General features: G+C 46.5%; 3 protein-coding genes and 3 long non-coding RNA genes across 24 annotated transcripts in view; 4 read left to right on the top strand and 2 right to left on the bottom strand.

Annotated features, from left to right (window-relative positions):
• The first annotated feature begins 3,914 nt into the window (after window positions 1-3,914).
• IRF2 (interferon regulatory factor 2) lies at window positions 3,915-44,486 on the top strand. 6 transcript variants are annotated; one of them, XM_068681336.1, is made up of 10 exons: window positions 3,922-4,140; window positions 7,905-8,119; window positions 20,528-20,635; window positions 26,053-26,152; window positions 26,775-26,951; window positions 29,424-29,470; window positions 33,083-33,194; window positions 37,051-37,215; window positions 41,735-41,781; window positions 43,135-44,486. In XM_068681336.1, exons 3-10 carry the CDS (start codon window positions 20,549-20,551, stop codon window positions 43,444-43,446), a joined length of 1,047 nt encoding a protein of 348 aa, XP_068537437.1. In that variant the 5' UTR covers window positions 3,922-4,140; window positions 7,905-8,119; window positions 20,528-20,548; the 3' UTR covers window positions 43,447-44,486. The 6 variants fall into 6 exon arrangements, with proteins under 6 accessions (XP_068537436.1, XP_068537437.1, XP_068537435.1 ...); XM_068681338.1 differs by having other exon boundaries at window positions 4,036-4,054; XM_068681335.1 differs by lacking the exon at window positions 7,905-8,119 and having other exon boundaries at window positions 3,915-4,054.
• A 3,329-nt stretch (window positions 44,487-47,815) lies between these two features.
• Window positions 47,816-71,159, top strand: LOC137856225 (uncharacterized). The gene is made up of 3 exons (XR_011096292.1): window positions 47,816-48,683; window positions 64,763-65,031; window positions 69,075-71,159. It is a non-coding gene; the product is annotated as an uncharacterized lncRNA (long non-coding RNA).
• Window positions 71,160-72,311: 1,152 nt separating this feature from the next.
• Window positions 72,312-73,880, bottom strand: LOC137856224 (uncharacterized). Its single transcript, XR_011096291.1, has 2 exons — window positions 72,807-73,880; window positions 72,312-72,689 (listed from the first exon to the last, which is right to left on the bottom strand). It is a non-coding gene; the product is annotated as an uncharacterized lncRNA (long non-coding RNA).
• A 138-nt stretch (window positions 73,881-74,018) lies between these two features.
• ENPP6 (ectonucleotide pyrophosphatase/phosphodiesterase 6) lies at window positions 74,019-105,273 on the top strand. Its single transcript, XM_068681333.1, has 8 exons — window positions 74,019-74,645; window positions 85,725-85,904; window positions 91,131-91,242; window positions 94,276-94,417; window positions 95,685-95,864; window positions 98,186-98,323; window positions 100,869-100,992; window positions 101,928-105,273. Exons 1-8 carry the CDS (start codon window positions 74,132-74,134, stop codon window positions 102,149-102,151), a joined length of 1,614 nt encoding a protein of 537 aa, XP_068537434.1. The 5' UTR covers window positions 74,019-74,131; the 3' UTR covers window positions 102,152-105,273.
• Window positions 105,274-111,449: 6,176 nt separating this feature from the next.
• Window positions 111,450-118,372, top strand: LOC137856220 (uncharacterized). 4 transcript variants are annotated; one of them, XR_011096290.1, is made up of 3 exons: window positions 111,461-113,002; window positions 113,235-115,961; window positions 118,328-118,372. It is a non-coding gene; the product is annotated as an uncharacterized lncRNA (long non-coding RNA). The 4 variants fall into 4 exon arrangements; XR_011096289.1 differs by having other exon boundaries at window positions 111,462-112,812; window positions 112,891-115,961; XR_011096288.1 differs by having other exon boundaries at window positions 111,463-112,812; window positions 112,908-115,961.
• The window catches only part of STOX2 (storkhead box 2), a 136,587-nt gene continuing 134,806 nt past the window's right edge, over window positions 117,938-119,718 (bottom strand). For all 11 annotated transcript variants that reach the window (XM_068681320.1, XM_068681319.1, XM_068681332.1 and 8 more), the window contains one exon: window positions 117,938-119,718. This exon is cut by the window's right edge and continues 3,881 nt beyond it. The gene's annotated coding sequence lies outside the window, so the exon portion shown is untranslated.

Genomic DNA, 119,718 nt, shown 5'->3' with positions numbered 1-119,718 from the left:
TCAGAAATCTGTTGGGCTTTCTTTTATTATAAGTAAGATGGCATTGCTATGCAGTATCTAAAAATATCTGTATTACAGATTACATCAGCATCAGAATGTTTTCCACAGGACAACTTAAAAGTGCAAAGAAATTTCCCCATGCATCAAGACGAAAAATGGGTGTGGGCACTCAGGAAGGCATGGATGTGTTAAAGCAAGAATTATGGGAGACTTGCAACTAGTTTCTTCTCTTGCTAAGCACTCACCTGTACTGCAAATTACCAACATGGTTTCTGCTGCAGAGCTTTCCAACTTTAATATACCAGAAAAATATGAGTACATAAGCTTGGGACCCAACTCCATGAGAAAATTCAGCTGTTCACCTGCAGGGCTCGTGGTAGAAAGTCACAGTGCCCATGTGACAATGGATCTGAAAAACTGAAGTGATGCTATAGCCAGCTCCTCTTAAAGGCTGGTTTACCTTCTGGAGCTTCAGGAATTCCCATTTCCAATTTTGTGTTGGTTTTGTTGTTGCTGCTTTCTCACAGAAATGAAGGCCAGGCCAGAACAGTTAATCTTTAGTGAATGAAAGGCAGGATGCTAGTGGAATCAGCTGATTCCCTAAGGAAGATGATTAAACAGTGTGAGCTGCAAACTTTGGCAATTCTGCAGAGGAAAAGATCTGGATTTTTGATGCTTCATGGTTAAATTTTCTGATTTTAAGGATGTCAGTTCTTACTGAAACAGCAAAGTTGTGAATGGTAAGTCTCTCTCTCTCTCTCTCTTTTTTTTTTTTTTTCACATGGAATGAGTCACTGTTGACAGCTATGTTTAAAAACCAGAAGCTGTCCATTCCCATTACCTTTCAACATCACCACAGAATCACAACAGAAGATTTAACTTCTAGTACATCCTGTAAATTTCTCATCGCAGAAGACGTGGAGAGAAATGTCTTTGTTAATGCCTTGAATGAGCCCAATCTAGATCAGCTGAGGGCAGTGGGAAGAAATGGAAAGTGCGGGCTGCAAATTCTACTAAATGGCTCGGTTATTGTTTTCTCCAGTAAGCCACTTGTGTTTTCTGTGACTGAACACAATTAGTGTCATTCACAGCGTTGCCACTTTGTGAATAAGTAGTCCTCCGAGTGTGAGAGTGTGAGACTAAATTATTAATACGATTGTAAGCATTTTTCCCACAGTATATGCTGGTACCTAAACTACAGACTTTCATAGCTCACTCATTCTGCAAATGAATTAAAAGTATATTACTGGAAATGACAACAGGCACAACACTGCAAAAAGCAGCCTGGGCTGCTGTTCCCTTTGTGAAGAGCGAGCTGTGTGAGCGGCACCGGGCAACTCCCATCTCCCGAGCAATTTGCAGGCATTCACAATTAGGCCTTTTGTAACCCTCAGAACAAGGTGGTTGCAACAAAACCATGTCTTATTAAGTTATTCCTTCCACACTGGCGTGTGCCACAGGTGTAAACCTGTGAAGCCTTTTGCAAGTCGGCAGGGAAACGTGGCAGATAAGCAAGCCCTCCCTCTGGTCCTTAAGACACAGCCCGTGTTTTCAAGAGAGCATTTTGTCAGCTGCTATACATTTGCAGAGCCCTGATTTGCCAACAGGTCTGCCAAGACACGTAGGGCTACTGCTGCTTGCGTATGGTGTTGATACACAACTGTATGACCGCAACAACGACTCTGAAGTACATGAGTTAGCTCGGAGACCCATCCTGCTGTGACTGACACACGTCTACGACAGCACGTAGCATGGCACGGACGTACCAAGGCACCCACAGAATAGCTTCCAGCCTCTAGCAATCTGCTGCTTAGGGGACAGCTTGATGCAGAAGCCATGTCCTTACATTTAAAGCACCTCTTTTTTTCTTTCTTTCTTTTTTTTTTTTTTTTTTTTTTTTTTAATTATTTTCTTCTCTGAGTGCGCTCGGGTGCTTTTTTTGATTCCCTTTGAACTTTTGGCACCTTAAAGCAGGAAGTGCCACCGTTTAATTACCTGCTGTGTGAGGAACCACCTCCTCATGTTTGCTTTAAATCTGCCACCTGCTAGTTTCACTTGATGCTCTCTAGTTCTTATATTAGAAAAGAAAGCAAATAATCCATCCCCATTCTTCTCAATTCATGACTGTGTATTTTCTCTCGCATGACTTTTTTGCATTGGCTCATTTCTACAGCCTAAAAAGTCCTGGTCTGTTGAGTCAGTCTGGGTCATTCTGTATTGTTAATTACCTTTGCTGTTCTCTGATTGTTTGCCATTTCTGCCATGCCTGCTGGAGGGTGGAAGGGCTCCTGGTCTCATTCCATCCTAATGTTTCCCAGCTGCTCTGCAGCAGTTTTGGGTCACCAACCTGACCTGTCTCAGAGAGTTGGTACTACCATCTTAATCCTTCCATCTTCCTATGGAGACCTTAAGTCTTATAAAATATTTATTTTAGCTGCTAGAGTTAGCTGATCTCACTGCTTCTTTTGGAGAGTATAGCCCCCTTCCCTTCAGACACAGCCCAGCCTGACCCTCCTACACAAGTGTACCTTGTTATTACAGCATCCCCCTGATCTCCTCTCCAAGCACACCCATTCTGTCGATGTGCTGATTTAAAGCTAGACACCCTGGGCCCCCTTCTCACTCCTGAGTTTGCTTATATGGCTCTATCTTTTCTGACAGTTTTCCACCACTCTCTCTTTGGCTCTTGCCACCTTTCATCCTGTCCTTTACCCAAGGACACTGAATCCTTGTGATTTCCCTGCCAGGGGATGCACGCTCCCAAGTGCTCTTCAGTACCTGTCTACTTTCCATCTCTTTGGTCTAAAACTCCCCTGTGACCTTCTCAATTTGAAGGCCAGCCATGCAGTCCCATGAGGGCTTCATGGAAATCAGTCTGCCTGGGCTCTTTTCTCCTGGAAGTACCTGAAAGTGCCACGTGCCTCCAACCCTTCCTTCCTTGCAGCTCCTTCTCATCTCTCCTGGGACCTGTCCCTTTCCCATCGGTGCTGACCTCCCCATCCTGCTGTATTTCTGCAGGAGACGCAGAAAAACCACCCTGCCTAGCACTCTAAACCTTGCTCCTTAAACCTCTCTCTTGCCCTTTCCTGTCACGTATGTACAAGTGGTCCACGGCCTCCTGTGAGGCCCTGGTGTTTTTCAGGAGGTGGTGGATCCCTGACAGCCTAAATGCTCCTGTGATTGCCTTCTCCTCGGTGTGAAGAGATCACACCCCGGCAAGAAGGGCTCATCGCCTACAAGGGCAGGCACCTCAGGCTCCTGTGTGTGGCCAGGGCTGCGTGTCCTTGGGGCACCTGTGTGCCCAGGGAACACCTCCATCTCCTTTTGCCACCCCACTGGAGCAGGGTGCGAGCAAACGGAGGTGTCCTGGGATGCATCCACACGCGTGTGCACCGCTTGTTCACCTGGGTAAGCGTGCAGAGGACACGTGTAGGTATACGTGTATGAGGGAAATGTTTGCGTACTGTAATTCTGTGGGACCAGATCTCCTGTCTCCCAGTATCCCTAAGCCACGGGGCCTTCCCTCTATCACTGGGGAGGCTGCCAGCGATACCAGCCCCCTCCCCTGGGCCGCTGTGACACCCTGCAGCCCCTCAGCCTGCCCCCAGCCACCACCACCGGGGGCGGCTCTGCAAAGCTCCGGCCGCCCCCCGGGGGCCCGCTGCGGGGCTGTGGGAGCCGAGGGCCGCCCGTGCTGGCAGCGGGGCCGCGCCGGGCCCGGTATCGGGGCCGTGCCGAGCTGTGGGGCCGAGCCCGGCCCCGGGCCCGGCGCTGAGCCCTGCCCCGAGCCCTGCCCCCGCCGCCTGCGCGGCCGCCCCGGCCCGGCCCGGCCCGGCGGGGAGGGAGGGAGGGAGGGAGGGAAGGAGGCGGGGGGATTTCCAAGCGCCGGCTGCTCGCCGCTTCCTCTCCTTGTTTTGCTTTCGATCTGGCCCTGCTCGGCGCCCGGGCGGAGGAGGAGGAGGAGGAGGAGGAGGAGGGAGGCACTTTTAGTTTTGCTCCCGCGATTATTCAGCGCCTGTTTGCATTTCCAGCCCGCGTCCCCTGGCAACCGGCGGTAACCTTGCGGGAGCCGCGCCGCGAAGGGACGGGGACGGCGACGGCGACGGGGCCGGGGCCGGGGCCGCTGCCCGCACAGCGCCGGTACCGCCGCGCTCCCGGATCGCTGCGGGGCTGGGGGGCAGGGGGGCAGCGGGGCCGCTGCGGGGGGAAGAGGAGGAGGAGGAAGGAGGAGGACGAAGAGGGGGGGGGGGGAGGCCGCGGCGGCAGGGCACGGGCCGCGCTGCCGTGGGGTGTGCGTGTGCTTATTTTATTTGGGGGGGTGCATTAAACCCAAGCACTTGTTGCGGGGCGCGGGGGCCGCGCTGCGGGCCCGCAGCGGGCGGGCGGGCGGGGGGCGCTGGCGCTGCCCCGGCCCCGGCCCCGGCCCCTCCCGGCGGGCCCGCGCGTTACACAAGCGGCGGCCGCGCCTCCGCCTCCCCCCGCCCCGCGCCGAGCCGCGCCGGGCGGCGCCTCCGCCCCTGCGGCCTCCGGCAGCGCGCAGCCACCGGCACCCGGCCCGCGCTGGGCCCCGCCGCCACCACGGGCTCGGGGCGGCTCCGTCCCCGGCAGGGGGGGGGTGGTGGTGAAGGGGGGCGGGGGTGGTGCGGGCTGAGCTGGGCAGAGGGGGGTGTCCGCAGCGCTGTGAGCCGCTCCGCAGGGCTCCTGTGTTTGCACTCATGGCTCCCGTGAGGCAGGCAGCCTGCTCCTGGGCATGGGGTGGCTGTCAGGTGCCGCTCAGCCTCCTGGAGGCAGGAGCAGCGTGGGCTGGGACCTCCCTTTCCCGAGATGAAGCACCCCGTCTGTATAGGTGCGCACCCCGCGCGGATTTGCATGGGATGCCCTTTGCAGGGTGCCCTTGTTAGCACCATAAAAAGGGAGCTGGATGTGGCAGCAGAAATTTACATTCTCCCTAATACGGAAATGGTGACATAATTGTACAACTAGCGCGATTGATCTGTGGGGCAGATGGTTGCTGTCTGAATCACAATCTTTCCGTGCCACCGGCCTCTTCTGAGGCTCCTCTGTCCCACGCTGGTGATGCCCCGCGGGGGAATTACCCCGAGTGCCCCCTGCACGCCTGGGCCCTTTCGGCTGTCAGAAACACGGCGTGGTTGGTGTGGGAGCACGGAGCCCTGCGAGGTGATGGTGCCTCACAGCACGGGCAGGTAACAAAACAGTCAGGAAACAAAACAAAACGGGGATCCCAGCTGGCAGGCACGGCTGTCGGCCTCACGTTTGGCGTTCCTCCCCGCGCGGTGTCTCTATCAGAAGGTGGCAGGCCGGGCTCTTGGGAAGGGCTGTGCGTCACAGGCCATGCTGCGTGGGGAGAGGCAGATAACAGGCTTGAGAAGTAAAATAGAGCTGTTGTGGGGTACAGACCCAAATCTACATCGCGTGGAGGCCTCCAGCTCTGTGGTGGGACCAGGTGGTGTCGGAGAGAGGTGGAGTCTTAATGCACAGGAGAGAAAGTGATGCAGAAGAAAGGGGCTGAGATTCAAGAGGAAATATATTTGAAATAGAACAAGTCTACATTAAAAAGGGGACTTTATCTAAATAAATTTGCAGCCAGGCTATGTATGCCTTAAATTGAAGCATAAACTTATTTATATGTAATATGTATAAAACAATATACGTTTTAAATTGAAGCTTTAAACCTATAGGAAAGACCTACAGGCGAAGAACATGGTTTGCTGGGACACATCCTATCTTGGAGAGGATCATCCCTATTTTAAAATATTATTAAAATTACATAAACGTTGCATACTAAATATTATATAATATAAATATTGCCTATTGTCTTAATAATGACCCCTACCGAAACATCTCCATGGTACAATATTCGGAGTACCAGAAACTTTGCAGGAGCTCAGAGAGTGTGGTGACAGACTACAGATGGCGTGAGGAGGGCCGAGTAGCTGCCACGTGCATGGAGCGGGATGCTTTTTGTTAAAGCCCGTAACTGTTTCAGGAAGTAACACAGGATCTCATGAACCGGTGCTCCAGGCCCAAATAGGAAGAGCATAGATGAGGGCTGTGTGACTGCCTGCCCAACCAAGGTGTTGACAGCGACTGTCAGACGTCAAGGGAGATCAGAGAGGATGCAAAAGTAGGAAATACAAAGGTAATGGAAGGCTTCAGTTGCCCCCATGCCAATTGTCACATTCCAACATGAAACTTGCCCAGGTCCTAAGTTTTTAAGGTGTTTTCTGGGTGTAGCTTGCCAGGGCACTCTGTGGGTGGCAGCTCTGGGCAAGGTCCTAGCCAGCAGGAATTAAGTTTGGGATTTTACATTAAAAATGCTCTGATGTGACAGTGATCCTAATGTGCTGAGATTCAGTGTCATTTCAGGAGGAATAAAGCCAGGGGCTATTGTGGTGGTGGTTAATTTTCCAGAGAAAATCTTCGTAAGAGGAGGGGAAAAAAATGAGTAAAATGGTGAGAAGCAGTCAGAAGTGTAAAATACGTGCAGGTGGCATGTAATGCTTCAAAGGCGTTGTAATAGGGGCTCAGAGCAATTGCATGGCATCTGTCAGAAATGCCAAAAAAGCTGAACAGGCTGAAAAGCAAAGTGAAGGAGATCAGCTGAAGTAAAAAGGCATCTTTCAACAAGTTAATGCTTTGCCTTCAAACGAGAAAGATGGAAAAGAACATAAAATCTGCGTTAAACACAATAAGGTAGGCCGAAAAGAGTCACGGAACAAGTTGCTAAAAGCATGAAAACAAACAATAAATCCCCTTTGAAGTGCATCAAAAGCAGGAAGCCTGCTGATAAATGATCCAAGTGTAGAAGGAGTGCCCAAGGAAGACAAAGTCATAACAGAAGACTGAAACAAGTTATTTGAGTCTTGTTTCACTGAGGAAGAGTTTTTGGACATTCCTGTGTTAGAGGTTTTTTTTTTCTTTTAAGAAGGAGTGAGCCTGTTTGAGGATTTCTCAATTGACGTGTCTGTTAGAGAGGGTATCAGAGCAAATTGAGGTGAGGGATAAAACAGATGGGAGGAGGCGATCCTTGTTCAAAACTTTTGGAAGAACTTAGACGATGAAAATTGCTGATACATCACCTCTTGTGTAACTTGTGGCTTAGACTTGGCCTTGGTGCTCCAGGAATAGGAGGTGACAAATCAGATGCCAGTTTTTCAAGGTTTATGGGGAGACTGGGAACTTATGTGTGTTTGTTTTCGTGTTTGTTTGCCTTTTTTTTTGTTGTTGTTGTTGTTTGTTTGCCAGGGTTTGGTGAACAGAATTAGTGAGCAGGAGGTACAAGTGTGATACACCAACAACGGACTGGGATTTTGAGGAGGAGAAGCTGTGCCTCATGAGGCTTCTGGGGTTGTTTCAAGGCATCGCTGAGCTGTGGTGGAGGTCTCCTTGGTACAGCCCTCCTCAGAGCAGGGCTTGTTGCAAGGTCTGCTCAATGAGAGGAGGCTCAGCTCGTCCCCCAGGAGCTGGTCTAGAGTCCGTGCCACTCGGCAGGGGCGGGAAGGGATAGGTGGTGATGCAACAAGTTTGCTCATGGTATTGACTCGCTGTTCGGAGTAGTAAAACCTCTGAAAGGCTGCAGAAGGACCTCATTGTGCTGAAAGTCCAGGTGTAAGATTGCAGTGAGATTTGGTACAGACTGATGAAATGTAAGGCACATGGACAAGAATGTAATCTTAGTGTTACACACAAAAGTGAAGTTTGAACTATTTTTACTTGCTAACAAATCACAGAACACAGGTAATCCTGTGAAAAAGTGAGCTCTGTGCCCAGTAGTGGCTAAGAAAGCAGAGGGCAGCTTAGGAATTACCAGGAAGGAGTGCAACATGGAATAGGAAACACTGTCATGCCACCCTAAGTCCATGTTACTTCCCTCTCCTAAACAGGGTTAACAATTTCTGTTCCCCTCCCTTGGAAAGGACGTAGTAAGACTTGACGGCCTGCAGAGAAGGGCATCAAGGACGATCAAGTGCATGGAGCAGCTTTTGTGAGCGAGTCAGAAGCCTTAGCTCGGAGAAGAGGTGACAGAAGAGGATGTGGGAGTGTTCCTTGAAATCATTAGCATCCTGAGGCAGTGAACAGGCAGCAGGGAACAGCACAGGTAAACACAACCCACATAAAAGGAACTGGAGGCAGCCTCACTAGAGGAGGAGGTGTTTGTCGTGCAGTAAATAAATCGCGGCGCGCACTGCCCCACGTGTCACGCATGTCACGGGCTGACGTAGGCTGACGAGCGATTAGGCAGGCTGTGGAAGAGAAACTTGCTGCACGGCTTAGCAGTCAGTGCGCTTCAGTTTCAAACGCTGAGCACCGAGTATCCGCAGGTCACTGCAGGCCTGAGCAAGGATTCTTCCCGAAAACTGTGAGGGAATTTTCACCACAAGAGTATGAAGCACAGGCATAAAAAATGGTCCATAGACTGATTCCATAGACTGTGTGTTGGCCTTTGTTCTGGGAGTTTTGTGCCATAAGTTCTCAGGAAACTTCCCGAGAACAGAAGTGGTTTCCATGATGATCCTGTTCAATCTATGCATGTTACCCCTGGACTTGTTAACAGACACAAGTTGCAGCCAGGTTAAATGCACCGTGTGTGCACTGACACCGTGGTATTCACCAAAATGCTGGTTTCAAGATTAAAACCTCATTATTAGCTCATTAGAACCTCAGTTTATGTTTCGTGAATCTTAAGTATTGAAAGGCAGGATCCGTTTGTAGATAAAGGAACAGAACTAATTTCGTGTTGCTCTTTTTGTGGGACACTGACTTATCTCTGTGACTTGTTAAAGATTGACCTTGTAAAGCTCCGTTCTTCAAAGGCCTACCTACACTGATTGTGATATTGAGGATATAAGCCATAAGGTAGTGTTTACAGAAGGTTTATTACTATAAACCGTGATTAGCGTAATATGTTTTCTGTTTTGCTCTTTGAGATCACAAGTGCGAAAGGAAAACAAAAAATTAGCAAAACGAAAAGATTCTGGGTACAGTGCACAGACGAACAGATTTATTACGTTGCATATTCCTTATGTAACAATAACATTATGGAAAAAAAACAGTCAATATAGTTATATTTCCCCTTCTGTTTCAGAAGTTTTGTTGAATTATTACTTACAAACTGTCTCAAGGTTCTTCCTTGCTTTCACCGTGTAAGCTCGTGTGTTAAGATTAAAATAGCCAATAGGAAAAACAAGCACCGACTATTAGCAGTTATTAACAGTTAGAGGAAGGGAAGCATGTTAAGAGTTTAATGTCCACGTTGGTATATATATAAAGTTACATGTTTTGTGTATAGCACAGTTGACACGTTGTACAGCACACATTGCTCACTGATAGGTTGTAAAACACCCAACTTGCTCTTTCAGTTGGTGCTGGTTATGTTTTCAGCTTCTTGGAGCTGACGAAGAATGCTTGTTTTTTCAAACGAGCTGGGAAGAAAATGCAGAAGTGGTGAATGAGGGAGTAATGTTCGGTTTCTTGTGTGTAATACGCTGCAAGCCGGGGTTTGTGTGTGTTGGAGATCTTCTGGCCCCGTAGTTTGCTTGGGGCAGACTACACCGAAAGTACAGCAGTCTATAGCACAAAGCAGACGTTTTATCTTGTTGCAGCTTGGACACAGGCACCCAGGAGCAAATCCACCTGCATGTGACATGCTGTTTCACCCAAGGTACAGGACTAACTCTGACTTGAAATGATTTTAGTATTCTGTTGTTGCTGTACAGGCTACTGGCTTTCATGCTGTGCTTAGAAGCACAAATTTCCCTTACAATTTCCCTTACAGAATAGGGCAGATTATGAGTTCAGAGGTGTTCAGGTAACCTTTACAGGTTTGATTTGTAGCTATATCTGGTGTTAGGAATGGAGTTACGCTGTGGCAAGAGCATTTGCATTTGTCCCTTAGTTTGAACCGCAGTTGACAGTGGATGTTGTCTAACCATTTCCGTTCTGCTGTGATATTATTTTAAGCAGCCTTCAGAGACCTGCGTGCCTAGCACTGACATAGCACAAAAGAAGGAAGGTTTGCTTACGGTTTGTTTTAGGAAACTCTGAAAGCGTGGCTAAGTTCTGCTTTCTGATGTGTACGGAAGGGTGTCTGCGAGTGGAGGGGCTTGATGAGCACAGGGAACACGAAATCTGTACTGCAGTAGTTCTGTTAATATTGGACATTGCTTGACAGCGCTACAGGCAAACCTCTTACAGCTTTACCTAAGCAAGATAATGCCCTAATTCATCAGTAAGGTGAAGTAGCAGCACGTTTCGGTCTGTATGCACATTGGATGCACATATGTAACATGCAATTCTGTCCGTGTGGTGCACTGGCTGCTCCTACTTTTAAGGTGTTATTCTGAGTGGTACAGATGTGCTTTATGTTAGCAGGGAGATGAATCAAGTGGAAAGTACCGAACTATTGAATTAAATTGGATGTGGCATGTGCATTTGTAAAAAATCAAAACAGTGCCCCCACCACAAGCATTCCAGAATTGTGACAGCATCTTAAAAAGTTTATCTAGAATAAAAATAATTCCAGAGAATAAAAAAAGGGGGGGATAGGAGACAAATACTTTAAAGCTACTGAAAGCTTTCCTGCAGGATTTGAAATCCAAACATTGTTATGGTAAAAACATGAAAGCAAAACTTGAGGATAAAATTGAAACCAAATATAAACAAAAGTGAAACTGACTCCATTGGTTTTCATTTCCCAGTTGGCAAAAATGAGAAAATAAACACAGAGCAAAGAAGCACGAGAGCTGAACTTCATGAAGAGGATTTCAGTGTTATTATTTGTTTTCTCTGTTAGTAAATTTGAGCTCTACAGGGCAGCATTGCTTTAACAGAATGCACAATAAGGAATAAGAGCAATTTTCCCAGGTTTTCCAGGTAACTCCTTTCCCATCCAGCGGTCAGTGTGATGACCCCACAGTGCTCTGTGCGGTGTGTGTTCGTCTTTCATGGAAGTAACATTTGGAAATGTGGCAAGAGGGTACAGAAAGAGAAATAAAGGTGATAACATCAATATGATGAAGGGGTCATTCAGGTGGCAGGTGTGCTTGAAATGTATTCGTGTTGAGATCTGAGTTGTTAATAGGATGAGGTATAAAATGTATGATATTTTTTTTTCCCTTCATCTTTGGGGTCATCCACTGAGATGTGGGCCAGATCAACAGTAACCCAACGATGCTATCTGCTGTCAGCTCTGCTGGTCCCCTGAAAGGGCTGGGAAGGGGTCTTGCTCAGTTCCTGTGGATCAGTCAGCAGTTAGAAGGTCCTCTGGGATTTGAGAACTTGTTAGTAAATTAGTCAAAAGACGGCCACAGGAACTTGAATGAGTATCCTTCTCATATGTGGGGATGTGCCTTCCTGGAATGTGTTGAATAAAATGTTGTGTGGGTACTGGGGAGAAGCGTGGACCGTCCCTGCCCTTCTGAAGCTGTACGAGGGTAAAAGGAAGGGCTTCAGTTCCAGAGATTTAGTTCTCACACGTTTGACAAGCGTTATGTTCAGGCGTATCACAACTAAATTCCTTGGATGCCGAAACTGTTCTGGAGGTTTGAGACTCATGGGGGAAGCTGGTGAAGACCAGCTTTGTTTAGTTTAAAACACTTACCTTGCTTAGAAGCGAAATGAAGATGAGTTCAGTGGTCTCACTCTAGCTCGGCAGTATTTTAGGAAACTTCCAAGATAGAAATAGCTGCTGCGGATCAGGAATTGAGGCTGTCTTGTTGCCGTTAGCCTGTGACCAACACAAAAACATCAGACTAAGAACACATTTTGCAAGGGAGCCTATTAACCATTCATAGCTCAGCGTGAATGAGTAAAGAAGTTCCTGCATGCCCTGTGATGGTGGGAAGTAATGGTTTTGTGAAAAGGAAGCTTACACCATACTGTTTCAACAAGTGTCAGCATTCAGCATTCAGTACTCGGTGCTCTGTAAAAGCAAACCTTTAAAGCATGCGAACAAAAGAAAGACATTTCTCTGTTAAATTCTCCGGTTCGGGCCAATATCTCTGTAATAACTAACTCAATTTTAAGTTAGTTTTTGTGCTCACACATCTGCTTCTTTCATGGTGCTATTTTTGTAGGCATAAATAAGTGCATGTGACAGACATGTTTCCACTCTCAGTGTGGATGATTCAGAGTATCCCAGCCCCCAAGTCTGTGCCTTCTGTGGTCTGTCTTTAAAGCAAGCATGTTAAGTGAGTGGGAGAGATGTTTTTTTTTTTTTTTTCCTAAACCGAAATAGCATATACTTCTCTTTAATAACTGCACCGTCGCAGTCAGGGATTTGGGATTTGTCCCTTCTCTTGGAAGTGAGGGAGAAACTGATTTATGGAAAGGACTGGCTTCGGTGTTTACCGTGAGGTTAAGCAGAGGTGGTTTACGTCTCCTGCTCTCTGGATGCTGCTGATTAGAAGTTAGGGTAGCAAAAGTAGGTGTGGGTTAGCTATTAACTCCGCTGGTAGAAGCTGCCTTTGCCCAGACAATAAAACGAAAGCTTTGAGCAAATACTAAATTGTACTTTAGTGTAGTGTGCAAATAGTTTTTGCTGTGTGTCGCAGAACAGTATGTTATCCAAACAGAGCTGGCGGTGGGAAACAAGTCAAATCTGAGCGAGGTGGATTACATCAGGTTCAGGTCATGGCCAGTGAATGTGAGAACTCTTCCTTGAACGCGCTTCTCAGCGTTCGCTGTCCAAAATCATTTTTCTGCTTCTCCGAGTGCCTTTAAAGAGTAACCATCTTTTCTGGAGGCTTGCCACAAGCCACCAGTGTGGGGACGTTGTGATTAAGGACTTGTGTTTTACAGTGTCTGCTTGTCTAATTCGTGGTGTCCTGTACAGCTCCGGCCGTGTATTTAGTCAGAGAAGTGCTGGGCAGGACGTGGAGATGGTGTCTGCCCAGGCTTTAGAAAGGGTTTTTACAGTTCAGGATCCCGATCTTGTAGATACTTGCATGTATGATTTTGTGTTGCTTTCAGAAAAAAACAGTTTTGTGTAGGAAACGCAGTGTGCTCGGCAGTGTTTTAGGGCTGGACATCTCCTGTAAGCCTCCTCACAGTGCACTTTGAGAGAGCATTGGTCTGACAGAGCCATGGAAAGACTTTAAACACGCTGTTGAGCTGCATTAGTATGATAAAAGAAGTGATTCTTGGTAATTGTTTGAGCCTTAACAGCCTCCTAGTTTTCATCGGCCTGGAAAATTCCTTATGAATCAGCTGTCAAACGCTGCCTTTTCCTGACAGCCCTGAGGAAGGCGCAGGGTTTGGCTGCGGCGCGCAGGGACCGGCACGGCTAAGCCGCATCAGCTATTGTATGTGGGTGTTCAGGAGTGAATCCGTGTGTGAGCAGTTAATTCCAGATTAAAATTGATTTATTTGGGGATAACTGCTCCCCAGTGCAAGGAATTAATTGCTGCCTGACAGCCGTGCCAGCGGTTTTCTTGCTGTAAACAAGCTGTTCCCAAACTCAGCTGAGCGAAGGAGGGATCCACTGCCGAGAAACGACCACCTTTTCTTCTGGCAGCCTGCAGGGGAAAAGTCCTTGGCCGTCCCAGATGCTGGAAACAAACCCCCAGCTGTCACCAGACGTAAAACAAGAACTGAAGAAGTAAATAAATCAGGTGAAGTTCGTGGCTGTATTTCGGAGGTGCCGGGGAAGGAGATTTCTGCGATCACACGCCGCTCGTTGGCTGTCGCTTGCGCAGAGCCACTGTCATCCCGACGCCATCTGAAGCTGATCATCATCTCCATCTTGAGTCAGGGCAAGACCTGGGAAACAAAGGGGAAAAAAATCAACAGGAAACAAAGTATTCCCTTGAAGTTGGAAGTGAAGCAATCGCTTTGTGTTCTCCCCAGCTTTGCAGACACCCGTGTGTGTACAGATGATCCTCGTGGCACAGATACTGCAGAGATGATCGCTAACAATCTATTTGTTGGAAGTCTGGGCCAAGTTCCCAGCTGATGTAAGTCACTGTGGTGCCAAAGAAGTGAATGGGCTCAGCAACAGACGTCGTGTTATTTAATCTTACGATAATGTTCAACATAAGAGCCAGTGGAAGGGAAATTTATTGTAGGTATTGGGAAACCGAAGCGTTATTTCATAGCAGCCCCATCCAGAGGCACTGACCAGGCTCCTGGTTCAGTTGAATTAAAATGCCGTGGCTTTTCCTCAGTGCAGCTGGAGGCTGTAGGTCCGAGGGCTACTTTTAGCGATGCCTGAGATCACTGCAAAATAACAGCTCACGTCCTTGCTGCCGAGGGAAACTCAGCTGTGCATGGAAACCAAAGGAAAGAGTCTGTTTTGATGTGTAATGTCTGAATCCCAGCCAGGACGTGTTAACACCCTTTGGGTGGAACAGAAATGCTATAGGGCTGATGAAACACACTCTCTATACAGTATGAGTTCCCATTGTACGTTTTCCTGGGCATGTTTGTCATGCAGTCTGTGATGCTGATTGCTGTACACACTGGAGGTATTTGCTGCCTTTGTTTTGTTCTTTTGGGGGGAATGGTGGGTTGATTGGGGTGTTTTTCACCCTCCAGCCCTTGAGGACACAAGGGCTTTTTTTATCCTTCTACCTTCCTGCATCTCCCTTGTGTGCAGCAGCATGCCAGGTTGATTCCCCTGCCCCTATTTAATAGTGTCAGTATTCGTAGGGAGCAGAAGAGGCGCCATAAATACATGAGATTAAAAGACCAAAGAGGGAAGGTTTGCTGTGTAGCTATCCATGAATCTAGATAGTCTTTTTAAGCTTCCCTGTACTTTCTTGCCTTGTATCTCTATTTTACAGCTCCAAGAGCTTCAGGGTTTTATTTGGAGCCCCTAGCCCAGGCTACTGTGAGAATGGGTATGCATGCTTTTCCTCATTTACTAATGCTCCTTTAATTCAGTGTTCTGCTGGTGGTTCCAAGGGAGATATGTGTATTTGCATAATTTGGGGTTGTCAGAAAGCAGGCACGTTAATTCTTCCCGTGCAGTGTCAGTGGGAAGACTTTCTTCCTGCTTTCAGAAGGTACGAAAAGCTGGGTTCTCCTGGAGGCAGCAGCCAGGAAGATTTCAGGTGCCTGAAGTCAGAGTAGCTGCAGTTCAGTGGTGTGTGTTTCAGTTTAAGCCTCAGTCATGTTTCAAAGTATTTCTGACCAGGCCACATTAGCAGGTTTTCTTACCCAGGAAAAGACACAGGGTGGTCCTGTGTACAAAATCCTGTGTGAAGGCAGAGTCCAAGCTGTGACCGAGGGACAGTTTTGCTGTAAGTACTGTTCCTTCGAATAAGATCATGTTTCTTTGTATCCTGGAACACTCTTGGCACACGGACAAATACAGAATCCAGTTCCCTGAATCCTAAAATTAGCGTATGGTCTCATTTCAGCATATCTGTTTGGTTACACAGGGTGATTGATGCTTTTCTGAAGTGCATCAGCATTAGGAAACAAAGGGAGTGATTATCAGCAAAACACAAACACAAGATTACTTCCTTTTTTTTTTAATATTTAGAATATTTTTTAATATTTAGAATAGTTGTCTATTCACAGATAAAAGAGAAATAGTATATTTCAATATTCTGCACAAGTCCTCTGGGGAACAGATGTTTTTTCACAGCTCTGGGGAAAGGCTGTGACCTACTTCCCAAATGCACCTCCGAGTATTTTCTCCCACTTTACCTTCTCACAGCCATGAGCTACATTTCCATCTCCAAATCTTTTAGCTGGGTACTTTATGACAGGGAAAAAAGAAATGCTTTTTTTTTTTTCCTTCTTCTTACTTCTGTAGAAGTAAATTTCAAAAATATCCATGATGTAGGCATAGAGTAGTTTGTGGTTTTGAGATAACCTACGTGTCTTTTCAGTTATCCAGATGCTGAGAGACAGAGTGAAACTGAAGGGAATGGAACATCTTGTACTGCTCAGTTTTAATACATGCTGTGCTGTTGCTTTCACTTTCTCTCTACAGCTGCCATAATTCTACTGAAGAGCCCTGCCTTCTCCAAGGCTGTACTTTCTGTATGGCAGCAGTGTTATCGAGGAAAAAACAAACTTGCTGGTACATTTTTGCAGACAGTAGGGAGGACTTCAAGCTCTTTATTGAACGTTATTGAGTGAAAATATTTAAAGCTATATGTTTATATAGAATATAACCCAACCATCATTTACAGCTTTTTAAATATTTCTTTGAAGGGAAATATCTCTTGAAAATATTTTTATAACTTCTCTTTAAAAACGAATGAGTACTCTGGGTTTCCTTTTGAAGAGTTTTACGTAAAGAATCTTGGAAAAATACATCTTTCAGAGAAGCACGGAGCTAAAATTCAGTACGACTTTCTATGTCTTAAGGGTGGTGTAGTGACAGCTACTTGCCGAATGCCCTTTGTACTACTACTTGTAAGAATGTTGTTATGCCCCTTAACATTGTTGTGACTCTTTTCCTTCAGCTGTGTCCTTTAAGAGATCGGCTTGTACGCCTGAGCCCAGGCTGCTGTTAGGATTTCAGTGCAGAGAGCTCATTTTCAAACCCAAGACGTGGCAGCAGGAGCCGTGCTCTGGCCTCCTCCAGGTTTGTGTGTCTGTAACTGGGTTGTGCTGGCCTGACTTCAGAGCTCCCGTGCTCGCCGTCTTCCACAACGCTTTTCCTCTGAGTCACGTCTGCAGGATTAGGACAGTTTATAGCTTGTCAGGGAGGAGATTCCACTGCGTTTCTGTGGTATCTATTTGCAAAAAAAAAAAAAAAGACTGAGCTGACTGCAGAACTAGCTCAAACCTTCAACAGTGGTCAAAATACTATTATCGTGCTATTGTAGTATTAATAGTGCCGTGTGGTATTGCTTGGTACCTCTACATGTCTGCTGTGCTCAACGCTCGTCCTTCAAGGGGGTGATGTCCTTCATCTCTTAATGCCCACCAGTGTGTTTCTGCTCCCACAGCCACTGGTTTTGACCCCAATTAAGAAGAGGTGTGTGATAAAAATGGAGCAAGAGAAGGGAAATGATATTAACAGAGCTGTCAGGCTTCATACATTTCTGTATGTGTACGGTTACAAGTTGTGGTTCGTGACAACTGGCTTTCTTGCTAGGAGTGGCAAGCGTTTGCAAAGCAAATTCCCGGTAGGTGGGCCTCCCTTCATGCCTAAAGGAGTCCTCCCCTTGTAGGACAGAACAATGTTTTCTTAGGAAAATTAGCAGTTGATTGTGTTTCTTGGCGATTCTTCTTTCCCTCCCCCCACCACGGGACAATTATGAACCAGAATTGAAAACAAACAGAAATGATTGTCGACGTGGTGCCAGAAAGCTTGATTTCAGCACGGGTCTGTGGGAGTGCTGAGCATTTTCCTCCCCAAAAAGATGCTGGAGGCTGGCCTCGTGTTTTGTGTGGCTCCCCTTCGTTTCGGGCTTCATTAATGTGTGCTGATCTAGGGCGAAGATGGCTTTATGTTAAGCGATGGCCGGTGAAACTTCACGTGCCTTTGCTGCCTGCTTTGGAGAATTTCAGGGATCTTTAAAAACTGGAATGACTTTGGATGGCAGAAGGTGTTTGTCACTGAGAGACGGACTTGAGGTTCTCCCTGCAAAGCCAACAGTGGAGGCTACAACAAGAGAAACAGCACAGAAAGGAGCCATCAGCTCTGCCTCTTAACCATGTTACGCGTACCGGGAGGCAGTACTGAAACACGGAGGCTCCCTCAAGGCCCGGCAGATCGTGGCGTTTCTTCCTTTACGAGCAAACCACAGGTTTGACAGCTCTGGAGGGAAGACGTGGCACCTTCGTTTCACACAGACGATTGCTAGAGAGAGCTGACTCGTTATTTTCGTTGCAGAGATGTTGCTGACGTGCAACTGCCAAAAACCCCACTACGTTTTAGTGCCGTTGTGGTCGGTGCTGTCCCAGGGCACTGTGTCTGGGAGTGCCTTCTGCCTGTATTTTCTGCCGCGCGTGGCCGCGGAGGAGCAGGGGCTGTGTTTGGGCTGCCAGCAGCACGCTGCCTTCACCCTTCAGCGAAGCATGGCTCCCCAGAAGAAGCCCACGCTTCCTTCCAGCTGGACATCGCGCCAGGTTTATTTTTAGCCAGGTTTGGTTTTACTTTCAGATAAACAGATCCCGGGAGCCGCTCGCAAGCCAGACGGCTTTCCTGACCACCTCCAGTTAATTTGGTGCGGGGCGGGTGATGGCTGTGAAGGGGTGAGCTGACGGCTGCAGGTGCCCTGCTGCTCCCGGAGGCCTCTGAGCGCTGGGAAGGAGATGGACCCTGCCACGGCTGTGGGGAACAGCAGGGCAGCCCCTGGGGACACGGCACAGCCAAACAAATGGCTCAGCCTTGCCACCCTGGGCAGGACCTGCTTCCCTGTAGTAACGTTGGCAGCTTTCTCCTCTCCTGCAGTGCACTGCTTGTTCACAAATGCAGCTTTTACCTTTTTTCCCGTCCCAAGTGGGATTTGCTGCCTTCAAGATGACTTCCTCGCCTTTTGCCTAATTGGTTCGTTCAGACAGGCTTGAAATTTGTCTTAGAGGCTCATTAGCCACAACACGAAATGTGTCCCGCTGCAAACGGGAGCGCTCAGACTGAGCTCTGGAGCTTGTACATGGGGTTTCCAGGAATTATCTCAAAGCACACATATATTTAAAGAAATCTCAAGAAGCAACGCATGTAAGGCGATAGTTGCATCTACATGCTCCTTCCTTGGCAGATGAATAGAAATGTGCTTGCGTTTTTAGTACAGTCATTTGCATTTTTTAGCTTTGACCCCGCTTCGAGTGGGAGGGAGATGATGGTACTGTGTGATTGAGATAAGGCAGTTGGTGCTGGAAGGGCTGCTGGGGCCTGCGTGCATCTGCGCTGTAAGAAGGGCCCGTACTTTTGCATATCTGAAAAGGGTATCGTGCATTTTAGGAGCATGCCGCCGTCACTCAGAAAACTGCTTTGCTCCTGCACAGGCCGGGGCTTTGCAGTGGGATCCGACCATTGCTGGGCTCCGCGGCTGGCTGCTTTTTCATATCTGAAGTGAATCTGAAAGGGAGCCGAGCAATTGCAAACATTTTCTGAGCTATTTTAGACATTTTTGGTCATTGGAAAGGCTGAGGCTGAAGCTATAGTGACCAGCTCTGCACAGCAATAAATAAAATGCCAATAAGTTTGCTAAGAGATTAGCATGAGCCCTGCTGCTGGTAAATTCTCTGAGCATATCAGGGAGCCTTATTGTTGCTCTCAGGTTTTAATTCCCTGTTAGTTTCAGGAAATACATGTCCTCAGAGCAATGAGAGGAAACTTTGAACGTTTTTCTTCCTCTTGTGCTGGGTGTGGGCTTGGTACTGCCTAATTGTTAGTCTGCCTGATGCCTGTACTCCCATAGGAAAAAAGAACAAACCCATTTACATTTGTGTCATTGCTGTGTGCTTTCAAATACGTAGCCTAGTCTTTTTGTTTTCTCTCCTGTGTTTTCGTTTTTTTTTTTTTTAAGATCAAAGGTGACAAGAATAGCAGAGCAGAGAAGTTACGGATGATGCAGTGAGCACAGATGTAAAGAACAAGGGGGAGAGGAAGGAGCTGAGCCTGGTGTAGTGGGGGAGAGAAGAAGAAGCCTAAATGCAAGTACTTGCACGTGGAAATGATTGATTGCAGGCTGCTTAACAGGAGTTTAATGCGGTGCTTTAATCTGCATCTAGTGCTGGTTGGCACTTTCAGAGTGGTGCCTGAGATAGGTTAATGTTTTTTAAATTATCTGTCTTGGCTTCAAGACTTTGGACTCTTATGTCAATAATTTACCGGTCTAAACAGGGAAATGGCATCAGGGTCACGTGCACATGTGTGTGAGGGAGAAAGACGTCGGTTTGAGCCCTGCTGAATAGTGTGACACGGCCTGGTGCAGCTGAGGGGCTGTGGAGCGCTCGCTTCCCAGCCAAGCAGTATCGAAATATAGTAAAAAAATCAGTGGGAGGGTTGATCAGAGAAAGCTGGAAGGGGTTGTCCTGTGCAGCCAGAACCAAACTTGTCTGAAAATAACTGCGATGTGAATATATTTTTCATTCTCTTAATCAGGTCTACAGGATAGAAACAGCCATCTGAAAACACTCGAGTCAGTAGATACATCATTTTAGCTAGTACAGCGGTGTTTCCTGTGTTTTGTTTGTTTTGCTTTCCTTTGGTTACTTTTTTTTTTTGTAGCAAAAAAAAAAGTCTTCTGCAAGTGCAGGTACACGGGCCAAAAAAAAGGGCTCTTGGAGCATAACAGATTTTCTTTGTGGCCTCTGGTGTCCTGCCTGTATAAGCAGAAGAGTTGTTGCCATTGCCTTGTGTCTTCAGGTGAAGGGTGTACTAATACAGGTGTACCGAGACTGTTTTCTTCTGAGGAGAAAGCTTTACAGTTTCTGTTACTCCGAGGGGAGGCTCCTACACAGATCCAAAGTCTGCATAATGTTTACGATTGTTCAATGCCTGCAAATCTTTAATAAGTCTGTATTTTGTGCTGGTAGATGGGGGAACCGCGGTTTTGCCAGGAAAACAAGTAACGTTGTCCCTTGTTCCCTTCAGCTCCTTGCAGTGCAGGTAACAATGCCTGTCGAAAGAATGCGGATGCGCCCATGGCTGGAAGAACAAATAAATTCTAACACAATACCGGGGCTGAAATGGATAAATAAGGTAAGGTGAGTGCGCACGTGCACACGTGTGCGTGTGTGTGTGTGTAAAAGAGGTGCTTAATAGCAGTGTCAGAGGTTTGCATAAGTAAATTGGTGTTCCTGGTTTTCGAGGGGGCAACATAAGAAGGGAGGGCAAAGCTGAATGCTTCCTGCTGAACCTGTTCTTCTGGGCTCACATTCCAGATCTGAAGCTCTCTGTATTTGCCTGCTAGATTTGTGGCTTGTTTGTAAGCATTTTCCCTCCTCCAACTCTTTTGAAACAACCATCCCAAAGACTCCGTTAGTTTTTTTTTTTTAAGCTGGAACAAATTGCTCACCAAGTAGCATCAGAGAGATTTTGAACAAAATGCTCTTCGGAGGTGGAATAGTGTATTTTGCATTAACCTCCGAGTTGAAGTGATGGTCTCTTCTTTCAGAATTGGGTGAATGCTCTTACACTTCTCAAAGCAGTGAACCTGGGAAAAAATCAGATAAGTTTTTCTGTACCAGGCCCCCAACTACTATTCCTTGTCCAGGACTCATAGTGATACTAGTTCACTAGTATCTAGTTCACTAGATAACTCTGTGAACACAACTCCAAAATGTTAGGACCCAATTAGAACTCTTCTTAATTGGCTGAATAAAACGGTGTATTTGAGACTTTGAACAGTAATAAATCCCCAAAATACTACCTGCATTCTGCAGTATGCAGAAGTGCAATTCACCATACTGAGAAGAATGGAGCAGATTTAACTACAAAGCCCACATTATCATCAAGATGAATAGAAATGCAGTAAAGTGGGTGCAGAACCGTAGAAACTGCCATTCTGGTTAAGACACTAGTCTAGTTTGTCTAGTATCCTCCCTGTGATAGTAGATGTTGGGCTTAGATGTTAATTTTTAGCACTGGAGAATGGCAATTAATATTTTTATTTCGGCTTCCAAAGCTAAAAACACTTGTGACTATAAAATTATCAGAAGCCCTATAAATTTCGACTGCAATTTTTTTTTCCTCAGGAACATCCTGCATCAGTAACTCTCACATGCCGTGACTGGGTAAATAAATATTGCTTTATCCATTCCCAAGTTATCTGCCCTGTGAATTTGAGTAGGTCCTTGTTCTTGCATAATGGGGTCAGTTGAAGAGAGGAAGAGAGCAGCTTTTACTGTTGTCTTTGTAATATGAATACCATATTCAGGTCCCTATGGATTCTTCTCTTTTACTATCTCTACTTCTGTGTCAGGTCTCTCCTGCTAATGATCCACCTCTGCTGTCCTTTCCGGAAAATCTCTGTTTGATTCCAAAATAATTTCTCCATCAGGGCACAGTATTTCAGATTGGAGCAAGTTACTGTTAAATGTAGCGGTGGTGTTTGCAGGTTATGTTCGTGTAACCTTTCTCAGTACACCCTGGAAACATACTTGCTCTGCAGTGTGAAAACACAGCCTCTGTGCTAAGGGATTCACTCTTCAAGTTCAGTCCACTAGCCTACAAAGGCGTGTTGCAAGGCATGTCATGTTGTTCAATGCTGGCAGCTCTCTGATTGTGTTGTTGCAGCGGTTTCTGCCTTGTGCTTCTGGCGTAAGCTGTTTGCATGCAAGAGTCGGTAGGGGATTTTGTCCTTAGTTAGCATATTCTACATTGATCAATGCTTGTCTCACAAATAAAGCATTTTGAAACGGAGTTTTTTTTTTTCTAGAGCAAAGCTCTGGCCCCTATCAGGAGGAGTGCACCAGGCTACATGGCCTGCACTGACGTTTGTTAAACTCCAATTCCCCACTCTACCCTCAGATTTGGTATCATCCCGAGTTGCTTTTATTGTGCTCAAGCTAATTGCACTTCTGAGCGTTTCTGTTTAAAAATGCTTAAAAATCCATTCCAGCAATGAATCATTAAACCAAAAATATTTCTATTTTTACTGTAAATCCTGACCGTAAACAAAGCCATGCATGGAATCTATGATAAAGTGTCATGTGTGTCACAGCACACTCGGTACAAACAGAATTGACTCTGGAAGTTGTAGGATTTCAGGGTTTGTATATTTCAGTCAGTTTGGCAAAGGACAGTTCACATTAAAGAAAAGAAGACAGGGCAGATAGCAAGAGAATGGCATTCACTTGTGTGCACAGCTCTTAAGGAAATAAGATTTAACTAGTGAAGAAATTAATATGGCTCTGTGTTTGTCATTGGCTGCCTTTTCTTGGGAATTTTTTCCAGACCAAGGAAGGAATTAAACCTCTCTCATTTAAAAATGACAAGTCAGGTAACAGCTGACTTACCTAATTCCTTCCTCTGCTGTCAGTTAATCACATTATACCTCCTGCTTTGTTCTGCACTGCATTGTTAATGTTTTCCCCACCAGAACAAGCCCTTCTCTACAGGGCTTAAAAAATAAATCCTTGTGCACCTCCCTAGTGAACATTTTATCCTGCTGAACAGCATAAGGGAGAAGGGGGATTTCTTTACCATCCCTGGGAGGCAAACTGGAAGGTGTGAAGGAAATTACATAGTTCAGCAGAGGGCAGAGGTGGTGTGAGGAGGGGGATAATGGGAGGTCAGCGTCCCTCGTGGATCTGGAAAAGGAAATTAGAGTGAAAACATGCAGAGTAGCTGTAACGGGAGCCGAGAGGCAGCCAGCTGCTTTGATGGCTGCTTGGAGTATTACCGTCCAAATGGAGGTCACTGTTTAAAATGTGTCCTGTGACTTTCTAACTAATCTGTGATCTCAGGCTCATTCACCTGCCTGGAGCGTTTTGCACTGTTAGGGTTTCAAGTGTTCAATACCGTTTTCCTCTTCCTGCTTATTTCTAAGAATGTGACACCTTTTCCCTTTTGATATCCCCACTGGATTGTGGCAGCAATTGCTGTTATGCAGCAGCAGTTTTCTGGGTTGTGCTTTTGACTTTGGGTGAGCCTAACTTTTTATACAAACTCAAGACTCCTACACAAACGTGCGGTGATGAGGTGCAGCATTAGAGAGCTCTTGATTTTCCAAGTCTAAGAAAAATCAGTGCTGAGCCTTTTCCTATTAATCTCATTATTAATAAACATGAACTGGAAAAGGATTTGTGAAATATAAAAATAATATTTAAATAGGGAGGATCTAGGTGAACTAGAGCAGAACGCCATGGAATCATAGCCACATGGTATCATTGCATTAAGCAGTCTTGTGGGGCTTCAGAGAAAATCAGATTTTTTTCATAATTGGTCAGAAAATGTTTCTGTATGTAAAATTATTTATATTTTAAAGTTATAAGACATGTAGATTCTAAGATTTGGTTATTTGTATTACAATTTGCTGTAAGCCCTTGTGCTCCAAGACACCTGGAATTAGGAAGAACTTTCTGTAACGAACACGTAGACTGCAGTTGAGAAGGGTCCTTGCACCTTCATTGAAGCAGTGAGTACCACTGATGGTGACATGGTGCTATATCTGTAGTCTTATTCAGTCTGCAAGTTCCTAAAGAACTTCCTGGATGTCATTGCAGAATATGAAATCAATTGAATAACCTCCGTAGCATCGTGTAGCGTTGTTGAAACTTCTTCCTATCACCAAACATGAGAAGACTTTTTAGTCTGGTCTATTCATGCAGTTCTTTGTAGATTTTTTTAATGGGCCTGTATTTTTTTCCAGGCTAATAATCATTGTCTGCAGGAGAGTAAAGGCAATAGAGCTTCTTCTCACGGAGATGAACACAGTAGAGCTGTGGACCACAGGAAAGTGGGGTTGAAGCTTTTCTTTAGACCAACTGTACTTGGGAAAAGAGGAGAGCATATCTATAAGATGTTTTAAATACGTAGAGGGGAAGAGATAGGAGGCAAAAGGCACGTGAGGCAGATGATGAAGAATGGATGAAAAGGAAGAAGGAGTGTGTGAGAGTGTGCAGGAGAATGGAGAGCGTGTTGGATCTGTGATTTCACCACAGAATTTAAAAGATGAAGCGAAAAGGGAAGAATGCGGTTCTGAACAAATGAATGTGAATGGGAAGGGACTGGAGAAAATAGTTGAAGGTGACAAAAAATGCAGGCTCAAAAAAGCAAAGATCACCCAGAAAGGAGAGGAAATAAGCCTTACCTTGACATTAGTGAAATATTAACCTGACAGACAAGGAAGAAAAGCTGTTGTTGGAGGAAGGGGGGAGGGCAAAGGATTTATCTCAGCCGACCTTAGACATCTACAAAGCAGTCATTTAAATAAGGGCTGCTGTCTAAAGTTGTTTGCACTTAATGGAGAGAAAGAGGCAATTTGAGGTTGTAATTCAGTTGGTGAGTTGAAGGAAATTGTGCCCTGAAAGTGCTTTTCTCTTCACTAGCTGTGAAAGAAATCTAAACCGGTAGGGGTGGCGCTTACAGTGTAAGATATCTGTATTTGAAGCCAGGTAAGGTGTTGCCTGCCCAAGAGGAGGATTTTGTTTGTGGAACAAAACCCTTTTTCATGGCTTTGCAGACATGAGTGTTCTTATACAACCCCCTAGGTCATTACATAGCACTTCTTTCCTGTGTTACATGATATGAAAGCACATCTGACCCAGCATCCATCTGGCCTAGTATCCTATCTTTGTTGATGGCCTGGGTGAAGTGCTCTTGGAAGGAGTAAAGGAGACACCACAGGGGGAATATGATTCTTCCACTCCCGTGCTGTTTGAGCTCTGAAAGGCATTGTGCTCCCAGAGGTGGAGTTGCATATGAGCCCATCATCTTTGACAGTCACCAGTGTACTTATCTTCCACAAATTTTTCTGTTCCCTGTGTGAATCAGTTTATACTTCCACTACATAAGGCACGCCCTGGTTTAACTATGTGTTGTGTAAACAAACAAACAGGCCTTCCTTTGGATTGCTTTAAATCTGCTTTTCTTCAGCCTAAAGTTTCTGAGCTAAAAGAAGTGTGGCTACTTTTAATTCCACCCCTGCACATGGGTGTCCTGTGTCTTTTTTTATCCCACTGCAGAGAAGTCTACATTTGATACACGTCCTGTTTGATTAGCTCATAAATTTTAGATAGCCCTTTCTTTCACCATGCTAGTGTTTTACTGGCTGAATTCTAAATCTCTTGAATTAGCTCTGTTCCTATGGTTGTTTACTTTTGTATCTGATTTTTCTAATAATAAAAGTGTCCGTGCTGCCAAAACTAGCCCTCGTTTTGAATGTTTAGAAATGTGTAGCACTGAATGTTTTATCCATGTGTCAGCTTGGAAAGCTGCCAGTCTCGTAGTCCACGAAGGGGCATCTGAGTATTTCATATACTTGGGGCTGTATTCTGCTTTCACTGACGCCAGTGGATGTTTTCCTGTTGAGTTCAGTGACAGCAGCACTGGGTTAGAAGGAAGCAAAACATTTGCAGATGCTGGAAGTGCATTTTTAAATGGGTGACTTAAAGTCATCAGAAAATCCCTGAAGTCAATCAATATCGGCATTTCCTGTTTGTTTTCCCTTCCAGGAGAAGAAGATTTTTCAGATTCCATGGATGCATGCTGCAAGACATGGGTGGGATGTTGAAAAAGATGCTCCCTTATTTAGAAACTGGGCAATTCACACAGGTATTGGGACTCTCTTTTTGCAGGACAGGTTTTCACTTTGTTTTCCCTTTAAGAGTTGTATTTTCCTCCTTTCATGTCTTTGCTTTTACTAACACAGTAAATGAATTGAAGCTTCCAGATCTGTGGGAGGCTAAGTGCTTTTTTCAAGGTCTGCAGTGCTCCCCAGCTTTATTGAATGGCCATAAGTCATTTGCATTTTAGGTACACAGTAAAACTTAATTGATTTAAACGTTAACAAGATCGGGTTCAAAATTGTTTGGAGTAGAGCATGCTCAGCGCTTTGTAGACTTGGGCCCTTAGGCTTTTTATGTGTTTCTATGGATTTGAGCCAGACATAATAAAGGTAAATGCTGTGCAAGCTTTTCCACGTTGTTGTAGAGTTGCATCTGATCCGCAGTGCCCTAGGTCTTTCTTGAACAGAAACTGTTTTTAATCATGTGTTCAAGAAACATGCATGAGAATGAGGTCGCAGCATTCGCTTGCTCTTGCAACCTCAGCTGTTGTTTGAATGCCCGTCTTGAGAACCAAAGACTAATGCCTTGGAGTAAACCTGTGTTGCTATCAGTCTGCCTGGGGTATTTGGTTATGCATCGTGTGTGCCTAACTCTCTTTTCTTGCTTAGGAAAATACCAGTCGGGGGTAGATAAACCTGATCCAAAGACATGGAAAGCAAACTTCCGCTGTGCTATGAACTCTCTGCCAGATATAGAAGAAGTGAAGGACAAAAGTATAAAGAAAGGAAACAATGCCTTCAGGGTGTACCGAATGCTGCCACTATCTGAAAGACCTTCCAAAAAAGGTAGAGGAGAGAGTTTGCGAGTGTGAAATCGGTGTTGGGTGCATTGCTGCTATGGGGTCTGCATAATGTGCCATTTTACGTCTTCTGCTGTAAAGTCAGACTGTTCTATCCAGGTGTTCCCCAGAACTTAGGAACTTCTGCATGAAAAATGGGCTGTATTCAATTAAGAGAACAAGCTACTTTGAGAGAGGATCGATGAGATACAATAACTGGTGGTCTGTGTAAATGGTGATAGCTCTGTTAAAGCCAATGGAGCTGTGTTCAGATGCTAGTCCCGTGTACCTTGCTTGCTTAAATTTTGGGGCTGCCAGTAACTGCTGCCAAATGGGCCAAGCTTGATAGGGGACAGTGATCCGGCATAAGCAGCTGAAGATTTGCAGAGTGACAAACACCCCTAACTTGAATCAGGAAAAATGTTTCCTGCGGGAGGTGTTAATATCAGTGCTGAACTAAAGCACAGTTTTAGGAAGCTGAGAATACCACAGAGGAGAGCCCCTATTCATTTTTCTGTGGCACCACTTTCAAAACCTCAGTCCCTGTGAGGTATCCTAGTGAATGAAGGCAGCATAAAGCCATATCTGCTTATTCCCTACCTCTCATGAGAGAACTGGGTCTCCTTCAGTCAAGGAGGCTGAATAGAGGATGTTCGACATTTCATGCATTTGGCACAGTAAAGCTCATTCAGAATATGGTGACAAGCATTTTTATGTCTGTTTCCAAGCAAGGATAGAAATAAGCTCACACTCCTTTTAGCTGAGTGGGAGCAGTACTCTCAAGCATAGCTGTGGCCTACATAGAAAAGCTGGTTCTGTAGGCTGCAGGGACCAAACTCAGCTGCCATGTGGAACTGGGAGCTCAAATTCAGCATCTGGGTTTCCTGTATAAGGAACAAACTCCCAGGTTTGACATCCTAGGAGGACGCTTCTCTGTTCAGGATGTTAAACCATGGAGCCACTTCTTTAGTTACATAGTTAAACAAGGCCATGAAAAAAAAAAAAAAGAAAACACCAAAAAAGGCTGTCCTCTTTGCCCCCAGGGCATGGTAGTGGTGACATGAGAAGCTGTTTAAATTCCTCAGATTTGGCTTAGGTGTTAGGTTTCCTACATGCCCGGAGAAGATCCAACTACCAGGTCAATCTCGTGAGTGGTTTCTTTTTGAGTAGAAACACCAGCTTCTTTATGGCTTTGTTATTGTCTTATGGAGTAGAAGATGGGCTTCCTTGTTCCTCTGGTATCTTCTAGTGCCTAGAAGTATTGGATGAAAAGATAACCTGCCATCCAAATGCATTATGCTCCTCTAAAATCAAATCCGGTTCACCTACTGCTCAATTTGTTATTTAACCCTGGCATTTCACGGGCAGAATCATACTATGAAATGAAGATCAATCTGGAAAAAGTAGAATTTTTGCTTTGGAACTGTTTCCGATCTCTCATCTGTGTTGTATTTTTTACATTCAGGCATATATCCATGAACCACAATCTGTCCCATTGTGGTAGATTCCTCTCATAGCTGTAAGAGCTAGAAAAGTTTGTCATGAAAATGAGATTCTGGAGCTCTGTGCAGGAGAAGATTCCACTACAAATCCAGTTACTATACAACTGACATACTCTGGGCCTCGTATATATTCTCACTTGCCCTTTCTACATGGCATGTGGCTATATTTATGTATGAGTGAGTGCAAAAGAATTTGTCTGCAAATATTTCTAATTCGAAGTGCTGTCTTGTAGTACGGATGGGAGAAATTCCTGGGACACGTCTGTACAAACAGCGGGGTAGAGCAGAGCTTGCATCAGCAGGTCTGAGCTTTCACGTTAGGGTCCCTTCAGGACACAGCAGGGGCAGCAGTGCTGAGGTCTGCCAAGGCATGGGAGGTTTGGTGAGGGCCATACACCTTGGGTTTCCTTCTGCATTCTCAAATCCAGCATGATTACATAAACCACTTTTGCGTTAATTATAATATATAATCCTTCTCCCATGTTGCAACCATTTACAAAAATGCATTGAAGTTTACTGTGATCTCTTTTCACATGTTAAATTAAAGAACAGTCTCCCTTTTCCTGTTGCTACAGTGAGAGTGTCTCAAGTGCAATTAGGAATGCATTTTGATGTTTTTTTTTCTTTGAGTATTTTTCTCAAGTTTGCTTTTCCTTTAACAGCCCCTGGTGCTTAGTATGTCACTCTTTCATATTTTTCACCTTGCTTTTTTGAATGAGATCACTTTATTTAGTCCATTTATGGTTCTTTTTTGCGGTCCTTCAAAAATGAAACACAAAACCCGAGTGCTCAAGGTAAATTTTTGACTGCCCAGCCCTTATAGTGAGCTTAAAATTAAACAAAATGAGCTCTTCCTTTCCTAGGAGGTGCTACTATTTTGAGGCACATTTGGGGGCTACTTCTTAGTGGATATAGAAGACATATAGGAAAACTCATGGCACAGAGAACTTTAAGAGATCTTCTTTCTGTTGTTGCAGGAAAAAAAACAAAGTCCGAGAAGGACGACAAATTCAAACAAATTAAGGTAAGAAGTGGCTGTTAATACTGTAAGAGCTTGTGAAAACAATCTGTTGCAATATTTTTTAATAGCCCCAGCAGTATGTTGTGGATATTTGCAAATCTCCTATGCTTGTGGTTTGGTTAAGTAGCTACAGTTATTTTGAATTATTTTTTTTTTTTAAACCTGAAGCCTGTTACAGCCATGACTAACGTCATCAGTTGACACAGCCCTTGTGTTGCAATGCCTGGAGGTTGGAAAACTGGCAGCTTTGGCAATACATTTGCCATTTGTTTGTCTGTGTAAGTAGAAATAAAGTAATTACGGAAGGAATGCTTCTGAACAATGCAACTACCTTTTGGAGCAATTAGTTTTTGTGCAGAAGGCATTGGAAATTCATTTTCGTTTAGGCAAGGGGGAGACGTTTTATCGGAGCTGCATGATCTCGTGCACTGTAGGTTGGAGGAATTCAGTTGTAAAGCTCATCAGGTACCATATGAGATTTCTTCTTGTTCAGAGCATGGACCCAAACTCCCATTTGCTTTCCCTACAAAGCATGGTATTTGATAGGTTTCACAGTTCTGCTGAGGCCCCTCAAAGAAGATCCTTGTTAAATAGTGGCAAGGTTTGGTCCAATTTCATTTTTTTTCATAAAGTAAATTGCAAAGTTTCCAGACTTTCAGGCTTCACTGAAGTTTGTGTTCTTGGGTCTTTCATTGAAATCTGGGATTGGAGTAGGGAAAGCATGGCCTGCAGTAGCATGTAGCAATGTCCGTCCTCTGCTGCTTGCTTGTCAGGGACTTGTGGCTCTCATTCCTCAGCCAGGTGAATGCTTGAGGCCTGGTAAAAAGACTTGATTGCAATTGGATTTGGAAGGCAAAAACTCTTTTGGTGACTTGTGACTTGTATAATTACGTGTCAGAGCACTCCTTTATTCTGGTAAGGTCCTTTGGTCAGCGTTGGGCAGCACACGATGCCTCCCAAACCTGGCAGGAGCACTTTGCTGTTCCTCTTCTTCATAATCTTTCTTTTAGTCAAAATATTAAATACCTTAAAAGCTGTAGAGGTGCTTGAACAGTCTTGTCCTCTTCATTAAGACTGATCTCACCAATACTGCTTGAGAGAGTTCCAGTGATGTCGGGGAGATTATTACACACAGCATTACGTCTGTGAGTAGGAGCCTGCAGGGAGGTGCTCGCAGCTTTTGGGGTGCTTTCTTCCAGCTTGGTTGCCCTGAACTGTGTAGAAGTGTTGGGCCACACGACGCAGCAGCAGTAGGCTGATCTGGCCGTGCTTCCAGCACATACACCTGCCGCTGATAGCTATGAATATATGGCTCGCCAGCCACTAATTATGATATGGCTGCTTACCTTTTGCAGGCTTTGATATGGGGCCAGGTAATATTCCTGACCGTTTCCTTTATTCTGAGAAATGTGTACATGAGTTGACTTCCAAATACACCTGGATTTTTAAAATAGGTGCTCATTCAGTGCTCAGCCACTGCTAGGCAGGCTGTTGAGTGCTGAAGGTAGTAACTGTGAAGAAAGATGGTGGATGAGTTAATGCAAATGCACGTTTTTGAACGCTGAAAGCAGCTTAAATTTCTTTGCTTGGTGATGTGGATTCCTGAGATCTGAGCTGTGTGGTTTTCGTTGAAAGCCTTGCTGGAGCCTGGAAAACCTCCGCTTAGTGAAGATGAGTGGGAGGCTGCTCCATGACCGGCCTCTCAACTGCTGTAGGGTAACAGGGTCACCACTGCCAGACCCTATGGGTGCCCAGAGCTCTAGGGCAACCACTGGTGGGGTGAGGAGAGCTGCCAGACCTTGCTGGTGAGACGGTGCCAGGCCTTGCCAGGCTGCTGAGGCCAAGCCTGAGCAGGGTGCTCAGTGAGGGCGCTTCCTTCCTCATCCCCACTGTGGGTGTGAGGCCTGGCCTGTACCTATTCCCTGCTCCACTTCAGGCAAAGGGGCTGAGAGCGGGTCTCCACCTTGCAGATGAATCTCCTGGGTTTTTGGGCAAATGGAAGAGAGGCCATAGGTATCTGAGCAGCCCAAAGAGAAACAGGCTCTTTCCTTTGGAGACAGAGTTCAGGGCTGAGCTGCCTGCTTGGGGCTTAATCTCTACCTTCTCTTACGTGTAGTTTTGGCTATGCATGCAGCTTCCTATTCAGACATTTGTTTAAGTTGAAGTGACACCTTTCCCTGTCCTTTCAGTTTAGCTTCCTCCAGGCATAACTGGAAAGTTAAGTGATTTAACATCGACTGTGCCAGTGTCCACGTCCCTCTGTGGATCTGGCACCGTCACCTGAGTTGTAGAATGAATATTTATTTCTGCAGCTTGAAAGGGCAGCTAAATAAACATTTCTGTAACTAAGCCTCAGCAAAGCTGAGCAAGTTACAGTGTGAGCAGCATTCCCATGGGGGCTGCTGTGTTTGCCAGGGCGTTGCACAACACCAGGGCTCCGGTGCAGAGTCCTCATCTGTCTCTGCAGTTGGTATTTGTGGATGGATCAATAGCAGCTAATTTTATTTTTTTGCTGTTTTTCCGGTCGTTTGACGTGTGGGCTGACACCACCAGTGTGGCTCATCAAAGACCGGTTGCCACTAGTGCTTTACTCTCCTCTGGTTTTTCATCCCCACGATAACAGTTCATACGGTTCGTACTGTGAAGGGCTGGCGCCACAAGCCTTGAGGCTTGCCTTTGCCCTGTGCTTGATGAAATGATTTGGAGCAGCAAAAATGGGCATACTGTGGCATCAGATCACGCCAGCGGTTCTGCACCTCTCTGCAGATGCTGTGAGGACAGGAGCGATGCAGGACTTCACTTCTGGTGGCGGCACTGCCTGCCCAGAACAACAGCAGAAGGCTTTAGACTTTCTGTCTGATAACCCCATAAAGGAGCCCATAACAGGGAGGAGGTTGGACTTGTAGTTAATTCTTTAAAAGAGTCTATAGCTTTTTAAAGAAATCCTGAGTTTGTGGAATTAAATTTTTGATGTCTAGTCTGAAGGGAGGACTTTAGATTCCCATTTCAGTGTAACAGACCTACAGAGTATGCGTCTTGCGGACGGCTCAGTGTATATAGAACAGGTGGTGTTTTCCCAACGCTGTTGCCCTGTGGTAATGTTTATGATGTGATCTAAAAGGCTGTATTTAGTGTAAACATCTTGGTTTGCTTTCAGGCTTGCTGCAGAGAAAAATTAAGACTAGAATTTAGTAATTACTGTGCTGGAGCTAAGGCTTCCTTTAAGAGAGCGCTAAGAGATACGGCATGTTTGGAAGGGAGCAAGGATGAATATTAAATAGAATACATTTTAAAGCAATGTTTCTTCTTTGTTTGTTCCAAATGTTAATCTCTTGTAGTAAATAGCACACTAATTTCTTGCTCTCTGAAGGCTCACTCTAAATCTAAAAATTAAAAATAGCTTTAGTTTCAAAGCTGAAGATTTGGAAGTGGAATAAACTCTGGCTGCTTCTCAGAGAGCCAAATTACTCGTTCTGAAACTGTGTCTAACAGAGCAGTGGCTATGCGGCAGGCAGAAGCGATTTAATTTATTACCATCTCAGAAAACAGGGATGAACTGAGTCCAGGCTCCTAAAATAAATCAAACCTGACCCAACTGTACTGTTTTCATTCTAGCAAGAGCCAGTTGAATCATCTTTTGGGATTAATGGGCTAAATGATGTCACTTCTGACTATTTCCTGCCCTCCAGTATAAAAAATGAAGTTGACAGTACAGTGAACATTGTAGGTAAGTACTACTATGCTTTTCATATATGCTAAGCATACAGGTGAATTAAAACACGATTTCATGAAATAGGTGGTACCAGAAATAAACTTCTGACTCTGCCAAACTCACCTTTCCAGCAGCATTTTGCACTTTGGAAAACAACACAGTTAAAATTGTCTACATGCTTTTTGCTAGCCCAAGACGTGCAAGGTCCTGCTTGTGGGCCAGCCCCACCACCATGCCAAGACAGTGAGCAGCACTTCTGCAGTTGTTCCCCTGAGATCAAAGCTTTTACAGACTTTTTCAGGTGGCTTTTCCTAACATTAACTTACTATACAGGCTAGTCTTCAGCTATGAGGATATTGTAGCCAGTGTCTGTGGGAGTTAGACCAAAGTTGGATCACGGTTTCCCATTGCTCAAAAAACAGGTTTGTATAGGTTAATGTTTTATTTGTGAATTTAAACCTACAGATGAAATAGAGGACCTCAGTTCTTTTACCTCAGTATCAGAGTCCGTTCTTAACATCACAGAGCTAACAAGAAAGATCAGTGAAGACTGTATTTAGAAACCAGTACGTTAGGAATTAGATGTCATCTTTGAAGAATGTGAATAATTGGACCTTGGTAGAATAATGGGGCTGTTCTTGACAGCTCTTTTTCAGCTAAGGTTGTGACTGTAGTGAGGAATCTTATAAATGTGAGCCATGTACCATTTTCTCTAGAATTCCACTTTTATATACGAGGAAGAAGTGTTTGAAAAATATTAATCTTCTGTATGCAAAGATGGCAGAAATTACATGCAGTGACTTTTTTTGCTACCCAATTTTTTGGTCACACAGCTTTTCATGAAGTCATTCCTCCAAGTACTTTTATGACCTAGAAGTACTTTTGTTCTCTTTATGGTAGTTTATTTAATCATCTCTTGCTTTGTAAAAGTATTAGGGCATGATTTTTGCTCCTACTATTACAGAGGGCTTTATAACTCAAAGGCATAGCACAGTATTGTGGTATGTTTACTGACTGACTCATAAACAAATCCGAAATACGCCAAAGCTGATATGCAGCCCCAGCAAGGAAGCTTCATACACTTTTGCTTTATTTTACAACCTTAAAGTCAAACAGAGATCAATTAACAGCATTCTTTGAAATGTACCCGCTGTTCCCCCAAATCCAAGAGAGTAATTTTGCTGCAACAGCTCAGTTTTGTACAGTGCAATGTATCCTGTACTCCTGTTAAATTTTATTTTGAGATGAATGCATGTTGCACTATAGCAGATCTTAGTAATTTACAGGACAGGAGCCATACTGGTAACATCAACATAAAAGTGGTAAAGGGGCTGATGTGGAAACTGAGCAAGATGTTCAGAAGAATAGAACTGAATTTGCACCTTAAGGGCCTTCATTTTTCCTTGAGCTCATAAGGGAGATGTCTGATTAGCCTTTTTTTCCCTTTGCTCCTGAGGATAGACCTAGCATCCATTTTCAGAGGTGGAACAACAAGGTTTGGGTGCGTAACTGTGATCCAGTGTTCTTTAATTAATGGCTTGTGAGTGTGCTGCGTATCCAGTCTGAGGAGAGAAGTCCATATTTAGTACTCCAGGCTGGTATTTAATGTAAACAGGGGGGAAAGGGTAAAATAGATAGATAGATTCTGCAAAAAGGAGGGAAGTCAACTGGCAGGGAGAAAAGACAAACAGCACTTGCAGTGCTTCTGACATACGTGCAGCTCAAGGAAGAGTGGTGGCACATTGCCCAAGTGAGCAGTATTTTTTGCTGCACTGAAATTATCTCGTGGGGTGGGTAAGAATTCTTCAGGTCTTGAAGAGAAAGATAAAACAGCACAGATGGCCTGTTCTTATCCCAACAGTGTTGCACAGTACTGGTTTCTCCTGGATAAAAATTAACTCTGTGTGTGTGTGTTTGTGAGTGTGCACACGCATGTGCTCCTGCCCCCTCCGCCCAATAAAAAGCAGGTCCTCTCAGAACCAGGAAAAGTGATAATAAAATGTCTAGAACAAAATGGTAGTAATTGCAGTGGGCCAACTGAAAAAAAAAAAAAAGGACTATCTGGTATGTATGTAATTTTCTATATGTTGGAATTGTCTCACAGAATGCACATCCCCCAGGCTTTGGGGGAGTTGCCAGAAGTTGGCTGGCACTTCACAAAGCTTTTCCCTGGGAGAAAAACCTGTCACTTTTCTTTTCCAAAACATCATGTTCTTACCTTGTCTAAAGATAGAAGGCAGGAATGAGTTTTGTGTGTATACATGTGCATTCATGTATATTTACCTGAATCCATCCAGAAAAAGATACTATCTTTTGCTTTTTTTTTTTTTTTTAAATTAATAATCAGATTACTTAGGTCACTTAACAGAAGAATTTCAAGATGTACTGTGCTTCACCTACCACATTTTTCTCCATCATGAATCTAGAATAAAAACGTGCTGTCTGAATTCCTAATGATACCATATAGATCAGTGAATTAATTGTGGCTGTCCTTTGAAACTCCAGTATTGGCCAGCTCCAGAATGACATTACCAGGTGGAATGGACTACTGGGGCCTGAAAGATTTGGTAGAGTTGTTCCTATGTAAAACTTAAAATAGGCATTTATCACTGTACAGTGTGTTTAAGACTAAAAATGGTTCACAAAACACAAATAAATCTGAAACATTTCTTCCGGCACAAAATCTTTCCAAACTCTTGTTGAATTTGGTAGGAATATATCTGTTTGAAGGTTGTTTCTTTTGATGTTTTGTGGTCCAGTAAAAGAGTATCTGTAGTCTTTCCCTTTCTCTTGGACAGCTGGGGTTTCAGGTGAGCCATCCCCTGAGGTCTCTCTGTCCATCCATGTTGTCCTGATCTAGCTAGTGGCTTTCAGCTCAGTGCTGGATTAATGCAGTAGTCATGTGTTCATACTGCTGGGATCAAAAGGGGAGGTTGTACAAGACAAAGGGAATTGTCTCAAGATGCTCCAGATAACTGAGGTTTTGGCTTTTACAACAGTACTTCTTTGCTAAGTAACTTCTAAGTTTATTCCCCTGTTTCAAAAGGGTGTTCTGTAGCACAGCTAGTGGCTGCAAAGTATTTTGGGACACTTACAAAGCGTCCACAGTGCTTTCACTTTGTAGAAATAAGTAATGTTTCTTTGGTATTAAATATGTGCATGGGGGAATAGGAAAACCATCTGTTAATAACTAACCAGACTGTAGCTGTCAGTCACAGACCACAGGGACTACAGACTAGCAGTACAACTGTGATTTTCTACATGCCACCACTGGCATTGCGAGGATCAGTGAGAACAAGCATCTGATTGGAGACGAAATTTTTGGCAGATTCATGTCATGTATAAATCAGCGTTTTAATATATTTTACATGACCAGGTGGCTGTTTTTCTGCATGCCTGTTCTGACCCATTTGCTTTCATGATGCATAATTTACACAAGAGCATCCAGAGGCTGTGGGACGTGGGCAGCTTGTTTGGTGAGGATGCTTCCCAGATTAGGAGAGATTGCTGTGGTCTGTATGCCCTGGTGAAGGGAGAGTGTGGCCGTGGTCTTCCCTGGGAAAGTGTCTGGACAGCTGGTGTGCTGGGGATGGCTTGAGGGCATTTTGAATGAGAGCCAGGAAAAAGTTAGGCATTTTCAGTTGTCACAAGTGGAAAAGAAATGTCTTTGAAGGTGATGGAAACTAAATATGTCACACAGGTTTCCTATAGAAGTCCCTTTGAAAGCAGGTGGTGGACATGGAAGAAAGTGCTGAGGCTATATTAAAGACTGCATTTCACTCAAATACCAAGCAGTCTCCAAGGACAAGCTCTTAGAGATTCATCAGAGTCGACATAAAACGAGTAATCAATTTTTTCTTCTGACTCCAAGTTGTAGGACAGCCGCACCTTGATGGCAGCAGTGAGGAGCAGGTGATAGTTGCCAATCCTCCAGATGTTTGCCAGGTAGTAGAGGTGACAACGGAAAGTGATGAACAGCCCCTCAGCATGAGCCAACTGTACCCCCTACAGATCTCCCCTGTCTCGTCCTATGCAGGTAAGCATCCTGGTGTTTCTTTTTTGGAAATGTTTGGGAGATACTCGATTTGCTCGGGAGTGTCAAGCCAAGAGGCAGGGGTCACCACAGGGGAAAAGGGGGCTTTTCCAGGGCAGCTGGCACAGATTCAAAAATGTCTGTTCTGCTGCCTTTTGTATTTTTAACTCAAAAATTCGCAGTCCTGTATATTCATTTTACCTTGGGAAACCACTCAGCAGATCTAAGGATGGAAATGTAAGCTGCAGTGTGTAGCCTGTGATTAATGGAAAAATAACCTTTTCAGATGTTGTGCAGAGAGATCTTGTCATCTTTTATTAGAGGGACATTTTCAGTGGTACAAATTGTATGTTGCCAATATATTGTGTCCCCTTTGCACCGTGACCTTTTAAAGATAAAAGGTCATCTCTGATGCATGTTTCCGTGATGCCTACCACAGTGGGTACAGAGCGCTAAGGGCTGCACTAATGATATATAATGTAAATGTGAAGCTGAGAGCCCTGGAGAAGTGGATGTGTCTTGTTGCATATAGTCCGCAGACTACAACAGCCATGTAGTGACTGATAACGAGTGGTCTGTGGAAGTCTGGCTTCCAACGTCTGTCTCCCATCTGGATACTCTGATATCTAGTAAGGGTTGAGATAACAAGCTTTCCCCTGAGTCAGGGTGCTAATGGTTTCTCATTTTTATCTGGCCCATTATTTTCATAAAACTGGTAGGAAGTTAAGAGTCTTGGCACTTATTAATCCCTTATCTAAGACTGACAACGTATTCAGAAGTTGTAAGGGGAGAACAGATACAAATGCACACATGGGCACGCTATATAGAGTCCTCGCAATCACATAAGCCTTATTTCCGTAGGAAACAGGGCAAAACCACATTTGAAAGTAGAAAAAGTTTCATATCCAACCTGTCCTTCCTTTTTTAACATATTGCTAACTTGCAAGCCTCAGGATACTGAGGCTGAAACAGAAAAGTCATCTTTTTAGGCAAACTTAAGCATTAATTGTTCCCAGTGCAATTTATTATTTTACACATGGTTTTGTCTTTGACTCATTAGGCTGAATTAGTTCCAGACACATTTTCATAAAATATGAATGTAGGAATTTTTATCTTTGGGTCTGGGTGAATAGTTGATGTTCTTTTGAATAGCCTCCAATGTTAGTCTCACACACGTTGATATATGATCGTGCTTCCCAGCATGTTTAGTCTGTAATGGCCAGAGCATTTAGAAGGGCTTTGCACAGCACCAGGTGGGCGTGCTCTAACGTATTAGCAGTGGGAGACACAGCCTTTGAAACGCTTGTCCTTTTTCCAAATGCTTCTTGCAAAACTTTCCCTGGCTATGCGAATGTGGCAACAATGCTTTCTTTTAACATCGGCCGAAGGATCTAAGTTCTTGGATGCAAACAAGAGTCACTGTCTAGCTCTGGAAGTCGTGGCGGTTGCTTGGGCTGTGACAATAGGGAGGGATGTATATGGTGACAAGAGAATCGACCGGACATGAGCAAGTCCTGAGCTACCTTTCCTAAAGTCAGTGCAACAAGTCTGCATAAATGAAGCATGTCTGAAGTTGTTCTGCTATCCCCTTATGTTGTCTTAGTGTCCTGGTGGTCTTGAGCTGACCTAACTTATATCAGGACCTGCTAACTCATAACTAGGGTAGCACAGAGATGATTTCATGCCACTGACGTGCCTTTAAATGCATCTCAAGACAGCTCTTGAGGATCCTGGTTAGTCTAGCCAGAGGCCAGCAAGACATGGAGTACTCCTAGGGTCTGTCCTGGAACAAGTCCTGATTAATATCTTCATCAGCGAGCAGAGGAGGTGGTGGCGTGCACACTTGTGAAGCTTACAGCAGACACAAATAAAGGACACCAGTCGATATGGCCAAGGGCAGGGCCACAGTCCAGAAAAAAGCAGAGAGACTGCAGGAAAGGGGCCAATGGGAACCTTATGAAATTCACAGATTCATGATAACATCTAGCTTGGAAAAACCCTTCAAGATCACCAAGTCCAGCCAGTTCAGCAAGGACGGACGCAAAGTCCTGTTTTTGGAAAGAAAGAGCCCTTTGCAGCAATTCAGGCTGGGGCTGCTGAAGTGGGGAGCAGCTCTGCACAGAGGGGGCTGGGCAGGGAGCTGGACGTGATCCAGCAGAGCACCCTGGCTGCAGAGAAGGCCAACAGCCTTCAGGGCTATGGCTAGGAGATCTAGGCAAGTGATTTTCCACCTCTACTCAGTGCTCATCACGCTGCTGTTGGAGCACTGGGCCTGGTTTTGAGTCCCCCAGGCCACGAAAGCAACAAACAGGAGTGAGTGCAGGGAAGGGCTGCCAGGGTGGTCAGGGGCTGGAGCAGTTGTCCTGTGAGGAAGTGCTGACTGAGGGACTGGGGCTTGAAGAAATGGTCCTGGTACCCTCACAGCAGCCCATCCATACCTACAGGGATGGTACTGAGAAGGTTGAGCACAGCTCCTCACAGTGAGGCGTGGAGGGAAGATGAGAGGCAATGGGCATAAATCGCAGCAAGAGAACATGGTCCAACTGGATATAGGAACAAATGTCACATTTTTCACCACAGGGTTTGTCAGAACCCTGACGTTTGTAGGACGTTCTTGTGACTATTTCGGATTTTATCTTGTTACACACAAGCCCATAAAGGAGCCCTGAACCTGCCCTCATGGCTCTGCTGAGTGGAGTTGCCTCCTGTGTCAGGTGCTGCCACGGGTTGGCAGGGAGGAGCATGACCAGAACAGCTGTGCAAGAGCAGTTAGTTTAGCTCTTCTGAAACAACAACAACAACAAACAGTAGCTGGAGGTATCAGCTGTCCTACATAAATCTGCTTTATTTCAAAAACACCTCTAGTTCCTTTCTGAGGTTACACGGGCAAGTGATATGTCTGGCCCTTACGACTTTCCTCAGATTTCCACTGACGTCTATGAAATCAGTTTTTTTAGTACCAAGGCTGTTCTTGTCAACCTTGTCTTGTCTGACACCGATTCAAATAACCTTCCTGATTCAAATAGCCTCTCTAACTTTCCATCCCCGAGTGGCTTGCTTCCCTGGCTTTGCTAACTATAGTGCTATCTCTTGCTCAGCATTTTGTTATGTATAAACATCAAGGATGGATTCCTTTTCATCTGCATCACCCTTTTTTGTTGCCACATGTTTCTTCATGTCAAGGAATATCTGCTTCTTGTCTCTGTGTTGATCCCTCTTATTGACTCTATCTCCAGGGCCATTTCTCCTTCTGTACAGGTTACTTTCTGCCTCTCCCCCCCCCTCTCTCCCCTCAGTCTGGGTTAATGGACCAGCTTTATCACGTTGTCACATCTCTCTTTACCTGGGCCAGTGGACGAGGAGCCCTGCAGAGTGTTAACTTCACAGTTAGATCCTCTGCTTGCCGCATGCTGGGACTGGGACTGTGGAGTAGGTGAAGCATCAGCTGTGGCAGTCAGAGCATTCAGTAGCTGAGCTGCCAGCTTCCTTGCTTCAGGACGCTGGGTGCAGTTTAGATCCTTACGTCTGAAGGAGCAATTCAGACCATAAGTTTATGGCCCTCTGCCCAAACCTCGTCCTTAGCTGAGCCTCAAGAGAAGAGCTCTGGAGACTCGCAGGGGAGCTCCTCTGGTCCAACCACTGTTCAAGCAGGGACATCTAGAGGGCTTGAAAATACAACTGAAAGCCCTGGGTTTTGGGTTCTTCTGCAAGCAAGGGCTGAGCTGCAGGAGGATGGCCGTCCTGCTGGAGCTGCTGGCCTGTCCCTTGGTGCGGAGGGGTGGCAGCTTGTGTGTGTATTTGTGTATTTGTGCTCTGGCTGAAATGGTGAGGGCCAGAGAGGCAGTAGGGAGGGGTGAGAGGCGATGGGGCTGCCCTGCTTTGGTGCAGAATGTCATTACATTTCTCTGTGCTGGAGTCGTGGGTGGAGGGCAGAGAAACAGGCTGAAGGACTGGGCAAGGGTGGCAAGAATGAAATAAAAGTGAAGTAAACCAGCAGTAGTAAAGTGCAAGAAGTGGCAATGAGCCCTTGAGGCGGCAGATTGAGATAACAGTTTATGAAACAAAAACACACTTATCTCCTCTGGGGTGGAGTTCTAGATGGTTTTGCAGCGAGATAAAAATAAGGATTGGAAAGGACTTTGCCCATAGCTGGGCCTCAAGCTGCCCAGAGCAGGTGAGGGAGAGGGGCATTCCCTGCCCGCAGGAGTCTCCTCCCTCTGCCCAGAAGTATGGGCAGTTACACAGATCTGCTGCTTCCACCTCTGTTGCTGTCTTTCCCAGGGTGTGTCTGTATTAACCGCGATAACCATGTGAATTTGCTCCAGTTGTTCAACGATGCTGTGTGGTCTAGCCCTTCAATTACTTCGCACAGGGGGTCCACGCTTTGCTATTGTTTCCTGCTTGTTTGGCTAGGCTCTGTTTGCTTGTACTTGTTTGAAGTGGATCGAGCCTCTTGAGCTGGATCTTGCTACTGTAGATAAAATAACACAAGTTTCATTTTTGCTTCCATTTTGTTTGACAGAAAGTGAAACGACTGACAGCGTTCCAAGCGATGAAGAAAATGCAGAGGTAAGTGCTTTCTGGAATCTAAACATTTTGGGGCAAGATCTCAAAATAATGTCCAGAGGTATTCTTTCATCTTCTATGTTTGCAACTGCCTACCACTGAAACATTCAGTTTTAAAAGCTGAGAGAGAAAAACAAAAACTAGAAAGGTTCAAAGGATACATATGTTTGGATGATTTCCTAGCAGAACGGATATCTCTGCAAGTTCCTTCTTCCTCATCTGTCATAACTACAAGGAGATAAATTTGCATAAGAAAATACTCTGTCGAACCATCAACAGTGCCAACTAGTTTGTGAATACGGAGCAACCCAGTGGCCTTTGTCATGTGCTCTATGTGTGTGTGTGCACCATGCATTGACACTGCTGGGCAGTGAGCATTTCATCTCAGCTGGAAGCATGCTCACTTTGTTTTCCTTAAATGGCATCTGAACTCATACAATTGGAGGAAATGTTTACATGTATGATAGAAATGCAACGTGAACATTTGAGGTATGTGAGGCAAAAGGCTTTCCTGAGAAGTGAAGACCAAGTTAGCGCTCAGCATCAGCTACCTGCTGCCAGCGTGGTTATAACAGTGTTTCTTGCCCTGCCCTGCACCAGAGGGCTGGATGGGCTGCTATTCTTTCCTGCGTTGGTGAAGCAGGAAGCTCAGTAAAACGCCCCAGAAGGGTTTGTGTAGCCGGTAAGGGAGAAGTGTGGGAATCCACCAGCTACTTCACCAGCAGCAACTGAGGTGGGAGCTCCGTGGCTCCCCAAACCCAGCGAGGACTCTCCTTTGACAGAGCATGCCATCGCGGCATGTGTGATGTGGAAGGAAGAGGATGCTCGTGTTCCCTTGGCAAACCTCATAGCTGTGATGTTGGACATGCTATCAAGGGACATTGGCTCTCCCAGCAGCCTTACCTGTGTTGACAATGTGGGTGGTGCTGTTTGAAAGGTGTTGAGTCTCGGTACCTGCCTGTTGGCAGGAGGATGCTCTCCCCAGTAATGGAGGAGACTGCCATTTGATGCTCTTGAGTTTTTGGTCTTCTGTGTCCAATTCTGTGTCTGGCACCCTGGCAGTAAGGCCTTCCTTTTCCATCAGAAGAGTGGGCAGAGTCTCCTGAGTGATGGAGAGCAAGCCACCAAGGTTCAGATATAGGACTTCCTAAAGGGAGAAATGTCAGAGAGCAAAGACATTCAAAGTCAGCAGGTAGTAAAGCTAGCAAAGACATTCAATGCCAGCAGGTAGGATTTTAGAGAGGGAGTAACTCCTGTGCAATTTGTGGATGTTTCTGTCTTCATCTTGTTCCCGTGAGCACCTTACAAAGTGCATTCACTCATGTATTCTTTCCTCATTCTTCTTCCCCTTTGTAGGGCCGACTTCATTGGCAGAAGAAAAACATTGAAGGCAAACAGTATCTCAGCAATCTGGGAATGAGGAACACTTCTCATACGCTTCCCAGCATGGCCACTTTCGTTGCCAACAAGCCTGACCTGCAGGTGACCATCAAAGAAGAAAGCTGCCCACTGCCTTACAACAGCTCCTGGCCCCCGTTCCCAGACATCCCCCTGCCACAAGTTGTGTCCACAGCCTCCACTAGCAGCAGCCGGCCAGACCGCGAGACGCGGGCAAGTGTCATCAAGAAAACGTCAGACATCACCCAGTCGAGAGTCAAGAGCTGCTAAGCCTTTGACAGTGTGTTTTTTAGCTTCGTTTTGTTTGGGTTTGTATTTTATGTTTCTCTAGGAGAGGTTCATCCCTTGACGCACATTAGACAAATCTAAGGTAAAGAAAGCCTTGGCAATATAAAACATTGCTGTGTCCGACTCCAGTGCCGGAGTGTTTTTAACTCAGGACTCCAGCCGTCAGTATGTACACCTGAACCCAGACGGACTTCCAAGGTTGCTAGGTAGGAAAAACCCAAGAACTTTGGCCCACTCACAGGTTCCAGTGTTTCATATGAGGACCAACCGACCACAAGGGAAGTGGTGCTGCTGCGCTTCTTGCTGTCAAGGCTGTGATGGAACTGAAAGCCTCAGAATGGAAGAGAAAATGTGAACTAGCTGGAATATTTTTAAATAAAAAAATCTATTGTGAATATTGTACATAGTGCAGTACTAGCAACGTTGCAGTCTGCTTCTGCACCTTATTAAGAAAGCACTTATGAAAGGCCTTTTATTACCTTGCTCTACTTAATGGCACATTGAAGGTCCCTCCCCACCTGTATTCTTTTCCAAGGCTATTCTTGCTAAAGTGTCTTTAAAGAATAGAGGAAAGGAAAGGAAGTTAAAACTTCCCATGTGGATTTCATACATTTTAAGACTGCTTTTCTCATGTTTGTTTTCTAATCTGCTATGCTTGAATGCCGCGTGGTACAATAGGAAAAAAAAAAAAACTATTACAGAGATATTATGCAAATTCCCAGATTTAAAAAAGAAGAAGAAAAATACTCTAATTCTAACCAGAGCAAGCTTTTTTATTTTTTATACAGGGGAATATTTTATTCAAAATAAAATTCTAAAGTGAATATAATTTTTTTTAATCTTTTCTACAGCAAATTTATAATTTTAAGAATCAGTCCTTGGTTATCAGCAGTTATTACATCCTTGTGGCACATTTTTTTTTTTAATTTTGTAAAGGTGAAATAGCTTTTATGAGCTCATGTAGCAATCAGATTATCCTGTGGATTGATAATAAATATGGTATATAGTTAAATTTTTAATAATCCTCTTGTTTGTCTCTCTTTTTTTAATCTTGCAGAAGCCCCAGATGGGTGTTTGATAGGTGGATGTGACCTCTGAGTGAACAATTAGCATGAGCCGTCTTTACAGTTTCTGCAGTGCCCATCTAACAGAGTGGGAAGTGCTGTGCTCGAGACAGCTTGAGGTGGAAAGAGGAACTAGAGCTTAATGGCAACCTACTCAAGTTTGGCCTCACGTGAACAGGTTGGGAACTGGGAAACCTCTTCTGGTGCTATTCCATGGTTGGGCTTGGAGCAAGGCACCTTATGGAAGGGATCTTGAGGAAGCCCATCCCCAGCCCAAAGCAGGCTCAGCTGTGTTTGCCCCATTCCTGGTAGATACCTGTTTAGTTTACTCAGTTTTCTTGTCCAGAAAATCATGTTTTTGAAGAGTTTCAAGCAATAGCTCTTCATTAGTGGAGTGAATCAGAAGTCAAGTAAACACACTTGAAGTAAACATCCCCCAAGGCTTTCAACATCTACTGTGTGATGACAAATTCTGATTCCTCTGGGCCTTTGAGGGAAGCTGTAGAGTGTCTAATTAAGTGTGTGTAGTGGCTTGCAGGATGGCGTGGTGGTGGTGGGTAAACCATGCTCTTGGTTCTGTGAGATGCTATACTCTGAGCTATCAGAGTGTTCTCCAGGTGTGCCTATCAGTCCAATACTGACTCGACAGCTGAGTGCATGTGGAGTATTGTGCACGTGTGGCTGATGAGCAGCAACAGGCACGAAATAGGCTGTGTCAAAGGGAGATGTATTAGTTTTCTGTTAAAAAGGCCCAGGTTCTGGCCAGTAGGATTTTACTGTGTGCTTAACCTGATACCACAATTTCAAGTTTCATCACAAGCCCATCTGAAACTTGCAGTTTCACACCCAGAGGCTAGAGCTTTGGTCAGGGCTGGGAGGAAAAGACGGACCAGAGCAGTATTTGAAGTGAGCCTGAAAACTCCTAACAGTGAAAACTGGTGTATGTAACAGAGACTTCCCAGTCTCTGTCCTTTTTTTGGGGTTGTGTACTCACCCTTCCAATGGCCCTTCCAAAGGCTTGGTCTTCTGCAAAGAGATTGTGTGTGTTGGAGGGGTGTTACACTGAGTCTCCATTATCCTGAAGGCTTTGCCTCATTATTTTTTGTTTTCTTAACACAGTCTACTTTGTTTTTTTGTAACTTCCCAGCTCAAGGTTGGAAGTTGCTCTGTAGTGTTTCCCAGCCACAATTAAGATAACAGGCTCCTGTTTTTAGGCAGTGGTTCTATAGGATCACAGAAGAGCCATGTTGAAGGGCCCCTGGGGATGCACCCCTTTCCTTCTGCTGAAAGCAGGATCCTAGACTAGGTTATCCAGCGCCATGTCAAACCAAGTCTTGAGTGTTTCCAGCAAGAGAAACTGGCCACTTCTTCACTCGGCAATCTTACTCCATGGTCAGTGGTTTTCACAGCAGATTTTTTTTGTCTTTATAACCAGATAGAGTTGCCCTTGGTGCAGCTTCGGCCCATTGCCTCTTGTACTGTCACCATGCGCCTTTGTGAAGGGGCTGCCTCTGTCTTCGCTGTGACCCACCATCACCTGATGAATTGTTATGGTGGGGAAGGAAGAGTTGGGGTGCTTGCTCAAAGCTCAGCCTAGGGTTAAGGTTGCATACACAGGCAAGCCCAGAGCTGCAGTTAACCTGGGGCTAGGAAGGGGCTGCTGAGCTCAGCAGAAGGCTGCTGCTCAAACTGTCCTCTGAGGGGGGCTTGCTGGGGAAACCATGGCTGCGGTGCTTGGGCTGAGACCCTAGGGCTAGGGTCAGGGCTGAGAGGAAGAGAAAGCCCCGTTGCATAGGGCTGGAAAGCATCAAGTAATGTAAATTCAGTGCTGGCACTCTCGTTCTCCTCTGAGCAGTATTTAGTCTGTGGATGCTCAGCCTGGGTTTAGTGCTAGCGTTACGGCCGAAAGCCCAGACACACAGTGGCGTGGGGGCTGGAAAGTGTCTTACAAAGTAAGCAGAGCTGACGCTGGGCTTTTGCTTTATCAAAGGCAGGGCTTCTGTGTACCCCAGCGATGGCCTGCTCTCGGGGGCCAGGCTGGCTGTGTTAGATGCTGGCACATCTCTGCAGACTCCCAGGCAAACGGCAGTGCCCAGTGCGTTACACAGAGAAAAGAGGCAGTGGGCTATCCTCAGTTGTAGCTGTGGTTTAAACTCCCTGCCCTACACCTCTGGCATTAAAAAAGCATCTCCAAGGCTCTGTACCTTTCAGCAATTGCTTCTTCCCACAAGGCTCCTTTTTATTCCTGAGCCTCTGCCTTTCAGTGCATCCTGCGTGACTGTGGCTGAGAGTCTGGCTTCAGCAAGCTCCGCTGTATGCTTGGGTAAGTAAGGAGCTGCTTGCCAGAAGGTCTGCCTGAGTTTTCCTAGGTAGATAGAAGTTTGTTTCCAAAGTAAACCGCCACTTGGCAGGAGAAGAATTTGCTGCTCTTCGCTTCAGCCATCTGAAAACGAGTAGCCGATGAACAAAGGCAGGCACCTCCAGTGTAGGCTGCTTGCTCATCTTTGTGTAGCCAAAGCAAGTTACGTGCTCCCATCTCGCCCGTGGTGAGAGCCTGCTGATGATCAGATAGCTTGGCTTGCTCTCCCCGTGTTTCTGTGAGGAAGGCAGCTAACCTGCAAAAGCAGTAGCTCCTGCCCTGCTCCAGCAGCTGCGCAACAGGAGACACACGTATGCCTGGGAAGGGCAGGCATACTTGCTAAATTCTCCTTTTCCCAGGGCTGAGGTGTTTGAAGCTCTTCCAAGAGGTGTCCACGCAATGGAGTTGCTGTGCACAGCTGTAGCACTGATCTCTCAGGCACAGCATCCACTCACTGCGCCTGGAAGGTGGCCACGTGCTGGCAGCCCGCTCTGGCCGAAAGCAGTTGGTCAGTGGCAGGGTGATGTAAATGCAAAGGAAGATTTCTTCTGACGTAGAAACCATCTAGGCATCTGTTCTGCAATGTGATGTTCGACTCCCTGTGTTACCCACGCTCGCAGAACTATGCAAAGCCTTAAAACTACCCAGCCCTTCATAGCACGGCCGCCACTTTGGTTCCAAAGCACTGGGAGCCAGATGCCTGCCCATCAGTGCTGTGAGTAATGCCAGTTCAATCTCATGTGATACGTGATGTGGTCAGCAGGGGAGCCTGCAGAAACCTCCCTGAGGAGGGCAGAAAGGAGGACAGACTCTCCCTGGGCATGGCTCAGTGGCCGTGGGGGTGTCCATGCCGAGCTGCCTGCCCTGGGGACGCTGTCAGCTCGGGCAATTCCCTTTAGGGAGCTCAGATAGCCAGGAGCTGTGATACCGGAGTCTGCTCCTTGCAGAAGGGCTCTCCACAGGGCTCAGGTTGGAGAAGAGTAATCCCAGGAGCAGCAGAACTGAAGGCTGATGTGCTTGGGGTTCGCACTATGTTCAGTGGTGTCTCCTGGGGGGGGCATTGCTGAAGCTGCGCTGTTTGTTAGGGTGTTCATGCATCCTTCTCCCTGCCTCACCTCCATATGAACTTTCTAGTCTCTAGAGAAGGGCTAACCCACACAGCAAGGACCTGGTGAGAGCTGTCTTTTCTATCTCAGACCTGTAGGAACTTCTTGCCTTTAAGACGCCTCCCTTTCTCTCAGAGCCAGTTGACAGCAATTGCAGAATAATTTGGGTTGGACGGGACCTCTGGAGGTCATCTGGCCCAGCACCTGGGCTAGTTTCAAAGGTCAGGTTGCTCAGAGCTGCGCTGGGTCCAATTTTGAGCACTCCAACATAGGAAGGGGGTGGTCACACGTGGTGACGTGGTCACCTTCATAACATGACGCCACGAGCCTCAGACCCTTTGGAAACCAGGGCTTTAGTCAGTGTAGCTGGAGGTTCCCTGGAGCTGAAGGCTGACGACCTGCCTGCGTGAGATGCTGCCATCACACGGAGGTCTGCTTTGAAGTCTGAGAAAGAGAGGAGCAGGGTTATTTAAAGAAAAGGAGATGACAAAGCACAGATTCTTACTGCGCCTGCTGATTTACCACAAGGGGAATCACCCCCCTTCTACTGCAGGTGCCTTTGCCCTCAGCTATCGTGGGCACCCCTCACCTGGGCTTGTGTTTCTTGCAGTTTTTCAAGAGAGAGCTGCTTGAAGACTCCTGTGAAGGCGGGATCGCCCTTTCTGTAACTCAACTGAAATAATGGAAAAAGTGAGTGCGTGCATGGAAAAATGAACTGATGGCCCCAAGCGTGAATTTATCCAGGTGTCTCTGTGAGTCATAGAGCTTATCGTCCAGGTTCGTGCTTGGTGGCTGGGGCTGCCACTGCTGCCTCCCCCCTGGCATGTGGCAAGATCCTTGCATACAAAATTGTTCAATTCCCTTTCAAAATAATGGTATGGGATTCAGCTCAACGCCCTCCCCGGGGTCAGGCCCTAATGTTTTGTTCAGCATGTGGCAATGGCCGTGGGCCCTGGTTGTGTGTCACCACCCGGCTGTCCCCATCCCTTCCTCCGTCCCTCGGCACTCCTGGGGCTTCAGTTGGGGCAGCCGAAGGAGTCGTGCTGCAGGAGAAGCAGCCCGGGGACCCTCACGGGCAGTGCCTGAAGGCGAGTTTCCTCCTTTGTGGCAGCACCAACAGGTGCAGGATTTTTCTGTCAACAAAAACGAAAATAGTTCTTGTGAGGAAGGAAACCACAGGGGCTGACAGCGACTGCTGCTGCAGGCAGCGCTTTGTCCGCAGCCCTGTTTTTGCTGAGATAAAGACAGCGGTGGCCAGGCCACGCTTGGGCTTCATGAAACTCAGCTACTGGATGTTACAGCTTACTCTCAGCTTCTTTTTTTTTTTTTTCTTGGGGGGTGAGCAGCTTTAAATAGATCAGCAGAGGCAGAGGAAGCCCTCTCCAAGCTCAGTTGGTTATTTTTCTGATGAGTAGCTGATGATAGGTAGATCCTTTGGGCTGCTTCTGCTTTCAGTGAGACAGCTGGGGACTAAATAATTCAGCAGCAGCTGAAAGGCGTGCTGCAGTTGCGCGTGGCTTGCTTGGACCTCCGAGATGGATTTTGTCTGGAGCTGATTTCATACCAGCACAGGGAGGTGAGGCATCAGTGGAGATGGTCCCTTGTTTTTTACAGGTTAATACTGGTGTAGGGATGGTGGAAAGGAACGGGAGCTACTATTTTTCTTTGTTTCATCATGACTACATCTCTCAGATCTGAGTGCTACGGCTCCCCTCCGGAGGATACCTGACAGGGTTGTGTTCATTTCCATGCTTTATTTGATGTATGGTTTCTTAGCTGACCGTGTTCTTCATAATACAGCCAGGTTTTGAAAACTGCATACGTTTTCTCAGGCTGTTGCTTTGGAGAACATCAGCTTTAGGTAGGACATCTGAACCCAAGCTGTGAAGGTGCTGCATTGTTAACCCCTTGCAATTTCTGCTCTGACACCTAGCACAGCAGCAGGAAACCAGCCGGGTGCTGAGGATGTTTGCTGTGGCATGGGCTTTTGCATGTGCCCGTTTAAAGATGTTATCTCTCGCAGCCAACGCTGTCAAGTTTCAGTTTTTGGTGGTATTTTTACTCTCAGGCAATTTATTTATTTATTTTTCAAAGAACTGAAAAAGCCAACCAACCCAGCCCACTGCAATGGGCCTGCTGGGATACCTTCCTGAGCACCTTGCTCTTGAGGGCGAGAAAATATTGACACACAAATACTGCTGCGGGCTCACTGCGGGTGCAAGCCCCAGAGAGCTAATAGATGTTAAAACCTGTTTACTTTAGCAGTAAATTGGAGCCATTCTCCCTGCTCGGCCGCTTTGCCCAGCCTCAAACCCACAGCGCAGCAACGAGTGGAGCTGGCAGGAAGCTGCGGTGTTCGTGTCTCGGTGTCCTGAAGCACAAGCACAGGAAGGACGCTGATCAAACAGCCCCCACGCCACCCCACTGACCCCCTCGGGAGCCCCGTCCTCCTCTGGGGCTGGCAGAGGCTTTGTTCCTCCCTGGTTGCAGCCCCAGATCCTCCACGTGGGGCTTTCTGCTGCCCCAACAGCCAGCCTTGTCCCTCCCGGCGCGACGCCTTCACGGGACGCTGCAGCTGCCTGCAGGGCTGGAGGAGTGCCCTGCATGCCCAAGTTCAAGATGCCTTTCCCAAAAAGCTGTTTTCCCAGAGGTTTCCGCTGCCCCAGCACATGCGGCGTGACTCATCCCTGTATGTGTAAGGGCACTCGCTTTTCACGGCTTCCTTTCGCGTTTGCCAAAGTTTGCTGGAAGAAAATGAGATGATGCCTGTTCTGCTTGAAGGCCTTGTGATGCTGTGACACTGCATTTGGGGAGAGCACTGCTACGTCTCTGGTGTCTGCTGTTGGGAAACACAAGCTTCTTGGTACCACAGAGAGACTTTAGGAGCATTTTTTTTTGTTTGGCTTGGTGGAGCAAAGTTTACAGGAAAAATAGTAAGTGATGAGCACAAGCAAAACTGGTACAAGATCTCTGTGAATATTTAAAAGTGATCTGAAATAAATCACATTTCAGTGTAAGCTGGGGAAAACAAACAAACAAACAAAAAAACAACATACAACCACGAAAGATCAATTCTGCATCAGTTACCTGGAGATCAGTGGTCTTCTGTGCCGTGCCCAGCTTTCCTCAGGACGCATGTGCTGAGTACGCCCTGTGCTGGGGACGGGGATGCAGGCAAGCACCTGCCAGGATGCAGGAGCAAGGAGGGCAGCGCCGTGCTCCCTGGTGGCACGGGTGACCCTGGGGACATCAGCTGGGGGAGCACAGCCAGCCCTGCGGAACAAACCCCTGAGTTTTGAGACCCTCGGCCCATGTGGCTGTTTCTGTTGGGTTATGATACCCCAATCCATCCATTTCACACAGTTTCAGACTCCGGGTCAGGTGGAGGAGAAGCAAAACCAGAGCAGTGTGTTAGTGAGGAATGACACTTCTGGCAAGCCTGCATTTATTCACAGAAATCTGGTTAGCCAGATTTGAAGCAGTTTTACTTAAATTTGTGAAGTTTCCGTCTGAATAAGGATTTTAAAAGTGAGCAGATTGTGCTACATCAAGCTCCCTGGTCCACTGCAACTGTCTGCAGCAAATGCTAATTTGGGGTAACACAGCCTTGTTGAAAGGGAAAAAATAAAATTGCAAAGGGAATTAGCTGAAGGAACATCCGTCCCAGTGGGTCGGAGTGATGATATTTTTATGTAGAGGCTTTAATTAAATGAACAGCATCTCCTTGTGCAAGCAGCTCTGGGCTGCGGCGGGGCGTTGAGGCACGGTGCTCCCTTGTGCCCTGTCCCAGGACGGCCGCAGCAGCGTGGCCGGGCTCGCTGCCCCATAAACACGCTCCGTGCCAGAGCAGCCTGCCGCGTGGGTCACTCCAGGTAAACCCAACAGGATGTGTGTGCTCCGACTTCCCTCGGCAGCGAAAACAGCCTCAGCGCCCCACCAGGAAACCGGCCCCGCTGCCAGGCGTGCGCTATCCGTCCGTCTGTCCGTCAGCAGCAGGGTGCCAGCGGGGTGTTTTGTCCCAGTGCTACACGAGTGGCATGAGCCGTCTGGCCAGGGAAAGTCCGGCGTGCCCGTTGTTTTTGTCACCCCTTGGGTGCTGCCTCGCATCCCGTGGGAGAGCTGGGGGTTTAAGGAGTGGGTCTGAGGAAAAGCAAGCTGGCTCTGTCAGCACCAGGGGAAAGGATCATAGGGTGAGGAGTGCTGGAGAAGCTCTGTGGTGTGGTCTGGTGCCTCAGCTGCTTTTTTTTTTGGATGGTTTTGGCTGATCTGATCGAAGATTTGGCTTCTTGCCGGTGAAGCCCATAATTTTACCTGTGTGAGTCTTCTTGCTGTGAGCAGTTCTGGATTATTGGCAGGGACCAAGCAGGTGAAGAGTTTACTGCTAGGAGTGTCCTCTGGCCTTTGGCTTGGTCTCAAGCGCTTTCATATGCCCCCTGTTTGAGCAGCAGCACCTTTCAGAAAGTTCACTCCGTCAGTCCTGCCCTTCATCCAACAGCCTGCACGTCTCCTTACGCATCGAGCCCCACCAAGGAGCTTCTTTCACTGCAGCTCGTGCTCAATGCGTGCTCCCCTGCGAACCTCACCTCTTCCATTGCTGCTGCTTCCCAGCACAGGGGCACAGCCTGCCCTCCTCCCAAGCTGCCTTCCTCCACACTTACACATAAAATGGCATGAATAATGTATATTTTTTTTAATTTAAGATCACTCCTGTCTGGCCACACTTCTTAAAATTATCCCAGAGTGCCCGTTGCAAATAGAGGTGTATTTTGCTGTCGGATGGGATGCTATTGTGCTGAGACCCCAGTGCTCTGCTGGGCAGCAGCTGTGCAGCTAGGGGAGGCTGGCCAGGCTTCCACCAGCACCCAGAGCCTACTGCTCTTCACTTCTCCCTCCTAGGTCTTTCTGCACTGATTGGAGCGAAACTTGTTTTCTCATTGCTTCCCCCAACTGAGTAAATATGTGTTCAGTGCCACGGCATTGTTCTTTGGTTTTGGGCTCCTTCCAGCTGATTAATTATTACAGCCACACAGAGGCCGGGTGGTTTTTGCAATGTGAGAATGGGGATGTGCGTCAGACCACTGGCCTGACTGGCCCAGTATCCTGTCTCCTGTGATGACTTGGAACAGGCGTTTGGGACAAGATTTTTGGAGCCAGGGCAAGGTTAGAGTTTTTTTTTGTTTGTTTGTTTTGTTTTGTTTGTTTGTTTTGTTTTTTGTTTTTCCTTGATAAATCCTCCCAGCATTTGCTAACCATCAATTTGGAGAATTTGTGAGCCGGAGGTTGCATCTTGACTGTATTCAAGAGTCCTGGTGGATACACCTTGCATGAATTTGACTAATTCCTTCTTGACCCCATTCATGCTCTCAACCACTGAAATACGCTGTGGCAATGAGTTTCACTGTCCAGCTAAATGTTGTGTGAAAAAACGTTCTTCAGCTGCTCCAGATCAACTGCCTCAATATTTAATTCTAAACCAAGCATTCAGAGATCTTCAGATATGAAGGCCGTGAAAGTGAAAATGTGCCCTCGCGCTCAGATTCCACAGAACCGTGCGTGTGGTTTGTGCACACCTTAAATCTCAGTTACCTCCCTTAAAAAACACGTTAGCAAGTGAAAGTCTTCAGCAGCACTCAGTAGACTCACATAACAGGTCCCAAGTCTTTTAGGCCTACAAAAATCGGGTTTGCTGTGTCACTGGGGTGCTGAATGGAGACAACTGCTGTTTGTTGGGGGTGTCTGAATGGGGGGAGCCTGCCAGGCACCCCCAAGGAGGCAGCACATACAAGTGCCTCTTGCCTCTGTATTTCCGACCATGCAGAGGAAAAAGCCCGTTGTGTGCAGAAAGCAGACCTATTTTAGGGTTGATATGTGTGTGTGTGTGTGTGTGTAAGCTCTTACTTCACCCTGCTGTCTGGTTTTCACTGAAGAGCGTTAACTTTCTTTCGAAGAGGAAGCAGGTGCACATGAAGGATTTGTTTTTGCAGGCATGCCACAGGGTGGGGGTGATGGCAGGAGGGGTTGCCTTTGCTCAGCAGCGGCTTTTCCTTGCTCAGAAAGGTGCTGGTACTGAGCTATCTGCTGAGGCTGGGTGTGCAGGCTCACGGGCTGCAGGCAGCATCGCCTTCCTGAGGCAAGCAGGAGTGAGCACACATACATGTCTGTGCACATGTGCATGCACACATACATGCATGCTGTCCCTGTGGCTGCTTGGCTGCTGAACAGCAAGCTGCCTTTACTTTTTATAACAGGCAAGTTTTTAAGGTGACAAGACAGCCAAAAGCAAAAGTCACTGCAAGTCCTTGGCCGTATACAGGCTCCTGCCTATAAGACATAAGAGGGAAGGGAAGGTGACACCAAATATTTCACTTTCCTCTCCTTTCTGTAGGGAGAGGGGGGATTTCTGTTCTTTCCAGCTTGGATGGAAGTAGCAATTGGGATCCACCTATTTTAAGAAGGATTTACTGGACAGAGAAGTCCTTGGCATGGCTACTTGTCCAGAAAGCAGGCTGAGACCATTGTTCTTTTCCCCCTAATTCACAGGCTTTCCAAAGAAACCGGATTTAACCAGAGGTGATTTTTTTTTTTTTTTAATCCCATTGCTCCACCAGTATGTTTACTGTTTTGTAGTAGCTGCGGATGAAATTTTCTTTCATTGCATAGGATTTACAGACCGAGGGAAGTGGAGTATGTGGGCCATGCCCCTTGGCCACCATCACTTCTCTTCTACAACACCCATGTGCAGGACTGCCGTGCAGGCACTGCTTCCCCACGCTCATCTGCAGAGCTTGTGCCCTCACAAGTGCACCTGATGGCCTCAGGGAAGGGCAGAGCGAGAGAGGACACTGCAGACAGACAAATTTCCCATTTGTCCTTAACAAGTGACCCTCAGAGCAAGACTGATGCCTCCATTATGTTATTTTTACTTTGCCTTGCAATGAATCCAGAGTTTGTGAGCATATCCTGTGTCCTGAATTGATTTTTATTTTTTTTCCTAGCAGCAGTGAGACAATTTCCAAATGCATACATGATGTATGATGAATATATCCGATTATACATCTACAGGAGAATAAGTCGTGCTGGCTCTGCATTTGCATTGTGCTTCAGCAGTGGGTAACGGTACCCCGTGAGTTTATCACATCCCACAGGCCCCATGCGCTGAATAATCGTGTGAGTTGGACGAGAGCTGCTCCCAGTCCACCCAAGAAGACTTTCCTACTCCAGATGTGTTGTGGCTTAACCTGGGCCATGCCCCTGGTGCATGGCAGCCTGCTCCGTGCCCCAGCAAGGCCTGGTGTTGCTCAAGGTGGTGGCTCACGGTGCAGCCTGCGTGCTGGGCTCCTCACGTCAGCCAGGCCCTGCCGAGCAGGAGGGAGGGGAGAAAAGAAACAGGAACTGCTCTTTGGGACCAAATCATCACAAAACTGAGAGAAGAAGCGAAATTTTAGATGAAAAGGATGGCTTTTAGTGGAATATGGTGAACTTGGTAATCTTACAGGGAGCCGTTCCCATGCTGTGGCCTGTGGAGGAATGGCTAGATTCAGGACATTTCAGCTCCTCATTTCCAGTTGCTAATCTGCATTAAACATTAGATACCATTCTGCGAGGCATTCCCTGGGTGTCTTCCCATGCACAGGGAAATCTCAGACACTCTCTGGAGTGAAAATTAGCCAAACAACACTGCTTACTCCTCAGCTTCTGTGTAGGGATATAAAGTGCTAAATGCAAGAAGGTGCAGTTTTAATGCCCACTGTGGTCAGCATGGTAAGTCATATACATCTCTTGGCTTAAGAAGAAATAGCAGGAAGGAAGGAAGGAAGAGAAAGAGAAAGAAAAAGAAAAAGAGACTGAAAGAAAAAGAAAGAAAAAAAAAGAAAATGAGATCAAAGCTTTAAAATTAGCTACCCAGTGCTGAAAGAGGTATCAAGTTAAAATATATAATTGCCAGTCTGACTGTTAAAACAGTATATCTATTAAACTAAAGCATTTTATATACCTTCTACCAAACTTTGTCTCTTTCCACCAAATCACTTCAGCAAGTCCTCAGATTGATGGAAATTCTCATGTGTGGAGCATTATCTGTGTACCTGTGTGCTTGGTCAGCTATCTGCTTATCAGGACACAAGAGCTGCTTTGGGAAGGAAGCCAGTGCTGGTGACGCTGGTGTTAATGAGCGAGCAGTGCAGGATTCAGAAGCTGCTGATTCAGAGCAGGATATCTGTTCCTTTCTGGAGACAGTTGTAAGCTTGATTCTCTACCAGACGTTATGTTTTATCATCTGCTGTAAAAGGTTCCTGTGCAACTTGTTCTGAAATCCTGGAGATACTCCTCTATGTTCTGAAATAAGTATTGGAGTACATCCAAACCTTACTAAGCCAACTCATTAAATATATTTGCATTATACTGAGCATGCAGTAAATAATAGTAATGCTAATACTAATACTAATAATAATATAGGATTTACTGCATAACACAGCTCTAGAAATTTAATACTTAGGAAGACTAGCTGGCCTTTTTGAAGGTAAGATTATTTCCAGGATCCTAACTGAAAATGCAGCTGCTTATGTTCAGATGTTTCTATCTGACTGCAAACTGGCCCATTTCCAACACAAAACCAAAAGTTCTGCTATGGCACTCACATTAAATTGCAGCCCTGGATACATCCATCTAAGAGGAGAACCATGTAGAAGTGGCCAGAGGATTGTCTGGGAGTACAGACACTGCTGCATGGGAAGACTTTACCTTCCTCTATGGTCCATAACACTGCAGACTTCAGGCTGCCCCTGCCTGGACACCTCCTGAGTTCTTTTCACCTCAGTCTTCCTGTGATCCTGTGAGCCTAGAGCCATAACTACATTGCAGAGTACGCTTGCCGTTTTGTTGCAGCGAATTCTCTGATTGCTGTCACGATTTTCTCTTTTAATTTGACAAGGACCCCATGTTCTGCTGCCTTTTGGAGCATGGCAACAGCTTGTGATGAGCAGCTGAACCTTTTCTGTTGCCTCCAAGTAATGACAGTGTGTGTGTGGGGGGGAGGAAGCAACTTGCAGAAGGGGGAAATCTAACTTTGGAAGATGCCATTATGGATGAGTGCAATGTCCTGACTTTGGACGCGGGTTTTTAAAAGAAGCATTTAAGGTCCTTTATTGAACCAATAGTGGCCTCCATCCCAAAGAAAGCCACGTGTGGATGGGAGATTTCGGGTTGTGATCCCTACTGTGTGGTTCGTGAGTCCATGGAAAAGCAACAAAAAGCTTAAAGCAGCTTAGCAAGGCACAGAGAGCAGAGAAACCATTGTAGTGAGGATGCTTGAGCTTGTGGGCTGACCAAGGGTATGTGGCCAAGGCTCGAGGAAAGCCAAGGGATGAAGAAGCATAAGGTAGCAGGGATTAGTGCAGATCCTTCTGTGTAGCTGGAGCACATCTGCAAAGATGGGCATGAAGGACAGAGCAAGGCAAACAGGCTGACCTGGCAGCTACATGGGTCCATCAGTCACAGAGTTGCAGTGCAAATGAGAAAAAACCAGGTTTTTCTCCACAGTCAGGGACAATTGGGGTAGGACTTTGCTTGTGTTTAACTAGAGTTGACAGTGAATGTAATGAAAACGTCTCAGCCACCCAAAAAGAGGTGCAGGAAGCATAAGGCTTTGCATTCCTCTTTCACATTGAAAGAAAAATTATTCCAGGTGAAATAAAATGTTCTGGAAAGATGGAAGGAAAAGGAGTGGACATAGGCAGAGGCAGGGCTTTCCCAAATATACCTGAAGATGCTCAAGAACTAGAGTTGTGTCTAAAGAGTGCTTTGCAAATGGGGTGAGCTGCCCACTGTCTTTTCTCCACTCCCCGGTCTTCCTTTTCTGCACAAATGTAGCCAGGACCAGAGTAAAGGTAAATCCATGGTAACCCCCTGCCCACACCCCAGCCTGTAGATAAGCCCTTTGAGGTTGGGGTTTCATGTCATTTTTGTGTCAGGTTGAAAAATGCTTCTAGTGGCAATAAAAAAAATCCCCACCTTCCTTTCGTTTCACCTAAAGAGATCTCATCAAGTCACTCTTGTAAAAAACGCACCCCTCTCTCAAGTGGTTTGACAGGATTTTTGCATCCTTCTGATCTGCGGGGATTTTTCCCCCTGTGCGTGCCCAGGTAGGCAGTGTCACTCACTTCCAGGCTCCACATCAGCTCATTTCTTAGAAAGCACAAGCCATGCTGAAAAGCTTTCTGAAAAGTTGCTGCATGCCTTAGAAAGCAAAATGCTGCTCTGTTAGCACCATGGTGGGAAGGTTTGGAGGGGACGAAGCAGCCGTGCAGCCCTGGGCAGGCAGCTGCCACCCCTTCGGTCTGCTGCAGCTCAGGGGTAGGCAAACAGAAAGTACCGGTGATGCAATTTGATGGCATATTGCATTATGCAATGGAGCCAGTTTAAAAATAGACTCCTTGGTGCGAGTCCAAGCTGCCAGTGTCCCCACCAGGTGCAGAAAGCCAAGCCGTGAGACACTACCACCAATTTCGGTGGACTGAGCCTGTTTGGCTCTCCTGTTGAGAAGCCCTCGCATTTCACAGGGTGTGGGCAGAGGCAGTGTGGCATGTTGGTTTCACCCATACTCCAAAACTGGAAAAAGGTTGCAACAAAGAAAAAAAAAATGGGACCTGCACTGCCCTTGGGACACTTGTATTTCACTGAAAAACAAGTTATAGCCCCACAGCCCTAGGACTTGTTATGGTAAGCTGGTTTAGCAGAAGGCCAGAGGATGCTAAGATCACTCTTACAATACATGTACTCAAGGGAAACCAATCTTCAAGTACTTGCTTTCGCAATGAGAGCATGAGACTACCCAGTGGTCCATTTACATAAGCCAAAAGCAGTATTTCAGTCAGAAAAACTGCAATCTGAATCAGAGGTTGGCTATCAGATAGTTTAATGAGGACAGCCTGTTCTCTGCACCTTACATATCCACCCGCCCCTAGTGATTTGCAGATGGTTTATGAGATGTTATGGGCTGCTCTCTGACAGCTGCAAGATGTTCAGGTTGTTTACAGAGACAAGGAGAGAACAAGTTTAGCCCTGGCCCCTTCCCCACCTACGTGCTGGGTTATATCTGGTGAGAAGAGAGAGCCCAATGCTCACACTTAACCTCCCCGACCCCACTTCCATTGGCAGAGCTGAAGACGGGAGGAAAGAAAAGACTGCAAACCTGAGCACAGTGCAGAAGTTCACTTGGAGATCCAGTAGGATTCCTCCAACACCCCGCTCTGCGACATAGCCTTAACCTCGTTACCATTATTCTGATTGATGCTTCTCTTTTGTATGATCTTACTGGGGAGAAAAGGAGCCTCGGGAGGAGATCTGCAGCTGCACACCCAGAACAGATACACTAAATTATCTGTGGCTTCAGCATTACAGAAAAATCCTTTGCCCTGCTAACGCATCTACCGGTCCTTTTTGGGCTTGTCATCACTCAGCAATTCTTTGTGTTAAAACACCCTGCTGTCAGCGTTGTGTGAGATGCTTAAACAGGAGGATCTGTGTTCTGGCTAATGCCAGCAAGTGATGATGAAACTTTTCTGGGAAAAAGTATTCGACAGCGTTAGCCAACAGAAATGTAAGGTGACCTATCTCAAGGAAAAATGCCACGTATCAAGCAGCAAAGGGGAAAAGGCCTGTGGCTGAGGGAGGGAAAGGCTTGACAATCAGCACTGCCTGCTGATGGAAGGGATTACTATCACCTGGGCTTTCCTTTGCTGGCAAATAAATTAGCTGCAATGGCAGATAGCGTTTAGAGAGACTCCTGCCTGCCCCTGCAACAGCTCTGAAGCCTATGACTATCAGAAGAGCAAGATCTGGAGCTTCAGCTTTGTGTGTGCTGAGGGGGCTGTGTCCAGCTGCTGTCTCTGATGGTCCAGCCTTGCCCTGCCCCAAGGTGTGACAACAGCTGACTGCATCCTGAAAGCTGGAGCAGCTGAGGATCTCCACTGACAAACGGGAAGGCTGCCTAGCTGGCTGAGGGAAGGGCTGTGAAGTCTGTAGGCTTGTGCATCATCCTCCCAGGAAATACGCTTTGGGTATCAGGAGATGATAACAGATCATTCTGCTCAGGGTGCGAGGAAGATCCCTCCTGCATGATGGGAGATGTGGCTGGGCAGAAGGTCTGGGAGAATTATCTTTGTAGGATTGAAGGAAGATGTGTGATTTTTCCCAGTTTCCAGGAATTAATGGTGAATGGTAAGATCAGCTGGTTTGACTTCTGTGAACATTATATTATTAACATCTGGGAACGGCAAAATGCAACTGAAGATCCATCAAAACAGCGGCTTGCTAGGATCCAGGATTTCATAAGGGGCGTAGCTTCTCCTGGGACTCTGAGAACAAAATAAAGACCAGATGCAACCAGCCAGCACCCCAGCTGACTCCAGAGCAACTGAAAGGCCTGCTTGGGTATTTGGAGCCTTAGAAGTTGGAGATTGATTGTAGGGCACTTCTTGGCTGATGTTACAATTAGGAGACCCCAGAGTGCTGTAACTCTATTCAAATAAGTGATCGTGAGGCAAAGATCATAAATGGTGCAAAAGGCAGTGGGCCTAGGTCTGAGGGTTTGCCTTAGTGGGCTGTAGGATGCCCAAATCAAAAGGAGTGCAAGCCTTGGATTATGGGAAGAAAGGGGGGGGGGGGGGGGAGGGAAGAAAGAAAAGAAAGGAAGAGAAGAGGATCTAAAAGCAGTAGGAATCCTATGTACTTCTTGTATGCTAAAAACCTAGGAAAGTTATGGTTTTAAGGGGCAAAAAGAATGCATTAATCTTGATTTTGTTTGACTAGGGAGGCCCCAGACTTCAGACGCACAGTGCTCCTGCTTCTGTATCATAGTGGATATTGCACCCTGAACATTTTGTTCACTTTGGCATTGAACAGATGGCAAGAAACTGGAAGGGATTCAAACAGCAGTAGACGAGATGTAAGAGACACTGGAAGAACTGGCTTGAGAAACAAGCAAGCAAATGCAAAATTAGAGATGGGAAATGTGCTAGAGCTATTTGGAGAGCATAAAGCCACCGAGAGAGGGGAACTTCTTAGTTTAACAGAACAGACCATAATCAAAAGGAGAGCACCATGAGTAACCCAGTGCTTTGGCAAGCAAGTACGAGCTGATGGTGCTGCGCTGATGTAAGCTGCCTGTCCTTTCTCTTGCCCTTCTGCTACAACTGAGGCACAGCAGAGCAGGCAGCACAAGCTCCCTCAGAGAGCTTGGGGAGCTGGTAAGTGGCTCAGAGAAGCAGCGTGGCTCAAACAGCTTTGCCTTATGCCCCCAGGTGTTGGGCTCTGGGCAGGCAGAGCCATGCAGTGCTGGGGCTGGAGGCTGTGCCTGGTGAAGGTGGTGGTGCCACCTGCCCTCCCTGTGAACGGGGCCTGCTGAGCATCCTCCTGGCTCCCCTTTCTCACTTTCCAACACTCGTCTCCATTTCCAAAGCTGGCCAGCAGAAAGCTGCAGATGCCCGCAGTGAACCCATCAAAAATATCTTCCTGCCTCATGTTGGAGCTCTTCTGTGGCATGTGGCTTCTTCACAGCTGGCAGTGTTCTGTGGGATGCCTGTGCTGCAGCTGAGCAGAGGGGTGCTGGGTTCCTGGTGGGATGTCCACCCGCAAACCCATGTGCCCGCACCCTGGATGCTGCGGCAGCTCGGGCCAGCAGTGCTGCTTGCGGCCTCCCCTTTTGTGGCTGGGGCAACTGTCGTGTGATGAAGTGTGTTGGGATCTGGGCCAGGAGCAGGGCTGTGGAAAGGAAAAACAGAAAAACAACAACAGCAAACATGGCACGATGTCAAGCCTCTGACATTCAGGCAGCCCTCCCGCCTGGCGTCAAGGCTGCGCCCCTGCAACCGAGCCCCATCGTGGCCTGCCCCGAGTCACCTCATGGAGCAGCCCATGGGCTGCTGCTTTCTTTCTCCCTCATGGCAAACAAGAACAAACTGTACCTACTGCTCATCCCGTTGTTCTTTGGGGAAGGGGTCCAGACAATGAAACACACAGCACCAAGCAGCTAAGCTGACAGAGCAGGCCATGAGCGGCGGGATGCCAGGCTGCAGCGCCTCGGGTATTGGTCTGAGCCAGAACAGCTTGCACCCGCTTTGGTGGAAATCCCCCTGCTGAAAGAGAGGGGTGTTATGAAATCTGCCTGCCCCACACACGTGGGAGCCAGGCAGGAGTAGTGGGATGTGGAGCCAGCTGCACACAGCAGCCACTGACCTCTGGCAGGCTGGGACCCCCGTCCCCAATTTCCAGGATCGCGAAGCCCTCACCAGGCTGGCCTGCTGCATGGGGAGGATGAGGGGGTATTGAGGGAAGAAGGTTGTTTTCTAAACAAGGGAAGGGGAAATTGCCTCTGTTCCCAGGCAGGGTGGCAATAAGAGGAAATGCTGTTTTTTCCCAGCCGGTCTCTGTTGGCTTCGCAGGACTTTCAGTCACCATCAGCCTTGGTAACCGCTGCCTGTGGGCAAAACACTCCAAGGCAGGGATGCCGTGAGGAGAAACGCTTTAACCCAACTTTTAACTGAGTGCAAGTAGTGCTCTGCCCAGTCCTATCTCCCCACCATCAGTTTCACTTCACACTGAGGTGCCAAATCTGCATGGTTTAGCCCCAGGCAGCCCACAGCACACCAGCCCAGCCACGGCGCAGCTGTCTGCAGCGAGCCCCGTCCCTCACGGGAGGAGGTTGCCAGCACTGCAATTTGGCCGTGGGTTTGGCTGCAGCTGAGAGCTGAGGCACTCGTGTGTTTGGGCTGACATCTAGTGTCGGCGTGGACGAGCCCAGAGAAACCAGCCTCGCTTCTCCCGGCCTGCCAGTGATGAGGAAGATGGTTTGGTGCTTCTGCTGATTTGGCTGCAGGCCTGACCCACAACTCACGAAAATCTCTTTTTCCATTAACTACCGAGGAAAATAATAATAATGGCTCGCTCAAAATGTAAGTGAACAAATGGCCTGGAAGTCACAAAACCAGCTCAAGTTGCTTTGCTATTTTGTTGTCACCTCCTCGTGAAGCATCACAAGGACTAGGGACTGGTCTTGAGCAGTAGAAGTCACTTAGAGGGAGGAAGATAGTTGATGCAGTACCACCTAATGATAGGATATGATTTCAAGGCACTTTTTCCATCAAAATTATTTGGTATGGTCTTCAATAAACCCCATTGCCACTGCCTTGATTTGTTATTGTTGGCTTGAGAGACGTATCTCATGTGGGCTAATCCTCCTTGACAGATCTTTCCACAAAAGCCAGCACACCAGCTCAAGTCAGTTCACCCTAATGTCTGTCTCACCCCCAAGATGGGTACTTCTGAGACCTACAGAGTTTTCGGAAGCCACTCGTGGACTCAGCCCCTCCATAGACCTGTGGATTGTGACAGGATGGGCAACGTGTCCTTGTAATGGGCACTTCCCAAAGAAGCAGGAACAGGATTTGGGTTTGGGAATACATGAAGCAACAGGAAAATATGTCGCTGCTGTCCCTACCCCCTGCAACTGGGAGGGAGACCCATGCAAGAGGATGTCTGGTGCTCTAGCCCCAGCTGGCAGTGTTTGCACAGGAGCAGGCTTTTGGGCACTCTGAAAGGGGCAGATGAGGTCACGGAGCAGATCTTTCAGTGATGCTGCAGGCACCCTGACACTACAGTTTGCAGCTCACAAGACTGCTGCTGCTGTTTAACCCTTAAATGCCCTGTCTTTCCTTTCAGGTTCCCCATCTAATAGGAGTTTTAGTCAACCAGGGAACTCACAGTTAAGCTCAGATGGCAAAGGGTGCTTTGTCCAACCAGAAGTATTTCCTAGGTACACACTTCAACTCTGGAAAGTACATGGAGACACTTTATATAACTGTGAACCATGTAAGGACAAAGTATTCCCTCATATTGTTCTGGCTGTGGTATATTTTACTTCATGCAGTGTCGGAGTATATACACGTCTACATTTATGGCTGCTGTTTATATTAAATACAGTCCTCTCTTTTTCTTCATTACCACATTAGTGATATTTTTCTCTGCTGCCCTTACTTTACATGCTATCTCCTTCCCCAGTGTAAAACCAAAATAGCAAAAACTTGATCTTGGGACATAAAAAGTGCCACTGCAAAACAACTTCTGCAGAGGAGCTGCAGCAGATGAAAGCATCCATCATTGACAAGGATGGGGCTGATAGCATGAACAATGTACATTGAGGGTAACATCAAGGCTTTGGGGTTTTCTAATCCTCGTTCGTTAAATCAAGATAATCTAGGGACACACATTTTTCATTGCTATGAACACCTCTGGTTTCATATCTCATAAAGCCATGTGATGCTTTTGTTTTGAGAGAAGGGACACTGACAGATGCACAACAGCCACACAAAATGCAACAGCCTGGCACGAGCAGTCTGGGGTTTCTGCCCATGGGCCACCCTGGATGAAGCCAAGGTTCAGGATCTGCTGTTTCCCTTTTCCTTCACCAGCACAACTGGAACAGAGCTGTTTAGCCAGAAATGAAAACCAGCTGCTCACATGGGTAGGATGGCTGGCATTTGGTGTCCAGACCTGTTTCCCCCCTCCCCATTGTCCTGTGGGTTGGGATGTTGGGATGAGATGATGCTCCCTCCTGGGACCACCAGCTGCAAGAAACTGGCACTGACTCTCACACCAAGACCGTGCTGCTTTCCTGTGCTGGGAAGCAGAGGATGAGAGCTCCTTTGGGGAGCTCAGGGGCTTATTTCTTATTTAAACACAATTTCTTATTTAAACACAATGCTTTTTCTTTGCAGATACCAGATTTAAGCCCATGGAAGCATGGGTGGAAACAGCCAGCTGGTGTCCTGGTGGCCTGTGCTGTGCGTAAGAGCTCAGTATTACAGCTCCGAAGCCTGTGATGTCTCCATCTGTGTGACCATCCCTCCAGAAACTGCCATGCTTTCTCATAGCCACTGCTGTCCAGGTTTCCCTATGGCACTGAGGAGAGCCCTGAAGGATGCTGGAGGTACCTGGGGACGACGTGGTGCTGGGCAAGGGGCAGCAGGAGCTGCCTGCACATCAGGTGAGAGGTGTTTGCATCAGGGAGAACCAAGCTGGTGTTGTGTTAATGCAAGCCCATTAAAGCACCCCTTAAATGCCCGCTGGCGGTGATGGAAATGGCCCTGCTTGCCCTGAGATTGCTGCCCCTCAGCGGGTGCAGCCGCCTCCAGCAGGTGGGGAAACGGCAGCTGTGTAGGAGCTGAGCAAAATAAGCCAGACTCCAAACAAGCAGAGCAAAAAAGCCCGTAACCTTATTTCTTGGGGGAAAGAAAAAAAAAAAAAGATACAGTTTTTCAAATGCTTCTTGCAGCTGCTAAATGCATTAGCAGCCGTGGTGCATCTTGAATGGGCAGTTGTGGTAGAAGAAGAATAGCTTCTCTGTGGTGATCTGGTGCCTGTGGCAGGTGTTCGGGAGATGATTTATTGCCTTCCTGCTGGAAGCTGGGCAGCCACATTCAGTGCTCACGTGGTATGAGGTTCTCTTCCATCGTCTCCAAACTTCCTTGAAAGGGCTAAGTACTCTGCCACCTATTTTCACTTTTAAAAACCTATCAGAGCAGGGTTTTGCCTGTGTTATTCATGCCAGAAGAAATAAATCCTGTCTGGGAATTAGAGGCACCAGGTCATTGGCCCTGGAAGTCATTACATGGTGTCCATTCCCAGCAGCTGACAGTGCTGTAGGAAATGTCAGGTTTCTGATTTTTGTTTTGGTGATGGTGGTTGGTTGGTTTGGTTTGATTTGTTGGATTTTTTGGGGGAGGGGGGAGAGAGGGTATTTTTGGTTGTTGTCATGTTGCTGCCATGCTGTGGACTAGCACATAAAGTTGGGAGAGAAAATATAGAAAATAAACTGGGTGCTATCAAAACATATTAGGCAGAAAGCTTTGCTGGCATCCAGCTGTCCCAGGGGCTGGTACAGGAGGAGCAGTCCATACTTTGGATTTTGGAGCCAGGCAAGGTGGAAATAGTGCCAGTGCTGGACCACCGGAGGAGATGGTGGTCATCTCCAGTAAAACAAGGTGGAAACAAATTCAGGGAAAGATGAACTTCCCTGTGGAGAGAAACCCTCAGATCAACAGAGAGGGCTGCTGTGTTGGGTAGGCAGCAGGGACAGCATTCTGCTCATTTTCTGTCAGCCAGGCAGCAGAGATGCTGTATTTAATGCAGGATAGCCACCACTTTGCTATGTCTTTCCACTGAGAGTGAACGGCAAGTCCTTGGGCCAGGATGCCTGCTCTTCATATGCTATTTGTTTCTGTGATAAATGAGGAGTGATGAAAGAGGAAACTTTTTACAGGGTTTGAGGCACTGACAAGACAGACTTTGGTGTCCTCTTCTTCCACTAGAAGGAAAGAAGTAGGAAGAAGAAAGATGTCCTTAAATGTTTAGACCATTTTCAGTGCTATGTGACTAATGGTTTTTGCATGTAAATATTTGCTGCTTTTCAACATTAGTTTTGTCTTTTGAAAAACAGGGGAGACCTAGCAAGAGAACAGGGCTTACACTCAGACAGGAAATCAACTGTCATTTTCTCAGCCTCTAGAACCAGAGATACTTTATATATATGTATAATATATATATATATATGTTATACATATATATATACACATAATCTCTATATATAATATACATATAGTTTTGAAAAAGAAAAAAAAAATATCTAAAAAGCAAAGATACTCAGTCAAGGCAGCTTGGCCTGTCAGTGTTCAATTGTGTTACACTGAGCTGATGAATGAAAGTTTCCTTATTTTTAGCATAAGGATGTCATTCCAGCAGTAGCTAATTTTCCAGTAATTTATCTTCCTCCTCAAAAACGGCGCAGTGCCAGCAGCTTTAACTGGGCCACGCAAAGCACCTGCCAGCTGGAGACCTCTGCAGGGTGCCGTGCCACTCAGGCTAAATGAAGGAGGGGATAAAATACTCCCTTGGCAGGCCCTGGGCAACCCAAGAGATGTTGCTGGTGGAGGAGACCCAGAAGAAGAGCATATCCTGCTGGAAGGGTCTTGAAGAGGGCTTTGGCAAGGAACCAAAGCATCACGGTCTTGGGACCTGCTGGGAAGGTGGTTGCCCAAGGAGGAGACTTTCCTACTGTTCATTTCTCTTCAGTGTGGGCGATCAGAGCTTCTTCTCAAACGATACTGTAGTGCCACCCAAAATTATGGACACCCCTAACTCCTCTTTGTCATTTCTGCTAAAGCAAACAACTCAGAAGCAGCACACTCTAGTGGACAAGCCTTCAGGCTGAAGCGTGCAAGGGCAGCTGGGCTTTATCTGTGCTCTCTGATTGCTTGTTTGTGTGCATACGGCCCACGGGCAGACCGGAGTCCACCACGGAGCAAGAGGGGCAGACACGTAAGGTTTCCACATTCTCCTGTCAGCAGTGGTAAGAGGGGGGGAGCCTCAGGTGTTCCTAGGAAAGGTGGGGTCGGTTGCAAACATCCTGACTTGAGGGTGTCCATACGAAGGGAAAAACATATTTATGTCAGCTAAGCCAGAGCTTTAAAGAAGACGCCCCACACTGCGACTTCCTGGGACAGATTGCAGGAAAATAAAGAGGAGGCTTCACTGCAGTGTGTAATAAAATGCTTACGTGCAGAAGAGCAGAATGTCACATGCTGGGCTGTCCCCACCACTCAAATTAGGAGATGTGGTTATCAGTCTCAGGAGAGTAGCAAAAGAGCAACAACATCAGGCCTCTAAGTAGAGGCACCTCAGAAATGGTATGTGGACGTGGCGTCGTGAATGCAAAGTCCCTGCTGAAGGACTAAAGTCCCTCTGAGGTCTGCTCTGGATTGCGCTAAGTCAGAGATAAAGGGGACGGGAATCAGGGCAATTTATCTCAGACAGACTCCTCGGAAGTACCTGGATGGAGGAATTTCATCAGCTCCTCCCAGGGCTGAGGGCTTTCCTAGGTAAAGGCCCTGTCCCAGGCTGTGTCCTGCCGGCACTGAGACGGGCTCAAGCCCTGAGCTACACCTTGGGATTTCCTAAGCAGAGCACTCAGTGGGTGAAAGCATCACCCTCATTACATGACCTTGCCCTCCCCCAGCACCTTACTGGTGGTGGCTGGGGACGGACCTTACCCGTAAGGAGACCTGGTGCAGATCTGAAGTGCTGAAGGGACCTGGAGACCTGGAGAAGTTACAACTTGCTGACAGAGAAACACCCTCTGCTGGGAGGCGGCTGCTGTGCGAATATCACCCTGCCCAGAGCACAGGTGGGACTGTAAAACCACCTCTCTGCTCTGCGAGGTGACAGGGACCCATTACTGTTGCAGGCCTTTAATCTGCCTGCCAGGTAAGAGCTTCAGCCTCCAACGAGCACGTGCTGAAGAGTGAGCTGCAGTAACCAAGAGCCAGACCGATGCCACCAGAAATACGACAGCCGAAATGACGGCAGTGCAGTGGCACATGGTAAAAGCAGTGGCAGCTGTAGGCCACAACTTGCTCGGTAGCACAGGCAGCGGGGCAGAGCTCAGCCTTTGGGGATGAATTATAAATGATCTCAGGTTGGCTTCAGTAACCACAGTCAGAATCAAGGGCTTTTTTCGCTGATATGGCATGCTGTGAGCCAAACGCCCATGGCTTCCAGTCACTGATGTCAGGAGTTATAGCTGAACGCTGTGTAACCTCCAGGCCATGAAGGATGCCAAATGCAAAGTATTTGGGAGCTTTCAAATAGCATTTTATACTAGCCCCAGACAGTTTACTTTGCACCTGTACTAAGTTGAAGCCAATGTTGTAAGTCTCTTTTGTGCTCACTTTAGAAGGGTACCAGAAATATCAAACATGTCATATTATTTTATTCTTGGAAGGTAGGCACAGAAGCACTAATTTGCCAAATATTTGGCCTCTCAAATTACCCCTCATTTAAAGGAAAAACCCGAAATCCAAATACTTAGCTGAAACAGGTCTCCACTTGGCTACCAGTAGATGACTTGTCGGATTGTTAGACTTCATGCTTACCCTTTCAAATGAGGTCAGACCATAACACAGACTTTATTTTGCTGACGGTGGCTTATTTTTTGTACTAAACAAATTAACTGATTTTGATTAATTTGCTTAGCTTCCCAGGTTTCCATCCCCACCTGAACCACTGCATGCTGATCCCTGTTTCTGGTACAGCAGTAAAACCCTTCGCCACGGTCTCTCACCACCCAAGGGAGCGACCAGACAGCAGAGACAAGCAGAGAGCTCAATATCCAGTTACTCGGAACCAGCCATCTGTTTTTGCCATCTAACAAACCCTGCTGGGTGATTTCGACAGAGAGAGCTGTCTTGTGTAAGGTTTCCTCAACACAGTAAAAACTTGTGCGTTACAAGGCACCGCGTGCAGGCAAGCACGGTCTTGGGCTAATTAAGTTATGATGTTGCACGGACGTGCGTTAGAGATGTCAGGGAGGCACTGGGGGTGGAGATGGGTTGATATCCAAGCAAAACTGAGATATTTTGGATGAATGGAGACTGGTTTCGGCCTGTGGCTAAGATACCCTCTCCCAGAGCTGGACAGTCCTGTGCTCAGACACGGCTGAGGGAGGAGATGATCTGCTGAATCAGCCATGAGATGCCATCACCTGGTGCAGGCTTCTCAGCCTCTTCTGACCTGAACTGCTTTGTACTTCCCAGTGTCAGAGACCCACCAGGTAGTGAGTTTAAGCCCACTGGGCTCAAATAGCAAAGTTATCCATATGACTTTTGACTGTTGCAGGGAAGTGGGGAGTAGGAGATCTGTAGGGCTGCTCTCCTAACATCTTGACTACCTGGGCTGAGACACTCAAAGAACATTTGACTGGGGCCTAGCTGTCCAGCAGGGCCACCACAGTCCCAGTCTGATGTACCCGTTACCCAGAGTGTGGATGCTTCTGGTAAGGTAAGCCACATACCCGCCAAACAGATTCAAGGAGAACTGTGCCTCAAGAAGCTGAGAAAGATTACCACTCTTCTCCAGGAAAGCTGGAGCTTCTAGCCTTGAAATGCTCCACAGCTAGCCAGTGTGTGATTTCCCTTCCTGTATCTATCTGTACGTGACTGACAATAAGAGCAACTCATTTCCTGCATCTCAAATTCCTCAAGACTGCATTACTGCACACCAGAAGACTGCAGAAGTAACAGACTTTATGCTAAATATCATTCCTGAAGGTCTGATGGAGCAGCAGATGCTTTGTCTAATGGCCTGCTCCACGCAGAAGCCCTGGTAAGAAGGCATGGCACAGGAGCAAAGGCTGATGAAGCTGACTTCCACCATTCAACCCACAAAGAGATGGCGAATTATGAGTTTGCAACCAGCAGTACTAAACTTCTGCAGCAGATAATTTCCACCAAGGTGAGGCCTTCTGTCGGCTCCGAAGGCAGATATAAGTACTGCCAGAGGCTTTCTCTTGAAGCCAGCAGAGGAGCTGGTACCAGCTGTGATGTTTCCAGTTTGGGCTTGGTGGGGATGGGAGAAGAAGGACCTTACTCAAGCAGTGTTCTGACCTTAAAACTTCAGACGGGCACAAACCCTCTACCTCTCCTTCAAAGAGACACAAGCAACTTATTACTCCCCTCGAGGCCTTTTTGTCTGGAGGTGGCCATGCCTTTTTTGCTAATGAGGAAAAAAAAAGCAACCAAACACGTAGGTCAGGCTGTGTTGGCCAAAGTATTTAACTACTGCTGCATGAGGGAGGAACAGGACATGAAAAGGAATTACAAGACAGCGAGTCTTGTCATGCTTTCTCATCTTTCTTCCAGAAGAGAAAGGACAATTTTCCTCTCTGGGTTCTCCAGTGTTTTGCTTTTAGCAGCTTTTGTCCTGGCGTATGCTCCTGGATGTAAGAGCAGCGACCACGCAACTGGCACATCTGACTGGCTAGGCTGAACCAGCAGCGTGAGCCTGGAGAACATGCTTTCATTTCCATCACCATGCTTGTGATTTCAGCAGGACAAAAAGAAATCAGAGATTCACAGGCACTGGAGGCAGTATTCCAAAGATGAAAACCTGCTTTTTGCCAAGAGGATTTCCTGAGCAGCCTAAGTGGCTGAGGATCTTGTTACAAACAAAGTTTTGATCAGTGGGGTATCTCCTCATGCACAAATAGGGCTTAGGGATTTTCTTTCCTGTATTCACGCTTCTTCCAGAACACGGTATAACAGCTAACTTGTGCAAACTGCTGTCCCTGGACTCTACTCGAGCCCTGGTAGCTTTTGTAAGAACTTTTGTTTCAAAATATTGTTGTGCTGGAGTCTCCAAGGCCATCTGGGGCTTTGTGCAGACTGGGTGCTTACAAATGAATGTGAACCAAAGCAAATCAACATTGCTTGGCAGGGATGAAATGTATTGCTAGGGTCTGTCTCTGCCAAGCTAGACTGCTTGGCTCGGGTCCCACTCTTCAGGGGAATTGTCTGTCAAAACACAATTTGGTATTGTAAGGCGTCATGGTTACATGGCTCACTATGTCTTTAACCCCTCTCAGGCCTTACGCTCTTGTTATTTGTTGAGTGGAAACTTGTGAATCTCCAACTCCCAAGGCAGACCTCAGGTTGAGGTACCTTGCACCACTTGTTCATCATGCCACTACGTTGGTCCAGGTGGAGCCTTCCCTTAGGAGCTCTCAACCGGTAGATTGCAACCCTCTTGAAAGGAAGATATTATTTCTTTAATGCTGTGAAATCATAAAAAGACGCATCTTTGCATCACCTTGTGATGGAAGCCCAGCCTAACCACCTCAAAAATCCGATCATCTTTTCAGGGTGTGAGTCCAGCTTGGATACCTGATGGACTGCCCTTAATTATCCCATGCTGCATGAGCAGCAGCTGCTGGTTCTGCTCAGCCCTGCTGGCAAGCCTAGAGGCCACCCATCAGGGAGCAAGCCAAGATGTCAACATCAACCTTCCCACAGCTTTGCCAAGAGATGCACAATCATCTCTCCCTCCCCACTGCTGGATGCATTTACGAGTTCATTCAATCTACATATGCACGTGGTAAATTAGCACTTGGCAGCTTGGCCAAGACTGCGGGAGGCTAAGAGCCCATCACAGACAGCCTTTGCCATAGTGACACTGCCCAGTAAACACCAGCAGAAGTCCTCACCCCAAGCACAGGCTCTGCTGGGCCACCTCCCGTCCTGCCTGGCAGTGAGGAGGGGCAGCAGGAGACAAGGGGACACGCGCATCCCCTTGGGGCGAGGAGGTGATGTGCAGCACGGACGGTCCTGCCTGGGCCATCACGTCGCCTGCCAGCCCGGCACGCAGCTGCAGCCTCCCCCCGGGTGGCTGAAAGGCTCTGGATGCAGCCTTGCACGGGCTGGGACGCCGGTGACACGCAGCTCGGCTGCCCCGCTGGAGCAGCCTTGCGGCTTTCATCTCCTGTTGCACGATGCCAGTTCTTTTCTTCCATCCCCAGCTGCTGCAGTGAGGTGATGCTGGCGCCTGCCTCGGCTAAAATAAATCACAGGTTCCTCACCAGTGAATTTTTGCAGGGTAAAAAAAATAAACAAGAAAAAATAAAAAGCTAACTGCATGACAGAAGAGCATGCAACAAGTTGAAACAGATGCCAAGGTAAAACAGCTTCTTAATCATTTGTGTTTGCTTGTGGCCAGCCAAGCTCCTTGTGTCTGGCATCTGGGGCTGGATGTGTTGCCTTTTGCTGGCACGCTCGCAGATCTGGAGAGCTGTGGCATCTCTCCCGGCCTGGCAGGATCCTGTGCACCAGAAAGAGATAAGCAGGTGGTATTTTTATGGATAGCTTGCTTTGGAGAGGGTCTGGCCCTGCATGCAGGAAGGTTTGAACCCCAGAAGTTGTGGTGCTGCCCTGTTACCTGGGTGATATCTGCTCCAGGAGGTGGGCTGGGGGCCCAGGACCTGCTGTTGTCCCAGCAGAGCACGCACTGGTGATAGCTTGCCCCGAGTCCATCTGTCCTTCTCCTGGGCACACAGGGGTACCGATGGCCCTGGTTCCAGCTGCCTCTGCCCTGGCTGTGTGACCCTGGCTTGGTTTTGCTGAGAAAACTGCAGCTGCACTGTGAGAAAACACACCGACTAAAGGCAGGCGCAATAAGGAAAGTAAAAACACAGAGAGCTAAAGTTGCCAAGATCATAACAGTTAGCAACACAAGGCTCCAAGATGTAAATGCTAAGGGAAGAGGTATAAAACCCTGGAAAGCAAACAAGGTGGGAGATGGCAAGCCACCACCAGCAAGGCTCAGCCTGTTTCAGGGGACAGCCACCAACACTTCTCCTGGCGACTGGCTACATGGCCCCGGGGACCTGGTGTGGGGCAGGGCGAGCGCACTAAGGCTCAGCCAAGAGCTGGTAGCACAGCTGCGTGCCTCGAGGTCCTGTGCTCCTGCTGCGTGGTGAACAATGCATGAGCAGCAGGGGCCCCAGAGCATCAGGATGATGAGGGTGTAGGGAAGGGATGGTTCATTCAGTCAGTCCAGGGTGCTGGCACAGCTCGGGTAACACCCGGGTGCTTTTTGTTCTCCTGTTGCACAGGTGTGAGTGTTGGTTTGGGGCAGGGAGGCAGACCTTGAGGGAGGCTGAAGGCTGCCTTGCTCAGCTGGCGTCAGACCAGGCAAGCAGACAGGTTGGATGTGCCGCCGGGAGCCCTGTGAGGAGCAAGCAGGAGGCCAGACCTCCTCACGGCTGGAGGGCAGCCAGCTCTGCAACCTTCCCCAGGTGCCAGCATCTGTGGGGCACGTCCCCACGATGGATGAGCCTCCCCGGGGCTGCTTCTCCTCTGTGCGCTGAGGGGTGCAAGCCTTACCCCTTCCCCAGCCCAGCGGGGTCTGGCAGGTGGGTCCTCCACACTCCCAGGGCTAACGCAGCACAACAAGCTGCTTTTATCTGGAATAAGCAAATGAAATGCAAACGAAGTGAGGCAGCACGTAATTACAGTCTGTAGCAGACGCCGGCGTTGTGCTGGAGGTACAGCTCTGCCCCTGTGGCTGGCAGCAGAAGAACCCGGTGCCGGCTCGTGACGAAAGTGCAAACAACTTTTTATTAGCACGAGTCTTGGCACCACCCAGCTCTTACCAGCAGCAGTAGTGCCAACAGCCAGAAAACAAACGTGTAATTTGTTTGGTAGTGCTGCAAACTACTTCTTTTCGTTAAAGACTTGGGAGCTGGAGGAGCCCCACAGCACATGCGGAAGACAGGTCCTTGCGGACTCCCCTGCACGCTGCTTTCCCCATCGCTGCGAGGCGGCGAGACACTGAGCTCTTTCCTCCTCTGGCTCCACAAGTTAATCATCTGTTTGCAATTAACCTGCGACCTCCCGCCCCCGCAGCACGCCGGGCAGTGCTGTAGCTTTAACGCAGGCGGTGGAAGCAGGAGGGAGGACAGCGGTGCCAGGTCCAGCCCCGAAGCTGCTGCAGATCCCTCACTCCTGGCTCCAGTCCCAGCGGCGCTGCCTGCCATGGGGAGCCGCAGGGTCCTCGCCGTGGTCCTCGCCTTCCTCGCCCTCCTCTCCATCGCTGCTGCCCGCCGCAAGCTGCTGGTGTTCCTGCTCGATGGCTTTCGCTTCGACTACATCGACGACAAGGAGCTGGAGAGTCTGCCGGGCTTTCGGAACATCGTCAGCATGGGGGTGAAGGTGGATTACATGACCCCAGATTTCCCCAGCCTCTCCTACCCGAACTATTACACGCTGATGACAGGTGAGCACTCGCGTTTCCTCGCTGTGATGCTCGGCAGGACTGCCAGCATCCTGCACCGGGGTGGAGGGCACTTCTCTCATACCTTTCCTGCGGAGAAGCTGTAAAAGTAACTCTGCTCATGCTATTAGCTGGGGGTTTAAAACTGTTGCAGCTTGGTACTGCTTGCCTAGATGAAAGGACGAGCAGACCTGCCCTGGACTTGGGGACACTGCACGGAGCTGGTTTTGCTCCAGTGCAGTGCTGCCGGCTCCCTGCCTCGCCCGCTGCACTCAGAGCACAGAAATGGGTGGGAAACATACAGACAGTGAGCACGGAGCCTGTTCAGAGAGCTTTCAGTTAGCAGAAAGGCATGCAGGCTGAGGGGGGCTAAGACAAGACGGATTTTCAGCCAGCAGGTCTGTTTTAGAAAGTTCAGCATCACATTTCCACTTGCACTCTGCTGACTTTCTGCTGCCACAGGTCCCTGCTCTAACTTTGCTCAAAGTTCTTGTAACTGTAATCTAGAAAAAAAAAGGAAAAAAAAAAAAAAAAGCCCTTAGGAATTGGTTTTGCTCCTTTACTGTCTCTCTCTTTCTGAAAGCCCGGGAGAAGTTTTCAGAAAAGTGGGAGAAGAGACGTAACTTTCACCGTGCTGATTTCCTTCTAACCTGACTGGGGCCATACATAATTACTGTGGTACTAGGAAGGTGCAGAGTACAAATTTGCTGTTTGTATCAGATAAAGGCAGCCTGGAGACAAAACTCAAGCACAGAAAGAAAGGGATTTTTTTTATTTTTTTTTCTGGAGTTTCAGATGGGATTTTTCCTCCATAGTTATTTAACAAACAAGACCTTAGAGCTGACTGTGAACAGTGAGAAAAGCTGCTCTCTCCTCGATACGTGGCGTCTTCTGCTGTCCACAGAACAATACAAAGCCCAGCAGTTCATATACTGCTTGCTGGGAAGGCAGAGAGATGCCATTGTAAGACAAAATCTGACATCAGTTGTGCCCAGCTTGTTTTGAAACCGCTTAACCCTTCCCTCTCTATCTTGAGAGAGGAATGCCTTTTTGATGCTCATTTCATCTCCCAAATAAATAAATAAAATAGCTGCCAGTTTTTTTTTTTTTTCATGGCAGTGGAGAAGCACAAATGCAGGGCAGATTTCACTACAGCAAACAGAGGTGTCTCTCCACGGTGGGCCTTTTCCTGCAGATGTATGCAGGCACACCAGCTGAACACTTCATATTGTGAAAAGCCTTTGGGTGAAGCTGTTGAAGAGCAGAGGGAGGGACTGCTTTCTCCCTTTACTGTGATTAATCATTGCACCTGTTGGGTACAGATGTACAGAGTGAAGCCCATCAGCAGCCCTTTGAAGAGCTTTGAAAACATCCCGTTTAGTGCTCAGGAAGGAGACCTGGTGTAGGTGATGAAACGTGACTTGTAGGCTGCTCACATTTTCAGGGTACCGGGGTTTCTAGCCAGAAGCAATGAGACAGTCTGCGAGACAAAAACCTTCTCATAAGTCTCCTGGCCTTCATGACAAGGATCTCTGTTGCAAGTACAAATGAGCTGCAAATAATAATTAACCTTTATATTGCATGGGCCACAGCAGTGTTAAACAGGTCAGGAAGAAATTGAGGGCTAGGTTTGGGTGCAAAACAAGCCCAAAGGAAGATCTGAGGCTGCACCTGAGCCCTTGGGGTGTAGGTGTACCCTGTGGCTGTGTCCTGGCAGTGACCTGTCCACCCCAGCGCTATGGTACAGGGTCTGCAGGAGGAGATGTTGCATTTGGGGTGGTGGTGGGGCTGGGGCAGGAGGCAGGTTGGTGTTGGTGGCTGTGAAGCTGCGTGCTTAGGCTGTGTGTGATTGATTTGACCCCACATCGGACACCACAGTTTGTGCACCTCTGCTGTGGGGTGCCTGTAACTGGGTTTGCCTCCCTTAGGAACTGGGACATGCAAGACTTAAATGTTACCAGTTTGTTCTGGGAAATCAGGGGCTATAAGGACAGGCTATTCTTTGTGTCTTGTCCTAAACTGCTGTATCACAAGCTGTTAAGAGACTCACTTTTGACCTCCAGATTGTTGTATCTTGCATCTCTAAGAGTGCTTTCATAGCGTATTGGCTTTTATTCAGATAAATTAGCTCAAGAAACATCTAGCCCCTTCTGCACATTCCTGCCCCTGATTTGGTCTCTGTATCTCACAGCAGGATAAGCACTCCCGTCTCTTCATTCCCTGCTCATTCACAAGCTCTTGAGGAACTGTATCCATCCAGGCATGCTGACAGCTGTCTCTTAGTGCCACAAGGGCCTTAGTTGTTATGGGGGATGTCCTCCCTTGTTTTGGTGGCTTTGGATGAGGACATGGGCTCTGCTCTTTGCTTACCACCACCATCAGGACGGGTTGGTTCCCTCAGACCTCAGCTCACCTCCTCCTCCTGCCCAGAGCTGCTCCCTCTGCCCATCACATCTCACTGAAGGTGCCAAACTGCCCCTGCCAGCCCTGCCCAGAGGCAGATTTCATCTGCAATAGGCAACAAGCAAGCACCAGCACGCAGTGCAGCTGTCTGACTGTCTGCAGGATCATGCAGTCATTACATTAGACTCTGCTGATGTTTCCAAGAGGGCAACCTGATTGAGTTTAATATTCACAAGAAATAGCAAGAGTTTACTGAGCGTTTCAAAGGGATAACCAAGAGATGCAACCATAACTGATGACAGAGAGGCACAGATCTAAAAACAACTAACCACTGATGTGAAGCACACCCCATTTTGCTGACAATATTTGCTAGGTGAAGCACAGGTGCAGTGGGAGAAAGAGCACCCAGCATAGGTAATACAATGCTGACAGTCTAGGTAGAACAAGACGGATAAATGTTGGGAAAGGAAACTTGGAGAGGGAGACATCTTGCCAGGGTCACGCAGTGCTGCATGGTGATGCTGGATGAGTGTAGAACTCTCTGTGGCTGGTTTGAAAACTGTGGTGGTGAAACCAGGAGGGTTATGAGTTGCCCAAAGCGGTGGATTCAGGGAATGGTGGATGTAGGAGGACAATCACAAGGGATAAAGCCAGAGGTTTCAGCTGTGAAGTGGAATTAAGCCACAGAGCCCTGCCAGGGGTGGGACTGCTTGTTATATATTAGGAGTTAACAGAAGGAAACCTGTACTGCTAATCCTCAGCCTTGAGTCATTCAAAGACAGTAGCATTCAGTGTTAATCCTCACTGTAATAAGTTAGGTCTCTTTAATTCTTCTGCTGCTGTTAATCTCCAAGCAGGTGTTTTCTGAGGCTTCCTGGAGTGATGCAGGAAGCCCAAGGCCAGCCAGGAGATATTTGTCCTTCCTCTGTTTCCTCAGCAGTTACAAGAAAGAAAAGCAGAGCACAGAAAGGAGACCAACACCAATGGCTAGGACATCACCAAGCAATACCCAGGTTACTGCTGGAGCAAAGCAATCTCTCTGACACCCAGTCTGACAAGTTATTTTATGACTCAGTGCCCCACACTTTGAAAAGCAATCTCCTGTAACAACTTCACTTATGCCATTTTCCTTAGTTTTGGCTTCCACACTGGTGCAAAGACTGGTTCTTGAGTAGCTGGGTTGTTTCCTAGGGAGATGAGCTGCTAGGCTGGATCCTACCTCATGCCCTAACTCAATGCTCTCCATTTATGATACTGAAGTTGTGGACTTGATGGTTTTTCCCCTAATATCACAGAGATCTGTGATTCCAGATGAGAAATGAGCACAACAGGAAAGCACTCTGGCAACAGAGACATCCCTGCTTCTGGGCAAATAGCCTTCAGATCAGTGAACAAAGCTGTGAATAGAAAATACTATAGAAAAAGTGATGCTTTAAGGTAAAGTCTTTTTCAAGGCACATTTTATTAGATTGCCAAAAGCTCTTTAAATGCCTGAGCTCTTTCTAAAAGTTCAATGGCACCCTGAAATAAGATTGTCGAGTAAACCAAAAGACAGATTTGGTGCTTGTATGGCCTTAAATCCATGCGTATGTAAGGGACTCCCCTGGGAGAGGCAGGATTGTGTTAGCAAAGAAAGGCCCTTGGAAGAAAGGCGTTGCATAAAATGGTGAGATAGGTGAAAGCTGTTACTGACGTGTTGGAGGGAGCTTTGTGAGGCTAGATGTGGTTTTGGCAGCCGAGGGTAGAAGAAATCCAGATATGTCTAACCCGAAAGGCTCACTTAGCCACATCATGTGTTGTTTGTTTTGCAAAGAAAGGAATTAAGATCACAAGCCACCCCAGGATTTTATCCCACTGGGAGTGTTCAGTGCTTCCCTTCCCCTGCCTTGGCGTGTTTCTGCAGGGCGGTCTCAAGCCAAAGCAAACGGAAAGTCTGAGGTCTCCCTCTGCAACCGCTGCAAGCGGTATTACTGCTCGGGGCCATGCGTGCCATCTCTCGAGAAAAGCTGCTTGTGCTGAGGAGCTTCAAAGGCACCCGCAGGCCCCGGGGACCTGCTGGGGACACCAGCCCTGCAGGCCCCATGAAGTCCCCCCTGGTTGGGGAGGCACGATGTGCCAAGTCCAGCCAGCATAAACACCAGCACCACATCTGAGCAGGGAGCCGGGGGGAGGATTTGCTTTCCAAGATCCCAACAACAAACGCAGTCTTTCCTGGCAGGCCTTCGGGCAGCTGTGCAGGGGCCGTGTTTCTCTTGGCCTCCACGGGGAGCAGAGGGAGATCCTTCTGGTGGAGGTGGGTGGGAGGGGAGAGCTCAAAGAGGAGCAAGCCTGGGGCCTCCACACACCACTTTAGGGAGGACCTGGTCTTGGTAGGGAGGCCCCGTGGAGCTTGTGGGACAGAGGAGGACGTGGAGCAGGGAGAGTCTCAGCTCTGAGCACCAGGACAAGGAATTCACAAGACTGTCCCACCATCGCTGTGCTTCGGTCAGCTCCCATCTTCTGAACACAGCAAATCCTGGTGTACACCGAGCTGTCAGCACGCCACGTGGACTGCTCACCATGGCAAATATGTACAGTTCTTGTTCGCTGGTCTTATAGCACGGCAGCTTGGGTCTCCATGCAGGAAGCCCCACACAGAACCTCTCCAGACAGTGCACGGTCACGGCTGAATGATGGGGATTGCCCTGCTTAATTATTAACTTCTCCCGTTAGGAGCATGCCCTTTGAGCTCTGCCAGTGGGTGATGTGGTGAACACCAGCAAAGCGTGAACCTGGCCACAACCCCGCCGCAGGCCTCGCTGTGCTCAGTGCCATGGTGCTGGGGAATGTGAGCGTTTCACTTTTGTAGTGACTAGTTCTATTCTTCTTTTTCTTTAAAACTTCTTCATCAAAATCTGTTGTAAGGTACTAAACGAAACAATACAGAGGATCTATTTGTAACTACATAAGCAGTGCCCACATATTGTCTGAGGCATAAAAATTGCAGGGGTAGGAGTACAACAGGGAAGTTGATTATCAGTACCAATGAAATGAAATGATATCAACTTCACTGCCCAAGCCAAGAAAAAATCCAGGAGGACACAAGGAGAAACACGAGGGACAAGGAAATTGGATTTCTGATCTTTGTTCCTCTTTTAGCCACCATAGATGCCAGCAGCAGCAGAGATGAGAGAAGTCTATTGGTGGCACACCATTCTTAAATCAATAGTCTCTTCTTTTTCTTGGATTTGGTGGCTTTCTATTTCCAAAAATTGCACATTGGGAACAAAAAGAGTGTCAAGAAGTCTGTGGTAATAGTATTAGCTGGCAGAGAATGAGCACTATCCCCGCAAGGACAGGCTGGAGAAGGGTTGGGAACTGGGAGGGCTTTTCATTTTCAAGCTCTTCATCTTGCATTGTTTGCTCAGAAAGGCTGTGAGTGCGAAGATTTTTCTCTTTCACACATACACAAAATGTTGCAAAAAAAAAAAAGCATTTGATTTTTACCAACTAAAAAAAAATAGCAACACTTCCAAAATGAATAACAGAAAGTTTTCCCTAGGACGAGCTCATGTGCTGCAAATTGCAACACAGAGGTTTTTACTCACATGCTAGCTAAAACCTCACCGCCCATATATTGTGCCTGCTACCAGCTATTAGCAGCAGTAAGAGGACATTCATATATCGAGGTAACTCTCTGCCCAAAATGAAAAGTACAGAAAACTGATGAAGAGAGGACTGCCAGAGGCTTGTTCCTTCCCTAGCAGTGCACACCGCCACTCTGCACATTATTTTGGCCAGCTCCTTTGCACCACTTGGAGCTGTGGCTGCTAAGGCAGAGGAGATACAGTTCAAAAAATCCCCTTCAGAATAAATAGACAAATAATCTATATATAGCAGATTTTTCTGTGCTTTTTGGTGTGATCCTAATTGGGTGGCAAATTCTCACCTCATGTAGGGTAAGGTGTTTCTCCTTTGTATCAGTCTGGTACTGCAGGCCATAACAGATTGCAAGGACATTGCCAACAAGCTCTTCTGGGAACATATATAGTCTGTTCACATCTTCGGGAACCTTTTTTCCCTGGGGGTCTGCAGATGGTACGGCAAACTCATCCAGACAAGGGCTTCTTCTGTCTGCACATGAGCCCTGGACTTCTCCCGGCCAGGTTTGGGTTGAACCAGGGTTTCTTTTTTTCCCTGTGATCTCATTTCCATGCAAAGCTGGGCAAATGAGACCCAGTGGGGGAAGAGCAGGGTAAGGCATAAATTGAAGCAAACAGAGCTAGTCACAGTGAGGATCTGATCAATAAGCAGGTCTGGGTCAGCATTTAGGTGACTCTTCCAGCAACAAGAGAGCAGTGGAGGAAAGACAAATTGAGGAGGAGAGGAGGGGAAGAAGGGGAGCTGCATTTACTCAGGCTTTTAAAACCTATCCAAGTAACCCAACAAGTTGGTGGAACCATAATGCTTCAAGGATGTCACATGTCCAGCCACGCTGTAGAGGCCCAGATGTGTGTAAGGAAAAAAATAACCTTCCAAGTTGACTAGTCCTGGCAGGACTGGTTGAAAGTCTTTTCCTCTTTATCTTCTGGTTGTGGTGAGGGAGTGAAGAACCTAAATGTGTTCCTCTGGCCTGCTCAGACAAGTTCCTCCACCAGATCATGTGGTGTGGTCCCATTTGGCTGTTCATTTCATGAGAGCAGTAATGACACATCAGGTATCTCTAGTCTCTGTGCAACGCTGTGAGATACCGGGCAGTCTGACCTGCCTGTCCAGGACAACTTCCAAAAGCACTGAATTCCTAAGCACTCATCTCTGGATTGGTGTGATTTTAGGGTTAGCCACCAACTGACATTATGAGGCATCATTCACTTCTCCCCTGGCATGGAGCTTGGGGAGGTATCTTCTGCTCTGCTGCAGCAGCTCATGGTACCTGTGCACAGCTGTTTGCATGGAGGAACTTAATTCCACCCCTGACTCTATATCCCCATGGCACCCTGCGCTTGCCTCATCCCCTTCCTAGCTCTTACTAATTCCTAAGGGGTGGGGACATCATGGTAGGACATGGGAGGGAAGACCTCATTGCACCCACACAAAATGCATATGGTATTAAACAGTACATTCGTGTACATGTATGTCCTTAGGTTTGTCTTTAGCTGGATACCACTTTGGTACAGATTATGGTACCTTTGCTGTGCAGGCTAATATATACACCGTGGCTTCTCGGATAAATTTAGTTGGCTCAGTGCAGAGATGAGTTACCTCTGCTTTGTTGCCCAGGGCACCAGGTGCAGCTTCACACATCTGTCCCATGCTGCCTCTCTTCCAAAGAAAGGATCATTGAAAATCTCAGAAGAGCATTTTCTCTGGCAGATTTAGATGCAGGTGGTCTCTGTATGACTTAACATACCTACTGGGGATCCCACGCACTGTGCTTGCAGCCAGTGAAGGACCATGCTGAGAGGTGGAGCACTGAGATCAGGAAGAGCTCATTCAGAAGTGTGCAAATGCTACAGGAGCACATGCTCTGCTTTCCAAATCTCACCTGCAGTTGATGCAAGGTGCACAGCCACCAGTATTTGCTATGCTGTTGTTCTGGGCAGCCAACCAGTTGCATGTTGTGCTGTATTTGTTTGTTGTTGTCATTCTTGTTTTGTTGTTTTTATTTTTATTTATTTATTTATTTATTTATTTTACATAGATTCATTTGAATGTTGACAAAACTGCCTGGAGACACAGGAAAGGGGTTTAGACAAAGCTAATGATGGAAAAAGTGTAGTGTGCAAGTGAGATGCAGCACAAAGATGTGCAAATGCTTTTGCTGGCTCTCTTCCAGAAGGATGCAGCAGTTATCATACTCCTGGGAACTATACCCTCTTTGTTTTTCTCTGTTGCTTGAGGAGGGGATTTTTTTATTTTTTAGTTTTACTGCATTTGCGTTTTTCCCTGTTTCTAGTTTTGAAACTCCAAAGTTAATGTTTGATTATAGAGGAAAGTCGCCATAATGGAAGTAATAATTCATTGTGCTATGGTGACTGTCTAACATCATGTTAGTGTTTTGACAGTCAATAAAAAGGAGATCAGAAGTCATCTTCTCAGGCTGGAGGAAATAACATGCAACAGAGGCTGCAAAGGACTCAGGCTGCACAGGTGACCCAAAAGAAATTTGAGAAGTGACCTTAATTCTGTGTATAGGTGTCTCCAGGGAGAGAAATGCCAGCTATTGCAGGGGTTTTAACCTAGTGAGCAGGGCATGGAAAAGACATGGCTGAAGATTAGTAACATAGGACAAAAATCAAATTAGGCATACTTTCTCAACAGTGCTTACAGATGATAAATATTGGGAAGAACAATCCAAGGAAGAGATTGATGTGTTGGTTATTGATGTGTTCCAAGGAGGCCCAAGGTCTTCCTTGGACACAGGCTTCAGGCAAGCAGAGGTCAATGGCTTTAGGTAGCATTATATGGTCACATCTGCTCATCTGATGTTCCCTGCTGGCCCTGTGAACTTGAAAAATATTTATACCTTCTCTTACAATAAGCTACGGTTAGTTGGAATCTTTCTAGGCTCTGTGCTGTGTGCATATCACAATTGCTTATTGCTGGAGGGTTTCTCCACAAGCACATCTATCAGCATATAGAAGGGCAGATTTTTACAAAATAGCAACTGAATCACATTTCTCTTAAAGTGATGTCTACAATGAAAATTGATGCTTTATGGACTTGTAGGCTTCCTTTTCAATATAAAAAGGGTTGGAGTCTATAGAAGAACAGACTTGTCTAATGTGGTGATCAGAAGACTACTGTCCTCTGTATTATTACACACACATACTTAAACTTCCCAACAACACTACAAAGAACAATCTCTGCTCTGTTCCTTAAAGAGGTGAGCAAACTGACAGGAGTCCATAAATCCTATAGGGAGTTGACATCAGAAGCAGCTGGAGCTTATTGCTTTTATATGAAAACTGCACTGTACATCAAATGGAGATATGTGACCTAACAGCTTCAGCACTGACCTGCAGGTCTCCCAGGCTGGCAGTAGTTGCCAGCCCTGCAGTTTAGCAGGTTGATATATGTTCGGGAGTACACGGATTTCAAGGACCTGAAGAGACAGGGTTGTCATCTAAGTAGGAAGGTTGCATTTTTGATGCACTACAGAGGCCTCCTACTAGCTCTTTTTAGACTTATAATGAAGAAAGCTCTTGGCAGACTAAGGAGGACAGATTACTTCCCCTCCAGTCCACCAGTTTTCTTAAATTAAGCCTGTTTGTTTTAATATGGCGTATAGCGACTGCTACAAACCGGGACTGCTCCTCTGGGGAGGAGGAAATGTTCTGCATAATTGAAATACTTCATAGTAGGGAAGGAGATTTTCAAAATCCTTGTCAAGGTCACATGTACACAAAATATATGGAGTCCTCTGCTCAAAACGAAGCCTTTTTAAAACAAGCATCCTGAGGTTATTTCAGTTCTGCTCACCACACTTGTTCTCACAGTAATCAAAGTCTGTTATCCGGATGCCTGCAATATCATGACTCACTGGGTAACGATGACAGTGTCTCACACATACATCAGCCACTACTTTTTAAGACGAGGAAATCGTGAACTTCCAGTACAACTTAATCTGCAACGTTTCTTTTCCCATTTTTATTAACTCAACTGCAGGTTAACTCTTGAAATACCGTATCTTCTGCCAATGACAACAAAACAGCTCTCTAGCTTGTATGTGGAAAACCAATGTGGCCCATGGATTTTTTTTTCAAAGAGGAGAGAGGAATCCTTCCAACAGATAGTTAGGGAAAGCCTCAGCCTGGTCACACCTTTGGACCTTCTGGCCCAATATCCTGCGTGCCTGTGGCTTATACCTAAGGAACATGCCTGGAGCACAGGGCCTGGCAAAGGATGGAGAGGGCAGCTTAACCCAGCTATGCCCTGCAAACTGCTGAGCTTTTAGGCCGCTTGAAGGCCTGTGGCTTTGCTTTTTATTATTTTGACCCTGTTCTGAGTGCTGCTACAATTTTCTATTTTTTTTAGGTGTCTGCACTGCGCAGCGTGCGCTAAGTGTTAGGTGAAGGAGAGAGGAAATGCAAGTTTCCCAAAATCCATTCTGTGTTTCCAGACTGTGCTTTTATCCCTTCCTGTTTGCAGACTGCTTCCCGCAGCCCTCAGGGGCTGAGCGTGGGCGGCTGCCTTAAAAATAGCCTCGGATTTGGCAGACATTGCAAGCGGAGAAGGAGCCAGACACCAGCCACACGTGTGGCACCACGGCAGCCTGTTGGTGTGGCACCACGGTAGCCTGTTCATGTGGACTGTGCACAGCATGTTGTGTGGGCCATGGATCCATCAGATCTGTCTCTTCTGGCTTCAGGCCTCTGAAAATTGTCTGTCTCAGGCTGAGCTAATTACCCAATCTCTCTGTGCAGTTAATAGAGAGAAATATGCTCCTCCAGAGAAGAACTCCTCCTGGATACCTTAGATGCCTGTCTTGGGATGGCATGAATTGCTTTCAGGAGGTGTGTCTTTATCGGCTGGGAAGGGAACACAGCTTTTGAAACTAGCTTTTAGGTGGCCAATCTGCGGGACATGGACTGCTCAGTGCTCTTAAGCAAGTGGCAGCACTGGTGTTGCTGGTGGCATCCTTCTGCTGGAGAACACAAATCAGATTGTGCTCTTTTTTTTTTTTCTCTCTCCCTGCAGGTCGCCACTGTGAGGTCCATCAGATGATTGGAAACTACATGTGGGACCCAAAGACAAATGTATCTTTCGATATTGGCGTGAACAAAGAAAGCCTGCTGCCTCTCTGGTGGAATGGATCGGAGCCTTTGTGGGTCACAATGACGAAAGAAAAAAAGAACGTTTTCATGTACTACTGGCCAGGTCAGTATGACAAAAATTACTACCTATCAATGGTGCATCTTTACGTCTAAGCACCCCATACTCCAGAGGATGCCTTTTTCACACACTACAGTTCTGAAATACAGACAAGAATTACAAGTATATTACAAATCACTTAAGGAAATGAATTCTCTTTTCATAGGGCATGGCAGTTTGCATATGCTGAGGAAGGAAAACACTCAAGTAAGTGTCACTGGGAGTAATGTTCCACCAGACATTACCTTCAGGGACAGTGTTGGCTTGCGGAGCATCTCCTCCTCCACTGACTGCTCCTTCCTCCTGCCTACCTCTAGCCTCTGCTGTGCCAAAGGGTTCACAGAGCAATGCAGTAGACTATGTCACTGATCAAAGTCAAATAATAATCATCCTCCCCCAGTGTTTGTTTGTTTTTAACCAGGAAAGCAGTAGCTGGGAAATGAAAGCAATCTATTTTAATTGTGGGGCAACAAAATCCAGCTGAAAGCTATACATCTTTTGGTGACCTGCAGTGAGCACTGTTGTCTTCCTTCATCATTAACTCACCAGAGGTCACAGCTGCTCTAGGTTTGAGCCATTCATCTCAAGCGAGGCACTTGGCCTTGCCATTCCTGCTTGGTTGGGTATTGGAGCACTGAAATCCCTAGGGGTATAACATAATGAGTCTTTTTAAAAATATGAGTATATCCTTAGGTTGTCCACTGAGGGAACCATGTGGAAATAAATGTTCCAGCTGTGCAGCCAGACCAAGCCCCATGCAAGTTATCCACCTTCTTTGCTTCTTGACCTTCTAACAATGCAACTTAAGCAGTAGGCAAATGTTGACTTGTGCAACTGCAGACTGGAGGACCATATGTTAGAAGAGCTGTACTGAATACAGCCAGAGACAGAGCAGGGCAATGAGAGCTGAGTCACTCTGTGGGCTCCCAGCCAGCCTGTCTCCTTCATACCAACGCACGGGTGCCTGGTCACGCTCTCCCCATGCAACGCAGCTGATGGTGTCCCAGGAGAAAAGCCACAGTTCTCAGGAAACAGAAGGAAGAGCAAACCAAGATGGAAAAGATTGAAAAGCTAGAGCATTTCTACAGTGGTGACAAGCAAGAAGATCTAAGGGTGGCAATATTGCCTTACAATACTGAACTGCAGGTGCAGACTAGATATAGTATTTTAGAATACCCTGAAAAAAAAAAAAAAAAAAAAAAGCTTAATTTTATTGGGTCACCCAAGTGACTTAACAGCAATGCAAATAGTCGGAAATAGAAATTATAAAAGAATGTTCTTCTAAAAATTTATGAGAAGACCTGTTTCTACAGACTACAGACATTTTTAACTATTGAAATAACTGCACTGAGTAGATATAATTATGTACTGAGTAGGTGTAACAGTCTACAGAGGGCTACCAAAACCAAAAGAGCAGGATCCCTCTCTGTTAAATGCCCTTAGAGTTTACCAAGCTCCTACCTGTTACCTTTTGAGCAGTGGGGTCCAGATGTAACAGGAGTACACAGAAGTGCACAGAAGACAAAATGCAGTAGTATTTATTTATTAAAATTTCCCCATAGGATTTTTGAGGCATTTTCTAATTCCATAGTAAGCACGGAATCCCTTCTAAAAATTCTAGATTTATTACTTTAAAGCTTTAATTCTTAAAAAGGCATTTGACTGGGAAAGTGATCCCCAGCACAAAATCTAGAAAATCTAAGCCCCAGCGCAGAGGGACACAAAGCAGAAGGGGCGCTGGGTGTAAATACCCTGCCATCACAGCTGTATCTATGATCCCAGCACAGACACAGCAAAGCCCATGTGTGGGCAGAATTCAGCTGGGCCGTCCTAGCCCCAGGAGCGGAGGAGAAAAAATTACCACCGTGCTGGGTGTCCCAGCCACTGCTTGTGCTGAGAGCTCTCGTGGTAAGCACTTGGCTTGCAGGGGCATTTTCCTGCCTTATTCATGGCAGCACGGTCTCACTTCAGAGATGAACACAGTGGGTTTATCTTTTTTTTTTTTCTGCTTTCAAGGCATTCCTGGGGGAAAAAGTTATATATCCTCTGAATATTTGATTGCTTTGTAAAACACAATAGCTAATGCCATATCAGAGGTGCAACGCCTGGTCTCACACCCAGGTCTCCTGTCAGAAGCATTGCCACCCCAGCAGATGGTGAAGCCCCAGAGGAGTGCAAGAGCCTCCTGGTGGTACTACAAAAGTCAAAGCTTCAGAGCGCTCAGCCTGGAGGGTGATGTAACCCCATACCCTCAAATGGTCTCATTTTTCAGCAGCATATGCAACAGCTTCAGCTGAAGTGCAGTGACATCTTTCTAAATACTGAAATGAGAGAAAAGGGAAAAAAGCCTCCAAACCCAACCTTTTGCCATTTAAACACAACATTTTCCAGACCATGGAGCTAGTCTGGAAAGTTTTCAGACCTTTTTGTTATGACATGGAGTGTCCAACTGTTAAATCAATGTTTAGAAATGCAATTTAAAGCTGGCAGAGGTTCAAGTCTCCATGTCAGATAGATAAAGAAGAAGCTATATATCACTGCGAAAGAACTCCTTATTCCAGCTCCAGAAGTTACGGTTTTTAAATAAAGGTTTAGTGTCATATAAAACTGTGCAGAAAGGTATTTAACATTAAATCTCAGCAACACAGCTCATCTATTTGTACCACAAAAAAACTTAACATTCCCTTTGTCTGGCTCCAAATCCTTTCAAATATCCTTTCCCATTATATTTAAATGAGAAAATTTACCAGCTGTCCTGGCCTCCACCAGCACAAAATATAATTTACTACAGGGTCTTCAAGGCCGGTATTTTGGAATTTTAACAAGCCTGAACATTGAAAATCCAATCTTAAGTCCTGCTCACTACAGGGAGAAACAAAGAAAGAAAGAAAGAAAACAACACACAGAGAAACAAAAAACAAACAACAAAAAAATCCAAAACAACAAAAACAAACAAACAAAAAACAACATGCAAGTTCTTGATGTCTAATTTAGGCAGCCTGAATTTTCAATGTTGCTGTCAATGAAGTGCATGCTTGAAGACCAATGCTTAGTGGCCAAAAACTGTTTCTAATTGTTGCTGTTTTTGTAGTCTTTTATTTCATGCTTATCCCTTGACAATCTAGAAATAGCAAAGATAGAGATATCAAAAATATCTCAGATCCCCAAGAGGTTGATGCTGCCAATGAAAATTATTTTGTGAGTAATTCTGAGGAATATCTGAGAAAATTGTAATCTGATGTCAGCATCTGAAGAGAAAAAAGAGGCAAAGTCATTATATTAGTCATTGGTTATGAGCAGTCATCCACCCAAACTAAACTGCTAGGCGTCATTTCTCAATTTAGTCATGACTGGCCTTGTGTTTCCAAATGCGTCCTTACCAAAAGATGGCTTTGGAGCCAGTCTTTTCCCAGACTCAAGTGTCAGAGGACAATTTGGCCGTGAAGTTCCAGTTTTGTCCTGAAATACCATTTAAACCCACAGAGGAGTGCTGTGTTGTCTCCAGCCTTGAAGATGCCTAAAAACTCAAATTTTGCTGCTGGTAGCACCCAGGACATCAAGCACACGAGTGCATTTGAGCAACTGTGTCTTATGCTACTGATTGCAGGAATTTCATTGACCAAAATCCCAGCCAGGCAGATGTCATACGGGACGTGAGACCACATTGTATGGACCTGCTAATAGGCATGTGCTCAGCCAAGGCTGAAGATGTGAGAATTTATATGGTGAAAGGTTGCAATGGCCACTGCAGCAGAAGAAACTGGGCTAGAGTAAACTCCTTTCGAAATGGGTCACCTATCATTTCAGCATGTAAATTGGGTGTCTATCTTCAAGCTTGTCAGCTGCTTTGGCAGTATTCATAAGCATCAGATTCCCAAAAGTAGGCTGTGCAGTCACTGAAGGCCTATTTTCAGCAAATCTTGGCCTAAATAGAAAGAGCAAATAGGAGATACGTGGTATCCTAAATTGGACAAAGCCAAAAGCATGGTATTTCATGATATTTCATCTGTTGCAATACTGCATTATTCGTAATTGCCTATTGCAATTCCCGCTGCAATGCCAAGTCTCTTGGTCAGCTTATTTTGCAAGATGTTTGCTTTTCCCTCTATCCCAGTGTTGCATCTCAGCAGCATGAGCTCACACGGGCTGAAATGCATGACACAGGCAAATTCTCTTTACTGAGTGTCCCAGTGATTAAACCACTGCAAAACACCTCTGAAAGTAGCTCTGCTTGCCCTAGTGCCCCCTCTGGACTTACACCTCCCATGCAACCCTAATTCCTCTCAAGCCATGTCAACTTCTGACGGGCCATAATGCCTCTCTCTTCCAGCCCAAAGGAGAGGCAAAATGACCCAAATCTAGGCAGATTCAGGGTACTGCTTAGAGTTGCCTTTTTGACCTGACTGTATTGCTGTATAGAGTCCATTTTCCAAAAGATCTCTTTTTCTCCTTGTGCCCCAGCAACACAACAGAAAATGCATAGCTGTGATGGGAGGACTCTGGGGTTCTCTAAAGATAATTCGCATGAATCCAGTGTTTGTGAAAGCACTGTTCTTTTAAATATTAATGCTATTCAGCAGCACACAGTAACCAGAGAGCAAAAGGGCAGAAAACCACAAAAACAAGTTTTGTGTGTTCAGGGCCATGTTCTCCTGTAGGATTTGTTGCCACAAATTTCTGGACTGTATTTTGCAAGGAAGGCTGCAAGTTACCAAGAGAGGTAATTGGTTTATACTGTTTTAACAAGACCTCCTGGGAAACAGATTTAATAGTGGAGTGCCAGAATCACATAATAAAATACAGTTTATAGAGGATATTATGATGTAAGATACAGTGTGTCTAAGTGGAAAGTATTTGCTGAACTTTGAGGGAACAATATCTAAATCTATTATGTTGGAAGTCTGGGAGTGAGGATACGTGGCCGCAGTAGTTAAGATCAAAACAGCCAAGTGATTTAGGTGGAAAGGGTCTGCCATGAGGCCATCGGAGCTTTGTCCTGGGAAGGTCACACACAGACCTCCTTTTAAAGAGGGAAATAAAAGGATCCAATGTTCACTTTGCTAAAAGCACTCATCCAAAATACCCCTCTCCCCTTTCCCATTCCCAACCACAAAGTTTCCAGCACGGAAGGTGTAAGGTAAGTCATGTCACAGGGAATTTACTGTGAACTTGGACCCCACACCGTGGGGTCTGTAATGAAAGTGCAAAACTTAGCACATTTTTCATTTGTAGGTTGTGAGGTCGAAATCCTTGGAGTCAGACCAAGCTATTGCCGCGAATACTTCAGTGTCCCAACAGACAAAAACTTTGCAGATGCTATCAGTGACGCTCTCGAGTCTTTCCGGTACGTCATTAAAACTCGGCAGTGTGGTGTTTCCTTCCCCAAGGGTAAATATTTGGTTTTACTATCAGCCTTGCTGTAGGACAGTTTTCAGGATTGGCTCCCACACAGGATGATGGGGTCCAAAACTGGTTCATAATACTGTCAAAGAAACACGCTCGTATAGAGGAACAGGCAGTTATATTAAGATTAGAGGGAAATTTGTGTTCCTTTTTTCATGTGTAGATCACAACACAGAGGAGACATCCCAGCTTTCTGTTTTGTTTTTTTTTTTTTTTCCTTGCTGTTTCAAAAAACTTCAATATCAAGCTGTGAGAATCTTGTCACTGACCTGCAATAGCAGACTTTGAAATGCTGAGATTCAGAGAGTGCTCTTAGGAATTAGGAAATTTGGAAATTCAACTCCAGCCCCCTGTTTACAAGACCAATGTTTTGGCTTCTTCTGCATTGTAGAACATCTTAGGTACAGTGCTTTTGGAGCAGGCTTTAATTCTGTGCAAATATGAGTATTATGGGAATATATTTCTCTGATGTCTCCTAGAAAAACAGCGTGCTCTGTATCCAGCTTTCCAGCTGCACCATCTCTCCTCCAAACACTAACAAAGGGAGAGTTCCTCATAGCTTGTAAAATCGGGGAAGATTAGGTTTGTTGAAACTACACCACCACATGCATAGCCTATGCCTTATCTTTGCTATAAATCAGCTTCCTCTTTTTAAACCTTTTTGGTTCCATCATTTATCCAGTTTAATCCGAAAAGTCTCGTATTCGGATGCTGAGTGTTGCTTGTCTCCAAAATGATGATGGAGCTGTTGGGGACATGGCTCCCAGTTGCACTCCGGGTCCTGCTGCACAGATGCTCACAAATCACAGTGTCGTCTACAGCATGGGGCTTTGAGAGAAGCTGTCTCGTGTGAGATGTTTGATCCTGAAATGATTTAGCTTACATTTTAAGGTTATCTGCATGTGACATGAGGAGCTCATATGCTCATATGGCATGTGCCATAGGAAGCTTTTGTGGAACTTCTGCAAAAGTTGTAATTCAGTGAATAAAGAAGGGAATGGGAAACTGAATACAGAAACCAGACCTGATTTCTGGCAGAAACACAGAATTACCACAGAAAGATTTTTGGTTGAGTATCATCTGGGGATGGGTCAGGATATGCCTGAAGCTTCCTGCCTGGGTCTCTGTGAAGGAAGATGCGTAAGGCTGCTCAGGAAGGGTTGCAGCTTTGTAACTGTGAACACGATTAAAAGCAAAGCACGAACTACTAAAAGCTCCAGCCCTTCAAGCTGCTCTTTTGGGTAGCTGGAGTCCATTGAAAAAGTTTCAATAGCTAATTCACCAGGAGTCACAAGGCTGCTTGCTGCGGCCTTCAGTGAAAAGGGCAGGGATACACGAAAGTCAATAGGGCAGCTCACAAGAAGTGAAAGCTGGAAATTTCAGGAAGAGAGCAAATCCATGTTACCATCATGTCTGCAGTAAACTTCAGCTACAGCCTTCCGAAGAGCCCAAACCCCACAAATCGTGCTGGAACTGTGGGAGGCTCAGTCCCTGAACCACTTCCATTTGCACAGCATCCCCTCTTGAATTTCTGCCTGGCTCCCTTTCCTCTGAACTGAGCTCCCTGCCTGCAGCAGGGTGAGGAAGAGGAAAAAGGCACGATGATTATGAATATTTTTATCTGGATCAAATGATCTTCTAGTTACAGGTGAGAAGACACAAAGCGGTCTAAGCAGAGAAATAACACAGGCACTGCAGCAGAAGAAAACTGCTTCAATAGGTTCAGTGAGAGTTTATGCAGCACAGAAGTTACAGGGTTAAATTTCAGAAACTAATTTGTCCCTAATATAGATGGAAAGTAACAATTAAAATGAAATGAAGGGGAAGGGAAAGGCTGCTTCACTTGAATGGTTTTAAAATCCTGCGGAGTGAGAAGGAGCACTGCTCTGCGGTGACTGGTGGAGAAATTCCCAAGGCAGAGACATTCAGCTGCCTACAGGATGCCTCTTTAGAGGCCTTTAGCAAGCTCACAAGTAAAATGATAGGTCCTAATTTCATTCAGCCAGTTCCTCACCTCTGATTCTTGTCTTCTGTCTCACTCCTTACCCCAGACTACTGGCAAGCCTTTAGTAAGAGAAGCCAGACCTGTCAGAACACCACACGAACATCTTTTTGTAGGGATGTTGATCTGAATCAGGGCATATCTTATGGATGGCACACCCTAGCACATATTAAGTACAGTAGAAAAAGACTGTTTGAACTTCATGAGCATGAATTTGTGATTTTATCCACACGACTGCTCTCAGGAAGGTTTACAGTGAATTGTACGGTGGTCATGAAAATGTAATTAAGCACTGATGTATGTGCTACCCTTACTAATTGGGCTGAGGACATTCAGTGCAGAAACGTGTGACCAACTAACCTTGTTCAGCTCTAAGATTACCCCAGTTTTCCTCTGTTCATTGGTCAGATGAAATAAAAACCCCATCTAAAATCTCATCCCAATTCATAGCACACGGGTTTCTGCAGGGTTATGGAAGAGCCTGTCCTGAGTTGACCTGGGTAGTTTGGAAGGCTTCACACAGGAGAAAGACAAAAGTGCCAAACCTTAATTAAACCAGATTTTAACTTGTAACTCCCACAATCCTTTTAATAAGGGGATTGACCTGTGGAAGAAGAACTCAGTATTTCTTCTGGCTCTTTCTCTGTCATTAAATGAATAGCCATCTTCCTAAGTTGAAGACGTAGCAGAGGGCTCCCAGGCCAGCCTGTGTTCACACATGACAGTCTCTACCTGGCACCTCCAATGTGTGTGGGTGGGAATAAGAAGCCCAGTCGTCAGCAGCAGGTAGAAAAGCAGAGGCTGGAAGCAGACAATGTTCCTCTGTTTTTTTTTGGGCTCTAAGTCCTAGTGAAGAGTGCACTGGTAACTCCACCAGCCGGGAGGGGAAGGCTCCTAGGCCTGTACATCAGGGCTCCTAGGCCCATGTACCTCAGCCTCTCCCCCTCTTTCTCCCTTCCCTCCAACCTCCAGCAACGGCAGTGCCGAAATGGCCGCGGTGTACTATGAGCGCATCGACGTGGAAGGCCACCACTACGGCCCCTCGTCCGAGCAGCGGAAGAGTGCCTTGAAGGAGGTGGACAAAGCCTTGAGCAACATGATCACCCAGATCAAGGTCAGTGATGTCAGAAAACCGAGCTCCTGGGTGCTGGGTTGGATGTGGTACTTAGCGACATGGTTTAGTGGGTAATATTAGTGGTAGGGGGACAGTTGGACTTGGAATGCTTTTCCAACCTTCATGATTCTATGATTTTGGTATTCCATATGCTACAATCCTCTCTACCTGTTCTGTCATGATCAAAGTACCAGCATCTGTTGTTCACCGTGCACCTGTCATCTCAGAGCCCCAAAACGACGTGTGTCTCTTCCCCAAGTGCCAGTAACTTTGCCATTACAACAGTTTTTAGAGAGACCTTTTCAAAAATGGTAATTAATTGAGACCATAACACAGTGTTTGAAAAGTTCTAAAAAACTGCTTTTTGTGGCACTATGAAGAGCCTATTTAGTGCCTGTTAATTGGATGCATTGGCTGTAAATTTTTATTTCCTCAGAAAGAGAGGCTATTGATATCACGTGAAAGTTAAGACACCATTCCCCCGATTCTTATTCTCGGAGATGGCATTATAATCCTCCTAGTGGATTATTACCCCAATAGCCCCAGGAAGCCATAAACCAATATATGTGTTGCTCTGTTTATAACTTGTGTTGCTGGCTGGAATTTATGGCAGGCGAATGAATCAAAACTACTTGTTTTGTAAGGTTTGTGGAATCAGGCAATTAACTTTTATGGTAGTTTTTATAGTACCACTCAGAACTCTGTACGTGAAACTTTGTTTTAAAAAACGCTATGCAAACAATTTTGTGGTGAGAAAGAGACGATATCAAGCCTTCGGGTAAATGTCAATTCTGTGAATATTTCTGCTCTCTTTTCACAAGGATAAGTACACATTACAGTTTTCTGTGTGCTTCAGCAGGAAAATATATTTCTATCTTCACTAAATCATAAGGGCTGTAATGCCAAGTGGCTGTGTTTGGGAGGGAAAGAGGGAAGGCCTTTGCCACAGGTGGTACTGTGACAAAGTTGCTCTTCCACAACCATTTTGACCTACAGATAACGAACAGTTGGATAAAATCCTGCCCAAGACCAAGTGGTACAACCAGTTTGTGGGGCTGGGATGTATCATCTGCTTACTTAGTGGGGAACTGGGTCTATTTTGCCAAATCTCTCCTTGGTGCTAACCTGAGACTCTCCCAGGACAGCTGTTGTTACAAGTGCTGGCCGAGCTCCCTGCAGGATATTTGCAGCCACGCTACTTCTGGTGGCCTTCCACTAAAATCAGAGGAGGTCAAATGGGGCTTAACATTTGCCACTCACTCCACAGAGCAAGGGCCTTCAGAATGATGTCAACGTCCTCCTCTTCTCCGACCACGGGATGACAGACATCTCGTGGACGGACAAAGTGATTGAGCTGAAGAACTACATCAATATGAGCGACACCATTCAAATGAAGGACCGGGGTCCTGTTGTCAGCCTTTGGCCAGTTCCAGAGAAGCACACAGAGGTAAGTACAGCTTATCAGTATTGATTTGTTTCATGTTTTCTTGGGTTTTATGACAGTTGTTTCTTTTGTTTGGTCATAATGTCTAAATTCTGTTCTCAGAGATGTGTGCAGAAATCAGCCTGAGGTTCGTCTCAGGAGCCACACTTTGATCGCATCACTGAAGAGAATTCACACCAGTCAACTCAAAAGCATAATCCTTCACTATTATTTGGCACAGATACATGCTTTCAACCCCCACCACTATGTGCTTTTGATAAATAGCTAGAAGATTTTCACTCAAAATCCTTTTTTGAAATGTTATATATATTAGTTAATTTATTGACTCATTAGCTGAGATTTTTAAATGATCTGGAAGAGGTCAGGCATTCTTGTTCCAGTAAGCTTCTACAGAGTTTGAGGAATTAACTCAATTACACCAGAATTACCAAAAAAGCCCATTTTTACAACATTCTCCTTTGAAGAATTGTGATGAATAAGCATGTTGGGTTAAATCCCTTATAAAAGCCCAAGGCTAGAACTGCAGGATTTTGAGGAGCAAATTAAAACAATACAGAAAGAAATATGGAAACCACTTGAAAAGAATGAAAATGCAGCATCTGTAACTAATACACTAGTGAATTATAGTTGAACTAGAAACCAGTGCTTGAGAAGTCTTTTTTGCTGTCCTCAAAATAGAGATGAGTGGATGTACAAAACAGGCAGTCCACACTCCAGGTGATTTTTTTTTTCTATATTATATTTTAGCTAATTCCAGTACATCATAGGACATATGATTCTTTGAAGAGAACACTTGCCAATTGCACTCAAAAAGGCTCTCTAGTAATTGTACAGCTGGGATATCGCAAACATTTTAAATTAGTGCCAGGACTGACAGTTGTCTTAGAGGCACGTGTAAGTCTATCCCTCAAAGTTCCTGCAGGGTATTACAGAGTTTATATATGTCCTCCTCAGCCTTAACTCATCGATCTCTAGTTTTGTAGGCAAGACCATCGAACAAGGACAAGTATAAATTGCCACTTCACACTGACATGTTTTGTTTTGCTTTTTTCTGACAAAGCCCTTAAGCACATGCTTCTCTTTTGTTAACCAGCCTAATATCCCCAAGGAGAATAAAATGCAATGTCTCACATCATGGTTTTATTTTCTGCCTTCATTTCTTTTTAGGACTTCTTACTGGAGTGCTGCTACTTTAAGTAAAATTAATTTTTCTTTTTCCCACGAGCCAGATTCCACTATTCTAATTCACTTTGGAAAGCCCCGTTCAGGAATTAGATCGTATCAGAACTTAGCGGTATCAGATTTAAGAGTTATGCCACTTTGAAGCACCAGAAGTACTGGTGAAATACAATGACCACGCACTAGTGGGAGGGTTGGGCTGAGTCCTGCCATCCCACCCTTATTCCTTCCTTCTGGTGACCGCAGACAGGGCGGGGAGTTTCAGTGTTGGATAGATGCATGCATGAAGCACCCCAGCTAGACAATGCAGATTGCATTTGTACAAATGCATCACATATGCAGGGCAGACTTCACTAAAAGGCTAATGAAGAACCTTTCATTCTTGTTGCAGTCTTTGAAGAGCTCTTTCTTCCTGAAGATTATTTGTATATAAGCAAAAAGTGTTTTAAGCTCTGGGGACTCCAATAGCGGCCTTCTTTATGGCACATGAACATCTTTAGGCATTTTAAATATTTTCCTGAATAACTGTGGCTTTAACCACATTTGTGTAATTGTATTCCAGATGGTATGATTAATATTAATAGGCCACCAGCACAGCATTGTGCACCTTCAAAGCTGCAGGCATTGACTGAGTAATCTCACAGCATCCTCGTAAAGCAGATAAGTAAGCACTACCAATCCCTTTGATAGGGATAGAGAGGTTAAGTATAAGAAACCAAGGCAAGGTGGTATTAATTGTTCACTCAAGCACACGGAGGGAAGAAGAGAATATCCCTTTTCCTCATCTGTCCACTTCGTGCCTTTGAGCACCCTTCTTTTCACCACTTAGCTTATGGTCTCCTTTAGTTTGGTTTTCACTGGTCCGTGTCTGTATGTCTATATACTCACATGCATACATTTGTGAGTGCATGTATTGTAAGTGTGTATAATACCTAAGGTTTTCTATTTGCTTATGGCCCAACTTTTCAGAACCTCCAAAAACTTATAAGGAGATTTTGCATAGTCATCACCTTAGGACTAGCAATGTCCCAAATTAAATGAACTGGGGATTAGACATTTAAAAAACTCATGTGTATCTACAGACCCATAGGTGTGCATATGCTCTTTATAGCCATATGGTGTCCTAACATTTGTTTTCTTTGCAGATATATCAAAAATTGAAAGTCGTGGAGCACATGGATGTTTATAACATACAGGATATTCCAGAGAGATTTTTCTACAAAAAAGGAAAATTCGTTTCTCCTCTAACTCTTGTTGCTGAGAAGGGATGGTTCATAGCAGAGGTAAAGTACAGAAGCAAAAGACATTAATGTGAAAAGGTGCAATGCATGAATGCAGGAAGAAGAACATATAATTCTGTGCTGGACATTGAGTCAAAATATTACATCATTTACTTGTGCTTACTGCAGTGCTCACATCAAATATTGTGTGCTTGAAAGATCCTAAAGACACGACACCTATGCTGATGCTAGACAAAGTTAAGAATATATGATGGTTCCTTAAAAAGGACATTTTGTATTGTCCATTATGGTCGTGTTGATTTACTCCTCTTTCCCTGCCAATTTACCATCCTCTCTCAGTTCTGCTCTTGACAGATGTGAAATGATTGCTCCCGTTTCAAGATCTTACTGTCCCTCCATTCAGTGGTACTTTACTACTTTTCTTTCTGTCTGGCTTCCCACCCACCAGACTCTATTCTAAGAACACCCCTTTTCTCCCAGGTCTTCCAGCCACAAAAAGAGTCAGGTTGTAGGTTTACTCCTCAGAGATACCCAGTGCACACATGGCAATTCTGAGAGCCTGTTAGGCAGACAATCAGACTTGCATATTAAGAGATTTGCATACCACCGTATTATTACACCTTATCATTATTATTGCCATCATCATTATTTTGTACTTGTATCTCTGCTGACCATCTCCACACTGCAGACATCAATCGCATCCCAGCACAGCTCAGAGGTTACGTTGTCAGTAACATGGTGACAGAGCCAAAGAGTCCTGTTCTTTATCTGTTAACGTCCCAGCATGGTCATTAGGCCATATTGCCTTGCAGTTCATGCAAACTCAGCTGAGCATCTTCCTGCACCACCCTCAGAGGTGTTGTTCACCTGGCTTTGCTCAGGATGGTCCACACTGCCACATTTCTCGCTAACTAACCTGACTTTAGGACAGGGATTTCCACAGTTAAATAAAAATACATATCTAAAAAGCCCAGTTGTTTTGGGGTATAGATGGATGAGCACCACACCTCTGGTTAGAATACGTATTAAAAAGCCACAGTTAAGGTTCAGACTAGTAAAGTAAGCATTGGAAACATTTTTGCTGATTTTTTTTTTTAAAAAACTATAAGTAAATTCTTTTGTACAGTATGAAATTCAACACAGAACATTTTTACATATTCTGTAAAAAATGCTCTTTAAAAAAATCATTGAAACTCTGACAAACCTTAATAACAGTGCAGCAAACACTGCTGCTATGGTAATTATTTCTGTCTCTCAGCCCATTCCTTCCCATTGTTTCTGATTTTCAAGAATGTCCTCTCATTAATTCTGTCAGATCTTCCTTATCCTCAGTACGTTTTCATTATCCGTGAATGGGATGTGAAAATGAAAGTTTCCTGTCATATTTTTAAGCAATAATTGAGCCTTCTATTATACTTCCTGCCCAAGCCATTGCAGAGAGGATATTCAGCTCTTTGCTATCACCCTCGCAGGATGTTTTAACTCTCTGTTGGCTAGTTGATAGATATAAGCTGTTTAATTCATTTCTTTTTAACACACTTTGCCTAATTATTTTTTTTGAGAGGCAAAGGGGATGTATGTGGAAAGGTGTTTTGGAACCACACCAAGCAGGGCACCACGTACAGAGGTGCTGTGGTAGGACGAGGGAAACGAGTCTGTTTTCTCCTTGGTGTGCTCTGAGCGCTGTCAGGGAAATAGATGGAGACAAGGAAAGAGATTTAATTTGTCAGCTAAAATTGTTCAATTATCTGCTACATCTGCTGACTATTACACACGAAGAAACACAAGGGATACTCCAGGGGTTCCTGTGGAGACCAGACGAAAGAGCTGCCCTTCGCAGCCACAATCACTGCCATCCTTGGTGCTCCTGTGCACGGGAATGTCCTTCTCTGGCAGAGGAGGGAAACACGTTCAGAAATGACTCAATGCTCCGGGCAGGGGTAGTGGCACCATTTGCCCCGGGGTGGGATGCAGGAGACTCTGCCGGGGCATCTTCTGTGCTTGTGATGGAGCAGGAAGCCCAGGCCTGGCTTTAGGAAACTGCAGCTCCTGCTCTGTGACCACTGGAGAAATTAACACCAGGGGTTAACGAACTGTCAACTGATGTTCCTTGTCTTGGTAAGTGAGATTCCTGCTATAGTTTTAGGGATATCCGGAGTGTCGCCTGGGCTGCCATCCCGTGGGACTAGCTGAACTCATGGAGTGGGTTGGTGCAGCATTTCAAGAGGACCCTAAGGATCGTTTCTTCCCCAGGGGCAGGAAACGACACCGTTACAGCTGGTCTGTCAGGAGCTATTAATATGCAGCAGCAGAGACTAAGGAAGGAAATTAAAAGTATGGCTTAGGAGTGTAATATGGGGAAAGAAAAACAAGAATTATGATTCCTTATGAATTCCTTAAAGCAGGAAGACAAAACTTGTCCACGCCAGAGACAGGGGAAGGAAGAGAGCAAAGGTTGCACCTTGGACTGAGTTCCCTGGAAGGAACCTCCTTGCTTTAACCCCGTGGGGTGCTGCAGCACGTGGTGGCACGTGGTGGCAGAGGGTGGCATGCCATGGTACTAACGTGCCTTGCTTTTGTTTCCCAGAGCAGGGACAAGCTGCCCTTCTGGGAGAATGGCACGGGGAAGAGGGAGGCCTGGCAGAACGGCTGGCATGGCTACGACAACGAGCTCATGGAGATGAGAGGCATCTTCCTTGCGTATGGGCCAGGTACGATGCCACCATCCCCATCCCCACCAGGGGCACAAGTGGGGCTGCCCCAGCTGGGTGTCCCGGACCTGGCACCCACCGTGGCACCCGGGGCATCCCACTCCTCCTGCAGCCCCATAGCCCCTGCCCCAGCATCCCTGCAGCCCCTGGCACATCAGGACTGGGTGGCACTCAAAGATTGCACCCCAAAATTATAAGTAGATATCAGGATTTCCTCATCCTAGGTGGCACTGTGAAGGTTTCCATCTGTATCTCTATTTCATAGCTGAAGAAACAGGGCAGAGAGAGGTGAAGCGATTCAGTCAGCCCCTCTCCTATGTCTCAGCACAGTAACTCCATCCCTTTGGCCTATTTTCCAAGGCTGGCCTAAATTTTTAATTCTTTTTGAAACACATGAATTCTCCTTTTGTTCATGGATTCGGACTCACTAATGCAGAGTGCTATCTTTGAGGAGGCTGAAACTGCAGCAGACCTCGCCCACCTGTCCAGCGGGCAGACACGAAGCCCCTCATTCCCCCTTCATTGGACCCTTTAACCATTAAGTTAGTCCTGGTCCTAGTCCTAGGCTATGGCAACAGGCAGGAATGAAAGCAAAAAAAGAGTGCAAAACACCATTATTTCAGACTTTTAAACCTACCAGTATACACAGCAAAGAAGCTCCTGTATTTGTGTATTTATTTATTGTAGTTTTCAGTTTGGGAATCAAATTGGATTAGAAGTAAAAATAATGAGTGCAAGCATTTAAAATGTGTTTGCTGAGCCATGCCACAAACTGTATAGTTTATAATTATCAAATATAACCTTACAAATTATACTCCAAATTACGCTGAGCATCCCAGCCTGCTTGGTAAATCCTTGGCGTGGCAGCAGAGCCCTTGCCCCGCGTTTCAGGGGCCGAGCCCGTTAACCCCTCTCTCCACCTGCTTTCCCTGCAGACTTCAGATCCAACTATCGAGCGCCTCCAATCAGGTCCGTGGATGTCTACAACATCATGTGCACCCTCGCAGGAGTACAGCCGCTGCCAAACAATGGCTCCTGGGACAGGGTGGAGTGCATGCTCAGGAACACGGCCGCCCTGGCACCGCTGCACCAGCGGAGCAGCTGCGCGCTCGCCCTGGCTCTGCTCTCGCTCCTCGCCCAGCAGATCTGGTCGCTGTGATCCCCGAACAATGTTGGTCACTGTCACCAGCAACTTGATCCTTCTCCTTTTTTTTTTTTTTTTTTTTTTTGGTATGTGTGTGTTTTGTTCTTTGTTTCTGTGTGTTTTGTTTTTTAAGTTCTTCATTTGAATAATAGCTTTATTAATAGACTGCTGTCCCCCGCTCAGCCGTCGTGCTCCGCCAGGCGTGAATCCGACCCGTCCTGCTTTTACAGCAGTTGTAACGTGAAGACAAGGTTTGTGCTGCTTTAAACACAGCCAGGAAAGCTGGTGTCGCTGCTCTAGAGTTACAGAGCTGGTGATGGGAGCAGGATTCAGGCTGGCTAACAGCAAACTTTTCTGGTGGGTGCACGTGGAGATCCCTGGACATCCAGCACTTCTTACCCCAGCACACTTAACCGAAAGGCTCGCCCTTGTTCCTGCTCCTGAGAAGCTCAGGGGTGGAGGCAGACCTCTGTGCATTTACCTTGCTGTTTCTGGCTTACTCCTTTGTCTCCAGCAGACCTCCACTTCTCCTTACAGTGCCAGCCAAGCCCAGTCCCTACCAACCCCTTCATCAGAGAGCCAAGCTCTTTGCTGAGCAATCGTAGTGCCAAGAAAGGTGGATCGGCAGGAAAGCAGTGAGAGCATCCTATTTCTCCCAGCCTTTCCTTCTTTGTTTTCCCTTAAAGCGAGCCCTGGCACTGCGTGCCCCTGGGGCTGGGCTTTCATCAGTGACCGCAGCTGGAGGGAGGGGTGGGGCAGGAGGGGACTGATGGAAATCCTCCACACCAAAAACTGGAGGACATTGAAATGGCATCTGGACACACCAGGTTCAGGAGCAAGTACAATGAGGAAGCCTGGCATTTAACAGCCTCTCTGCTTTTCCTGGTGAAGATGGTATCACCTGCTTAGTTGTTTTTTGTTAGTTTATTTTATCCAATTGTGTTTCTGAAGGTTTCCAACAGCTACTACTTTTCTACCAGCTCCTGCTCTCTGCATCTCTGCCGTTAAAGCAATGTGGTGGGCAGCACATTCCCTTGCTGTTTTTCTTTAGAGGTGGTATTCTGCCGCAGGGAGAGAGGTTTACACAGATGCATCACTCTCCACCTCTCTCTCAGTTAAGCCTAGCTAAGATTTCCACCTTGGGATACGAAACCCAAAGTCATAATGGTTGACTTAAATATAGCAGGAGAGCACGGGGCTGCTCTTGGAGGTAATGCATCTGAAGGTCAAGTCAAACGGATGATATAATCCTGAAAACATCAACATAGCAGACATAGTAAATCCCCTGAAAAAAAAAATAAATATGATTTTGCCCTTACTCATCCACTCCAGTGGATCTGCCCTGGGGCAGTGCTCAGCACAGGGCTGGCGGGGGCTGGAGGCAAAGCCAGCAGCTTCGAAGTCCTCCTGTTAGCTTAGAAGATGAAGTGCACTGAATTGTTAAACTGTCCAGTTGTCAGTCCTTGGTGTTAAACATGGGAATGTATATAAGCTGTGGCTGTGGTGGGTCGTTAGAGAGGTGGTCTTTTTGCATCATTAAGTTTCTACTGTGAAATAAGCATATCTTGAACAGAGCCATAAGGGTCTGATCCCACAAAGTGTCCTTTCCTCCCGGGGAGGCTGACGGCAGGCTGCAGCCTTCAGTCGTGCCTTCAGGAGCGCTCAGCACTTTTTCTGATATACCTCTGAGCCAGGAGCTTTCAATGAAAAACTGCCTTTGGAAGGATTCAGGTCCCTCCCCGTGCAAAATAAACTTCTAAGACGTGTTATTTGTACGGATCCAGAGTCAGGCACCATTCTGGTACAGTGAGTTTAAGGGTGAATGATTACCCTATGAAAAAAAAATAAAAATACAACGCATTAAACTTGACAAAAGACTTCTGTAATAGCTATAAAGATTTATGTAATGTGTTTTTAAAGCTCAAGTGAACCATCAAATCAATTGGAAAAAAAGGGGAGAAAATCAGTCTTTGTTATTAGACTGTTGAGTATAAAAGGCAATTTAGTGCTTTCTAAGCGTTTGCAGTAGCTGTAAAACAAGCATCTATTGTTCAGAGTTCCCTGTTGCTCTTTAATGGACCAGGCTCAATGAATTCGCTGGAGCACATTTTTAAAGTGAGAAAATTATCAGCACACAAGATAACCAAATGACAAAATTGCAAATTCTTGCTTGGAAATCAACAGGATATGTACAGGACACGCTAATCCCTCCACAGTCTGCAGTTTTAACTCTGACAGTAAAAAGAAGCCAATATTCAGAACTACAGATCCTTAAAGTACAGGGATATGTTCTGATGCTCAATGGCAGAAGCAGAAATCAGACAAACAAATCAGGTCCATTGAGTTGTTCCAGGGATGGGCCACAAGACATGAAGCCGATATTGTGCATACTTTGTGTAACTCATTTTTGTCATGGTGGCCATATGCAGTGTCTGTCCTTGGAGCAAATACTGCAGAGCAAAATCCCTAATTGTGTGAGGTGTTTGACCTTAATGCAAGCAGTGTGTATGGCAATACACCTCAAAACATACTATATAAAAGGGAAATTTGATGGTAGACCTACAAGAAGCTCATTAGCTTCATGGGAACTAGAGTTGGTTATGTGTGAGAAGCACATCTTTCTTCTGAAAGTTTGTACCTCTGAATCAGTTCACATTCTCAGTCAAAAATCAGTGTCTTGACTCTAGCCTATTTTTCTGTGTACTATGCAACTGAGGTGGGTGTATTTTAAAAACTGGTTCTGAATGATGTTTTTGTACCATGACTGATTGTGAATGAGTGAATAAATCTAAGAATGCTGTTAGAAAAAAAAAATGAATCTTTTTGTAAATACTGTAAGATTTGGGAAAAAAAAAAAAAAAACAAAACAAAAAACAAAAAAACACATACACACAAGAAAACAACAACAACCATAACACTTTGCCTTTCTTGTTTGATTGCTGCATCAATGTGTGATAGACGGTGTTTGAAGCTTCTGCTGATTAATCATCAGCAAGATGAATGATAACATTGTTTAGAAACGGCAAACTTGTCAGCATGTAAATTAGGGACATGAAATGTATCACATGAGATGCTGTAGCTTGTATATGCAGTGCTTTTTTCCAGATGTATTTCAGTATTAAAGCTTTTGAACAGGTGCATTTTTCACTATTTCTTGTAGCAATTTACCTGCATTAATAATAGTAAGGGCTTTCTTGCCTGCTGCATGCCCCTGCTTTGTAACCAACCTCTGGCCTCCTTGGTGTGCGTCCCCTCCTTGGTCTCTGGGACACGAGCAATCTTTTTACCCTACGTTTGCACAGCACCCAGCTCACTGGTGCCTGCTCAGTGCCTGCTTGGGGCTTTTATGTGCTTCTCTGTCCGTCCAGCTAGCGAAGAAGGCTCAGCAGGCAAAGCTGGCCTTGTCCTTCCCTGCCCAGCTGGCCGATGGTGGCCAGGCAGATTGCCAAGGAGGGACTGACTCTCACAGCGAATTGGCTGAGAAATCTCTTCTACATTCAATAACTTCTCCAGGGTAACACAAAGCCAAGCAGGCCACAGGGTGCAGTGGAGAAAGGTGGAAATTTGCACCACTGCTCCTCTCACGGGGCACATAAAGAACTGGGGCCTCCAGGAGCATCCGTCCAGGGAGGTGTAACTCACGCTGTTCAGTGGACATGACAAACCATTTTGCTCCTCTATGAATGATCCCTGAATGGTCTCTCCAGGCTTCTCCAAGCCCACCTTGTTGTGACGTAAGGCGTATGATGTGATGTGTTCACCAGATGTGATCCCTCAACTGCTGTGCCACCTGTGTGCTCACCACTGATGGGCAAAGATGTGGGCACACTTCCCTCCTTTTCCTCCTCAAGTAGACCTGACCAACCAGCATGGTCACTAATTTCGTGAAATGAAGATAAAAGATGGGGCCTACTGAATCCACCCGCACTGCTTCCAGCAGGGTAGGGTCTGCCCTGCTCTTCCAGCCGCAGCAGACACTGCTGTTTGGGTAAGTTTTCTGCAGCCAGCATGGGGAACTGCTCTGCAGAAAGTGCTGTGCTGGCCCAACTGATGGATGCGTACCCACCACTCCCCCAATATGTGCATCTGTAATCCCACCAGACCACTTCCTCGGTATTCACAGCTTTTGCCACCCAAAGGAAAAGAGGGCTTCAGCAACAAACTGCAGAACTGCAACAAGATTTATGGCTTTTGCTCTCGGTGGAATTTATCTTGTTTTCCTTGTATTGTTAATTGTCCAGGGGTGCAGGGAGGGGAGGACAGTGCAAAAGGGAAGCCCAGGGAAGCAGTGCAGACATAGTAATACGCTAATGATGCCTTTAATTCACATCAGGACTCTCTTTGAACTGTCAGCACTATGTCAGCATCACTTGCCAGAGATGCTCCCCTGTGTCTCAGGAACACATGGCCCACAAACAGGAGGGGAGGATATGAGTGACTACCTGCGTGGGGTTGGTACAGTTAGCTCCCCAAGCCAGTGCCAACAATGGCAACTTCCCATCTAAATGAGGTCAACCATTTTCACCTGTGAGCTTGGCAGTGCTATAATAGCACAGTCATCCAGGGCTTGGGGGATAAACTCTCCAGCCTCCCTTGGCTAGCAGCCTACATGGCTGCAGCCCATGGAGACACACTTTGCTCTTGGCCCAGGCGTTGCACACAGAGCCGTCCGCAGGAACCAGGTTTGCAAAAGTCTGTTTCTAGTTGGTTTGGAAAAAAATGAGGGGTGAATTAAGAGATTCTGTGGTGCTGGCCTTCTTCCTTGTCTCCTAACTGCTAAGTCAAGGTATCAGTAGGAAGTTAAACTCCACACCTCCCCAGGAAGATGCAGGCTGGATGAGCACTAGGCACTCTGAAGTGAAAGGCGCTGAACAAAACTCCATTATCTTCCTTCTGCTCATTTTACTTGCAAGGCTGTGGCAGAGATGCAGGCCAATATAAAGGTTCTGTTTTAAAATTAAATATGGCCTAATCAAGGGAAAAGCTTTGAACCTTCCATGTTAGCATGAGTTTATTAGCTGTTTTGAAAGACAGTTTTCCCTTAAATGAAAACTTGCTTTTGTGTAGGTGCAGAAGCAAATTTATATTAAAGGAAGGCAACTGCTGAGTGTTCAAAAATAAGAGCATTTCAGAATTAAAAAGTTGAATGGACACCTTAATTCCCAGGCTTTGTACAGGTGTGTAAAGTTGTATAGGTTAATATGATTTGAACTATACGACTCCCTGTTAAGTTTACCTGTGGAAAAATAGAGGTTCTTTGAATGTGCACTGTGGTCTCCTAGTCATTCAGTCCATACTGTATTTCCCTTTCCCAGATCACTTTTGTTTCCAATGATATATATTTTTAAAATTTATTTATTTTTATCAAGGTTTTCATTATTTTGCCTTTATGTGTTCCTCTACTGTCTGTTGCTTTCTTTTAAACTGGTACCCAGAGAAGTCCCCTGTATGAGGCCAGAGGGTTGGGAAAAGGCCATCAAATGAGTGCAGTGATGCTCAGGTGCAAGTCACCCTGGACTTGTGAAGTGGCATGATGTTATCTCAGCTGTGTCAACTCCACATCAGTGACACGGTTTCTGCTGTGCAGCACAATTTCACCACAGAATTACCACCTGCTGCCAACAGAGCTGCCTCAGTCCCTCTGAAATGAGTCTTCCTCCAGTGCAAAGCCCATGCCTGAGACCCACGCTGCAAGGCAGCCTTTTCCACGGTTTCTGCTGGTTCCCTGGCTGGGGGGGAAGCTTCATTTTTTACAGACACAAACCAAACCAAACCAACCCCTCATGGGGCCAGGAGCCCTCGCAGCCCGGCCGCCATTACCGGGCTCGGAGCTCCCCCTTCCGGCCCGCCGGGGGAGCGGGAAGGGCGGAGCGAGCCTCCCACCGCGGCTCCCTCAGGGCCAGCTGGGCTCCGCGGGGTGCCCGCACGGCCAGTGAGGGGGTTCAGTGTGCACTGCAAGGGCCGAGGCTGCGGTCCAGCCGAGGTCCTTCATGCTGTAATATCTCCGGTGTAATGGTTTCCCCGCTGTGTCTTGCCCCTGCACGCAGCCGTTCCTCACGCAGCTTTCTCTGTTGGCCCCTCCAAAGGGTGCGGAGTTGGCTTCTCCCTCACTGATAGCACTAATATGCCCCCGTTGTTATAAATGAGGTCTCAACACGATCTGAATTTAGTAATATTTATAAAAGGAATATTTCTAAAATGTATAAAAGGCAAGTAAACAGCGCTGGGTGTGCGGGGAGTCTACGCTCCACCAACACGCACACACGAACATCAAACAGTCTAAACATACAGAACATGGCTTTACATACTAAACCCGAGTATGCCTATACATACATACAATCAGAAAAGGTAACAAACAGTCCTTTAAGTTCCATGATGTAACAGTCTCCATTTTCCATTCCCTTTGAACAATGTCTCGCTTTAAGTTCTCAAGCAACTCTGTCTTCAGGCCTTACGTATCCTGTTCTTCCCGGATCGAAGCAAAGCATTTCCATCTCCTTTTCAAGGCCAATAGGCCTGGGTCACAAGGCACGTCCAGGTCAGCAGGGGGCGGAACAGCAAAGGCCTGCGATGGCAGTAGCAGTCGGATCAGTAAAGGAGCCCGCAGCTCCCTCACTGTCTGGTAAACCACACGTTTCTGACTGTGGCCCCACACGGCTCTTTAAGGCCTCAGAGACTGCTCGTCAGGTACCAAGCAATCCCACTGCAACCTTGTCGTTTTTAGTTGCAGAGTGCCACACCTTGACCTCAGTTTGGTCCCATACTTCAGGATCATTAACTGTCCGATTGTTAATAAGGAGCTGTAAGGTTACCAGGACAGTCTTTGTTCCTAAGGACGTATGATTCCCCATAACGCGCAACTGCTTACCAGCGAGGGGCAGTTGTGTGCACAGGTCCACTTCTCTCAGCTTGAGCTTCTTCCCACCTCCGGTGCACCCATTTCCAGCGACTTTCAGTACAAGCTTCTCTGAGTGGTTTGCTGACTTTGGCCGAACCCATCTTCATGAGGCGATCAATGTGCCTGTTCCCGCCCTGGTCTCCGTTCTGCCAGCCTGTTCCTCTTCACTCCTTTTTCCCGCTTCTTTATTGATGACGTAACTTCATCGTGTTGCCTTTTTTTATCTTGAGGGCAGGCTCCCATCTTATACCCTTCTCTCCACAGCAGTTCCTTTCAAAACAACTTTTCATTGGTCAAACAACTTTGCCTGTAACAACATCAGACAACACCCAGAAACTTCCATGCCTTAATGGCTGGAGAACAAGCAACCGGAGACTGCATGGAGTCTCCTGAATCACCCTTCTTTGTTCCCTCTAAACTCTTTTACATTCCTGATGGCCTCATCGTTAAGAGTCTGATGTTATCAGCTCCAGCTTTGACCCGCTGTGTTCCTGCTCCCCTCACTGTTTGTACTCTTGACAGGTCTTGCAGGACCGACCCTCACGGTTGTCCCTACCCAAGTGCAGGGTCCTCCCTGGATATTCCGGGAGCCCACCGCTCCTCTACCCCTCATTGCAGAGGCAGAAGATCCTGAAAGGGACTTCAGTGACCAGCCATGCTCCTTCAAAGGTCTGACCAAGCAAAGGAGGCAATGAGGTGCCTCCTGCATCACTAGAAGGAGCCAAATGAGACGAACAAATAAATGCGAGCCCCAAGAACATGAAGATACTTGCTATCCATGATGCGTGGAGCTTCCCGGCAAAATAAAGGTTCTGTTTTATGCAGAAATAGCTAGATACAAATGAGTTTGCAGCAAACCACTGCAAGTCTCCAGCTTCACTTCCTCACGTGGGCATATCACAGAAGCGTTGGTTTGGGTTGGCAGGGAACTGTGAAGAACATCTAGTCCAAGCGCCCTGCCATGGGCAGAGACACCTCCCACTAGATCAGGGTGCCCACAGCATCTCCTACATGACCAATTTTCTGTGACTGCAGGAGTGGGCACTGACAACTCTTAAGCAGCCTTCTGTTGTTCTTGAGAAATTAATAATACATTAAAGCATTACTCAGCACTTGTATATATAGCTTGATGAATATTAATTAAGCCTCAAAATCAGCTGGAGATACCAGCATTGCTTCCTTGCCAGACAGAAAAATGGAGGATGAGATGATACAGGACACTCACAAAGGCTGCAGCCTTTCTTCAGTACGTGCAAACAGGAGCCTGTTCACCCAACGGGACTAAAATGACCAGTGTATACAAAAAAGTATTTTAAAATTGTAAATTGTATATACCTTTTTGTGCTCCTCTGCTCAGGTTAATTGTGCCCCTGTAAGACATGGCCATACAAATTGACTCAGGAGAGGCCTACTTGTGGGCTTAAAATCAAGGTTTTAAAGCAGCCTCCCGCAGCAGCTGTGAAGGACAAAAAAAAAAAAAAAAAAAAAAAAAAAAAAAAAAAAAAAGCTTAATATCTTTCAAGGTGGAGAAGGTGGAGTTGAAGCTGTTTATGAGTTTATGAGCTGGATTATACAAGCTGCTTGCCTCTGCCCCTCTGGGGGCTGGACTGGATGACCTGGCATGTCCCTTCCTGCCCTCATCTCAAATGTTTTTTTTTACAAGGACATTTCTGACAAAGAAGTTGTTTTTTTTTTTTCCCTTTAAAAACAGCAAAATCAAGAGAGCCCTGAGCTTTCTCTTTGTATTTCATACAAGAACAAACAGGAAGAATAAATGCAAGTCCTACCAACAAGAAGATACATAATACCCGTGATGTGGGGATCTTCCCAGCAAAATGAAGACTGTTTTATACAGAAATAGCTGAATACAGCTTGTAAATGCCCAGCAATTAATCACAGGTTTGAAGAAATACAACTCAGTCATGAAGGCTGAATTTTAAATGCTCTCTTCTCCTGTTTGGACAGTGACAAATTAAGGCCCATAGAAAAGCAGGTGTGGCTCTGGAAGAAGCCCTCTGAGGGCAATTAAAAATGGGAAAGCAGCTGGTAAGTGTGCAGATGTGACAGATAGAGCAGCTTAAAATATTAATACAAAGGAGGAGAATGGAGGAATTAATGGTGTAGGAGCTGAGGCAAATGAAACAGCACCTGATTTCCAAATGGGGTTGTGCTACCTCGGATAAAGTGCCTCATCGTGAGAGATGGGGCAGGTGCTGGCCCGGGAAAGCCATGACAGCTACATGCCCGTGAGAGCTGCCCTGTGCCCTTTGATGGGCTCAGAGCAAAGCCCCCAGTGAAGGACACCGCAGCCTGCAGGAGGTGCTGCCCCATATGCCCCACGGCTCCACCACAGCATGTTCAGGCACATCTGAAGCTGATAGCACAGACACCTCCAAAAACATCCACGGAGCCCAGTAACGGGGAGAGCTGGATTTTCCAGAGTCAGCTCTGGAAAGAGCTTGGTCAAATCCAAGAGATGACCTCCATGCAGGTTCCACAGCCAGCTCCTCATGGTTTCCAGTTAGCTCACAGCCTCCAGTGTTTGCTGTTCTGAGCCATTCAAGAAAATGGTTACTTTCCCCATTTCAAACACATACAACAATTCAGATAAAAGTCAAATCATGAAGGAGTTGTAATTTGCCATTAGGATTACCACGTAGGAAGCCTCAACAGGTTTATAAATAGTGCCATGAAAACAAAATATGAATCAGTGCACACCTGAGCTCATCGTCCCATGTGGAAGAACGTCATACGGTGATTTTCACTGCTCTTCTCTAGACCGTTTCTCTCACATTTATCCCTTCGCTGCCACTCTCCACACATACAGCAGGTAGGAGGTGTCATTGAAACAGTGTTTTGTAGGAATTATCTTGTAGCAAAGCGCAGGCTGGGGGACTGGTCCCATTTTCCTCATCAAAGTCTATTCTTCTGAAGTAATTTGTTGATAAAAAAATCTCTTTCCCACTGTGAATTATATGGACTTTTTCCTAAAATATATATATATTGTCTACACAGATCACTATAGATTTTTTTTTCTCCTCTTGTCCACTGCACTGGAGATGTGTGCTCCTACTAACGCCAAGCTTTGGCACATAACAATCCTTCCAGGAAGCCGAGCAAAAACAACATTTCACTTGAAGCTGCTGGCAGCATGGGACAGTGGGTAAGGTCTTTACCCATTTCAGCCTCTTGGTATGAGGAAGAAAATTCTCTAGGGCTGAGGCCCTGTGCTGCCTCACAGCTTTCACACAGAGGAACTCGCTGCAGTTGCCTCCCAGCCCAGGAGCCCTCCCTCCACCACAGCTCAGCCTCAGGCAGCGAGAAGGGCCCCAGTGTGCAGATAACACTCTGGGACCCCAGAAAGCAGTTGTTGCCAAAAGTCCTGGGAGGGAGGAAGGAGGCAACCACAGAGCTAAACAACAAGCTGCTGCATCTGCAGACTGCTGCCACGTGCAGACATCTGGGATGCATCGCGTACCTTCTCCTGCTGGAGAGAGGGGATGATGTTTTTGGACACAAAGTGAGCTCAGAGGCGCTCTGCAGCTCCTAAAAGGGAACAAACAGCAAGTTACTGCACGTACAACAGGAACGGAGAGAGAGACGGGAGAAGGTTTTATTGCGAGCCCCATGTGAGGGCCTTGGGGGGCCTTCAAAACCTTCATGACTAGAAACATCCCGTGCACGTGGGGAGGGAGGAGGCCGATGATGGGCTGAGACAGGCAGTCCCAGCGTGTTTGCTTTAGGAGGCTGCCCTGCAGAGGGGAATGCCGCCAGGAGCGCGAGTACCTCGCCGGCTTGGCAGGCTGTGGCTGGTTCCTAGCTTTTGGAGAAAACATTTTGGAAAATGTCTGTTTAGATTGCTCTTTATTCTAGGTCTGCATAAGTCATGAAGAGAGGTGCGCATAACTCCCCTCCTCAGCTGGCTTCTGGCAGAAACCCGAGGGAGCCCAGGATCCTTCAGCCTCCATGTAAGGCAAAGATTTTTAATTCTGTCCTCAGCTGATGTCTTTCTTCTCCCACTCCTGCTCCCAACACTCCAGAAAAACCTCCACTGCTACTAAAGTACAGCCTCTCATTCCTTTCCTCACTTTGAGCTTTCCTCTTTGTCTTGGTGAAATCTCTGAGGCTTTAAGCCCTCTCCTCTGACTCCATCTCCTCCTGGGGAAGTGCATCCAGCCTCCTCCTCCTCTCCAACTGCAGAGGCCACCGTTTGGAAGGCACCTGGGCAGCAGCTGGTCCATCCGTGGAGACACCTGCCAGGGCTGCACCACTCTCTGCTTAATCCAGGGCATGAGGCAAAACTGGTAGGAGGCATGGGAATTCACACCCTACATGTAAGTACCGCCCAAAGGTCAGTTCCTTCTTTTTTTACAAAGTAAACCAACAAATCCAGAAGTCTTCCTTTGTAGCCTGGTGGCTGGTGGCAACCGGGCAGGCTCCTCCTCACCAACATCCCACATGCTTCAGTTTTAGAAAGGCAAACATATACTAAAATGCACTCGAATATATACTTATGCGTAGGATTTATTGTCATTTCTAACAAATATTTCAAATTCTTCAACATAATCTTTCCTTCCAAATGAGAATTCCTTCTCCAGGAGACATCAGAGAGGTAATGTAGCTTTTACATGTGCAGTGATAAAATCAATCTAAAAATATGCAGTGATTTTAAGAGAAAAAAATATATATATTAAACCAAAATTGCACTCTAACATATGCTGTGTTCCACTTCGATATGCACTGGACATTTGACTATATAACAACATTTCCTTAAAAGTTCTAAAAATCAGCAATGTGCTCAACATACTTCCAGTCAATATTAAGTCTTTTATTAGCTTCTGGCTCAATGGAAGTCCACTCATCTACAGGCAAATGTTTTAAACGTGGCAAAAGAGCTCTTTGAAACTATTTGTCATCCTGTAAGGCTTTACTTTGCTGCTTTTTTTTTTTCCTCATTTCTACCATCAAAAGTAAGAGGGGTTTTCATTTTATTTTAGAGCATTTCTCTGCAATATGTGATTTGGTGAAAGCGTTATGTGCTGTGCAGCATCGGAGCATGAGAAATAGTCACTCCACACCGGGTTATAGCTGATAATAAAACCATAAGAGGAGAGTGGGCTACCTTTAAGGAGGAACAATAAATATAGCGGCTACCTTAGGCGGTGAGGGCCCTTGAGGTTCTTCTTATGAGTGAATAATAAATCTCCAGGGTCCACTGGAGACTACTTACAAATAAAACTCCGCAGTCGGAGGAAAAATGACTTTCCTCAGAAGTCTGTGAGAAAGAGGAGACGGAAAGCTAGCGCTGCGTGTGTGGGGGAAGCCCCCCAGGGCCGAGCAAGGAGGAAGGCAAAGGAGAGGGGTGAGAACAAAATGTGCCTGGTTCGCTTGAGAGGGAATGTTGCCTGAAGTTAGGGCTGCAGACACTTGCTTTTACAAGGTTTTCGGGTGCTCCCTATTTTTGAAAATTAAATTCTCTGAGTCAGTTTTTCCCATTTCAGGCGGTGACCTGAAGCCCAAAGCTCCCGGCTTGCCGCCTGCAGGGCGGTTCGAGCTGGCTCTTGCCCAAGCGGCCGCCTTTTGCTGGTGTCCCGTGGGGCTGCTGTCACACGGCCATTCCCCTCGGGGCAGCGGGGCACACCACACCGCCTGCTGTGTCACGTTTCCTACCAAGGAGCCGTGGAACAACGCCCTGAAATGTCCTACCATGTGGGACAATCATCGGCACCCCAGGACGAGGCAGGTGGCTTCTCCTGGCCTCCTCCCCCCGGTCCCTTTGTTTGGCTGGAGATTTTGTGTAGCCTGTGCGTGGGGCGCACAGACATAAAGGGCTGGGCTGTGCAAGGTCGTCCCCGTCTGTGCAGTGCCACCGTACGTGCAGCTGAAGCTGAGGACTCAACCAAAAGCTTCCTTTTTCAGGCAAAATATCTCAGTGCTCCTTTAGCAGAAGAGGACTGCCTAAGTTAAATGTATATGCATAAATGTATATAAATGTTGCTGTTCCACTGAGGGCCATGCCTGAGATCAGGGTTACAGCTGGCCCGGCTGCATGCAAGCATCTGAAAACCATCATCCACTTGTGTCCAGCAGCAGCCGGCTGAGTCGTGGCAGCTGGCTGCTAAATAGGACTTTGCTGGCAAGAAAACTTTGGGACTGAGCCAGAGGCACGCAGGGAACTGGACACAGCAGAGGTGCTCCCCTCATGGCCTCCTCATGCTGGGGCTGGCCGGCTGGGGCCTGCTGTGCAGAGGAGGAGGAGGAGGAGGAGGAGAAGGAGGAGCAGGAGCTGGGCAATGTGCTGCAAGAAGCCGTGCAGTGGGAGCAGGAGTCTCACCGCAGAGGCAGGGCAGGGGCTGCCTTGCAGGCAGCATTCAGCTGCCAAGCGAGGAAGGCAAACGCCCTCCCCTGCTGTCCCCGTCCGGTCACTGCCCACAGCAGCGAGGCGCAGCCAGCTCCGAAGTTTGCACTCCTGTGTCTTCACGTCTGCAGCCTTGATGGCAACCCCTGGCAGCCTCTGCCCAGTGGTGCCCGTGTGCTGCTTGGTGCAGGTGGGGGAGGACCACAGCACTGCAGCAAGGGCAGATTCCAGGTGCGTATGACATGGCTTGCGCTGAAATCCTTGCAATGCACAAGCCGCCCTGTAAAGTTAGCTGCTTAGACCCGTTTTTCCCCAAAACCCAGCTAAAAGGACCCAGAAAGATGTTCAAGGATGGGGCATCCCAAGTGCTACGCTCGGTCTAGGGAGGCCAGCGGCCCCAGCCCCTGCCACAGGCTGCTCCCAATGGTCCCCCTGCAGGCTCGGCTCCTCTGCTCGGTTTCTGTGCTCCTGGTACCCCAGGCTCCATCCCAGCAGGACCCAGCCCACGTGTGCCAGGCCTGTGGACAGGAAGGCTGCTGTCACCGTGTGACTGCGATGGTGCCCAGAGGGTAAGAAACATTTCTGCTCACTTATTTCCAAATAGCTGGCAGCACAGGGTTAGGTTTTCCGTGCTCATCAGGACAAGAAATGAGAAAAAAATAAATACATAAAAAAATGTACTTGGGATTTCCTGTTCCCAATCCTCATTTATCACTGTGACATTATACTGTGACAGCGGGGCTAAAAATACTCGGTTAAAGACAAGGACCTGAAGGCGCAGGAGGAGGCTGCTCACAAACACAAGCTCAGCCATCACCACGAAGCCACTGGGGGCTGTGCAGGCCCCGCATCTTCGAGCCCGCTGCAAATCCCTTCGCCCTTCACCCACCGGTGGTGGTGAGCAGGCGTGTAATTTTTTGTAGTTTTTGTAATTGTTTTCCAAAGCATTTAGCTGGGACCTCTCCTGGCACCCTGAGGAAGACACATGTGACCTGTTGGTTTAGCATCGGTGCGGGTTTGGGGTCTTCGAGCCCTCAAAACACAGAGATGTTGGGATAAAGAATGAGCAGCAGTCAAAAGGAGGGAGAGAACAGGAGGGATGAAAAGTGGGGGCAGGTTTTGATGCCTTTTCTGAAAACCACCAAGCTGGAACAGCACGGTTTGAAGGGAAGTGCTGACAGGAGCTCCTGTGCTGAGCACCTCTTCTTCTTCAGGGTCATTCAAATGAGTGGGGAGAGAGAAAAGGAGAAAGGAATGGGACAGTGAGGAAAAGACCCCATAGGATTAGGATGACATTTTAAGCAGGGAAGGTGAGAAAAGGGGCAGAGGATGTTTCCTGTCAAGCAATGAATGGGGAAAACAAAACAACCTGAAGGGGGAAAATGCCAAGAAGGAGCAGAAGAGGTGGGGATGCTGACAGAGCAGGACACCACAGGAAATACACCGGTAGGAAAAAACAGACCCTAAGCTGTCAGCGGAGAAGCTGATGGAAAAGAGCAGTTCTGGAGAGGAGAGCCTTCACAAATACCTCACAAGGTATTTGTAGATGAGGAGGGATGGAAATCTGCTGCTCTGAGGCCAGTGCTCCCGGCAGAAAGGCACAATCCAACAGAAAGATTAAAGTTCTTCAAGGAAGCTGTGGGCATAGACATTTAAAGTAAGGTATGGACCACATTTAAGCTGTCTGCTGTCTGCTCTAAGTTCTGGTGATCTGCGCATTGGCAGTGAAGGAAACAAAGGTAATATGTACAGAAAACTCTGAGTTGGGCCAAAAAGATGTCGCTTGCTTAAGATCTTCATTTTAACTGCTAGCAGAGTATGTGTAAAGAGAACTTAAGGCAGGTTTCTAAGCAAAGTTTAAAGGGCACGGTGTGTATCAAGACAAGATACTCCAGTGCGGTGGCAAGGCCCTGGAGCCTGAACCCCTTTGAAACCTTCTTCTAACAGGCAGCACAGAGGCAGGAAAGCAGCACCCGCACATTACATTGTCCACTTGGGCTTTCCAGTCAGCTGCTGTCAGAGTGCGGGGAAAAAATCTGGGTAAATATTTCAAGAACTGGGAAAAACCTCCTCGCTGCAGCCCTTTCTCTTTGGCACGTGCCCAGGTCCTTCTCTGGCCCATGAGGGTGGACAGGAGGAAAAGAGGGAGCTGAAGTCTGTTGCTTGGGCATCAGGATGCGCTCAGGGACTTTTTGTTTCCCTGTGCTTGGGTGCATCTCAGCTTGGAGCTTGTGCCTTTGGTGAGGATTGCATTTCCCCAAGACACATCACCCTGCACGTACACAGCAAACTTTTTTTCTTTTTCCCAAATTTTGCAGATTTTTCTCCCTAGCGCTGTCATTCTGGAAGGGCTCACAGCCCTTTGGGGAAGCACACATGAGCACAGCAGGCCGTAATGACCCTTGTTTTTCTGATTACCCATTTGTTGTGCAAGATTTCCTAAATGAGGGAGAGAAACAGCGCGTTAAACGGGAATTATTTTCTCTGAAATGGAAAGTATTTTCTCTAAAAACCACCGATGGGTGTAAAAAATCCACTTAAAACATATAACCAAATGTTATTTAATATCTTAAAAAGTAACACAATCCAAAATGGATATTTCACACAACACTACATAAACAACATGAACACAATATTACCATATGGAGGGACTTTCAAATATAGACTTACAAAAATCCCTGTCCTTTTTTTTTTTTCCTTTAAATTATTATACTAAGCATGACAAGTAATCATCATTTACAATATGGTACACTGACACAATAAAAACCATGTTACAAATGTGCTGTTATAAATCAGTAACGTTAGGGAAGACATTTCATGAACCGTAATTATTTCATATGAAATACTATACAATATAAACAGAACATCCATCTTGGATGACCTTTACAGCAACCAGAGACCAAGTAATTTTTTAATTTTTTTTTTTTTTTTTCAGTGCAAACACATTTATACAAGGCAGTCTTGGCTGCAAAACTCCCTTCTAACATACAGTAAGTCCCACTTGCATTTAGTAACTCATTTAGACCTAATGCAACAGCCACATTCAGTCACTCACGGACGATTACCTGCAGAGTTATGATCCCTTTCAACTCAACGCCTCCTCCGCGTGTCGAGGTGACCCCTGTGCCAACCACCCCGCGGGCCCTTTCGTACTTAGGGGTGGGCACCCTTCGGGGGGCTCTAGCCACTGTGGAGGTGCCGCAGGGGCGCTAACGGGGGGCTGCCTTCCAGGTCCAGGTGTGTGCACCGTGGCCTCCTGCGCCTCGCCTGCGTGTCGTGCCGTGCCTCGGGGGGGAGGAAGGCAGAAATCCTCAGCTCAGACCTGAGCTTCAATGGAGCCAGCGACCAGTCCCGCTCTCTGCTCGGCGCGTGGGAGGCCGGGGGGGTTAACGCCAGACTCAGACCCGCGTGGCTGAGCCCAGCCTCTGGGGCGCGAGTCCCGTTTTCTTCTAGCACCAGCTCGGCTTTAGTTGGGTCCGCTGCGTGCCCCCGGGCACGCCGATGCAGGGTCGATGCACTTTACTTACGTCGGGGGGAACGTTTTAGATATATACTTTGCTTTCTTTTAAAGAATTATGTAAAAAATAGAACATTTCTCTCTAATACTGTACAGCTTTCTTCAGAAGAGCAAAGGGAATTAATTGTAAACTGGGGGGGTGACACCAGATTAGGAGTGCTATTTGCTTTCTCAGCACAACAATTTGAAGAATCGCGTTTGGGAAAAGCTCTGTGAAATGTATTTGAAAAACAAATTTTTAATTAAAATAACTGTTTCTAAAACCACCGCCGGCAGTACTCGTACGACTGAAAGCTGGTTTTGGCACTGCTAACCTAAGAGTCTCTGCAGGACAGCAAAGTAGTTTCCCTCTTAAACTGAATGCACGAAAAGATGAGCTCCGGAGTACGAACACTGAACACTTTGGTCAACTATTACGCTTACTCGAGTGACTTTTGAAGAGAAAAGAAAGAAACTGGTTAATAATTTCGTCCACAGACTCTCAGCCTTGTTTTCTTCAGCGTGCCCCGCCAGAGGACAGGGACGGTGAGGTCTGCCCGCCTCGGTGCTGGGAGGCTCAGCTGGTACCACCTGGAGTGCTCCACGGCCCTCGGGCATGGCTTAAGTGCAAGGCATGACCCACGTTTATGGTGGCCTCCATCTCTTTTACGAAAATGACTACCGCTGGCAAGCACTCGGGCCATGGTTTTAATTAAAGTATTTGTTTCCCAATACATCTTACTTTTTAAAGTTGAGCGAACGTTGTTGCTTGTTTTACGGACATTTCACAATGGCACACGGAGCCAAACGGATAGTGATTTCTTATGGTC

The sequence above is a fragment of the Anas acuta genome, chromosome 4, assembly GCF_963932015.1.
Source record: "Anas acuta chromosome 4, bAnaAcu1.1, whole genome shotgun sequence".
In the NCBI taxonomy this organism is placed as follows: Eukaryota; Metazoa; Chordata; class Aves; order Anseriformes; family Anatidae; genus Anas; species Anas acuta.
The sequence above is the reverse complement of the archived record's forward strand: the minus strand, read 5'-3'. Positions and strand labels throughout refer to the sequence as shown.

Bases quoted from the DNA above. Each gene is read 5' to 3' on its own strand.
- IRF2 (XM_068681335.1), top strand. From the start codon at position 20,549: ATGCCTGTCGAAAGAATGCGGATGCGCCCATGGCTGGAAGAACAAATA. The intron at 20,636-26,052 runs GTAAGGTGAGTG...TTTCCCTTCCAG, and splicing joins GGCTGAAATGGATAAATAAG to GAGAAGAAGATTTTTCAGAT. The intron at 41,782-43,134 runs GTAAGTGCTTTC...TCCCCTTTGTAG, and splicing joins GCGATGAAGAAAATGCAGAG to GGCCGACTTCATTGGCAGAA.
- ENPP6 (XM_068681333.1), top strand. From the start codon at position 74,132: ATGCGGAAGACAGGTCCTTGCGGACTCCCCTGCACGCTGCTTTCCCCA. The intron at 94,418-95,684 runs GTCAGTGATGTC...CTCACTCCACAG, and splicing joins ACATGATCACCCAGATCAAG to AGCAAGGGCCTTCAGAATGA. The intron at 98,324-100,868 runs GTAAAGTACAGA...TTTGTTTCCCAG, and splicing joins AGGGATGGTTCATAGCAGAG to AGCAGGGACAAGCTGCCCTT.